Source organism: Nomascus leucogenys, chromosome 2 (genome assembly GCF_006542625.1).
Source record: "Nomascus leucogenys isolate Asia chromosome 2, Asia_NLE_v1, whole genome shotgun sequence".
Lineage (NCBI taxonomy): Eukaryota > Metazoa > Chordata > Mammalia > Primates > Hylobatidae > Nomascus > Nomascus leucogenys.
This window is the reverse complement of record NC_044382.1, coordinates 104,277,243-104,421,421: the sequence shown is the minus strand read 5'-3', so window position 1 is coordinate 104,421,421 and position 144,179 is coordinate 104,277,243. Positions and strand designations below refer to the sequence as shown.

The window sequence follows — 144,179 nt, the reverse complement described above, 5'->3', positions numbered from 1 at the left end:
CCTGACCTACAGAGCTGACTCCTTCCCTTAGCAGCCCCATTTCTCAGGAGGAGCAGCAAACCCCCACCTCCAGTAGAAGCCAACCAAGTCCATTTCCCATAGCCACTGGCAGCCCCTTAATCACTCTGAGTATTTTCCACAGGCTGGACTACATAGAACTTACCCATTCAGAGAAGGGGTTATTTCAAAACTAAAAGTAAATTTGTTCTCTGAATATGATCTCATTTCCACATTTCCTAAGCTTACCAACAGCTTGAGTTTCCTTTTTTCTATTCATAGCAGTTCCTTCATCTACTTTTGACTCAACCCTTATCAAAGCAGGTATAGTTCCCTCAGACATTTGTCTGGAAAAACCATGTAAGTGACTCAACAACAAACAACTAAAGAAGCATGAGCACTCCTGTATCATCTTTTTGGTTTAGTATCCTTTATTTTCTGAAGTGATGCTTTTGTATCTAGCTTCTTTGTATGTATTAGCTAATAAGACAAAAACAGAAAAATATATACATATATATTTTACACAAATATATATGTATGTATATAAAATGTGTTAGCCAACATCATTATAATTTACTGCATAAGTTGTACACATTAAAAGAAAAAAAGATAGCAATGTCTCCTTTAAAAGTTATGCCAAAATTAAAACCTATGCCACTTGAAAAGGTTAAAGCATACTATTTCTAACACCTATTAAACTTCTTTGCTTTCTTAAAACATTGTGTACAGATACTGCCTAACTGGAAATCAGTACATCCTTTTCCTCTTTTTAGCCCCTAAAATAAAACTAGCTCCCTCAAGCCAAAAAAAAAAAAAAAAAGAGGTAGGTTTTGTTTTGATTTCTTCTCCTGTGGTATCTCAGCTCATGCTGAGGAAGTGACTGCAAACGTGTTCACTGTGCCCACACTGTGGTTCCCCAGGCTTGGGGCTGGGGGATGAAGTTTTGTGAAACTTGGTTTAGCCTGGGCTTATTTTGGTGCCTGAGCCCAAATATTTCTTGTCTCTTTCTGCTCCTACTCTCATGCCACTTTTCATTCTTTATTTCTTTTCTTTCTTTCTTTTTTTGGAGACAGAGTTTTGCTCTGTCACCCAGGCTGGAGTGCAGTGGTGCGATGTCAGATCACTGCAACCTCTACTTCCTGAGTTCAAGCGATCCTCCTGCCTACAGGTGCATGCCACCATGCCTGGCTAATTTTTTTGTATTTTTGGTAGAGCTGGGGTTTCACCATGTTGGCCAGGCTGGTCTCAAATTCCTGACCTCAGGTGATCCTCCCACCTCAGCCTCCCAAGTAGTTGGGATTACAGGTGTGTGCCACCATGCCCAGCTTTTTTTTTTTTTTTTTTTTTTGAGGGGGCAGGTCTCGCTATGTTGCCAAGGCTGGTCTTGAACTCCTGGCCTCAGCCTTCCAAAGTGTTGGGATTGCAGGCATGAGCAACCATGCCCAGCCTCATGCCACATCTTGATGTGGGCCTTAGCTTATTTTTATGTAGCTGTTAGCCCACTTTTGTACTTGCCTTCTCAGCTTCCCTCAAGGGGCCTAGAAGGCATCGAAGTCAAGACAACTCTAAAAGTTTATTTTGACAAATAATCTAAAGCCATGACTTCTGTTGTAGAAATATCTGGTCACTTTAGCAAAAACACAAAGCAAATATACATTGGCTATAGATCTCACATGAATTTTATCATTTCTTGCCATTAAGCTTATACTATAGAAGCCTGCCAGTTGGGGACAAGCTGTGAAATTTGGGTTTTATAAGTAGATATACCAGGAAGATACAGGTAATACTGTTCTTTTTAGTTCTTGTGATTGTCCTTTGGGCCAGTAGCAAAGAAGCCATCCTGGCAGAGGGGCTGACTTTGGAGTCTGCAGACACCCAAGGGGCTCTTGGATAGAATTCCAAGTTTCTATAAACTTGGATGGGGAAAGACCCACTTATTTATTTTCACTAACCTGTAACTAAAATTTAGCAATTTTTTCGATTAAGAAGGCAGGTAACTGTCTTAGTCCATTTGTGTTGCTATAAAAAAATATCTAAGTCTGGGTAATTCATAAGGAAAAGAGGTTTAATTGACTCATGGTGCTGCGGGCTGTATAAGAAGCATGGTGCCAACATCTGCTCCTGGTGAGGGCATCAGGTTGCTTTCACTGAGGGCAAAAGGCAGTGGGGAACCAACAGGTGCAGAGATCACATGGCAAGAGAAGCAGCAAGAAAGAAAAAAGAGGGAGGTGAGAGGCTTTTTTTTTTTTTTTTTTTTTGAGACTAAGTCTCTGTTTCCCAGGCTGGAGTTCAGTGGCACGATCTCGGCTCACTTGAATTCAGTGGCAATCTCCGCCTCCCGAATTCAAGCAATTCTCCTGCCTCAGCCTCCCAAGTAGCTGGGATTACAGGTTCCCGCCACCACACCTGGCTAATTTTTTTGTATTTTTAGTAGAGACAGGGTTTCACCATGTTGGCCAGGCTGTTCTCGAACTCCTGACTTCAAATGATCCACCCGCTTCGGTCTCCCAAAGTGCTGGGATTACAGGCATGAGCCACCACGCCTGGCCAAAGAGGCTCTTTTCAACAACCAGTTCTCTTGAGAACTAAGAATGAGAACTCACTTCTGCAAGAATGGCACCAAGCCATTCATGAGGGATCCACCCCCATGACCCATATACCCCCAAGCAGGCCCCAGTCCCAACAGTGGGGGTCACATTTCAAAATGAGATTTAGTGGAGCCAAACAAACCATATCCAAACCATAGCAGTAACAAACAATCAACACCCGTGACTCAGTCACCAACAGTTGTTGCTAATGCTTTGAAACATCATTTAAGTTCATCACCATTTTGAAGATACAATACTTACTTAAATCCATCAGTAGATCTTATTTAATGTATTAATAAAGAAGCATCTAACTATATCACATATTTTTAAAAAGTATTTGGTAACTATTCTTCAGTGTAATTGGTTTCTTTGGTATTCTATGTATTTAGTTTTATGCTTTTAAAAACAGCATTGTGAGAAAGAGTCAAGGGTTCTACAAGACTTCTAAAAGACACCATGTTTTTAAATCAAAGATTGGCACTCCCGGCACTAGGTTTCTTGAATTGTCAGTTATAGATACATCAATCATAACAGAAACATGGTGGATGATAATGGCCAATGCTTAAGAAATTTAATTTAGGCATGGGCTTCTAATACGGGTTCAACCCTCCTGGGCTAAGACACTTCAATGAAAGGGTGGAGATAAAGAGAACCTACTGTCAGCAAGCTTTCAGAACTGCAAGGCAAACCATTGCATAACCACAGGCTTGATTCACTAGTTGGCCACCTTTATTCAGCTTGTTGAGATTACGATATTCTTGACTTCAAGGATGATTACAGGTTACTAGGCCTTCAGGTTCAAAATTGCTCTCTGCAGCCTTTGTGAACTCCCCTGACTCCCTATGTATTGCCTATTGAGTTCCCCGATTCCTTGTCCTAGAAGTTCTAACATAACTTTGACTTGGGGTTTCATTTAGAACTTATTTCAAGAAATAAGGTTCTTTGTCACCAACAGAAATTGACTCTGTAATGTCAGGTCCTACTGGACTTGAGATTATTTTTCCCTCAGTTTCAGCTGGTTCATATTCTCAATGGCTCACTCAGTTATGACTCAATAATGATGACATCATTTTAAATTATAAAATTTGAAGAGAACCATGGACAGAAATAGAAGGGGAAAACATGTAAAATGAATAAGAATAAAAAGAACACGCCAAATGAGTAACAGTGTTCCTTTGTCTTGGTATAAAACGGAAACTTTTCTAATAATAACACATAATTTACATGAATGATTTTATAGTCATTATTTGGTTTGATGTCCATAGCAACTCTGTGAGGTAAGCAGTTGCAGAAGCTGAATCTCAGAGAACCTAAAGGACCAGCTGGAGGCCTCAGACGAGAAAGTGAGTCCTGACCCAGGCCAGGGATTCTTCTGCTCTCTGGGCCTGGTCTTCTTCTCACAACACAACATCTGAGGAACCCAGAGCCCTTTGGTGAAACTAAATAAAATGACATGAACAAAAACAAAGAACTGTGTGCTGACTGAAAACTGAACGAGATTGAGGAGCAAAATACTAAATATAGGCTGGGCATGGTGGCTCACGCCTGTAACCCCAGCACTTTGGGAGCCTGATGCGGGTGGATCACCTGAGGTCAGGAGTTCAAGACCAGCCTGGCCAACATAGTGAACTCCCATCTCTACTAAAAATACAAAAAATTAGCTAGACGTGGTGGTGCACACCTGTAATCCCAGGTATGTGGGAGGGTGAGGCAGGAGAATCGCTTGAACCCGGGAGGCAGAGGTTGCAGTGAGCCGAGATAGCACCATTGCACTCCAGACTGGGCAACAAGAGCGAAACTCCGTCTCAAAACAACAACAACAAAAACTAAATATAGGCACAATGCCCAAGTTTTCTGGGAAAGCTCTTAATGTTCATAACACTCACAGAAAAGAGAAGAGGACAGAGAAGGATCATTGGCCATTCTAAGGAAAAGAAAGAGATGATCGTGTACATGGAAGGTAGGATCCAGCAAAAGAACCTGGAGATCAGAAACAACAGAGAATCCTTAAGTTCTATCTCAATTTTTAACAAGTTTACTGCTGATCTACTCATAGGTTTGCTTCATTTTGACATACATACACACACATAAATATATAAATAATGTCTGCATGTATATTTGATGCATTTCTCATGCTGCCACTACATAGTATGATCTATGATGCAAATAATAATGGCTTGGGTTTTTAAATATAATTTCTATATAGTTTGTTGAATCACATACAACAAAAAATATCTAACATGTTTGGTTCTATTCACAAATAAGTAAATAACTGCAGGTCTTGGTTGTTTTTTATTGCAATTCGGACAGATTTTTGTTTTGTTTTTTAATTATCCCTTTCCCATCTACAGGGAAAACTTCATGCCCATAAAAAGAAAAGAAGGCTGGAGGGCTCTGGCTGGTCGCTAAGCATTGTACATGCAGCCAGTTGCTACACAGGTTTCCCGATCCTGATTTGAATCTCAGGGGCCAGAGCTGTGTGTGTTCCACAAAAGGCCCTTTGAAACTCCCTTCCCTTCCTGGTTTGACAAAGCCCTAGACGAATGACCTTTGAGGGATGGACGCATTGGTTTGGCTTGGCCTCTGATCTCTCATGAAGGACTGTGAGCCACACTTGTCTGGCTGGGATCTGCTGCCTACTTCCTCCATTTTATTTAGCTCTTTGGTTATTTTCCTAATGAGCTGTCTGTTTGCCTCCAGCCTTCCAGCCAGAAGATGAATGTTTGCAAATCATAAACTAAGTACGTAGCACTTCAGACCTAAAAGGAGTGGTTCCATACGTTGTGAAATCCACCTACTCTGGAGCACTTGCCGGGGATGTCCCTTTATTCTATTTGGCCCTTGGCTGGGCAGTCATGCTACCCTCCAGTGAGAGCTGTCCCCAGCCTTGCATTTACATTCTCCCAAATGCCCACCTCCATAGCTGCCCTTCCTCATCTACCCCGCCTTGCCAGATGTGCTTAGGAAGCTAACAGGCAGACCACGTGCATGCTTAGGGCAGCGGCAATTCACAGAAGAAAAGGAAAAATTAAACATATTTTAATCAAGCAGGTGGTTACCATGGGAGAATTTTATATTTATGTTGTGGCTTTGAATAGCTTTTATTTTGAAGATGGGGTAGCAGAAAACCAATCTTACTATCTTTGATTCATGGAGACTTTAAAGGTCTTTATCAGGTACTGCTTTCTAGAGTTCTACAGACTGATTTTTGCTCCTCCCTGCTTCCCAGTGAATCTTGTACCTCAAGTTGATGTGACTCAGGAGTTAAATCCTGCTGGAAATCTGGAACTTGTCAAGCCTTGATCTGCTTAACATGAACTATTTAGCTCCTATTGTTCCACCCTTGCATGACCCCAATTAAGGCAATTATAGAACCCAGTACTTTCAGAGTCTTTAAAGCCAAATGATAAACCTTTATTCCTTAGTTTTGTGGTAGTTTGGAATCTTCATTTTCATGGAGTTGATGAACACTAAGTATTTACTCTCTTCACATATGTAAAAAAAAATTGTATGACCTCAATCTCTCATGTCTTCTAAAAGGTTTAAGTGCATATTTTCACTAGATCCTACATAGACCCACTATATAAAATGGGCATTGATATTTTTATTTTAAGACCTAGTAGGTGCTATGTAACCAAATTCTCCTAAATTGTAAGATGGAGTTGACACACCAAGGTAGAAGCACCTGTGGATAATATGCCCATAGGAGTCAACTTGGGTGGGTACATGGTTGCTGCGCTGGTTGGACCATTTCTGCTCTAAGTCACACCGGATGAGATTGAGAAGATTAGGGGTTGACTTAGCAGCTGTTAGTTACTACCAAATACTGTATGAGCACTAGATTTTAAAAAACTTTGAAATATATATGTGTGTATATGTACATGTATGTATATATGTATATGTACATGTATGTATATATGTATATGTACATGTATGTGTATGCGTGTATACATGTATGTGTATGCGTGTATATACATGTATGTGTATGCGTGTATATACATGTATGTGTATGCGTGTATATACATGTATGTGTATGCGTGTATATACATGTATGTGTATGTGTATATACATGTATGTGTGTGTATATACATGTATGTGTATGTGTGTATATACATGTATGTGTATATATGTATATAGTGTATATATGCATATTTGCACAAAAAGTAAACCAGGTAGACAGTGTACATCTCTTAAAGGAATTACAACAGCACTTCACAATAAAATTTAAAAAAACTATATTGCCCACAGCATTTAAAATATAGTGTAGGTATTTTTTGACAGCTTTACGAAATTTTAGAAAAAATAAAACTATATGCAGAAGACCTAATGATTTGATTTACAATGCCAATTTTAAAATTATATTTTCAGAGTTCAAACAACCAATATATACCCTCACCCCCAGCGCCCCAGGTATCCTTTCCTTGGTAACCTCGTGCTGGGCAAAAACAAAGGGGTTGAAGTGACAAGATCTACTCCACATTCTGTGCCTACTCCTTCTCCTTCTACCCCAGCAGGAAGAAATCATGGGGCCTGAGATTTCTGTAAACATGAGGCTCTTGCTCAATGCTCTGGGGAACATAAACCCCAAGCCCTGGCAGAGGGGAAATCTCTCACTTTCTAAAACTAGACAGTTGGGCCTAATGTGAACCGTAGAGTTCAGCAGCACCAGAGCGATCCTGAGTGGTCACAGTGTGGCCACATCAAATCGAAACACACAGGAAATTTGGGTACATTTCCCCTGCCAGTGTAGGATGGAAATGAGAGTGAGAGGAAAGGTCCCAGGAGCCCCAACCTTTTACCCTCCAGGTCACTGGTCGCCTCCTTAGGACCTCCAGGACAAACTGCTCCTCTCTGTGGTGTGGGATTTGCTTGAGGAGACAACGCGTTTGTTTAGCCTTACACATGAATGCAGAGCACATGGAGAAGTAAACCTCACTGACCACTGCTTCCCCAAGTGACTTCTCTCCCACGCCCCTCATGGAAAGCCCTACAAAGGAAAAATCAATCTTCTCAGCTTTAAACCTGCCTTCTGTCCTCGTCAGATGTTGCCAAGCACGAAGCGTTACGGGGGCTCCTATCACAAAGCAAACAGAGCTGGAGCAGCCGGAAGGAGAGCTGCTCTCTAAAAGCTTTTAAACACTGTTATATTTTTAAAACCACTTACTGAAGAGGTGAGTTATTTTCTACTCCTCCTTCCCCAGAAGCACAGACATTAAGGTTACCTAGAAACTTGTCCAGAAAGCATGTGGCAAATAACAACTATGCAATAGAAACATCCGGATTTGTCATCTAATAGGAGATGGTATCAGCAAGGTCATATTTGGGTAGAGGTGGAAGATGAAACTTCATTACCTTGCATGCCCCAGCTATTGGGGGGCCATTCCCATGTGCTCTGGAGGAAGGAGACTTTGCTTTTATCTTGGCTAGGAGGGCCTTTGACTGGTACAAGTTGGAAATGAGTAAGATCTGAGATCGATGCTTCTCATACTGAAGACTGCCTGTGGGAATAAAAAGCAGAGGGAGAATAAAAAGACATGAGATGGGGTCGCCTCTACCCTGGAAGAACATCTAATCTGTAGGATGGATGAGATGGGATGTACACAGAGAATGACCTGAGAGCAAAATTGTTTTTTTAAGTTTCAGAAGCAAAATAATATTCCGTGAAGGACCAGAAGGGGGACAGGAAGACTTCTTAGTGAAGGTGGTTTTAAATCAGGTCTTGAGAGACAGTGAGAACAGCAGAGAAGATGGGAGAGAAGGGATGGGGTGGCTAGCATGGTTCTGTTAGCGAGTCACATGTGCTGAGGACATAGATGTGGTGCTGTTTACTTTGATATTTCGTTTCCATTATTGTAGGAGAAGGAAAGGGAGATGACTCCTCTTTATTTTTATAACATTAGCTCCAGACTTTCTAAAAAAAAGTCTTCATTTCATGAAGGCAGTTTTGCTGTTTCCGAAGAGCTTATTCCTAATGCGTATTTCCAACCAACACCCTCTCTATGTCAGATGAGGTGATAACATTTGTAATTGCAGAGAATCAGAAAAGTGTGACTCAACCTGTTTCACCACGAAGACTTTGCCGCAGACATGGGGCTTGGGGAGATTCAGCTGGCATGAAAAAAGCAGCAGGAGCATGGGCCACTGGGAAAAAATGGTCTAGGGATCTTTGCTGCACCCAGTTTCCTTTTGCTTTACCCCAGAATATACCCTTTTTCCAATTCATCATAAAGAAGGCGGACTAGTGAAACTCAGGAATTCTGGAAGTTAAGCTATCTGCAAACTTATTCTGAGGAATCAGTGCAAACCCACAGGGCCAGCTATGGGACAATGCCTGGGCTTTCCACACTGACTTCTTTCCATTCGATGGTCATCAGTTTTATCAGGGACATCAGGGCTTCTGCGTAAGTCACTAAAACATGGCCGAAGGTACCTGAGCAACCACAAAAAAATTTGACACTAAAAATATAGGCAGGAAATCTCCACATGCAAACAATTCTCAGGAAGAGGAGAGGGGTGCGTCATAAAAGTCCGGCTGACTTTCTACACTCCTCTCAAATTACATGCAGCCAGTGCCGTCGGCCTGAAAATATTGAGCAATATTCCAGCCGTCCTCTTGTCACATGTGCTTCATGAATGCTGGGCTCATCAGGCAGGAGCACCCAGGCGTCAAAACACTCGCCTGAGAACTGAGGAATGTGGCCACCGTCTTCTTGGCGAGACCTCGACTGTAGGAGGCATCTGACCTCAGCTCCTCTGAAAATGGAATGAAACACTTTACAGATCTGTACCTGGTCTTCTGCAGTCACTTCGAAAAGGATAAGAGGCAGGAGTTTAAAGTATGAGTTGGAAGTTGAAAGATTTAGTGGCCCTTCTGACATCCCATGGTCTCAGGAAATTCAGTTAAGCTCTCTGAGAGTTTCCACTTCCACATCGCTGAAATGATGTGAATTCATGCTACCTATTCGGCGGATATTAAAATGCAGTAGATCCAGGCATTGTTCTATGTGTGGGAGAGTGTATGTGTATTGATAACTATTGTTTTCTTTTCCAGACTGACTTACTGTTCTCACTACCCTGATGTATCCAGATCAGTTAAAACCTATTACTTAGCAAAGTTTCAGTTTGAATTTGTGTCCTCTCACAGACACATAAAACACATACACACACACACACACACTCAAAAAGGATCAGAATTATTTTTTCTTTTCTGAGACTGAGTCTCACTCTGTCACCCAGGCTAGAGTACAGTGGTACAATCTCAGCTCACTGCAATTTTTGCCTCCCAGGTTCAAGCGATTCTCCTGCTTCAGCCTCCTGAGTAGCTGGGATTACAAGCACCTGCCACCATGCCCGGTTAATTTTTGTATTTTTAGTTGAGATGGGGTTTCGCCATGTTGGCCAGGCTGGTCTCGAACTCCTGACCTCAGATGATTCACCCGCCTGGGCCTCCCAAAATGCTGATATTACAGGCATGAGCCACCGCGCCCGGCCAGAATTTTTTTTTTTTCTTTCAACTCGAATATGTTTTTCTGAGTGAGGAAGAAAGAGAATTTACATCACAAGGCAAAAATTACTCATAATATTGCATGCATCCATGGGAGAACATATTACAATACGAGCACCATTTTCCCTGGGTGCCAGGGGTGGGGCAGTTTAGCTGGAAAAGCTAAATTCTGCTCCATTTGGATTGAAAACGTTCAGATGTTTTGTTTGTTTATGTGTTTGCTTTCTTGCTTATTCACCTGCGACATCTCATCCTTTAGTCTGAATAGTAACCAGTGAATACGCTCCTGTCCCTCTCCTCAGTCCTCACCCAAATCCAGTAAGGCAAGAGATCAGCAGGGCAGCCAGAGAGCCCACACCAGTGAGGCCAGGAAAGAAAACAGAGCTCAAGAGTGTCCACATGAGGGTTTCCTTCCTTATCTAGTCCCCAGAGGCTTTTTTTCTAAGTAAAACTCCCAAAGAACTAAAAACAAAGGAAACACAAAAAATTCAACGTGGTATAGAAATTTCGGTAGAACTTTTATTGAACAGTAAGATTTAAGATTTCACCAGGTGAGAAGGGGAATTGAAAAGTCGTAGAAAAATTCCTAGGGGACCAGTTAGCCACAACAAAGAATGGGGTGCAGGGAACTTCTTAGGGATGTATCTTCCCCTCAATACGGGTAGAGGAGCAGCATCAGAAGCAGGGCTTTGGAGAGAAGCATAGAAGAGAATCACCTTCTCCTGGCCCAGGCAAGCTACCTGGTGTACCTTCAAGTTCAGGCCAGCTGCTGTTCCTGCCGGCTCTTGGAGATGAAAAGGTTTCCCATGCTCCCACCGCCTCCCGAGTTAATTCTCTCCAGGTGCTTCTCTTGATGTAAACCCAGGGTGCTATTAGCAGGCTCCTTCTTGTTCTCGTGCTCAAATCCTTTCCAACCTTTCCAACCTGTGGAGCTCTGCTGTTTCTAATTTCTAATTTCTAACCCCCATCTTGTTTCTTTCCCCCAATATTGAATTCTGCCATAATCTTCAGATCACCTCTAGTTGTCTCCATTTTTTTTCTGAATGCTAAAACCTTCCAGTTGTCTTCTCTTCCACTCCCTGCCCACCCACGAGTCACCTGCATTTCTTACCCCAGTCGTCATCCTTGTTTCCATGAACGATCCTCTCCAGGGCTTCGTGCCAGAAAAGTATTTTACAAGTTTCACTTGAACTTCTACACAGTATAATTCTGAATATGTTAATAATATATACAGCCAACCTATGTTTGGAGCTAAGAGTGACAACAATCTCTCACACTACAGATCAGTCCCAAATTGGTAATGCCCTAAAAATACTAATAAAAATAAGGTGCTTGTGAAATACTCAAATCCCTTCAGTTAGTACAAAAACAACTGGTGACCTAAAAATTCAAGGAATGGCCCAGAGTAAAGGGAAATGTAATGTTGACTCTGGTTTACAGAAAGTGAATCTGAGTCATGGCAGATCCTGAAATTTCACATGAACTCATTCTGCCTGTAAATGCCCCGGCATCAATAGTGAGCAAACGTGCATTCTGGCCAGCCAGGCAGAAGCAGTTTGTTTTCCATTGTGCGATGACGCCAGATCCCCATTGCTTCTGACAAAGGCCCTCGTCAAGCCTGTGTGTCATCGTTTGCGTTTGCCACAGCTGCAGCGGGGTGCGCGCAGACCCACTTCCCGACTGCGCATCAACCGACCTCCCTGGGGCCAAGACAGGCAAGCCGGGTCCGCGCGGGGTGCAGCGCCACCTGCTGGACTTCATGCGATGGAGCAGCAGCCTGGGGTGGCTGCGGAGTCCAAGAAGTCCTGTCCTTGAGGTTTGCTTTCAGACAACGGCCAGTCCTGACTGCAAGAACAAAAACACTAGCAGAAATATGCACCCGTTACGCAAACCAGTCCTTAAGGCTGCATGTGACCCATTCCTCACTACAGAATGTGGTGTGGCGTGTATGTGTGCACCAGTGAGTATGTGGTTGGGGGAGGGGGGTGCACCCATTTGTGGTGGGGGGGTATAATGTGGTGTGTGCATGTGCGTGTGTCTGTGCATGACCTCGCAAAGGTAGGAAAAGTGGCATCGTCGTCATACTCCTTGTTGGATTGGTAAGGAATTGTTCAGTTGACAGAGATTTTTATATAACTTGTTCCATTTATTTCCTACCTATGCCGTGCAAGTAGATAAAACTTTCTCGACCACATGAATTGCCAGTGCTCTGGCTCTCTAGAAGAATTACTCATGACCTAACCATGCTGGAGGCTGACAGCTAACTAATGATCTTTCCCTCTTTTCAAAAGACTTTGCCCATATGGGAACAAAGACTGTCATGATCCCCCAGCCAGGCAGGGCTGGCCCTAGGCTTGGAGGAGGCGATGAAGTAAGACACAGCCAGCTATGGGAAGAAGTCAACCGCTTCCATGAGGCCAATTGTGGTTGTCTCAGGAAACAGACAAGTTGCGAGTCTATGTTTTTGCCAGATCCTCTGCCCCTTTAGAGAAGTGCTCGCATGTCACATGCGTGAGGCAACTTTCCCTGCCTAGGAGGTTACTGACTTAAACCCAGGGACACTTGTTGAAGTGGGAGGCCTGACAGACAAAAGCAAAGGTGTTTGAGGAATGGCCCTGCTGGTTGGTGATGTGGAAGTGTTTGCTGACAGTTCTAGAAACACCAGGGAGCCAACAGATTGAGTGTTCTGTATTTTCCTGGCTACTAAATAATAACAACTACAGTTTCCTGAGGGCTTACTCATGCCAGGCAGAAGGCTAAGTGCTTTACCTTTGTTTTTTTGTTCACGAAATGCTCAAAACTGCTCTATAAGCCATGCACTATGATCAGCCCTGCTTTCCCGATGATGAAACTGAGGCCCAGAGGGGTAAGTTCCCTGCCCAAGCTTACACAGCTCAGGAGTAAGGGGAGGACTCAGGTCTCTGCAGGCCAAAGGCCAGCCTCCTGATGCTGACCCTCCTGCTTCCCTGCCGTTAGTGCCCTCCGAGGCCTGGACCTGCCCTCTATCTTCCTGCTCGTTTCAGGGCCACAGCGACTCACCAGCCACATGCCCATACCACTCATTTTCATGGAGCCCTTGAGAATGAGAGCAGGGCTTGAGGAAAGAGCTTTCGTTCACTTTGTTTTGAGCCAGGACAACAGACTGGGAAGTGGTTGAAACACACAGTTCTGGGTCAGAGGTCAGAGAACAGACAGGACTCCAAAGGCTAAAACAAACAAGATTTCTCACAGCCGCTCTGGCCGTGTTGAGACCCACGGGCTGGGGCTGGCCAATCTGTCCCCACGTGGGATAGACTGTGTCCAGAAGGGTGGCCTGGCCTGCTCCTGGCTAGAGCAGATAAGGAAACCACTGTCCTGGATTCAGCTCCCAGTTCTGTCACATTCCAGCCGAGGGCCTGTAGGACAGTCGTGAAGAACCACATATGGCAACATCATCTCTCAGGAACCCGAGATGCCAAGGCTCCTCAGTGTAACATGGCAATAACGCCAGCTAGCATGCAGAACTGTTGCGGGGTAATGAATGGAAGCTAATGTATGAGAAGGAGCTGTTACACTCCAGGACTCTAGATATCGAATTTTATGGTTATCAGTTTCACAGCAAAAAAAAAAAAAAAAAAGAAAGTACTCTTATTCTCACATTATTCTTATTAGTTCTGGTGTGCACTTACATGAGAAATGGCAAAGGGATATTCTGCTTGCAGTCTTTTGCCCTCTGGCAAAAACTTTCCAGACAGGGTGTCATCGTGTGCAGCTTCCGTGATGCAGTTTGATCCTGATAGGTAACAAGAGTGACACGTTTTATCACAATCTTCCTACATGGCTCAAGGTCACTTCCACCGGCACCAGTGCTATTAATACTTCCCCCACTAAGCCAACCTGTCCTAAAAGCCAAAGAGAATACCATAGTTCCAGGTTTCGGTTTGAAGGCGCTGATGGATGAGAGTAGAAGAGAGTGAATGAGGAAGCCCAGACCTTCCTGCAGGAGCAGGGAAGCTAAGACCCAGGCCAGCACTGTCCTCCCCACAGCCTTCCCAAGGGTGCGGGGCAGCCATGCGGAAACTGGCACTCACTAGGCCAAGACAGCACAGGCCTCCAACCTTTAGACAAAAGCCTTTTGTCTAGGAGGTGCTGGGGGACACCATACAATGCTGTTTCTTTCTAAATTTTTTTTTTCCCCGAATGCTATCTAGATCCTGGAAACCTATTTCCATGAAATGATTTTAAAATATCCTATATGATAAATGAACGTTTGTCATCGACATGAATGTCCAACATTAGGGGCATGGTTAAGTATAGAATGGTGTATCCCATGATGTTTATGAGAGTTTATAAACATGTGGAGGAAGGGTACAATAGCATAAAGGAAGGCTTGTGTTAGGCTCACATATGAAAAATAAAGAAACAAGAAAAAAAGCTGCAGGCAGGAGTGTACGATGGTAGGGGCTGACAGTACCAAAGATAAATGCTGAAACTATTCTGTAGGATACTGAAATGATGGATACTGACCTGCATTCGTCAAAACCCACAGAACTGTACAACACAGAGAATAAACCTTAAAGTAAATGATAGACTTTATTTAATAATAATGTATGAATATTAGTTCACTAATTGTAACAAATATATGGCACTAATCAAGATCTTTGTTACACGATGTTAATAATAGGGGGAACTATGTGCAGGGAAGGAGGGCAGAGTGAAACAGCTGTCCTAGCTGCTCAGTTTTACTATAAACCTTAAACTGTTCTAAAAAATGAAGTGTATTAATTTTCTTAAAACTAAAAATAAAGAAATAACCAGAAGGCAATAAATCAAAATGTGAATAGCACCATTTTTGGACAGAGATTATGACTAGCTGCTTTTTCGTTTTTTACTTTTCTGATTTTCTGCATTGTAATTTTATCAATCAGGTAAAACTAATGAAAAGTTTTAAAATCTTGTCTGGATGACTATTCTCTGAGGCAGGAACTGTGTTGGCTCACAGTGCTCCGTGGTCTAGTTCCCTAAACACATCAGGAATTTAGTAAGTTTTGCTAATAGAGCATAAGCACTTTTAAATACATCTTCAACCCTGTCTGCCTTGCAGCCTACAAGCTTGTCGCCTCACAGCCCGAGAGAGGACAGCAAATTAAAGTAATAATTGTGAGAGGAACAGATCAGCGCATCTAACGAGTGGTTGGTTGGGTCACTGTAAATTGAAAATCTCTCCTTAAGTGGCTAGAGCCCTGTGTGGGCATGTCGAGAAGCATCTATTAAGTGGCATCGACGGGTAGAGTGGTGGGTGCTGATATAAGACCAAACCCAAGATATCATGTCATCAAACAAGGAGCATGGGCAAGGCTTTGGCATGTAGAAATTGCTGCAGTAGGCTGGGCACGGTGGCTCATGCCTGTAATCCCAGCACTTTGGGAGGCTGGGGTGGGCGGATCATGAGGTCAGGAAATTGAGACCATCCTGGCCAACATGGTGAAACCCCGTCTCTCCTAAAAGTACAAAAAATTAGCCAGGCATGGTAGCGGGCGCCTGTAGTCCCAGCTACTCGGGAGGCTGAGGCAGGAGAACGGCGTGAACCTGGGAGGCGGAGATTGCAGTGAGCTGAGATCGAGCCACTGTACTCCAGCCTGGGAGACAGAGCGAGACTCCGTCTCAAAAAAAAAAAAAAGAAAAAAGAAAAAAAAGAAAATGCTGCAGTGGGATTGGTTTGAGAATTGGGAAGAATTATACCAAAAGAATTCTTAGCTGAGTGCCTGATTCTTGGTGAACAGTCAACAAATGGTAACTGATACTTGAGAGCATTAGAGGGATTTGTTAGATCCTGGTTTTAGGATTATTTAGGAATAAAGCTCAGAGATAAAGCAATCCTTCATATTAAAATTGTTTTACAATTTACAATGCTTCTTGACATTGATCTCATTAACTGCCTTCATTTGTAACCTTGTATGACTGCAAGCTCCTTGAAGACAGGGCCATGTCTTGGTTTCGTATCTCCCCCTCTTAACACTATGTCTGGCACGTAGTTGGTTCTTATAGTGGATTAAAGGCTCTTACCGCAAATTCACTGATGCCTCCCATCCAGAGGTGATGTCTATGTATTTTATTTCCCCTTTTGAATCTGGGCTAACCTGTGACTGCTTTGACCGAGTATGGTGGAAGTGACATTATGACACCTCTAAGCCTAGCCTTAAGGCAAACCTGGTCTCTTGGAGCCCTGAGCTTTCATGTAAGAAGCCCAGCTACCCTGCTGATGAGTCCATGTGGAAAGGCCTAAGACCACATGGAGAGGGAGTGGAGCCCAGTGGAGTCCAGCCTTCCAGCCATCCCGGTCAAGGTATCAGATAAGTCGGCAAAGCCATTTTGACAAATCCAGATCAAATCAGCTGCTACTTGAATATCTCAAAGGACTCCAGCTGACTCTACAGGGAGCAGAATCACCCAGCAGAGTCCTGTGTGAGTTCCTTACCAACAAAAGTCATGAGATACCTTGAAATGATTGTTTCAGCCACTAAGCTGGGGTCATTTATTATGAAACAATAGATAGCTGGAACAGCTCTTACTAAATGTTTGCTATGGATGGATAAACGGATGGATGGATGGATGGATGGATGGATGGATGGATGGATGGATGGATGACTTAGAAGGGCCATTATTTTTCCTAGAGGAATAATGCTCAGAGATAAAGCAATTTGCCAAAGTTCCTGTAGTAAGCATTTGTCATTATTTCCTCCTCCCTTAGTATCTGAACCTCCTTCTCCTTTTGGAGAATTTTCTGTCTTATTAGGTAGAGCTACTTCAAATTACAGAAACAAAAATGCCATATATGCCTTTCCACAGCCTTCTTTAAAGCTAAGGTACAGGCCCGTGGTGCAAGATCTTCCATTGAGACACTCCTGCCTCAAACCGTGAATCAGAAACTGGGGCAGGCTCCATTCCTGTGGGTGGGGGCAGCAGTTGGAGTCTCAGCAACACAGACCCTCCAGAAGCCCTGCAGCCACAGCCCCAGCAGCAGGGTCCCGTGTCCAGGCTCCCTGGTACGAGCCCCCCATCCAGGTCCCATGTCTAGTGATATGAGCCAGAGCTGCTGTGCCCGGCAGCAGCAGTATCTTCACTGCATTCTGAATCCAGGCCGTTCTCCCTACTTCCAAGCTTGTCATCTCTCCCTCTCAGGGGTGGGGTGAGCTATGCTATCCTATCTATTTTTAATAATTCCCTCTCTGCTGAAAGCTAGGAACCCTGGCTGACAGTACCAGATGTGGATTTCTCATTCTAGGATGCCATGTTCTCCATAATTTTCAAATGGTGTCCTGAAGGTCCTCGGGTTCTGCTGGGCATGGTCTGTAGTCCCAGCTACTTGGGAGGCGGAGGCATGAGAATCGCTTGAACCTGGGAGGCAGAGGTTGCAGTGAGCCGAGATCACACCACTGCACACCAGCCTAAACGACAGAGCAAGACTCCGTCTCAAAAAAAAAAAAAAAAAATCCTTGGTCTGTTTGCTCTAATATTTTTGCTTTGGGTGCTATGTATTGTTGTCTTGTGCAGTTTTAATCTTTCTTTTAATGTAATTTTCCTCCTTAAGTATTGGCTGTGAGCTCCGTTGAAAGGGGGTATTGGCTACTCTGGCACTCTGCATCAGGAAAGGAGTATAAGGGAGGGAAGGTGGTGAGCCCCAAGCATTAGAACCACCATTCCTATTGCCATTTGCTAACATTCCCATTTGCAACTCCAGCCAGGATTTACCTTTAGCTTTAGGAAGAAGAGCAATAGGGGTAAGTGGTTTGTTGTCAGTTTTTAGAATCCACGCTTCCTTCTTGCTTCCATAGCTTCTTCAACATTGCTTTGCAGGAAGGAGCTACAGCCACGCCAGTTGAACAACTAGCAGGAAGTGGAGATTCTGAATAAATGATTAATTTCACCTAGCGGGACAATTAGAAGACGATTAACTTACATGTGAAGCAGAGCTGGGTCCCAGCTTGTCATGGCCTGGACTTCTGGCTCTCTCTAAGTGATCCCACTGTGTCAGGAATTGGTGGGTTATTGGTCTCACTGACTTCAAGAATGAAGCCGCGGACCCTCGCGGTGAGTATTACAGTTCTTAAAGGCAGCGTGTCCAGAATTTGTTCCTTTTGATGGTCGGATGTGTTCGGAGTTTCTTCCTTCTGGTGGGTTCGTGGGCTCGTGGTCTCGCTGGCTCAGGAATGAAGCTGCAGACCTTCACGGTGAGTGTTACAGCTCTTAAGGCAGCGCATCTGGAGTTGTTCGTTCCTCCACGTGGGCTCGTGGTCTCGCTGGCTTCAGGAGTGAAGCTGCAGACCTTTGCGGTGAGTGTTACAGCTCATAAAGGCAGTGTGGACCCAAAGAGTGAGCAGTAGTGAGATTTATTGCAAAGAGCGAAAGAACAAAGCTTCCACATCGTGGAAGGGGACCGGAGCGGGTTGCCAATGCTGGCTCTGGCAGCCTGCTTTTATTCTCTTATCTGGCCCCACCCACATCCTACTGATTGGTAGAGCCTAGTGGTCTGTTTTGACAGGGCGCTGATTGGTGCATTTACAATCCCTGAGCTAGACACAAAGGTTCTCCAAGTACCCACCAGAGTAGCTAGATACAGAGTGTCCATTGGTGCATTCACAAACCCTGAGCTAGACATAGGGTGCTGAATGGTGTGTTTACAAACCTTGAGCTACATACAGAGTGTCGACTGGTGTATTTACAATCCCTGAGCTAGACATAAAGGTTCTCCAAGGCCCCACCAGAGTAGCTAGATACAGAGTGTCCATTGGTGTATTTACAATCCCTGAGCTAGACTAATAAAGGTTCCCCACGTCCCCACCAGACTCAGGAGCCCAGCTCGCTTCACCCAGTGGATTCCACACCGGGGCTGCAGGTAGAGCTGCCTGCCAGTCCCGCGCTGGGCGCCCGCACTCCTCAGCCCTTGGGTGGTCGATGGGACTGGGCCCAGTAGAGCAGGGGGTGGCGCTCGTCGGGGAGGCTCAGGCCGCCCAGGAGCCCACGGAGGGGATGGGAGGCTCAGGCATGGCGGGCCGCAGGTCCCGAGCCCTGCCCGGCAGGAAGGCAGCTAAGGCCCGGCAACAAATCGAGTGCAGCGCCGGTGGGCCAGCACTGCTGGGGGACCCAGTACACCCTCCGCAGCCGCTGGCCCAGGTGCTAAGCCCCTCACTGCCCGGCCGGCTGCTCCGAGTGCAGGGCCCGCCAAGCCCACGCCCACACGGAACTCCAGCTGGCCCGCAAGCGCCGCGCAGCCCCGGTTTCCGCTCGCACCTCTCCCTCCACACCTCCCTGCAAGCTGAGGGAGCCGGCTCCGGCCTTGGCCAGCCCGGAAAGGGGCTCCCACAGTGCAGCGGTGGGCTGAAGGACTCTTCAAGTGCCACCAAAGTGGGAGCCCAGGCAGAAGAGGTGGTGAGAGCGAGCGAGGGCTGTGAGGACTGCCAGCACGCTGTCACCTCTCACCACTATCATCTTCGTCATGTAGCCCCTGATAGTCCTACCCTTGACCTCCAGAAGCTGATGCTCCAAGCATGAGGCAGGGGCGCCTGGAGTTCCTGACCTCAGTGACCTCATTCATTCCTGTGTTTAAAGTTTCTGAGGAACCTGAAGGCTGACTCAAAACTGCCTGAGATCTTTCTTCATCGTTCAGTTCAAACACAAGCCACAATTGCCTGGGCAAGTAGAAAGGGAAGGCAGATGTCAGCAAAAGCCTGGCTTGCCTGCTGCCACTGTAATGAAGACTGGCCAGAGAGGCACAGACAGGACCGAAGAGCTTCACGTTGTACAGAACAGCAGGTCTGGGAAACAATATGGCCTTGCTCGGTGATCACTTACAGAGAAGTGTCCTCAATATTTCCTTCCTCAGAGAAACAAAGCCATTTCCTTGGCAACCAAACCCCATACTTGTGTACTTTGCTAAAAATTTACAGTGCAAGGCCAAGGCTGAGTGCATGTGTGCACTCATGCTGAGCTTTCGAAACAGGCTTTGCTGATGCCCATCTGCCAACAAACCACCTTTTAACCCTGTGTCCTTAAAAAGCTCAGAGTTATAATTTTCAAAAGTTCTTAAGTTCGGCTGGGCATGGTATCTCATGCCTGTAATCCCAGCATTTTGGGAGGCCAAGGCGGGTGGATCACCTGAGGTCAGGAGTTCAGGACCAGTCTGGCCAACATGGTGAAACCCCGTTTATACAAAAATACAAAAATTAGCTGGACATGGTGGCGGGTGCCTGTAATCCTAGCTACTCGGGAGGTGGAGGCAGGAGAATCGCTTGAATCTGGGAGGAGGAGGTTATAGTGAGTCAAGATCACGCCATTGCTCTCCAGCCCGGGCAACAGAGCGAGACTCTGTCTCAAAAAAAAAAAAAAAAAAAAAAGTTCATAAGTTGGAGAGAATCAGAATAAATAGTCTTTCTTCAAACTAAAAAAAAATAGTTTTTATTTTATTCAAAATTAAAAACTCTTTATTTATTAACTTCAAAGACTTTGACTCTGAAGTTAGACCTGAATATGCCAGCCTTTTTCCCACTGGAGAAGCTCAAAATCTTCCCAACCATTCCCTTAGATGCCAGATGAAGTATTCCTGAACACACATCATTACTTAAAACTTGGGTTAGAAACATTCTGATATTGAGATTTATATATTATCATTTATGTATGCTCTTATAGAGATATAATTAAAATATTTCAGAGACACATTGTTCTAATACACGCAAGATACTGGTGAGTTACTAGATCGTAAGGGCTATCACATATTATGCTTACCATGTGCTAAGCACTGTTTTAAGTGAGTTTTACACATACTAATTTACTTGGGCCTATCAACAAATAAAATAAAGACCAGAGCTAATAAACAAAAAAAAAGGATGGGCAGATGGATGGATGGATGAATGGATGGATGGGTAGGTAAGTAGCAGGTAATAATAGACTAGATCGATAGATAAAAATTAAAAGTTGAGGTCAGGAGCAGTGGCTCATGCCTGTAATCCCAGCACTTTGGGAGGCCGAGGTGGGTGGATCACTTGAGGTCAGGAGTTCAAGACCAGCCTGGCCAACATGGTGAAACCCCATCTCTACTAAAAATGCAAAAATTAGGTGGACATGGTGGCACATGCCTAGTCCTAGCTACCCAGGAGGCTGAGGCAAGAGAATCGCTTGAACCCAGGAGGCAGAGGTTGCAGTGAGCCAAAATGAAGCTACTGCACTCTAGCCTGAATGACAGAGCGAGACTCTGTCTCAAAATAAAATAAAATAAAAGCTGAGTCTATTGACTTGCTAGCCACAGGAATACAGGATAGGGAGAAATTTACTGAATTAAGTAGTAGCTCACTGAGAGGGAAAATTCAGAGTTGTTAAAGGGCTTGCCAGGGTAGGTTCAAGTGGTTATTGCTAATTAAGTGTTGAAATCCAGTACTTTGGAAAGAACGGAATGAATCTAAAGTTGTAAACAGAGTTGGTTAAAAGAAGCCCCATTGCTCGCTGTTGAGAAAAAGTCTTCAGTTAGGACCAGTAAGAGCCTAGCATCCCACAGTCATTCCAAGTTCACGGTTCTTTATTCAGCTTCTGCTGGTTTGGAGCCAACCTTGAGAAACACAATAGTCAGTTATGATCCGTCCTTGAGAAATGCTCCTGTGAGGAGAAAATGTTCTTTTACATTCCTCACAACAACTTTTTAAGGGGGTGCAATTATTATCATCCTCATTTTCCAGAGCTGGAGACTAAGGCACTGAAATATTATGTAATTTGCCCAAGGTCAAGCTAGAATTCAATCCTGGGAAGTCAGAGCTCACACTCTTAACCCCTCCTCTCAGCCAGCAAGCACAGATTTGAAACCAACTGTTGATATGTATGTTGCCTATTTAAAATAATTCATTATTAAAATTATACTTATAAAGTTGTTTTTAATTTCAACTAAATTAAATGAACAAAGAGTACTCTGTATGATTAGTAGTATGGCTGCACACCAGGTTTAACTTGAGATCCGACTTTAACCTTTGCAAACTGCTGTGAAATGTTGGATATTTTATGAAAAAAATAGGAATATTTGCCTCTTTTTTTTTTTTTACATCTGTTGTCGTAGGAACCAAGTCTGTATCTACAATCATACACATTATACCAAAGCCATCCCGAAGGAGTGAGTCTTTTAATAGTCCCCCTGTTAAAGACTTCCTCATTCTCATTACCCTCACTCACCCTAGTCTTACCTTCTACATCACTTTAAAACTTTTCTAATTAGAAATTAGAGGAATATTTTCTAATTGAAAATGAATTGCACTTCTTTGCCCATCTATCTCTCTCCTTGTATCTGCAAACCATTTAAAGGTCATCACCTTGAGCTCTTTCAAGGGTAAATCATCTCCCAGAGTTTGAGAGGCACAGAGATGTACTGCAAAATCCGCGACCATCATCTTCTTACCTTTTGGAAAGATTTCGTTTTGAGAAATACAGGATATCTGATCAATTTGATAATTAAGAAAGTTGACTGAGCTGTGTAATGCAGTTTTTTGTTCCAAACAAGTAGGACCCAAAGTAATGTAATACGATTTTCATGTCACCAGTATAAACTAATACAAAGGCAATTTTAAAAGAGAAGTCCCCAAATTGTCTCAATCAGTTGTGGTTCTATTGGCATAAAAGTACTGCCTCTGAAGATGACGCCTTTAGTGGTGATAATTTTTTTGTACATGTTTTAGTAGGTTTGTGGAAAAGCTCAGTATGACCACAGCATAAGCTGTACCTCATATGTACATCAAATTCGAACATATAGACAACGGCATGGCTTCCCTTGTTGACAGTTCTAGGGTTTGAAGGTAATACAGGTGGCAGAATAAGATTTTATTAGAAGAAAGAGTTCCATGGCTAAGAAAATGTTCAGCACAGGGCTAGTGTATCCTTGAGATTTTTCACAACACAAAGGTTCTAAGATTCAATATTCCAAAAGATCTGTGGCAAACTGAATAATTTTCAGAAGTGAGTTTCCACTGAATTAGCCACATTCTTTCTCCTAATTCCTCTTTAAATGATAGCAATCATTTACAGGCTAATATTAAGCATCTTATCACTGAGAACTCTATAATAATTAGTCTTCATTATGATGACACTGATATATTTGGAATAATTAGTAAAAGACTAAAAATTATGTCCAGCATAGTTTTTTCTTTAAAGCATATTTTAAATGGGATTGTTTTTGGAGAAAGGGAATCCCCGAGAGCGATTTAAATTAATATTTACCCATTTACACTTCATTGGGAAGATCATTGGTTCATCACACGCACTGTTCTTCACTGCCACTAGGTGGTGCTCCAGCCATAATGTCTCTTCCTGAGCCTCCAGAACCTGTTCACTACATACTGTCCTAGGGTAGGTCCCACTGAACATGGCTGGTCTTGCAAAATCTTAAAAAAAAAAAAAAAAAAAAAAAAAATACCAGTGTGAGTATGTTTCTAAGCTCCCTAAAGTTTACACAGAACCCCAGAGTGAGGATGACAGTAAAAAAGCCTGCTATTCAGGAAAGCAGAACTCGACCCACAGTGGAAAGAAAACAACTAAGGCAGGTGGGGTAGTAGAGACAAGCCCAGGCTTTTCCCCCGACGGCGTCTTTAGTAGTAACCTTAACCATCTACTGCAGTGGCTGTTCCAGTGACGCTGAAAGGTGAGGCCATGCAAACATCTTCCGTGGACTTCCAACTACCACAGCTTGGCCAACATGAGCACCAGGAAAAAAAGATCTGGGAGACGGACCAATTATAGGGACCTTAGGTCTGTGCCCACCCAGCTGTGCCTGCTACCCATGCTTCATATCTATCCAGATTTTATTTGCTTTGGGCTAGCAGCTCAGCATTTGCCAGCACAGGCGACTTGCCCCAGGATGACAGACCTTTCCCTGGACTGTGAACAAAATTTATCTCCCCGTTTCCTGAGTTCTTTCAGTTACATTCTGTACCTTACCAGTCAGTTTTGAATCAGTTTCCAAAAGAAACGCATAGAGGTACAAACTTCAAAGAAAGACAATCTCCATACGTGGTTCAGTGTACGAACACGGGCAGTGTGTGTGCATAGTCACAAATGCTAAGTGGCACAGAAAAAGACACAATCTGCATGAGCCAGGGTATTAAAAAGGCTTCACAGAAGATGTGGCACTTAAAAACAGGACTGCAATGTTTGGAGATGGAAAAGATCTTGGAGAACATCTGGTCTGAGGCTCTGAAATAGCTCATGAGTCTTTTTTTTTTTTGAGATGGAGTCTCTCTCTGTTGCCCAGGCTGGAGTGCAGTGGTGCAATCTCAGCTCACTGAAACCTCTACCTCCCGAGTTCAAGAGATTCTCCAGCCTCAGCCTCCCGAGTAGCTGGGACTACAGGTGCCCGCCACTGCACCTGGCTAATTTTTGTATTTTTAGTAGAGACTAGGTTTTGCCAAGTTGGCCAGGCTGGTCTCGAACTCCTGACCTCAGGTCATCCGCCCTCCTTGGCCTCCCAAAGTGCTAGGATTACAGGCATGAGCCACCGGGCCTGGCCGTTCATCTGAGTCTTAAAGGCTCATGAAGTTACCTCAAGAGCCATCCTTGAGGCCAACCAAGGAGGCTTCCAGGTCCCACCCACATTTCAATAGCTCCAGTTTTATCTGTTTACTTTATGGGGGTTCGGTGTAAGCTCTGTTTGAACAAAGAATTCTACTCCTTTTTTATAAGTTGGAACCATTGATCTAGTCCAAGCTGCTCATTTTACAGATAAGATCACTGAAGCACATTGAGAACTTTCCCAATCTCACACATGGCTTGAATTGAAAAGGTAGGGAACATTTTGGATATGTAGAAGAAGGATAATATGGTTTGGCTTTCTGTTCCCACCCAAATCTCATCTTGAATTATAATCCCTAAATGTTGAGGGAGGAACTGGTGGGAGGTGATTGGATAATGGGCATGGTTTCCCCCATGCTGTTCTTGTGATAGTGAGAGAGTTCTCATGAGATCTGATGGTTTAAAAGTGTAGCATGAGGCCGGGCGCGGTGGCTCACACTTGTAATCCCAGCACTTTGGGAGGCCGAGGCGGGCGGATCACGAGGTCAGGAGATCGAGACCACAGTGAAACCCCATCTCTACTAAAAATACAAAAAATTAGCCAGGCGTGGTGGCGAGTGCCTGTAGTCCCAGCTACTCGGAGAGGCTGAGGCAGGAGAATGGCGTGAACCCGGGAGGCGGAGCTTGCAGTGAGCCGAGATTGCGCCACTGCACTCCAGCCTGGGCGACAGAGCAAGACTCCGTCTCACAAAAAAAAAAAAAAAAAAAAAAAAAAAAAAAAAAAAAATGTGTAGCATGTCCCCTTCACTTGCTGTATCTCTCTCCCCCCACCATGTAAGACACGCCTTGCTTCCCCCTTTGCCTTCCACCATTATTGTAAATTTCCTGCAGCCTCTCCAGCCATGCTGAACTGAGTCAATTAAACCTCTTTTTTTAAAAATAAATTACCCAGTCTCAGGTATTCTTTATAGCAGTGTGAAAATGGACTAATACAAAGGGAGACCAGGGTGTCTGCAGGGAACAAGAAAGAACCACATCTCCATCTGACCCACAGGTTAGAAAAGCATGTTTGTCAAACTACATGAACCTAAAGGCAGTTTATATTTGCTGCCCAGGTTCTATTCAGAGATATATATCCTCTTGCCAGAGACACAGACATGCAAACTGTATTTACTACTTACTAAACCCCAAACCCATACTCATCAAACTTGAAAGGTAATAGAATACCAATTTCCATTGTCCAGATGACTCTTCTCCATCTTTTAACAAAGTTATTTCCTGCTGTGTCTCAGAATGGCTCCCATGCAGTTAAGAAAAAGACAGTACTCCATGCTGGAGATGATAATCCAGGCTCGGCAGTGGATACACTGGCGGATGTTTAGCAAATTTTATATAAATCGATCTTCTTGTAAAATGTTGATGCTTCCTCACCAACTCCTGTTTCCTCCTTATTTTACAAAATGTGGAATTAATTTCAGACCAGACCTTGAGTCAAGCACCTGAGTTGGGAAGACCAATAGTCAACACAGAGGCTAACCCTTGAAAAGAGCTGTGAAATCTATAATTCGGGTCACAAGGAGGACTCTGTTGCCTTTCCACTCTGCTAGTGAAGAGATAACAGAAGGTATCCTCTCAGTTTCCCACTGTATTTAGGGGAAAGACGCCCACCTCAAACCCACTTAAGCACAAAGAGAATTTACAAGCGCAGGCGATGGGAAAATGCAGGGCTAGCTCACACTCAGCTGGAGAAGGAGGAGCTCAATTGGTGTCAGGAGGAATCCATCTCTCCCTTTCTTGTTTCTGCTTTATCCTGTTGTCTTCATCCTCACTCAGGCTTTCTTGGAGAGAAGGCAAAACCCCAACAGTTGCAGATATACAAACTCCAAGTCTCTGGCCCAGGGGCTCCAGGTATTTAGTTGCATCTCATTGGCTCAAATTGCCTCCCATACCCCTCCTTGGATACATCGCCTTGATTGCATGCCTAACCCTGGCACTGGGATTTGAGAATTTACCAGAGGTTACCTCCTGGTAGAACTGAGTCTTAAAAGAGGAACCTAAGCCAAGGGCTACAAGTAAGGGAGGGGTGGCTCCCCAAGAAGAAAAGATAGATTCTGTTTCAGGAAGAAGGGATATCGAGCAGGTCAAACCACAGCAGTGTACTCCCTTCACCTGCTCAGCCCTGTGCCTCTCTGTGCTAATGGATAAGGCACACCTGATACCTTTGGAAGGCTCTGGAGTAGCTAAATCATAGATACTATTAGCCAAGCTAGCCTGCGCATTCAGTTGTGTTCATTGAACAAATATTTATTTATAGTAAGCCACAAACTGAAACTGAGCCCATGCAGGGAGAGTTATTGGGTAAATCAACTTCCCAGAACTACTGTGTCAGGAATTGCCACAGGTTTCTTGTTGGCCAAGCCCCTGGGGCCACACTTTGAGTCTTCGCTGACTGTCAGCTACTATTTTTTTTTTTTTTTTTGCCTCTGGTTCCTAGGTGTTTTCTCTTCTCCTAACTTTGGCTAGGCACAGGACACATCTTTCCAGCTACTTCTGACACTCTCAAAAACAAGAAACAAGATTTTTTTCTTCATCAGGACTGGAGATTTACTGGGGACAGGGAAATCTTCGAGGATTCAGAAGACTTCCTGCTTCCTTAGGATCATTATTCCTGATCATCACCCTTTTCCAGTTCTCAACCTTCATGGCATTTCTGCCTCCTCTTCTGTGGCTGAAGTGGAACTCACAAGCTCTCTCACTCCTGTGCACTGGCAGTGCCAGCTACCACTTACTAAGCACCTACTCTAGGCCAGGCCCTGTGGAAAACACATTATCAGTATATCATCTCAAATGCTCCTCCTCTCTCCTCTGCGGTGAGTCCTGTGACCCTCACCAAAGAGGGAACTGGGGGCCAGACAGATTAAGTCACTCGCTTGCATTCTGTGGCCAGTGAGTGGCAGCCGAGGAACTGGGACTGGGTCTGCCTGGGACTGAAACCACGCTCTTCACCACCACACTGTAGTGCCTTCTGTGGGCCTCTACTTCAGGAAGCCCTTTTCCAGCACGTGAGCCTGAAATCACAGAATGGTGAGAACAAACCAGGGTGCCTGGAACACTGCTCAGGAGCTCCCAAAGACTTGGGAAGGCCATTGGCACGCCTCATGACCACAAGGCTGAGAGATTTCAGTCTCTATGTCTGACAATGCACCACCCCGCAATGGCATGCACAGAAGATTTGTAACAGGGGTTTTCTTCGTGTGTCGCCCCTGCTGGTATCAAACGAGAACCACCTCTATTTTATATAGTGTTTCTCAACCATATTTTACTCATGTGCCCTTCTGATACGTGCAAAATTCTTACTACCACCGTCCCAAATGCTGGGGTGGTCCCCAGGGATTTCTTTCCTCCCACCGTGATTTTTGCATTTCTCCATCTCACCTACCAATTCCTGTAGTTTGAATTACAAAATTCCCTTCCTTTATTTTCCACATATAAAATGTTTATATTATATTAAATATCAGAATACACCTAGACATATTTAAAATATTAACGCCCCAGATCGCGTTGGCCCCAACCAATCAGAACTGCTGCTGGTCCTTGCCGCATGCTGCTGAACTGCAGCCCAGCATTAGCCCTGTGTATACTTCCAGGAGTCCTGCAATACTTCCTGGGGGCACCTTTCCCACCACCGCAACTGGGAATCATGAGCTAGGACCTAGCGTTTCTGCTAATATTGCTATAGAATTCAACTAGGTGAGGAAGAAACAAAAATGGAGATTGCATCATTCTCTTTCTCCTTTTATGTAAACCTTCCTCCCAACCAATTGCTTCATCATGGTGGGGCTGGCCTTGCTCTCAGTACAAGGGATGGAATAATCCAAGAGGAGTAACAACAGCCAGGTGTGTCACTGTGTGTCTGAATAATACCTCATGTGCATTAAGTTGCTATCAAGGGGCATCACCCTTTCCTCATCTCAAACTCCGGCTGTGAGGATATCCAGCTGGGGTCTATATGGCAGCCACCCACTTGTTCCTCCTGAGGGAATTGCCTTTGGTTTTTCAGATCATGAGGAAATGAGGCACCTAGTTTCATAATTCCTGAATGTTGACCCAGTCCTGGAAGAAGCCAACACCCAACTGGAACATTACTGCTCTTGCCTGTGTCAGAAGAGGAACAGGATGACATGGCAGGAATCTTAAAGTGCCTCCAACACCGCCTGTGAATCAGTGCTCACAGGTCAGAGCCTTCAGGATGATGTTGAAAGGCAGGAATACTGCTCAGCCCAGCAAAACAGCAGGGCCTAAAAAAGACAGGGCCAGAGCTGGGGGGAAGGAAAAAACAAATTAAGCGCATGTCGGACACCATCTGCTGATCCCCAAAACTAATAGGAAGGTCTTTGCAAGGATTGCCATTCTCTACTGGAAGATTCAGAGGAGAAAAAAAAAAAACTGTGCAACAAATGCTATATTTTTGTTCACAAAAGATAAGGTATATTCAATTCAATCCAGTTTTATGGAGAGCCTCTGGGTCAGACTGCAGGGCATGTAAAGGTGCATTCTCTTCATCCCTCCACTAATGCACATAAGGGAGTTTAGTCCAGAAATTTCTGGGATTCAGAGAAGGGAAAAAACTGAAATATCAACCCTTGAGATATTTTTAGTATCGCCTCAAATCTCCAATGCCTTGGCTGGGGAAACCCCAAAGTTCCCCAATATTAGCAATTCCCCAGGATTTCAACTCTCTGGGTCCTCTGACCTCAAGCTCCTGAGTCCCCCCCAGGTACCTCTGAGTTCTCCAAAAGAAGACACTCACACAGAAAGGAAAGTCATGCTGGAAACTCCAATAACAGGAGACTGGTTGAATGTATGAGGGTACATTCACAAAATGGAATCGTGAGTAGCATTCTAAAAATGAGTTAGGGGTACATCCGCTCAAGGTCAATTGTGAAGTGACCAGGGCTGGGGCGGAACAGCAGCAGAAATGATACTGTTTAATAAAAAATACATGAAGGGCATCGCCAGAAGGAGACACGAGAAACTGGTAACAGTGGTTGCTTTTGGCCAGAGGAACTGAAGCTAGGGGTCAGGAATGAGAGGAAGTAAACATTTTTATAGGAGTTTTTGTAACAATAAATCACAGTTACTTTAAAAAATTTCCAAGGAGGAATTGGGATAAGAGAAGCCATCATGTGTAAATGTTAGGGAACCAGGTTCAACTTCACTGAAGATGCCCTAGAGGAGGAACAGAAGAGCTTTAGATCCATATTCCACAGAAAATGCCAGTTATTGCTGGTTCCAAAGTTCCTTTTAGAACACCTCTACCAGGATCTCCTCCCCTGGCTTTCCTGCATCACCCCTTTGGCTCTGTTGGGTTTTTTCATGCCATACACCAGACTTTAATTCTACCCTCTTCTTCAAAGCCACTGGATGGAAACTCCCTCCCTCAATGATCTGCTTAAACCAACAAATCTATATAGGTCGTGTGAATCACTCCACTACCCTAGAGCATAAGAATTGCCACATTGTGGCTGGGCGCGGTAGCTCACGCCTGTAATCTCAGCACTTTGGGAGGCTGAGGTGGGCGGATCATGAGGTCAAGAGATCGAGACCACCCTGGGCAACATGGTGAAACCCCGTCTCTACCAAAAATACAAAAATTAGTTGGGCGTGGTGGCAGAAGCCTGTAGTCCCAGCTACTCAGGAGGCTGAGGCAGGAGAATCACTTGAACTCGGGAGGCGGAGATTGCAGTGAGCCAAGATCACGCCACTGCACTCCAGCCTGGCCACAAAGTGAGACTCTGTCTCAAAAAAAAAAAAAAAAAAAAAAAAAAGAATTGCCACCTTTCTTAATTTCTCTAAAGAAAATTAAATCTGGCCCAGTCCCCAATCACCTTGTGCTCATCCCTCCCTTGGGAAGATCAAAGAAGTCTAGAGTCCTAGAGTTTCCACCATTCAGGAACATTGGGCAGGGGCCTTTTAGTGCAGCATGGTAGCCAGTGAGCTGCTCATTGTCCAGGCCCCCAGGACGATGCCCCCATCTGCAGGCTCCTCTGGTGGCCCCCACCATCTCCAGGTCAAGCAAGGTCCTTGGCCCTTTCACTTGGCTCCAGTTCCTGAGACTCCAGGTCTCATCCCCAGGTATCCATGGCCTCAGTTCACTCAGTTCACCTAAGATGTATATCTCAACTTGGGTGCTGGATGGTGAGTGGCATGCAAGTCCCCACCACTCAAGACTGGCCACCCTCTCTCTACCATCAGAGCCAGGCCACTCCCTTCTTCTTCTCAAAGCCTAGTTGCCGTCCCCTACCTCTCTCCAGCTTACATTTCAAAACAACATCTCCATTCTAAAAAGCAAAAGAGCTTAGCATTTGCCCATTCCATACCCAGGACAAGGGAATCAAGAACTCAGAACACAAAGGCCTGTCTGTTCATGCCGTAAGGGGGAAGAGGAAGTTACCTGCACAGCAAAGCAACTCCACTCAGGATTAACCCACCACTCTGCTACACCCTCCTCTCAGTAAATCTTTGTGCTTCACGTGGCAGAAAATACTTTCCATAAATAAATGGGGATACACCCAAAGGGAGGTGAGGGCTATTGTTAGCCAGGGTCCCTGAGACTCAGTTTCCTGGATTGAACGTCACAGGGAAGTAAATTTCATAGTGAAACAGCACCTCACAGAGTAGGTAAATTTCCCAAGACTTGGCAGAGAAGCCTGTGTGCCAAGTGAATTTTCTACCTCCCAGCAAAGACGGAAAAGACACCTCTGAGTGGGTTTTCCTCTGAGGAAGAAAGGTCTCTGGAAGGAGCGTAAGTCCAAGAGGACCCCCGGGGTTCCAGTTTAGTTGTTCTGGGTTGGGGCCCAGACACGTATTTTTAAAGCTTCCCAGGAGACTCTCCTGTGCAGACAGATTGAAAGCTGGTTATGTAAAGGCCTAAGGCGTTGTGTTTCCTCTGTTCCATGGGTTGGTTTCCCAACCCCAGTCTCCATTTCCCCATCGCCCAGCCTCACATCAACACCTGCTGTGTGTTCTCCAAGCTTCTATGCTCCCCACAGTCTCCAGGCCAACACATTTGGATGCCAAAATCCCCTGCTCATGTTTAGGGCCCCTTCTCCTTCTGGGTCCCCCTTGTGGTATCCCAGATGCTGAAGTGGAGGCCTCAGAACCCTCACTTAGGCATTAGAGGGAGCATGGCTGGCACCAGCCTAAACAGCTGAGACCCTTTCGCCTTGGTAGCCAGATAGGATGCAGAGGGCAGCCACAGAGTACCACAGCAGGCTTTGGGGACGCTGCAGAGTAGTGGCCCAGGGTTTCCACAGCTGTGCCTTATGTCCCCATCTCCTCAGCTGGCAGGGCCTGGACTCCCTCTTCCATGCTGTCCGCCCCTCATTGTGGAGATGGACCCATTCTCACCTCTCTTCTGTTCCTTCACCAGCTTCACTTGCTGTGAGGTCAAAGATTTCATTCCTGCTACTGAGACATGTGACTGATTACTCTTGGAGCAGTGAAGGCCTGGGAAGGACATGGGGATCAGTCAGGCTGGTTTAGATTAGCCTATGTGACTCCAGGTTGCCCTGTTGGTTCTATTGTAACGGACAGGCCTGGTCCCATGGTTGGCTCCAAACCTCCCCAGTCAGCATCCTCTGTATCAGTGTTTCCAACCCTCATTGTAAAAAGCTACCTTTCCCAGATTTTTGATAGGGGATTCAGAAGACTGACTTGTTGCTACCACCCCGCCCCACACCACCCCTTCCTCAGCTTGCCCTGTGCCTGAGTGTTTTCAGGAATCCAGATAGAGCCAGGCAAGCAGGGCTCTTACCTTGAGCAGAAGGACCTCGGAGGCTGCGTCGTGAACTTTCCATCAGGGGCTGTTGTTTTGCCCTTTGAGACCAGCCGCTCTGGCAGCACCTTAGTGTGAGCCAAGAGTCAGATGTTCCTTCCCTGTGGGATGATGGTGTCATTGTCAGAGAGCGCCCTCCATTTCTGATCATCTGCTGCTTCTGTCACATGCAGACTGGCTCTCACCAGTGCCAACGCCTATTCCTGCATGTCAGCTATGGCACAGGGCCTGGGGACCATCTCACGCTCCAGCACTTAGGCATCACCAGCCACACAAAGACAGCCTGTTTTCTTCCTTCCTCCCCACTGCCATGTCACTGCTGAAGGGCAAAGACCTTTTGAGATGGACTTTCAAGCTCAGTCTCTTCACAGTTCTCTGGTATTCCTCAAATATGCAGAAGTAAGATACTTGGGTCTGCCACGACTATCAAATTCTCTGTCCCCTCTTTCCCAGTGTGGTCATGATTAGTAGAGCTGGATGTGTCATTTCATGTTTGTATTAACTCCTGTCTGGTTCTCCAGTTTCCCATGAAGGCCTCAAAGAGTTGATTACACACTTTTCATTGTTGGTGCTTACTGTTTCTCTTTATTTTCTTACATAAGTCATATAGGAATATATCCTGATTGTAGAAGTTTCAAATAATATAGAAGTTTACAGAGCAAACTGAAAACCTGCACCATCCCGCTCCAGTTCACTCCTCCTCAAGGTTGCACTGCCCACGGCTGGCTGTGCCTCCTCCTAGTCCCCTGTCTAGGCACCCACACTGCACAGCACATGCGTCTATGCATGTGTCATTTTTTTATTTTTCATCATTTAGATGTAGACATTACTTTGCAAAGTAACAAATTTAGTATGTTTTTCGCTTGGAAATGTTTCATGTTAGGATATACAGCTCTATCTCATTCATATATAACCATATACACACACATTATATAATGCTTTCTTACCCTAGATTTTTATATTCATAAAAAAGAGATTGTCCTATACACATGGTTCTGCACTTTGTTTTTTGTTTTCTGTGAGTGGTTTTTTGTTGTTGTTTTTTTGGGGGGGGGGGTTTTGAGATGGAGTCTCACTCTATCGCCCAGGCTGGAGTGCGGTGCTGTGATAGTTCACTGCAACCTACACCTCCTGGATTCAAGCGATTCTCTTGCCTCAGCCTCCCAAGTAGCTGGGATTACAGGCACATGCCACCATACCCAGCTAAGTTTTGTGTTTTTGGTAGAGATGGGGTTTCACCATGTTGGCCAGGCTAATCTCGAACTCCTAACCTCAAATGATCCACCCACCTCGGTTCCCCAAAGTGCTGGGATTACAGGCGTGAGCCACTGTGCCCAGCCTACTTGGATTTTAGACACAGAATACTCAGCACATACATGCCTTCCTTGGTTTTATCAACAATTGTGTCCTCTTTCATAATTTGGATGTGCCAAAAACATATTAACCAGAAGCCCACTGGAGAACATTTTGTCACAAGTACACTTCTCATCTATCTGTGTGAGAGTCCTGTAATTGAACCTCATATTCTGTGGAGGAGTAATGAAATATGAAAGCCAAAAGTTATTACACACAGAAAAAGTGCTGGATGGAAAGGAATGGCAGAGAGGATTCTTGGGTGAGGAAGGGCTAAGTGGCTGTTGTTTCCTCTTGATTCGTTTCCAAAACTTTCTGGTGATGTGGGTCAATAGTTATTATTAGCTCAGAGTTTTATCTTTCAGTTTCAACTTTAGTTTTACATGAAGCCCTTTTGACAAGTCATTCCAAGTGACAGTTCCATCTACACATGAGCCCAGAGATTGTTTCTGGGTGGGACAAACTGTCCTTTCTAATTAGAGATGCTCTATCCCTAAGTGATTCATTTCCTTTGAGCAGCTCAGCTCATGTTTAATTTCTTTGCAACCAGGTGTGTGAAGGTAGCTCTTACTTCTGTATAAGGCAGGTGTATACCCATACATCTGATATTAATAAACTATTGATTTCATGTTTTGTTGCATTGCTAAATTGACAGCCTAGGCAATTTGTTTTCCTCCAGAAGTACTGCCTCCCTAATTAAATAGACCTCATTTCATTGCGGGGTCTTGTTAACAAAAATTGTATTTCCCAAAACCTTGAAAGTATTTTTTAAAAAACTTTTATTGTTTTGTTTCAGCATTCGACATTGCTACACAAATTTAGTCATGTAGCCCAGCAGCCACCGAGTGCCTACTGAATTTCCTGTCACCCAGAGCCTCAATTTCCTGTCACTGGGCATAACGTTTTAAAAATATTATTGTTTCTTTAAACCCTGGCACTGAACCAGTTTTTATTCTTCATCTTGACTTAATGCCTCTCCATTCTGCTCTCTTGTCTTCTTCTCCTGGCTCCACTCACCTCCTCTGTAGCCAGGAACCCACAGTTGTCTATTTCGGCCATGTGTCCAGAGTGTGGAATCCCTCGTCCCCTTGGGCTTGCACTGTGGCCAGTTAGCTTGCCCATCCTCAGCCTCAGCATCCTCCTTGTCTGTCCCCTGCCCCCCGGTGCACCCTCCAAAGGTGCACCCCTCTTCTCCGAGGTCAGCCCCACTGCCTGGCCCTCTGTCCTCTCCTCCAGTGCTGTTGGTGACTTTGCTCCATCAAGCAACCTCTTTCTCTCTCTCTGTCTCTCTCTGTCTCTCATGTTTTCCCCCTTCAACTAGTTGCTTCCTCTGCAAAAGGAAAAAAATAAAACAAACATAGTCAAGGTTCCCTTAAATGAAAGATGCTATTTCTCAATCCTGCTATTCCCTAAAGCTATTATTGTATCTCATACCCTTCTGCCACAGTTCCTTAAAGTCTAGTCCAAACGGGTTTCTCCACTTCCCTACATCCTAGTACCTACTTTAAATAAATAAAAAGATTAAACAGACAAGTGAAAGTGCATATGGTAAATATTCAATGAAGAAAGATGGAAAATAAAAAGCCCCTTCCCCATCTGACTGATGGAGAAATTATTAATTAATTAATAGAGTCACCAGTCCCTTTTTAGAAAAAATAATATATATTGCTTTTATATATTATGTATATGTATAACATATTATACATATTGTACACATACCCACACCTGCAAATATATATGTAATCTTCTAAATTTTCCACATATGGAATCATACGCTGGTCTGACCTTTTTAAAAAAATTTAATAACATATCCTAGCACAAGAATCCAAAACTAGGGGTTGCCCCTGGTGAGAGGATCTGAACTGTTGAGGGATGAGGTAAAAGCGCAACTTCCTGGATGCGGCGGCGAGGCAGTCACTGGGCCTGGGTCCCGGGCCGCCGCACTGCGCTCTCTGGCGGCTCCTCACAGCTCTGCTCCAGGCTCCCGTGCAGGCAGCAATGGGACATGGCGAACTCGGGCTGCAGGGAAGTCCCGGGCCCGGATGAGGACAGTTTTCTGTATTTCGCCTACGGTAGCAACCTGCTGACGAGAGCATCCACCTGCGAAACCCCTCGGCGGCGGGCTTCTGTGTGGCCCGCCTGCAGATCGAGACCATCCTGGCCAACATGGTGAAACCCCGTCTCTACTAAAAATAAAAAACAGCCGGGCGTGGTGGCGGGAGCCTGTAGTCCCGCTACCCAGGAGGCTGAGGCAGGAGAATTGCTTGAACCCGGAAGGCGGAGCTTGCAGTGAGCCGAGATTTCGCCACTGCACTCCAGCCTGGCGACAGAGCGAGACTCCCTCTCAAAAAAAAAAAAAAAAAAAAGGAACATATGTTGTAATAGAAGTTAAAGTTTCAACTCAAGAAGGAAGAGAAATAACCTGTCAAAGTTATCTGATGACAAATTACGAAAGTGCTCCTCCGTCTTCACAGTATAAAAAGATTATTTGCATGGGTGCAAAAATAAAAATGGTTTGCCACTGGAGTATCAAGAGAAGTTAAAAGCAATAGAACCAAATGACTATACAGGAAAGGTCTCAGAAGAAATTGAAGACATCATCAAAAAGGAAGAAACACAAACTCTTTAGAACAAAACAGTATATCTAATGATACTCTATGTGCTAATATAAAATATTTTTAACACTTGAGAACAGGGATCTGGAGAATCTCCATGTTTGATCCATTTTCAACAGTGCTCTGAAGGAATATCTCACTTGGGTGGCTTCTTGTTTTCAGACTATAAAAATAAACTGGGTTAGGAATTAGACCGTTTAGAAGGGGGATATGGGGCCCTGAAATGTGTGACAAATGGATGTGAGTACCCCTTCTGTAAACACTGAAAGCTCTTCTCTTAACTTGATCTTAAGTGTCTCCTTGCTTTGGTAAAGGATAGATTTGTAGCTTGCTTGATGATGGTGCTAGTGAATTGTTCTGCTCTATCTGAGATTTTTAAAAATTAGATTAATGAGAGTAATCTGCAGATAATTGATAATAACATTTTGAAAACTGGAAAGATGGTATACTGTTTTTAGAGGAATAAACATATTTGCGGTTTTTTAAAAAAGAGCAACTTCCTTTGCACTGTATACCCTTTTGTATTATTAGGATTTTATACTATGTTTATATGTTGCCTATTTAATAAATCACTTAAAGTTATATATCTTGAATATCTTTCCATATTAGCATGTACAGACAGAACTCGTGATTTTGTGGTTATGGGCAGACTATCTCTGGAAGGATACAGAAGAAATGAGGAAATGCCTCTTGAAGAATGACTTGCAGACTGACCCCAGGTCAGGTATACTTCCTGCATACTTTTTGTGCTGGTTTTTGTTTGCTTGTTATCATGTGCAAATATTACACAAAATAGGCTTCAAAAGAACTACTTATATAGATGTACCATGATTTGTATAATTAGTTCCTTATTCATGGATATTTAGGCCATTCTCAAGTTTTAAAGTTATTATTATTATTATCGTTATTACAAACAGCGTCACAGGGAGAATCCTGTACATATGTCTGTAATACCATGGTGATGTTTCTTCTCTCCCTGTCCCAGACCCCTTTCCTCTGTTATTATCTGTACACAGATCTCGTGATGGCGCTTTCTGACTACTCATCCTTGAATGAAGTGAGTTTTCCTTCGCAGGCAGTCTGGTGGGGAAGGCCAGGGTCAAGTTCCACTTTCTGGAATGTTCTCATGACCCAGGACGTGGGTAAGAGACTCCTTTAGGCAGAGAACAGGCAGGTGGAGGGCTGTGTGCATCCCAGCGTCTCTTCTGTCTCCTGCCACCTGGATAGGCCAATTCTAGCATGCAACTTGTCTGTGAGTATCCTCATTTATTCTCACTTCATCTGCTCCTCAGGACCAAACCGTGTGCAGAGTAGCTTCCATCACCCCAGCACCCACTCCTTCTGGGGCAAATAATAGATTTGAGTTTTGCACCTCAGTGTGAACCTGTTACCTTAAAGAGATAAATTTGGTTGATTTTTTCTGAGATATAAGGGTCCTGTCTCCATTCTTCCATCCTCCCTGTTCCCTGTCACTGCTTTGGCATGCCTTCTGCCTATTTTGTGTAATATTTGTATGTGATAACAAGCAAACAAAAACCAGCACAAAAGATATGCAGGAAGTATACCAGGCCTGGGGTCAGTCTGCAAGTCACTCTTCAATAGGCATTTCCTCATTTCTTCTCTATCCTTCCAGAGACAGCCTGCCCATAATCACATATATGGAGCTGTGGGAAACTAACCTAAAATGTGGGGCGGTGGCGGGGGTTTAACTGATCACAACTTACAACTGTGCTCTGTCCAATCTCCCATCCCTACAAGGGAGGCAGAAAATGAAGGGGTCCCATAGCTTTCTTCTCACTTTTAGCTGTTAAAAATTCTGGTCTAATCTAGTCTAAAATTACAATCATATCTACTCAAACCACCAACCCCCATCATGACCTGGGGGCACCTGCAGTGGGCAGGGGGCATATATGTCTTTTATTCCTGTCCCTTCACTTTTCCTCTTGGAGTAGAGAGGGATGGGTCATGATCAGGTTCAATGACAGCTCCTGCCTCTCCTTTATCAAAGTTGGGGACTGGGAGAGGCAATGGAGAGGGAGGGTAACTTTCCTTACTGAACTTCCCATGTTATGGTTCTTTCTCTGTGAATGCTCATGGCCTCACTGGCCAACACTAACCATCTTAATGGCTGGCACCCTAAAACAGGCTGTTTGAGGCTGCCAGATAAGTTCTTCAAAGAGGCTCTCTCACATACATGGCTTCCCCAATGTGGCAGATCCAGCTGCAGGTTGACCTCCTCCAGTCCCTTTAGCCTCTGCCTCTGTGTACACCCCATAGCCTCTTATGCTGGGCTCTCCTTGCCCAGTGATAGGAAACAAGACAACTCAAGGCTGTCACCTTCCATGTGCACTTGCCCATGGGAGACTCACATGTCCCTTTCAAGCCAGACTCTGAGATTTCTCCCAAGGCTCTTTGTCCCTGGTCAGGAGGCACAGGGCAGATCAATGCGTCAACTATACCTAAGCAGCTGACTAACTGGTAAATGAGGCACCAGCCTCCTCTTCTTGCAAGTAAACTCCAATCTTTAATGATGTTTCTCTTGGGGCCCATTTCATGTGGCTTGCAGGGGGGCGTGGTGGGAAAGGAAAACCTCCAACACTCCTTACTAGGCCAACTAGGGTGGGAAGGTGGGGAGTATGTGCTGATAGCTGTAAGGTCCATTGTTTCATCTTTAAGAAAGCCCTAGAAAGGAATTCTGGCCTGTTGTTGGTGGCTTTCTATACAAGGTGCATTATTTATCCTTCATAATCCTCAGCTTTCCCCTTCCAATTCTACTCTAACAAACAAGAAAGTCCCACTCAATATACCATTTTTTAAACATAAATGGTAGCTAGCATACTGATGCCACTGTGCTGCATCTTAATAACATATCTTAGAGATCATTTCATATCAACTGACTTAATTCTGCCTCTTTAAAAAAATTTTTTTAAGTATTTAATTATATTGATATATTTCTAAATTAGTGCCCCTTTAAGGAGTATTTAAGTTGAACACTTGTCAATGCTTTATTTTTTTATTTACGACAAAAAGATATCCAGTTCATAGATTGTTTGGGGGTTGGACATGTATAGACAAAAAGAATTATCCAGATAAAAGTTAGACTAGGAATAAGATAACAGGAATGTGTCATTTTAGTTGTGGGTCGAGTTCATGACAGGCCTAGTTAAGCTTTGCTGAGCCTCTATCTGCTGTGTGGAGTAAGCCCAGCTTAGGATGGAGCTGGTGCTCAGATAGACCACCAGCTGGTAGAAACATCACCAATAGATTTCAAACAGAAATGTGCTCAGGTGTGTTTTCAGAAAAACCTTGCCATGTGAATTTAAATTAACTTCTGTTTGGGACCACTCTTTTTCTTTCTCACAAGCAAGGCTGGGATTCTATCTCACATGCTGTCATGCACACAGGTGCTGCCTCTCCCTGATCCTGGATCTGAGATCCTGAATGACACTATGACATGTTCCCTCTAACTTGAAAGTTGTGTGTGCCTTGGGTGCAGGCACTCAGTTTCCCTGAGGAGTGGGCTCCTGCTCCATGAGGGACACTCAGCATTCTTTTCATAGATGTGAATTCCTGCCTGTTCCATGGAGGGGTTCAAGGGGAGGCTGGACAAGTGCCCAGTGGGAAAAATGCCATGGCATGGAGGCAAGCTCACGAGGGGGTTAGAATGGATGGTCTTTGGGACCCCTTTCAGGCTTGTGTTATCCTTCCTTTAAGACTTTGGAATTTGCTCTGTAGAGCAGCAGAGAGAGCATCTGCTTTGGACCCAACACCTGAGCTTGAATCCCACATCTGCCGCTTCCTTGCTGGGAAGCCCGGGACAAAGTCTCCTAACCTTCCTGGGTCTGTTTTCTTACCTGCAAATGGCAGGTACTGATACCTACTGTAATGGGATACTTATTTGTTAAATAAATACATTTCGATAACCTCATTGAAAAACATTTAGGCCTGGAGTAGATAAAACCTTCTTCCCAACAGCACAAGCCCCACCTTTTATTTCAGTGTTTTCAATTTTGTCTGTCTAAGCAAGATAAAGTTCCTACTGGTGGCTCGCTGGTTCTAAGAAGTTTGTGCTAGGAGTTGGCAATAAACACTGTTGGTTGCCTACCCCACAACCATTTTTCTCTTCTTCCTTCCTAGGGAACTCCTGTTTGCTAAGGAATCTACTTCTCCCCATCAGAGCTCTCCCTTTAGAAGTCAAACCATTTCTAATCCAGCAATGGGCCTCATTTTCTCCAAAAGTGGTGGTCACTCCATTCCTTTTGCTAGTCTCTGGGTTAGGAATGAGCCTGTGATGCAATTTAACCAAGAACACAAGGTGAGGTTTGCTGTGGGAAAACTTTAGAATAACACTTTCCCATTTCCTCCGGACATGGTTGTTTGCAGAGTCGGGGCAGCAAGAGAGACTTTCCAAATGTATGGCAGAGCCTGTAGGGAGGCAGCCCGTACTCCTGACCTTGGCTGAATTTCAAGTCCCTCAAGTTAGAAAGATTTTCCTTATTCTTCTAGTCAGTTTGGGATCCAAAATACCAAGTTTTCAAAGTTGCTGTGATGATTAGAGATCATGCATATAAAGCTCTTAGCACTGAGCCCAGCACACAGTAGGTACATAGTAAATGGTAGCTGTCAGTGTTACTGAGTTCAGTATCACACAGCCCTGCATAGAGGTAGAAGGCAAGGAAACATCTGTCCAGAGAGACTGCAGTTAGAGCCAGAGTCAGTGCCCCCCGCAGTCAAATCTGGAGAGGGCCAGAGAGAGCTTCTTAAAGAATTAGACTCTGAAAACAAGGCACGGCCCCAAACCAAAAAACTTCATTCTCTGAGGTTGAAAAGGGCGGCTGGTACCAAGGGTCTCTCACCTGAGCCCCCACAGCAGCATGCCTTAGGGGCCACGTGGGCAGCCATGCTTAGTGTAGCAGCCTTGAGGGCAGCTGGAGCAATGGCAGCCCACCACCCCCTGAGCCGCCCCTTCGTACCACTTCAAGCCTTGTGGAAGCCAGGACTGGTCCCAGGGTGAACACAGAGGGACCCTGAAAGTTTTGCCAGCTCCAAAGCATTCCTGTCACTCATTAGAGCCCTTCTGTGTTCATACTGCATTTAGGTTCTCATTGTGTGTCTTGGGAGATGTGACACCATCATTAATACATCAAACGTTTGACTACAAATCTATCCATGTGTAAAGTATACCTGTTCCAGCTCCTCGGTGCCTGTGTGTGAACTCCTCTCTCTGCAGTGTATGGTGAAGTTCCCCTATTCTCTGCCTGCTCTCCAGTTGTCTCTCCTCTCCCAACTCAAACCCCCAATGCTCTATCCATGTCAATGTCGAGCACCGTTTATGTTGTTCTTCCTCTTCCTACTCCTTCTGCCTGCAATGCCCTTCCCTTCCTTGTACACTCAGAAGCTTCTTCTTATCCCTCAAGATTCAGCCTAGCTCTCCTTTGATATGGGCCCTTTCCCCAGCCACCCTCCAGGTGGGAGTGAACCTAATGCCCGTACACACTTCTGTTAACTAGAACACTTTCTAACACTTGTGTCCATTTTCCTTGTTTATATTGCCCACGAAACTATAAACTCCTAAGACCTGGGGCTGTATGATGGATGTTTGTGTTTGGCTGAGAGTAGTTGATTAATAAATGTTTGTTGGATGGATGGGTGGATGGATAAGAACCAGTGTGTATCTGTTGGGCTCTGGTAATGCAGAGATAACAGCCCTTTCCCTGCCCTCAAGGAACTCACTGTAGATGACAGAAAATTAATACAAAGGAACAATGACATGTGATGAGTCAGGGCACAGTATGACATGTGAGCTCCATGGAGGGGCACCCATCCCATGGGGGAAAGAGGTGTGTGTTTTGGGGTACTTCCTAGAGGTGCTAACACACCATCCTGATCTGGATCCCTTTGGGCCAGCAGGAGTCAGCCACACAGAAACAAGAGGAAGGACACCCTGGGCACAGGGAGCAGCAGGTCCAAAGTGTGAGTGGCAGCAGTGAGGAAATGGCTCAGAGTCCACACAGTTGGAACAAAGCAGAAATTGTTGCAGAACTTTCCCCTTAGTTCAGGTAAAACTGGGCTCTTGTCACACGACCAGGAAAGATTAGGCTTGCGGACACATAGAAGGGTGAGGAAAATGGAATTTACGGATGAAAAGGAAAAAGGAAAAGTAATTCTCAGCAAAGCAAGAGAGAATCCTGATAGCAGGTTTCCTGGCTCACAGACTGAGTTCCAGGTCAGCACATAGGAACAGGAGAGGCCAGGCTCCTCCTTGCTGCAAACGGTGCAAACTTCCCAAATTTCCATTCTGCCTTCCCAGTGCACAGGTGGGCATTATTCAGAAAGAATCATTCAGGAAAGGGTGGGCCTCATCCGGGACCAGCAGTCCAATTTTTGTCTTTGTTTCTGGTATTTTTTGAGACAGAATTTTGCTCTTGTTGCCCAGGCTGGAGTGCAATGGCACGATCTCGGCTCACTGCAACCTCTGCCTTCTGGGTTCAAGCAATTCTCCTGCCTCAGCCTCCCAAGTAGCTGGGATTACAGGCACCTTCCACCACGCCCAGCTAATTTTTTTTTTTTGTATTTTTAGTAGAGATGGGGTTTCACCATGTTGGCCAGGCTGATCTTGAACTCCTGACCTCAGGTGATCCACCCGCCTTGGCCTGCCAAAGTGCTAGGACAGCAGTCCAGTTTTTCAGCCTTCAGGTTGTTTTAGACTTGGAGGCAGGGTTTCACCAGGGACCCTTGGCTGCCTCCTGTCTCTAAAATGTTGGCAGGGAGGCTGGGATACGACGAACAAGGCAGGGAGGACCCATCACACAGGGCCACATCCCCACAAGGAAATCTGGATTTTGTCCTGGGGAAACATGGACTAGTTTTTTGTTTGTTTGTTTGTTTTTTGAGATGGAGTCTTGCTCTGTCACCCAGGCTAGAGTGCAGTGGCACAATCTGGGCTCACTGCAACCTCCGCCTCCCGGGTTCAAGAGATTCTCCTGTTTCAGCCTCCCAAAGAGCTGGGACTACAGGCACACGCCACCATGCCCAGCTAATTTTTTAATTTTTAGTAGAGATGGGGTTTCACCATATTGGCCAGGCTGGTCTCAAACTCCTGACCTCATGATCTGCTCGCCTCAGCCTCCCAAAGTGCTGGGATTACAGGCGTGAGCCACTGCGCCCAGCCCATGGACTAGTTTTAAGAGGGAACAAGATAGGTTCTGTATTTTTAAAGATTGCCCCAGCAGCAGTGTGGAGTAGGCAGTGAGGCAAAGGTGGAGGTGCTACAAGAGGGAGTGAAGAACTAATAAGGGCTGGACCAGCAGGAGCAGTCAGGTGTTCAGACTAGGGAGGCACTCGGGGCAAACTTGGTAGGGTTTGGCCACTATGCATAAGTGAAAGCAGAGGCCAGCACAGATACCTGCCGGGTTTCCGCCCTGGCCAAAAAGGTACATGAAGGTGCACACGGGCTCAATGAGCAGGTGTGGAGGAAAGAGGGTGGCTTCAGGGGAGATTCAGTTTTGGTTTCCTAGAGGCTGAGAGGCCTAAGGAATCCCCAGGTGGGTCTTTTCAGTAGGCAATGAGATAGCCATCCCTGAAGCTTAGAAGACAGGTCCAGATAACGAAAAACATGTGATGCTCATCAGTAAAAAGCTGACAGCCGGAGTCATGTGTGGAGCTACGACCTCTCAAGGAGTGGGTGTGTACACAATGAGAAGATCAAGCCCCAAGATAGACCATATGTGTAGGCAAAATTCTTAACAAAGAGACTGAGACAATATCCAATAGAAAGAGCAAAAAGATCATGCCGCAATGGGCACTGGGAAGAGAACTTCCAGAGGCCTTCAGTGATCTACAGGTCAAACCCTGCACAGTGGGTAAGTAAGGAAAAACCCGAAGAATGTTCATTTGTGGCCACATGTTTTGCAGCCCTCATCAGCCTGCGAGTACAAATGAAGTCACATTGGCCGGGCGCAGTGGCTCACGCCTATAATCCCAGCACTTTGGGAGGCCGAGGCGGGCAGATCACGAGGTCAGGAGATCGAGACCATCCTGGCTAACACGGTGAAACCCCATCTCTACTAAAAATACAAATAATTAGCCGGGTATGGTGGCGGGCACCTGTAGTCCCAGCTACTCTGGAGGCTGAGGCAGGAGAATGGTGTGAACCCAGGAGGCGGAGCTTGCAGTGAGCGGAGATCGTGCCACTGCACTCCAGCCTGGGCGACAGAGTGAGACTCCATCTCAAAAAAAAAAAAAAAAGAGAGTAACCACACATATTTCACTAGCTTGTTGCCAACCATCTGTACAGCAGGACTGATTCTCCCCTAAAAAATGCCCTTACTTCCCACCCTCCAAGGTGTATTTTCTGAGAGTACTTGGGAGTGTCTCACATAAGCCAAAGGAGAGTCCACATGTGTTACTCCACACACACACCCTCTTTCCATCCACAGCACTTGAGGCATCTGCAGCCCCCATGGCAGCTTCCCATTGAGACGCCCTGAGGTCCGTGCTGGGTTTCAGCTCCTGCTGTACAATGCAGCAGAGGCTTCTATGCTCGTCATTTTTCACTGAGTTGAAGCCACAGCATTTTCTGAGAAAGGGAGAGGACACCCCCTCTTTGCCATCTCTTTGTCTCCCATTTTCCACATGGTGCCTCACAAAAAAAATGCCTTTAGCTTGTGCCTTATGGCCATCTATCCTAAGGCTTCAGACACCAGGCAGTCCCTGGGACTGAGTGAGAGGCAGACAATAGTCTCCCTGGATCCCAGCCTCTTGGGGCAGATGACTAATTTGCAAAAGGTCAGGATACTTAGCTAAATGGTTATTTGGCGACATAGAGACCATGATTGGTGTCGGCCGACAATTCAGCAGAATGGTTGACAAGGTCAGATCGCAATAAGATGAGAGAATGGAGGTGAGAAAGGTACAGACGGTAAATTTCATGAAAGGGCAGAGGCAGGAAAGCAGGAAATGGGAGAGTGGTGGTGGTGGTGGTGGTGGTGGTGGTGGTGGTGGTGGTGGTGGTGGCTTTTAACTTGAACACAGTGGCAGGCTGAGGAAGATGCAGCAGGAAGGGAGGAGCCACCAACAGACCGGAGAAGAGAAAGGCTCTGAGTGAGTAGCAGCTGCAAGTCGTGTGGATAAACCTCAGGCTGAGGGAACCTAAGGCAACAGCCTGAGGGCCCTGAAAGAGTCCCTGGACCTCCTGGCAGGGGCCTCTGGAAGAAGCCTGGCCACAGGGTTCTGAGGTAAAAGAATAAAAAAAGAGAGGAGGCTCAGACTCTGTGGCAGAGCCTACTTTGGAGGGAAGTGGGAAGTCCAGAGCCCTGACCCTGTAAGGGGCCTCCCAGCCCCGCCACATCCTTTTCTCTGGACAGAGCTGTCACTTAGCCCCCCCTCTGGGACTCAGAATCTGACTTTCTCATTTTGCCATTTTAATTTTAGTAACGATGAGAGTCACAGTAAAAAGCTGCTTCTGGGAGTGGATTTTCTTCCCTTCCCTTGATCGCAGTATGCTTGAGATTCCTCTTATGTGGCAGTGGTGGTGTCCAGCTCTGGCCTTGGCCCCGCCTCTTTGAAGATACTCTGGTTTCACCGTAAAACTTCCTGGGGAAAGGATGATTCACGTTTAAAGGACATAGTTTTTCCTTGATTTGTTTATTTAAGCTACCATACACCAGGGGGGCCGGAACTAGACCCAGTAGTAGAAGACTTTGCTTCGCGGGATAAGGAGAATGGGCACCCTGGGGAATAGCGAAAGATTTCCTACTGTTAGAACCCGTGTCTTATAACACTTGAAGTGAATGTGGTGTCTGAGTTACAACACTACTTCCCCTCACAAACAGTTAAAAGCAGAGGGTCACAAACAGAGGCTCAACCAGAAAAAAAGATTCTCATTTCATCTGTAGTTTTGTATCAGGGATTGTGTTGGAATTTGCCTCCATATTAAACTGCCGTTCAAGGGTTACCAACTCAAAGGGTTATGGAGTGAAGCAGGTGTCTCAGGCATGGGCCTGTCGTTGGGACCTGTGGCAAACCAAAGCCACTACTTGCCCTATGCAAAGGGGGCAACAGCTGTCAGCCCCAGCAGCTTCCACTAAAAGGTGCAAGCTCTGTATTGCCTGACCTGACTTTTCAGAGAGAAGTTGTAAGTCCGAATTGTTTTGTGAGACCACCAGATTTTTAAATACTGAGAATGAATTCCATCAAAAAGATCACAACAAACACCCACCACACAGTCCAAGCAAAACGCTCTGAGAGCAACCTTCATGAGGACTGCAAATTCAGTTTCAATTTCACTTCCTCTAAAGAGATTTCAAAGTGTCCTGTTTCTTAAGTGATTCTGTTTGCATTTTAACATACAACTGTAGCTCCTAAAGGGAAAACAAGAATTTGCTCTGAGAAGTCACTGCCTCCGCAGCCCCTTTGTGAGTAAGCACTTTATGCTTCCCCAGAGGTGACTAAACTCTGATCATTGCCAATGGGCAGGCACTCCCCAAATGTCCAAGGACAACAAAGATACCCAGAGTGTCTTTCATAGCTACCAATGATTAAATAGCAAGTATTGCATTCCTAGGCATTGCTAACTAGTGAAGTATACCAGATGGAAATGTCTTCGAAGCTGTCCCTTTAAAACTCGAGCAAGCTACCAGGCAAACTCCGCCTCCAGGGAGGTTCCTTATTAAATAGGAGCCAACAGGCTGGGTCAGGGCTCAGTATCCCAAGCAATACCTGCAACTGAGGATTCTTCCCGGGGAGATCGCAGCCCATCGGCATGGCTCAAGAGTTTGTGAACTGCAAAATCCAGCCTGGGAAGGTGGTTGTGTTCATCAAGCCCACCTGCCCGTACTGCAGGAGGGCCCAAGAGATCCTCAGTCAATTGCCCATCAAACAAGGGCTTCTGGAATTTGTCGATATCACAGCCACCAACCACACTAACGAGATTCAAGATTATTTGCAACAGCTCACGGGAGCAAGAACGGTGAGTTTCATTTTAAACTGCTAGGGAAAGGCTCCCGGATTGCCTTTTCTTGTCAGAGCTGTGCCTTTCTTTAGGATAAGGCTGTGGCTCCGTCCTTCAAGGCGTCCAGAGGGCTGTGCGGGGCGGGGGGTGTGGGGGAGGGCGCCTTAGAGAGGATCTCGGTCACTTGAATGAGCGGCGGCACTGCAGCCAAAGGTCTTCACAGAGCAGAAGAGGGAGTGCAGCTGATGTCTGCTGTGCAGCAGGGTAAGTGGGACCAGCAGCTTGCCGGTGAGTCCCTGGGGAATTATCTAGAGTCTTTGTTTTAAGCACTGCCAGGAAATGACAGTTTTCAGCTGGCAGGGCTGGAGGTGGAAGCTGGGGTGGAGGGCCGGGTGTGATGTGTTTGTTATTTAACATGAGATTCATGTCCTTCAGTCTTTTCTCTAGGCTTTCTTTTTCTAATTTACTCATTCTTCCTTATCTAATTCCTCCCACTGGAAAACTCTACCATTATCTGTCTCTTGTTCTAAATTAATTATGGATGTTTCCAGGCCCCACATTGTAGGGAATCATAGCCTGGAGTTCTGGCCTGGCTCTTATAATGGCTGGCTGTGTGATCCTGGGCAAGTCACCACCCCAGTAGTCCTCAAAGATCCCAGCTGCAAGACCAGATTAGGTGACCTCAAAGTCCCATTTGCTACGAATAGACTGTGGGACCCTCTAAAAATTGCTCTCCTCCATCTGAAAGACTTCCTCTCTTCACCATCCTTGGCTTTGCATCCTGGGCTTCAGGAGGGACGCCAACCACATCACCTGTATCAGTTCTGCTGTGAGGTGGGATGAGAAATGTCACACCAGCTCAGCTAAGTTCCCTTTTAAGATGTACATTCTACAGCACAGTGTTGGGCCAAGCACATACCCTGTTTCAGTTTTAGTTTGACTTACAAGGTTCTCTCTGGGTTCTGAGTATAAAGCATTGGAGGTTGTTTCTCCCCTTCTCTCTAATAAGAAGTCAGCATTTTGGTGCAGAGCGGGGCTTAGTGTGTTACCCTACTGCTGTGTGCTGAGGTCCTGGAGTATACACAATGACGAGAGAGGCTCTTGCTGCCTAGTGGGACCACCAGCTGCATAGGATGCCCAGGTCCTGAGAGGTGTAAAGGGCAGTGCAAACACTACTACGGGTCCCACTGTGGCTGCCACCCTGAGGACCTTTTAGCCATTGGTTCCCAAACTTTGCTGCACATTAGTATCACCTAGAGAGCTTTTAAAACAATCCTTATGCCCAAATTATGCCCCTCAATAACTAAATCACAATGTCAGAGGTGGGAGCCAAGCATTAGTTTTTTTGTTTGTTTGTTTTGAGACAGTTTCACTCTTGTCACCCAGGCTGGAGTGCAATGGTGCAATCTTGGCTCACTGCAACCTCTGCCTCCTGGGTTCTCCTCAACCTCCCAAGTAGCTGGGATTATAGGCGCCCACCACCATGCCCAGCTAATTTTTGTATTTTTAGTAGAGACGGGGTTTCACCATGTTGGCCAGGCTGGTCTCAAACTCCTGACCTCAGGCGATCCACCTACCTCAGCCTCCCAAAGTGCTGGGATTGCATGGGTGAGCCACCACACCTGGCCAGCATTACTATTTGGAAAAATCCCTTGGGGATTCCAATGTGCAACATAATTTGGGATTATTGTTCTCAGCCCAACAGCATCTATTCTCCAGTAGGTAAAGCAAACCTCTTCATGTGTTCATTTAACAATTGCTTTTTTTTTTTTTTTTTTTGAGATGGAATTTCACTCTTGTCGCCCAGGCTGGAGTGCAGTGGTGTGAGTTTGGCTTACTGCAACCTCCACTGCCCAGATTCAAGCAATCAAGTAGCTGGGATTACAGGCACCCGCCACCACACCTAGCTAATTTTTGTATTTTTATTAGAGATGGGGTTTCACCATGCTGGCCAACCTGGTCTCGAACTCCTGACCTCAGGTGATCCACCCACCTCAGCCTCCCAAAGTTCAGGCATGAGCCACCACACCTGGTCAACAATTGCTTTTTCATTTCTTTGTAGAACAACAATATTTCTTGTAGTGATCTTTTAAGGTTTTTGTTTGTTTGTTTGTTTGTTTGTTTTAAGAGACAGAGTCTTGCTCTGTCACCCAGGCTGGAGTGCAGTGGTGCAATGATAGCTGACTGCAGCCTTGAACTCCTGGGCTCAAGTGACCCTCCGACCTCAGCCTCCCGTGGCTGGGACTACAGGCATGAGCCATTGTACCCAGCTAATTTTTTAAGTTTTTTGTACAGATGGGGGTCTTGTTATGTTACCCAGGCTGATCTTGAACTCCTGGCCTCAAGCTATCCACCCACCTCAGCCTCCCAAAGTGCTGGGATTACAGATGTGATCCACCTCAACAAGCCTGTTTTTCATTTTTAGAAAAATGTTTTTCACAGATTCTTGAATTCTGAGTGCATTCCTCCTAGGGGAAGAACAAGTCTTTTAAAGCTGCATGTTTGATCCCCAACAGGGAAGTGTTTGTATTCAAAGGGTCTGAAAGCTCCTGAGGGTTTTTTTTTTTGAGACAGAGTCTCCCTCTGTCACCCAGGCTGGAGTGCAGTGGTGCAATCTCAGCTCACTGCAAGCTCCGCCCCCCGGGTTCACGCCATTCTCCTGTCTCAGCCTCCCAAGTAGCTGGGACTACAGGTGCCCACCACCATGCCTGGCTAATTTTTTGTATGTTTAGTAGAGACGGGTTTTCACCGTGTTAGCCAGGATGGTCTCGATCTCCTGACCTCGTGATCCACCGGCCTCAGCCTCCCAAAGTTCTGGGATTACAGGCATGAGCCGCTGCGCCCAGCCTGAACCTGCAGTCTTAATTATTCTATAAAGTAGCTGTATCTAGTAAGTAATCAGCAGGACATGATTGTGGAAAGTTAGTGCCTTCAATCAAGCCATGTACTTCGTAAAACCTGTTTTTGTTTTGCTATAGTCACAGCTCCTAAATTAGTGTCTTCATTTATTTCTCCTCTAAGGCACTTTTCTTTACATAGATCTGAGTTTCTGACCTATATCATTTCCCTTCTCTCTGAAGAACTTCTTTGGGCATTTCTTGCAAGGTGATTCCATTGGTAACACATTCCCTCAAGTTTTGTTTATCTTAGAAAGTATTTCTCCTTCACATTTGAATGATGATTTTACTGGATGCAACAAATATTTTTAAGCACCTACTATGTACCAAACACTTTTATAGACAGTGGGGAAAAATTTCTGCCTTTTCTGCCATGAAAAAAAACCTTCTGCCTTTGTTGAACCTATATTCTAGTGGGGGAGACAAACAAATACAGTAATAAAACAGTATGTTGGGAGGTGGTAAGTGGCACATGCTATGAGGAAAAGTAGAAAAGGTAGGGAGGAAGCAGCAGGGTCCAGTTTTAAATGGAGCCATTGGGTCTCACTGAGAAGGGAACATTCGAGCAGATATCTATAGGAGCTGAGGGAGATGGGTGTACACAATTTACAGGTAGAGTGAATGCAAAGGTCCTGGGGTAGACGTTTGCCTGGCAGGTTTGTGGAATACTAAGGAAGCCAGTATGGTTGCAGTACTGTGAGCCTGTAGGAGAGTTAGTGGAGGTGAGGTCTGAGAGCTAATGGGCGCTTGGAAGAATTGTGACTGGTACTCGGTGTGAGATGAGATGCCCTTGGTGGATGCGGAGCAGACGAGTCACTTGATCTGACCCCATTTTGAAAGGGCCACTCTGACAGCTGTGGGGAGAAGAGACAGTAGGGCAAGGGTGAAGGTTGAAGCTGGGAGACACTGGGAGGCTATAGCAGTTATTCAGGTGACAAATGAAGGTGGCTTATACCAGGGAGGTACCCGAGGAGTGTTGAGAAATCGCTTTTGAGTAGTTGCATTTGTGTAACCCTAGCTAGCGTGCGGGAGATGCTGCCTGACTGAGGCTGGGGAAACCTACTCCAGGAGAATAAGAACCACAGGATTACCAAACTCGTTTTGGGGTTGCAGTTCTTTCCTCTGCTTGACAGTAGTGGACTCTCAAGTTCCTCTAAAGAGGAGGCTTGGACAGGAAGGGACAGGAGGGGAAGCAGCACCGGGTATTTACTCTTCTTTGCTCAGCTTTATCAACAGTACTTCTTGCTTTGGTTTCACTGCCACAGCCCCCCGTGCCATCCTGTACAGCCTGCCATTCAGCTCCGGTTAGGGGTACCATTCACTGATACGATCTAAGGCAGTTTTGCAGTTGTCCAGACTAGAGGATGGGTGTGACGGTAAAGGAGCCTTTCGCTTCTTTGCCAGACACTGAGCACAAAACTCCACGCTGGGAGCAGCCTGGTCACATTTCAGGGTCTTCTCAGGAGGCTGGGGGGCAGCTCCAGGGCTGTGGGTTTTCAAAGCCTCAGTTATCCTGTGAGAGCACAGGAAATAGCCATGGAAATGTGCAAGATTTGTTTTTAATTTTTAGACTTTATTTTTAATGCCTACTTTCACCCAGACCCCCTTTTTAATAAAAGTGCTGTAAGAACTTATCCACAATAATTAAGCCCCTTTTCTCATCTTTCTCACTTTTTGGACAATTTGCTCCAATTATTATGCTTTCTGAGGAAAGCCCAAAGCTTTGAAAAGTAGTCTCACTGCTTTCTGCCTCCACCTCTCCCTCCCCTCCAGTGTGTTCCTGGTACTCGGGGAGAGGCCCGCTGGCTCTGATGACGCCGTGACCTCCATGGGGCTAGTTTCTTCACTGCCAGGCAGCCTTGGTGGAACACCCTTGGCCTAGAAATTCAGCCACGTTGAGGGTATTTCCTCCTCCCTCGCGATTCTAAAAGCCCTCTGGAATTCTGGAATGTGTCTGCTGCTAGCAGCAGGGAGGAAGCGTGTAACTAGAGAGGAGCCTATTCAGCAGGTGTCATGACTGTGGCTTGGCGTGGGTGACGCACCCACGTCCGGGGTGACTTAACCATCTTATGATGACCAGCGATTAAAGGAGACTCAAACACCACTACACCTCCCTGGTTGAGGACAGAGCTCACCTGTGTTGTTTTGTTTTGCTTTCTTTGGTTTGCTCTGTCGTCCAGGTGTGAGTGCAATGGCACCATCACAGCTTACTGCAGCCTCGACCTCCCAGGCCAAAGCAATCCTTCCACTTCAGCTTCCTGAGTAGCTGGGACTACAGGCATGCATTGCCATGCCTGGCTAATTTTTGTATTTTTTGTAGAGACGGGGTCTCACTATGTTACCTAGGCTGGTCTTGAACTCCTGGGCTCAAGCGACCCTCCCACCTCAGCCTCGCAAAAGTAGTAGGATTACAGTCATGAGCCACCATGCCTGGCCCTCACCTGTGTTTTAACAACACAGAGAGATGATTATATTTAATAAACCGTGGACCTGAAAAATCAGAGACCTAATGCAAATACTTTTCCAGCTGTATTTAGAAACGAACTCCTTCCTTCCTGATTGCTGTGACCCAGTTTACAATCTTAGGTGTGGTCCCTGATGCAGAGAAAGCAGAGTTCAAGCTAGGTGGTCTGACTGCAGCCAATCAGAATTCTCCTTCTAAAACATGTTTCTGTAGAGTGAAATTGTTAAATCCCTTTGACAAGTTAGACAAGCTCATGCATAGCACACTCAACTTGAAAACTCTTCTGGCATAAAAACATTCTTGAGTTAATAATGTTACCCCTTATAACAGTAAGGAAGTCCTGTCCTGTAAGCATATACATGAGGAGGTTGTAAAGTGATTTGAAAAGTTTGGAATCATGGGAAATATTCACTGGTAGGATAGAAATGTTCTTTCTAATCTAGTAATGTAGTAATGTCCTGGGTCGTGTGCTTTTTTAGGTGCCTCGAGTCTTTATCGGTAAAGATTGTATAGGCGGATGCAGTGATCTAGTCTCTTTGCAACAGAGTGGGGAACTGCTGACGCGGCTAAAGCAGATTGGAGCTCTGCAGTAACCACAGGTGAGTGGCAGGTGAGGTGCTGGGCCAGGAACATGGGAGACCGTGGAATTCTTCTGTCATGGTTTGTTATACTGTAGGACAGCATTCTGGCTGGGGAAAAAACGATTTGGGGTGAGTTGAGGAACAGTGATGTCAATCACTTATAAATTTTACACTTTACAAAGAGATAGTGTCAATGGGAGAAATCCTTTCACTCAACCTTCATTTAACAAATATTTATTGAGCATGTGCCAGACACATGAGAATGTAATGCATAAAATGATAACCTGGAACTTATATTCTAGAGAGGTAGACAGATCAAAAACAAGCAAATCCTGGAATAGAATAGAATAATGTGATAGCATATGTCAGGGGGTGGGGAGAAAATTGAGCTAACATGGTAAGGGAGGGCCTTTCCCAGGAAGGGTTGAGCTGAGACCTGGTTGACAAGGGGACTGCTATGCAGAGATGAAGCAGAAGGGGCTTTTCAGGCAGAGGGAATAGCAAGTGCAAAGGCTCTGAGGTGGCAACAGGTAAGGGATGTTCGTGGAACAGAAAGAAAGCAGGAATAGAGTGAATGAAGTGCAGCGAGAAGGAAAAATAGCGAGAAAGGTGGGCAGGGGCCAGAGCACCCAGGCCATGGTAAGCAATTTGGATTTATTCAAAATGCAATGTGAAACTGAGGTCATTTTGGCTTTACCTGTGTTCACTTGTCAAATCAACTCTATTTAATTGGCTTCCCAAAAGCCAAAACAAAGTTTTCTAAAATCAGTAACCTAAAGGAGATCTTTGGCTCTGTGGAAAACCACAGGGCGATGAACATTTTAGAAAGGAACCGTGATGGTTTTGGAGTCTGAGCTCCTCCCTCCCCCAGTTCTCCAGCACAGCTAGCACTAGCTAGCTCCCAAGCACGCCAATTCAGAGACCTGTACACAGAGAGACGTAAATGCTGCTTTAGTTGAGGGAGAAATGAATGGTTCTTTAACCAAAATGTTCTTGGAGGGGTATCTATTGCCTGCTGATTAATAACTCATCTCTTGGGCAATGAGTATACATTATTTGTGATGGTTACTCAACATAGCAACAGAAGGGGGAAAAGGTCTGAAAAAATACCACTGATTTCCCTGAAATGAAATAGTCAATGCTATAAATCTTCTAATCAAAATTCTACGATATCATCACAGCAGGTGCACCCTATGTCTGTCTGAGTTCACTTCCTGGCCTTACCACTGGTACTAAATGCACTCAAACCCAATTAATGGTGGTACCAAATGTTTCCTATTCTGGGACATGTTTAGCAATTTAGGCTTAGATTAAGAATGAGAGAAGATGGGAAATGTTATTTCTCCAACTGCTTCTATTTTGGTGTGGGCATTAGAGTCCCCCATATTCAGAAAGTCTCCTTATTTGCATTTGGCCTTTTCCTTCAGTGTTCTATGCTGGCAGTATTTTACTGGCAGCTGCATCTCAAGACCATCTGCAACAGAGTGTGTTTATATGGCAGGTGTAAGTGTTCTGGTAATGAGAGAAAGGAAGGATTTTGCCTTACAAGGAGATCCCATTCTTTCTTTCCTGGCAGAGCAGGCCCCATGCTGACATCCCTCCTCAAGAGCTGGATGGCATTGCAAATGATGACAGCACTTCCTGGTGGATGAATTTGGGGGCACAAACAGCTTTTTTCCTCTTTTGGCTCAGTATTTAAAAGTGGACCAACTTGCTCTTAAGCACAGGGCCAAGAAGGTTGACAGGCCATCTTGGTTTTCTTCTGGATGTGGTCTTTGGTTTTCAGAAGACTGTGACAAGTTCTGGCCCAGGATTCTCTCACTGATCCTCAATTGTTCTCTTTGGCATGCATTTCTTACTGTTCTCCATGTGTCAGCATGCCTCTACCTCTAAACCAGTGTTTTTCAACTATGTTTATCCAGACTCCTTCTCCACAATGATGAATCCACAGTCGGTTATCTGCTACTGCTCATTAGCTGAAATCATTTTGCTGCTTGACTTTATGGAGTTTGTATTATGAAATCAGTGGGTATTTTGAATGTGTTCTTTCTAACTACATACATCTCTCCACTCAACTCCACCCCATCCCATCCCACCTTGAAAATCACTGCTCTGAACCAGTGTTCTCCACCTTGTCCTCCACAGATCTCATAGGAAATGTTCAACAATTCTGTGAAAGGTCACAGGACCCAATTGGAGAAATCATATGAAAAGCATAGTTGGTCTTGGTGTCATACGGATCAGAGGCACAAGTGCAGAGGCTGTGGTCATGCGGAACACTCTGTTATTTAAGATGGCTATCCAGATATTCCTGAACACTGTGTATTTATTTGATTTAGACTACCAGCGAAGATTAAAGCATGAAATGTAAAACATCTGAGAAAACTTACAGCCCCCTACACCAAGAGCGTATCTGTGAAACAGCTCCTACACTTTGAAAACTTAAGAATCCCTTATTATGAAGTTTGCCTGTTCTAGAATCGTAAGATTGTTAATTTCCTTCAGTCTCTAGTAACAACACTTAATTTCTTTTCTAATAAAAAAATACCTATAGATGATTCAGTGATTTTTGTACAATTCGTTTCCATGTTCTCAAGACATTAAGGAATGTTATGTGAAATACACTAACTTAAAAGTGTGTTTATGTTGGCCCTGCCATTATAAATAAAGACACATGCTGCTGTCACTGAGTACAAATGGTTGATATAATTTTGAAATTTCATATTGAAATAAATGCCAGCCCCGGCTTACTGAATAATGCTTAGGGTTTAATAACAGTCTTTTTTCATTTCATATTCCTTTTTGCCATTTCCCACTTAAGGCCCTTGTACTTCTCGCTTCTTTCTTTTGTGGGCTCTAACCACTCCCTTCAACCAGGATTGCTATGGATAATTGTTCAGTTTACACACTGCACAATATGAAAGCCCCCCCCACCAGAGGTTATAGTATCTGATCCACTCTGGACCACTTGCCTGCACTTTCACACTTCTTTGTCAATGTTCATTGTGTTTCTTTCTCCTGAGATGGCTTTTCTTCTTTGTTTTACTTTGAAACTCCTCCTCGTTCAAGGCCTGATTTACAAATCGTTTCCCCTATATTTTCTCTCTCCTCTCATGGCCTTTTGACTGAAAAATCATCGTTCCCTCTTCTGGAATTCAAAAACACTGCATGTAGATACTTTACAGCTCTTATCAGGCTATGTTGTAGTTAATCATCTGTATTGGTCTCTTGCCAAATTCGGAAGTACCCGAAGGCGACTGGGTGCGGTGGCTCACACCTGTAATCCCAGCACTTTGGGAGGCTCAGGCGGGTGGATCACGAGGTCAGGAGTTTGAGACCAGCCTGGCCAATATGGCGAAACCCCATTTCTACTAAAAGTACCAAAATTAGCCGGGTGTGGTGACACATGCCTGTAGTCCCAGCTACTCGGGAAGCTGAGGCAGAAGAATTGCTAGAACCTGGGAGGTGGAGGTTGCAGTGAGCTGAGATCACGCCACTGCACTCCAGCCTGGGTAACAGAGTGAGACTCTGTCTCAAAAAAAAAAAAAGCACCCAAAGGCAAGAACCTAGACTTAACTATGGAAACCCAGTTCCCAGCATAAAAGAGCTATTTTATCAAAGCAATGTATGCGTATGGTTTAAAAAGCCAAATAGTACCAAAAGTCTTTCCTGCTCTACCCGCCTCAAACCCAGGTCCTGGTAAAGTACCTTACAGGGCCGTGTGCCCCTCCCCAAGGGTATTCCCTCTCTCCATCCCTCCATAGAGGTAACCACTAGTTCATTTTTCTTGTAATCATTCTGATACTTTATAGTTCTACTCCTTATAATATCTCTAAGCAATACGTTTTACTTTTGAAAAACAACACCGACCTAGCTGTGTAAGAAAAAGGTGATATCACAATTAGACAAACAATCCCAAGAAACAGGTAAACTGAACATTGAGTTATAGACTGGCTTCAGCATCCCTCGGAAGTTTTCCAGAGCCTCTCCTGGGGAAGCAGAAGTGGTGCTGAGTGAGTCCTTGGAAACGTGGCACCCCACGATCAGGGAGGCTATTGTGTGAGCCAAGCACGGGGTGTCCCCCAGAAATATGGTAATGGCAGAGGGCTGCTCTGCATTTTCTGCTTCTAAGCTCAGCATGTCCCTGCCCCCAGCTTTCAGGAGGAGATCAAAGCACACCCACACCTCCTCAGCTGGCCAGCTGTGTAGCAGGGAGAACAGAAATGTCATCAGCACCAGGCAAGCTAAGTACAGATAAGGATCTGCTTCAGGCCCATTTCAGCTTTCTGTCCTCAAGTTAAAAACTATGCAACTACAGAGAACCCTCAACATGGAAAATTACACTGCTCCAATCTGGACTGCTGCGCTCTGTCCTGAGGCAGGCAGAGTTCTCTACCTGGGATATCCCTTCACTGTCATTCTAGGGATTCCCTTTTTCTCTCCTATGTTGGATCTCCTCTTTCCTGTGACCCACATGTATGAGTTAGAATATATGTGAAGGGGGCCAGCCCCTCCACACCTGTGGGTATTTCTCATCAGGTGGGATGAGAGACTGAGAAAAGAAGACACAGAGACAAAGTATAGAGGAAGAAAAGTGGGCCCAGGGGACCGGCGCTCAGCATACGGAGGACCCACGCGGGCACTGGTCTCTGAGTTCCCTCGGTATTTATTGATCACTATCTCTACCATCTCGATGAGGGAGATGTGGCAGGACTATAGGGTAATGATGGGGAGAGGGTCAGCAGGAAAACGTGAGCAAAGGACTCTGTGTCATAAATAAGTTTAGGGAAAGGTGCTGTGCCTCGATGTGCACATAGGCCAGATTTATGTTTGACTTTACACAAACATCTCAGTGCAGTAAAGAGCAGTATTGCCGCCAGCATGTCTCACCTCCAGCCATAAGGCGGTTTTCTCCTATCTCAGTAAATAGAATGTATGATCAGGTTTTACACCAAGACATTCCATTCCCAGGGACGAGCAGGAGACAGATGCCTTCCTCTTATCTCAACTGCAAAGAGGCCTTCCTCTTTCACTAATCCTCCTCAGCACAGACCCTTTACGGGTGTCGGGCTGGGGGACAGTCAGGTCTTTCCCTTCCCACGAGGCTGTATCTCAGGCTGTCTCAGTGGGGGGAAACCTTGGACAATACCCAGGCTTTCTTGGGCAGAGGTCCCTGCGGCCTTCCGCAGTGCACTGTGTCCCTGGATACTCGAGACTGGAGAATGGCGATGACTTTTACCAAGCATACTGTCTGCAAACACATTTTTAACAAAGCACATCCTGCACAGCCCTAAATCCATTAAACCTTGAGTCACCACAGCACATGTTTCTGTGAGCACAGGGTTGGGGTTAGGGTTACAGATTCACAGCATCTCAAGGCAGAAGAATTTTTCTTAGTACAGATCAAAATGAAGTTTCTTGTCTTCCTTTTTCTACATAGACACAGTAACAGTCTATCTTTCTTTCCCCCACAACATGCTAGGCTGCTGTAACAAAGATAAAATGCCTGATAGAAGCTTCTTTATCAAAACAGTCCAGAGGCAGGCAGGTGGCATTTGCTCCAAGGGGTCATGACTGACCCAGGGGTCCTATGTACCACTTCTGCTCACATCCCATTAGCCAGAACTTAGTGTCATAGCCCCACCAGCTGCGGGTAGGTTAGGCAGAGGGGACCCTGCCTGGGAAGCCTCTTACCTAACTAAAACTCACTAAAACTCGAGGAGATCTATATCAAAAGAAGGGGAGAATGGCTATAGTAAGAAAATTAGCAAACTGCGTCTTTCTCTTTTTTATTGTTTTTCCTCTGAGCCCCAATTTTCTTTCTCCGTTTTACATTTGAAAGCCTTCCTCAAATGTCTGGAGCTCTTTCTGTAAATAATTAAAGAATGAGGCACTAAAAAACTGATTGGAAGACTCGTGTGCATAGATTAGGCTTGCCAACTGATAGCTTCACCATAGATAGAGTCTTTGTTCAAATGTCACCTTCTCAGCAAGGGCTCCCCCATCCCCCTATCTAACACTCTCCCTTCCACTTTCACTTAGCATTCCCTATCCCTCTTTTTCAATTTTTTTTTTTCTATAGCATTTATCTTTTTTTTGAGATGGGGTCTTACTCTATCATCCAGGCTGGAGTGCAGTGGCACGATCTCAGCTCACTGCAACCTCTGCCTCCTGGGCTCAAGCAATCCTCCCACGTTCAAGCAATCCTCCCACCTCAGCCTCCTGAGTAGCTGGGACCACAGACAAATGCCTCCATGGAGGCTCACCTAATTTTTTGTATTTTGGTAGAGACAGGGTTTCATCTGGTTGCCCAGGCTGGTCTCGAACTCCTGAGCTCAAGTGATCTGCCTGCCTTGGCCTCCCAAAATGCTGAGATTACAGGCATGAGCCACCACACCCAGTCTATCTTTTAATATATGGTATGATTTATTTAGTTTACTGTCTCTTCACTATTAGAATATAAGTGCCTTGAGGTCAGGGATTGGTGTCTACTTACTGCTGTATCTGCAGCATCAAGACTGCTTGGCAGATAGTAGGCTCTTCCTTGAGTGAACAAATTAAAGATAAGTGAACAGGTATGGATCTTGTTGCCTCACTGGGAGATCCCCCAATTATTGGTTCCTGGACACCTTTTCTTTTGAGCCATTCAGTCTTTCAAGCTTCACAGCTGGGGGTTGGACCTCATCCTCAGGGTTCTGGCTGCCAATCAGGGAAAAGGGACTTGGCAGCTTCCTGGCCAGTGTGTAGACTCTCATGTAACCTCCTGTTTTCTGCCCTGCTCCTTGCTGAGTTATTCTGTGTGATCTGCAAGGGTAGAAAGAATGATCTTTCAAAGAGCATGGAGAGAGATTGGCACTGGGGGCTGGCAGAAAGAAACAGCAAAAATTAACAACCAAAAAATTCACAGCCAAAGCTCTACTCTTTCTGTTTACTGAAGAAAGCAAGTGATCCAGTCTCCTGTGAATGTTGTTGATTTTAATAACCACCTTCTCTGCTTCCTCTAGCCTGGCCCTTTGGGCTGGACCCCAGACAGCCATTTCTTCCAATTCAAGGCTGTCCAAAGATGCCCCTTAAGGAGAAAGAACTGGTAAATTCTTAAACTGATGGTAAATTCCTAAACTGGTGGTAAATGGATCTATGTGGCCCAGACCACACTATTTATATCCCCAGCGAGTATTATTAGGTCGTTATCTTGACATTTGGTTGCCAGAGAAAGCCATGCTCCCTAATTTACTACACCATAATAATTGTTCACAGGTCGTCGGAAATATTGTAAAGAACTGGGATCCTGAGATATTTTACTTAGAATTCCTTTCTTACATTAATAGGGGTCTTCTTAGCAAATACACCGAATGTTTGAAGGGGCAGAATTTAATCTTGCTCATTAGGGGAAGAGAATTCTGTCCTGGTCCCTTTAAGCACAAGTGATATTTTAAAATGGGTCTATATTTATGCACAAGTTTATACTTCCTGTCCCCAGGCGACTTTTCTGGTGAGCTGTGTAGAGCTGAAGGTAGGAGAGAGAGGGGAACTAGGAGAGCCAATGACATCGTGCACAGAACATCGTGCAAGCTGAGGCTCTGGGTTTTTTTACGGGCTCTTCCAGCACACTCAACTCCTCCCTCCTAGTTGGCTGGGCTCAAGCCTCTGGGGACCTGCAGCTGAGCTTTCTCAGAAGCAGGAAGTGATGCCTCCTTCCTATTCTCTTGTGTGCCTTGTGAAACGTAAAACATTTCATATGTAAAATTACAAGCTGTTTATGGGGTGGAGATTTTGCGCTTCCTCCCATTATTAAGTCATCCTTGAGAACTGAGTGTGGACGATCTTTAAACACAGTCTGCCCAGGGTTCTAGACAGATGTGTTAAATGGGGACCAAAGGACCCACTCTGGGAATGGAGGACCAGCAACTCCTGGGAAGACAGAACTAAAGAGCGCAGCTGGAACCTGTGGCCACAGGGGCTGTCCCCCGACATCTAGAATGCGACCCTTGTGTAGAGGGTGCCTTCATCCAGCCCCCTGCATAGAAGATCTCCTTTAGCCTCACCAAAGCAGTCGCTGTATGATTACAAAGTTCAGGGGGTGGCAGGGACAGCTGCCCCCAGAAAGGGAACAGTGTGTGGGCATCTCCAGACAGGTAAACCACAGGAAAACCAAGGAGCCCTAGTTCTCCTCCCCATCCAGGAAGCCTTTAGCTGGCAGCACAAGGGAGGGACGGCCACACCTTAGGTTATTTTTGAGTCCGTTTCCCCACCTCTGTGTGAAGGTGTGGCCCAATGGCAGATAGACTGTCCTTAATCTAACCAGAGGAATCCTCCTCCTCCAAGTGAGAAAAGGACCAAAGGATGCAAAGCACCCCTTCAACACTCCCTGAGCTGGAAGGAGAAGAAAAATCTCTCCTCCTTTATAGGAATTTGATAAGTGAGGGATAAGTGATCCCCACTAAGGAGCATGAGCTTTAGTACAAGGACTTTTTCTCCTCTGATTACTTTTTGACTACAGGAGATTGAGCTGCTGTGCACTGTAGAACTCTGGTGAGGAGTGGGCCTCAGGCCTATTGAGAGGATCAGAGAATACACATATCCTGTTTTCCATTGTATATACATAAAGAGGTACGAGTCTACGAAGCTTCAACTGCATCTATTTTTTCCTTTTTTTTTTTTTTTTGAGATGGAGTCTTGCTCTGCCATCCAGGCTGGAGTGCAATGGTGCCATATCAGCTCACTGCACCCTCTGCCTCTCTGGTTCAAGCAATTCTCCTGCCTCAGCCTCCCAAGCAGCTGGGTGTGTGCCACGGCACCCAACTAATTTTTTACATTTTTAGTAGAGACAGGGTTTCACCATGTTGGTCAGGCTGGTCTCGAACTCCAGACCTCAAGTGATCTGCCTGTGTTGGCCTTCCAAACTGTTGGAATTACAGGCATAAGCCACCATGCCTGGCCCTTTTCCAATATTTCAATAAAGGTGAACAGCTGATTTACCCAGTTAGAAGTTTTTCCTGGTTTATTTTCTGTATGGCGGCCGCAGCAAGGAATAAAATATAAACTCAGTTCAAGGATAACTGCCATGTACATATAATTATCTATTCAAAATATTTAATTTACGTTTTTTAGAAAAGTATCCCAGCATTCATAGTAGCTTTTGACCAATTCTGCTTTTTCAGTTGATGGCAAAAGCACACCAGTATTTGTGGAGAGGCTGTGGTCGGCCCCATCTTTTACTAGGGCCAAGAAAAAGGGTCTACAAGCTTGGAAATGTTGAAAATTACTGCTCTGAACCAAAGAGGTGGCTGACACTGGTAGTTCGGAAGTTTCCTACTTACAGAGAATCTAGCAAATCACTGCCATGTGAGGACAAAACCAAATAATGGTCTACTCTTACCAAGGTCAGTGTATACGGAATCTTGAGCAGTGTTTCCCAGGCATTTAAAGAGGCTATATACAGCACTTTGGGAGACCAAGGCAAGTGGATCGCTTGAGGCTGCCTGAGGTCAGGAATTCAAGACCAGCCTGGCTAACATGGCGAAAATCCATCTCTACTAAAAATACAAAAATTAGCTGGCATGGTGGCGCATGCCTGTAATCCCAGCTACTCGAGCTCAGAGTCTCCAGAGTAGCTGTCTCAGAACACTGGGTCCATGGCACATCAGCAAATGTTACATGAAAAAATGGGCTCCATGAGTTTGGAAATGCTGGGCTATACGATGCTGGCCTGAAGGACTTGTGCTCATTTTTAGAGTCTATGCCTTTTATCTGATAAACTTTAAAAACAGATATTCTTAGCCTCATTAAACCCCACAAGCATTTAAAATATTTACCTCTTTCCCTTTGCTGAGATATAGGAAAGGGTAACAGAGGATGGATGGAAAACAGCATCCCTGAGAGGCACCTCCAGCTTAGAGGGATGAAGAGGGGATCAGTCATGTGGAGTCATGCAACAGATGAGCTCAATCAGGGCTCCTAATCCAGTCTTACACTTGAGACACTCTGGAAGTACTGTGGAATTAGTATCTGCAACATTTTAGAAGTAGATGTTTCGGCTGGGCACGGTGGCTCACGCCTGTAATCCCAGCACTCTGGGAGGCCGAGACGGGCAGATCACTTGAGGTCAGGAGTTCTAGACTATGCTGATTGACATGGTGAGACCCTGTCTCTACTAAAAATACAAAATTAGGCCAGACACGGTGGCTCACGCCTGTTAATCGCAGCACTTTGGGAGGCCGATGCGGGTGGATCACCTAAGGTCAGGAGTTCAAAACCAGCCTGGCCAACATGGCAAAACCCCATCTCTACTAAAAATACAAAAATTAGCTCAGTGCGGTGGTGGGCACCTGTAATCCCAGCTGCTTGGGAGGCAGATGCAGGAGAATCACTTGAACCCAGGAGATGTAGGTTGCAGTGAGCCAAGATCATGCCATTGCACTCCAGCCTGGATGACAGAGCAAGACTCCGTCTCCAAAAAAAAAAAAAAAAAGCCAAAAGCTGGGCATGGTGGTGTGTGCCTGTAGTCCCAGCTCCTCGGGAGGCTGAGGCAGGAGGATCGATTGAACCTGGCAGGCGGAGGTTGCAGAGAGCAGAGATCATGCCATTGCACTGCAGCCTGGCTGGCAGAGTAAGATTTCATCTCAGACAAAAAAAAAAAAAAAAGAAAGAAAGAAATAGATGTTTCATTTGTCCAGGACACTAGCAGCAGAGCGAGGGGATAGCACTGGAAAGACCCCAAGCTTGGTAAATTTACTTAGCAGACATTCACACAGGCTTGTGAAGACTGCTGGGCTGGAAGCTTGACCTTGGAACTTGCCAGAGCCTTTAATATGTTACATGCATTGTGAATTTCCAAAGTAGTGACTAAGTACCCATTATGTCTCAAAGTTTTTACCTATCCTTTTTTCAAGAAGCACCTCTCTCAGAATTCATTTTAAGGGTCACAAGCACTGGAAATGCTAATATTTTGTGCTTTGACTTCTCTCCCCTTTGCCACTCTCACTTGCTTTTCCATAGTAACACCATTTCATGCAAGGAATGCTCTTATGGTCTGAATGTTTCTGCCCCACCTAAATTCATATGTTGAAATCCTAACCCCTAAGGTGATGGTATTAGGAAGTGGGACCTTGTGGGAGGTGATTAGGTCATAATGGTGGAGCCCTCATGAAAGGGATTAGTGCCCTTTTAAAGAGGACCCAGAGGGCTAGTTTGTCCTTTCTACCATGTGAGGACACAGTGAGAAGGCACCATCTACAAGCCAGGAAATGTGTTCTCTTCAGACACTGAAGCAGCCAGGAACTTGGTTTTGGACTTCCCAGTCTTCAGAACTATGAGAAATATATTTCTGTTGTTTATAAGCTACCCAGTCTATAGTATTTTGTTATAGCAGCTCCAACAGCCTAAGACAGATGCTGAATGGGTGCCTCATGTCAATGTTTGGCAATTCTTCTGTCAGCATTCTGTAACTTATTTACACTTTCAGCTGATAACTTGGTGTAAGTCTGAAGTTTCTCAATAATGACACAAAGTCCATCAGAGTCTTCATCTCCTGATTCAATTCAAGCATCATTATAGACCAAAGTCTGTGCTAAGAGCTATTAGAGCTGATTTATCAATACAGTCCAAAGCATCAACAACTGTATAAATGGCATCGTTAAGATTGAACTCTCCTGGAAAATCATAAATTCTAGGACCTGTTAACTGCAGCAAGCAGTTAGCAAAAGCAAACACAAAAAGGTGCACTTGCTCTTCATGGATTGTAGAATTCCGTGTCACAAGGCCGTATTGTGGGTGTCACGGTGGGTAATAAATTCAGAAGAAGATCACAAGAGGGTGTGAGAAGCATTTGCCCAGAAACAAAATTTTTCCATTTTTATCCAGTTTTGCTGGCCTTGCTTTGAAAACATCACTTGTCTACAGCAGTTACAGAACCAGTCAGAACACATTTTTCTAGCTACCTATATTATTCTTCCTCCCTTCCTTCTCTCCTGCCCTCCCTTCCTCCTTCCTCCTTTCTTTCTTTTCTCTCTTCTCTCTTTCTTCCTTTTTCTACAACTTTATTGAAGTATATTTTCTTCAATGAGGGAATGTTTAAGCTGCTCAGCTCCTAACAGGAACTGGCCCTAGAATCTAAAATTCCTGCTCCTTTCATGGTCTAGAAGCCACGTGGACTGAATTCAAATCCCAGTTAGGTGATTTCCCAACTGTGTGACTATAGGTAAGCAAATCTCTCTAGTTTGGCTTTTTATTATAAGAATTAAGGATAATGAAAATTAAATTAACTAATTAAATTAAAATTAAAGATGATTAACAAAGAAACCTCACTCTCTGGCTTCCCTGTGGCTGAATGGGCCCTGCAACCAGCTCTCCATCCTCCCCAAACACTTCCCACCAAGCATGCTGTTTTTTCCTATTATCCATTTTGGGTTAAGTCAAATATAACCACAAGGTTGGTGTGTTAACAAGTCACAACATTTGAAGAATCCTAATCAGGTCAGACTTTGGAATAGTTTCCTCAGAGGTGGGTGGGAAGGAAAGTGGGGAGGGAGGATGACCTTAATAACTCCTTGACCTTGGAGAGTCAGCCTTGCAAGTCAACTAAAAGAATGTGTCTCCCAGCAACATGCCCAGCCTCCCTCACATTGCCCAAAGACAGCAATGCAACAGCATCCTCAAAGGAGGACATTGACTTCCGTGTTTGCTGGATGATTGTACATTTTTCTTAGAATGCTTGTGGAGGCTGTTTGCTAGTCTGTAGAGTATGTGAGCTTTGGATTCAGGTCCTAGTTCTTCCTAGCTCTGCCACTTATTAACCATGGGACCTTAGGCTATTACTCACTGTACCCATTTTAGAATAGAGACATGGAAAGCCCCTGGTCACTGGATTGCTGGGACAATAAAATGATAGAGATAATAAGAGTGGTTATACTTGCAGAGTGCTAACTCTGTGCAAGGCACTGGTTTCAGCACTTAATGTGTATGACCTCATTTATTCCTCCCAGTGACACTATGGGGTTAGTAGTCCATTAGCTGCATGTTATAATGAGCAGATAAAGTCCAGAGAGAGGTCACTTTACCTGTCTGAGGTTCACACAGTAAGGGGTGGAGCTGGGATGTGAATTTGCCTGTGCAGTCTGGCTTCATCACATGCTCAACCACCCCACCAGACCACTTTCCTGTGCCATATCAGCTCTTCTGAAGGAAATCACGTACGCAGAATGTCTGGCCGTCAGTAAGAGCACAACAAATGGTGATATTGAAATAATAACTAATACTTCCATTTCCTCAGGCCTCACCAGCTTATGGACTTCATGCAAACACCTCTTGCCTGCTCCAAAACCAGGCCCCAATGTCTCCTAAAGTTATTCCTGGGATGCCTCCCATGGACCTCCTGTCCTTCCACACTTGCCCCTCCCTGAGGTCCTGCCTGTGAAGTCCCTTGAGGTGGTGCCTCACCCTTCCACTGATGTTGGTGTCCCCTAGGCCTCTCCCCTGAGCCCTCTGGCCAAGTTCCCTGGGCCCCAAGCACAAATGGGTATCTGGCCCCAAACAGTCAATACCATCCACTTGGAGACCAGTGACTTTGTGTTCCCCACTGTGTTCTGTTACATTCAACAGACATTTCCTGAGCAACTATTATATCTTAGAGAGAGCGTTAGAAGACACACAAAAAGTAAGAGCTAATGGTAGCCCATCTTCTTTGGGTGTCTTAGCAAATAACATTTGTGAACAACAACAAAAAAGTAAGTTACAAACCACAAATATGTTTACAAGGACACCCTCTAGCAGCGTAGGGCCACCCAATGCCTACTAAGGTGCTATACAAGATCAGTCTTTCTTACCACATTCGTTAAAAGTTGTGAGGGCCAGGCTGGGAGCTGTGGCTCACACCTGTAATCCTAGCACTTTGGGAGGCCAAGGCAGGTGGATCACTTGAGGCCAGGAGTTCGAGACCAGCCCGGCCAACATGGTGAAACCCTGTCTCTACTAAAAAGTCAAAAATTAACCGGGTGTGATGGCGGGTGCCTGTAACCCCAGCTACTCGGGAGGCTGAGGCAAGAGAATCCCTTGAACCCGGGAGGCAGAGGCTGAAGTGAATGGAGATCACCTGGGCAATGGAGTGAGACTCCGTCTCAAAACAAGCAAACAACAAAAATTGTGAAGGTTATAAAAGAGAAGGTTTTGTTGTTATTGTTGGTGGTGGTGGTGGTGGTGATGTGCAGCTTAGCAAAATGCCCAGGCATACTTAATAGTGCCTATTAGCTTTTGTACATAATCTTTATATCTGAGTTCTTGCTAAGGAATTTTCTTAACTTTTGCTTTCTGTCTAGTCAAAGAAAGCATTTTAACCTCGCCTGGGCACTGCAACATTGCAATCAGGGTTCTACCAGGTGGCCTCTCAGGGATTTTGGTATGTAGTTACTTTAAACTAGAACAGCTTTATTGCCTCAGAGGCCATCCATTCCTCAGAGGAAGTCACTAAATTTAGAAAACCAACCCTAGTCCTCTTCCAACCAATGGGACAGAAGCCCCCAAAACAATGGTGTGTTCAGTGACTCAGGCTTGACAATGAGGAGAGAATTAAACGAGAGATTCTGAGGAAAATGAAAATTGCCTACATAAATTTTAATTTTATGGGAACTGAAACTGAGGATGTTGCATTTTTCCTCAGCCTTAAATTTATGAAAAGTAAAGACAAAAGCAAGATACTTCCACTTGGGAGGAGGAAGGAAAAAGCACTCTCGAGTTCTAAGCCAGCCTGCCTGAGGACAGTGGTTACTCAGTAACTCTCTTTAGAACTTGCTTAGCCAAATTTGGTGTTGCAAGGCTCTTAGGCTTAAAAAGATTATCTATTTATGATTGTGCTCAATATTTCTCCTCATTCTTACAAGGCAGCTGAATATTTTTAAAAAATCAGAAATTAACAAAAAGGTAGACAACTCAGGTAAAAATATATATTCTGAGACGGTAGAAAATTCTATCATTGTAAACAAAAAATATTGAGGGACTCAAATTTCATGTTTAAAATGCTTTAGAATTCATATAAAACTGTTTCTAAGTTTTTTCAGAATTTAATTTTAGATTAACTCTGATACGGCTCTGATGACTGGAGGAACACCAGGGTTCTTGGTCTCGAGCCAAAAGGATTAATGACATGAACACACGTGGAGTGGTTTTAAGGAGCAAAAAGTTTAATAGGCAAGAAACAGAAGGAAGAAGAAAGTAGCTCCCCAGTACAGACACAGAGGAGGGGAGATTCGAACAAAGAGAAAACCCTGTGTGCACGGAAAAGTGGCTGCTTATATTGCGATGCTGGAGGAGGTGGTGTCTGGTTTGCATAGGGGCCAGGGGATTGGTTTGACCAGATGTGTCATTTACCTAGCCCGCAAAAAGCCTGGCCCTCCCACCTTAGCCCTTTGTATGCAAATGCGGGTCGCCATGATGTTCTGAACCCATGGTGTTATCTGGAGGTGGCCATGACATTTGGTACACCTGGTGACAAGGAAAAGATGGCAGGAATCGCCATATTAAGTGAGCCCAGTTTTTATGGGCCTGCATTGGCATATCAAAGCTTGCTGGCCTGGCCCTTCAAGCCACCTTTTCTGTTAGGAAAGAGATGGTTCAGGGGTTGTTTCTTATTACAGGAAAAATTCCACTGAGAACCTTACTATCTGCCTAAAAAGTATTTCTTAACAACTCCTGTCTCAACTCCATGAGAATTCATAGCCCTGGGTCATTGATTGGTCCAAAAGGTCAAGGACCCAGTGCTTAGTATAAGCCCAGAGAAACCCTGAGCAGGAGAAATTATAAGGTCAACAAAATGTGAAGGGAGGGCACAGGGCTGAATGTGTGATCCTGAGAAGATCTAGGTCAGCCCCCAGCTCCCACCCACCCTCCCACAAAGAGAGATCATTTTGGGAGGTGGTAGCCGCTAGGCTGCCCTAGGCCTCAGGGAAAAGTGTGGTCTTTTGGTCAAATGTTTGTGAAACAGAATTAGAAAAATGCGGGTCGAGTGATGGAATTGGAAAAACTCTCAAGGAGAAAGGAGACTGGGGTCTAGAGGTCAAAGGTCACGCTGGTGGTGGAAGGGCAAAGGAAGCCCCTGTAAGCCCCTGTGGGCTGGGGCAGCGAATGGAGGAGAAGGAACGGCCCTCGAGGAGCTGGGTTCTGCTCCAGACCTGAGAACTGGAATGAATTGTCTTACGGGTTCTCAAGGCATGATCTGTGGACCGGCAGCATAAGCATCGCCTGGGAACTTCTTGTAAATGCAAATTCTCAGGTCCCATCCCAGATGGACAAAATCAGAACTCTGCAACTGAGGCCCAGCATTCTGTTTCTGGGTTTTTAAATTGTATTTTAATTTAATTTTTATTTATTTATTTTTTGAGACGGAGTTTCGCTTTTCTTGCCCAGGCTGGAGTGCAATGGCGTGATCTTAGCTCACTGCAACCTCTGCCTCCTGGGTTTAAGCGATTCTCCTGCCTCAGCCTCCCGAGTAGCTGGAATTACAGGCATGCGCCACCACACCTGGCTAATTTTGTATTTTTTGTAGAGATGGGGTTTCTCCATGTTGGTCAGACTGGTCTTGAACTCCCGACCTCAGGTGATCCGCCCGCCTCGGCCTCCCAAAGTGCTGGGATTACAGGCTTGAGCCACCGTGCCCGGCCTTAATTTTATTTTTTAGGAGACAAGGTATCGCTGTGTTGCTCAGGCTGTACTCCAACTCCCAGGCTCAAGCAATCCTTCACCTCAGCCTCCAAAGTGACTGGGCCTACAGGCACACTCCACCACACCCAGCCCCTGTTTTAATTAGCCCCTCAGGGGATTCTGATGACTGCTACAGTTTGAGAACAACTTGTTTAACAAAATGCTGTGTTTCAGCTATTAAGACACCACAAAGCAATTCATTAAACCAACTGTTTACTGGACTGACTGAGCTGCTGTAACAAATTATTACAAACACAGTGACTTAAAACAACACAGACTTATTCTCTTTACAGCTTTGGAGGTCAGAAGTCCAAAATCAGAATGACTGGACTAAAATCCAGGTCTCGGCAAGGTTGGTTCCTTCTGGAGGCGCTCAGGGGAGACTCCACCCCCTTGGCATTTCCAGCTTCTAGAACCCATCTTTATTCCTTGGCTCAGGGCCCCTGAGTGCAAAGGGCAGCCACTTCAAATCTCTTGCCATTACACTGCCTTCTCCTCTAATGCTCATTCTACGGTCAGCCTCCTATAAAGGCCCTCGTGATTACAATGAACCCTCTCGGAACAATCTCTGTATCTCCAGACCCTTAACTTAATCAAATCAGCAAAATCCCTTTTGCCATGAAAGTTAACCTATTCACAGGTTCTGGGGATTAGGAATATGGACATTTTTGGGGAGGCCATTATTTCCTATAGGGAGGAAGATGAGAAATATGCACTTTCATTTGCTTGTATTCACATAAATAAACAGTTTTCATGCACAAGACACTAATAAATCCGAATACCTGTGAAGGATGCGGGGCATGAGGGGAAGGAATGGGAGCCAGCACTTTCTTCTTAAAGTTGACTTTGTATATTATTTTGAGCTTTGAGCCAGGCAAATATATTACCTTTTACACAATGTTAACCATCAAAAAATAAAGAGAATGAGACCCCTTTTAGTAATTTCTGACTGTTGAACCACTGAGTTTGAATATGACATGTCAGAGATCAAACCACTGGGACCTTTGGAGTCCTAGAGGTTACAAGTATTGAAAGGAAAAGCATTTTAGTGGTGATGTAGGTAGTAGGGGAAGAAACACAATCTTGCTTGGGCATGAACAAAACAGGATAGGCACTAAGTCAAAGATGAGGGACTGGGCTTGACCTTCAAGGCAAGTTAATGTTTTGGAGTTTATTCATATGTTTTTGAGTTAAAAAGTTCTTCAGATCTTTCAAGTGCCCAACAAAGGAAGAGGGGTTGAGATCCCCATTCCTTTCCCCTTAATTAAAAAATAATAATATATTGTGTCCACTAAATGAAACTGCCTTTGCAAAAATTATAGTAGTAAGGGAAGTTTAACATAACTGACTCCATCTTGCTTCTAACAGTCTAAAGTGCTTTTGCTCATTCTTGTGTGGAAATCGTTAACAGTTCTTTCCCTCCTTGAACTTGATCTCTTCCTTGTTCAAAAATTGAAACCATACAAGGTCACAAGGTTAGAATTATGGTAGGGGCCTGAACTTTGCTAAAGAATAGGCATAGGTGAACAATAACCATCCATTGTTTGCTTAACTTGTTTTTCTGTAAGTTGCTTACTGCCCCAGGGTTATGCAACTGAAGGCTGCAAAATTCGTAATTTCCCCATCTACTCCTATGGATAATACCACTATTTTGAAACCTAAAGAACTGGTTTTTCAGGTATTTTTCAGATTTAGCATTTTGGCAGACCAAGAGATACCACCTGGTCCTGAGACCCCCTTTTCAATGCATTGGTTTTTTGGGAGGCAGCAGGCAGGAAGAACTTGTCGGGCTGTGGCATAAATTGCATGCTATTTTCTTAAATAATTATAAATAAGACAGCTCTTTGCTCTGAACATGTGAGAGAATGCCAGACACTTTTATGCTAATGCTGATCATTAGTTTACTGTTGAACATTAAGCTTTAACAGTAGAGGACAACTGAGATTTTGAGACACAGCCTGCCTCATGACATGGAAAATTAAGTGCATGCAGTTAAAGGAACATCTGCCTACAGTCAAACACTGTGTATAGCACCAAGAGAATTCCCAACTTCGTTATGCCCAACAAAAACTCTTCTGTCTCCCCATCTCATCTTACTGCCCAAACTCCAGTGAAGACTCCCAGGCAAAGATGTCTCCAAGGACTATTTTGTTCATGTTCTGCATCTCCTCAGTGGTCCATCACTTATCACTTTTCCATTCTACATGTTCATCAACTCCCCACACACTTAGCCTCCCTGATCACCCTGGTCCCACATGCTGGCTGATACTGGCTACTCCTGACATTGAGCAAACAGTTTTAAGTGTTAGCATGCTTTTCATTTTCATTTGCAAGTTTGCAATTATTGTTCCAGCTGAAGCAATCTGGCCTTTTCAGTCCCATGTATTACACAGGTTATGCCAGGCCCTATGCTAGATGGAGGGTTGGGAAGCAGGTCACGAAGAAAAATCAAGACATGGTCCCTGTCCCTCAAGTAATAGCCCAGTAGAGACCACCAATACCCAAATACCTAGAAATGCCATAAGCACCATAATAAAGGTATGAATAAAGTGCTAAGGAAAGACACATACAAAAGCAACAAATTCTTCTTGGGAAAGTCACAGAAAACAAAAGAGAAATGATATTTAAGATGGCCTTTTCAGGATATGCAGGAGTTTGCAAAGTAGACAGGGAATGACAACCCACCCCAAGCCATAGGAAGAGTTTAAAGTCTGCCAGTACACAATCTTAATGGACAATGCAGTGTGTCAAGATGGCAGTACCTTTTCTGCCTGGGGGAGGAGTGCTCAGGCAGAAAAGACAGGGCTAAGTTATAAAAGGCCTCATGGCAAAGAGGACTGTGGAGGTAACTAAAGGCAATAGGGCTCTTCTATGAAGATGTGTGTCCAGATCAGATCTGTGTTAGGAACATAATTCCAAAGGAACTGTGGAGCCCTTCATGAGTTTAGTAGGCTTTACTGAAAATTTGGGAAGCTTCTGGGGCGGGGCTGCATCATTCCATGCACCATCCATTCTCATGGTATGGCTGCCTTGTCTCTTTCCCCTCCCTACCTGGGCTCCTCAGCCCCGGGAAGTTCCAAATTCTTTTCCATCTGTTATGCAGAGCAGCTTCTCCACTTCCTAAGCCTTGGTCCCAGGCAACACTCAAGTCTACAAGGGGCTCACTTCTATGTTTAATTATCAAAGCATTTTTCTAAATAAAGGCAGTTATTTTGCTGAGATAAATTCTGGTCTTGACTTTTAAAGATAACATAAATTTCTTTATCTCACCACACATATGAGTCAGCTATAGTATCAGCAACATTCTAGATATTTTACACATAATGAAAATTATCTATGAAGCATAATTATGCTTGAGAAGTACAAGGCAGCATTCTCCAAATCATTTCAGTATTTCAACATCCAAGGTAAAATAATTACAGGACAGTTCGTTAAACTTGTTTTAAAAAAGGTTTATTTGTTACAAAAAGTTAAATACTAAAGCTAAAAACATATAAATTCAGGTCAGGCTATATTAAAATACACACATACCCTTCTTTGCAAAATTATTAAAGGTTGAATTAAACAGATGCTTTAAATAAAATAAAGTACTCTTTGAGGACATTTTTGTCAGATTAACTATAACAGTATAGTGTAGTTTTTAAAATTGCAGTTGAAAAGTTTAGCTGTCTTGGAAGTCAAATTTATCCAATTGTTCAGACTTCTGTTACTACTCAATATGAAGCCACCATGCTGGCTTGGACAGAATTAATTTCATTCGTGTTATGGAGAGTTCTATATTACAAATCTAGTCTCCTATAATATGAACAGTGAGCAGTCAGAAATATACAAAGGGTTAAATAGGGTAAAGACTTTGGCCAAGAAAGGAAAGGCCTTAGTTCTATCATAGAGTATCTTCTCTAATTAAAATGACTGGGAAATATATGGAAGTAGAAACCGGCACAAAGCACTACCCATCTAGAAATAATCTTTCAGTTAAAAAACAACTCTCAAAACCAGCACTCATTTCTCTCAGATAGGTTATAAGTATTTTACAATTTCTTGTTATCTGAGTTAAAGGTACTGACGAGTCAATATGCAAATAGGTTTAAACACTAATTTGATTTCTCTTCTGACTAGCTCTGGAGAGCTGTGACATCTGGGTGTTGGTGTCACTCACACAGGTAGGTGGTAGAGAACTTTCATAACAAAACTACACACTCCACACCAACTGGGCACCAGCTTCCAAACCCAACTCCACTTCAGGTCAAACAACCTTAAGGAACTACCTATAGTCTAGTTAAACGCTAAATAGTATTTTCAAGAAAATACCTTTTTTTGCTTTGCAACTTATATTTTTCAATTTCCTAGATTAAAAGTTACTGATTTTGAACTTTAAATGCTGTAATTCATATAGGGGTGCGAATATGCTCATGAAAAACAAAAGGCTATCATTGCATTTTAAAAGTCTTAAATGTGAATGAATTTCTAGAAATCTACCACAGTGTCTATTTTTTACAATGCTAATCCTTGTCAAATGGGATTTGCAAGTGGTTGATTAATTCAAGTGATTAAAATACAAAAGACATAAAATCGATTCCAGTAATCTTCACTGATACAGCCTAATTAAAATCAGCCCAATTAAAATATTTCCTGGAATATATCTATAGGGAATTTTTAATGTTTCACTTTGGTTTTCTTTTTTTTTTTTTGAGATGGAGTTTCATTCTTGTCACCCAGGCTGGAGCGCAGTGGTGCGATCTCGGCTCACTGCAACTTCCACCTCCCAGGTTCAAGCAATTTTCCTGCCTCAGCTTCCTGAGTAGCTGGGATTACAGGTGTGCACCACCACACCTGGCTAATTTTGTATTCTTAGTAGAGACGGGTTTTCACTGTTTTGGCCAGGCTGGTTTTGAACTCCTGACCACAAGTTATCCACTTGCCTCAGCCTCCCAAAATGCTGGGATTATAGGCCTGAGCCACCATGCCTGGCCTAATGTTTTACTTTGGCAGTGTTGGTATACATACAAGGGCTAACGGTATGGGGTCCCAATATTATACCATAAAACCATTTAATCAAATTTTTGAAAAGTTGGAAAAACTGTGTATTCTGAAGTCACTGGAAATTAAAAGAAAAATATATTCCAGTACTGACTTACAGATGAAAATGATGCTGACAATAGACAGTAATCTGTTTTTCCATCTCTAGGTTTGTGAGTTTCTGATATAATTATTTCTCTATACATGTGATATGAAAGAAAGAAACTATCATTCTGTCCTCTATCCCAGTCCATTCTCCCTCTATGTAACAAGTCTTTGACTTACATCCTTTCTTTGAACTTACTGTGTAATCTTAGAGGACAAGATTCATGCTACTCTTTATCAAATAATCTTGCAGTCCTTGAAAAGAATTCAAAGAATTTAAGCCACTGACATCCCAATCTTGGTAAATAACACTAAAAAAAATTCTTGAGCCTACTTCGGTAGCAAATTCTCTACAGAGCATCTTTCTCTGTGAACATCTTTATACATGTGTATTAAATTTAAGCTGGTTAGTCACTCTTACCAACCTCCTGGTCTTATCAGAATGATCAAGAAAGTATTTGTTCATCTATGATAGAGCAAGAACTGTGACTGTTTTAAAGCTAAGACAACACAACACATTTCTCCCTTGCCAGCCGAGGTGGCAGTGGAGGCCCTGGGTGGTTCAGACCTCCCCAAAGGCGGGAATCTTCACTATGTTCTCTTCCCTCCGGTGAGCCTCCTTCTCTTCCCTTTATATCAGTGCCTCTTTTCTGCTTTCAGAGAGAAAGCTGTTTGAGCAAGAAAACATAGGATATTTCCTGCCACGAAATAGACACAATTTTGAGGGCTCAGCACAAAATGAAATCACGGGGCCCTTCTTCAAACATTATTAAGAATTTCCGCTATAGCAGAGCCTTGAACCAAGTGCGGGGTCCTTCTAAGTGTGGGCCCTGTGCTGCTACACAAGTTACACGCTAAGAAAGCCAACCCTGCCTAGGTTCCCTGCCTACTCAGATTGCCAAAAGGAGATAAAGTGGCTCAATTGGGTTGTCCAGATGAAAAGCAGGTTTTTTTTTATGATGATTCAAACACTGTTACCAATTGGGAACTAAGTGGCATTTCACTTTCCAAATGGCTGGCAAATTTCTATTCCTAAAATCTCACGTTGGACTGATTGGTTTTCCCCTAGATTTCTCATTATACAAATGGTTATGCTGGGTCTTTAAATGCCCCTTATTTTAATAGAGCAATTAATCAGACATGATGAAATTTCTGTATTAATCCTATATAATTTTTTTTTAAATCTAAGCATTTCTTAACTGAGAGGGGTCTAAATATCACTAAAGCAACAGGACATCTTTAAGGGAAAACATAGCTGCAAAACAGCTTTGCATTCTAGAGTGAAAGCCTTAGTTTTAGCCTATGGTATATTTTGTTCCCTTTTAAGACCACAATGGTAGTTTTTTTCCAAAGAGAACTAATAAACATATTAAGCTATATGGTAATTTTTCTAACACCCACATTGGTTTCGTTCAGAAGAATTTTACTGGAACCTGGAGGTATCCCATTCTTCATAATAATAAAAAAGAAAAGTAGTATATAAAAGCTCCAGGTTACATTACTAAGCAACGACATTTCCGGGAGTGAATATACTTCCTGTATTCCGCAAGCTGCTTCAAGTACATATTCGACGGCCATCTGTGCTTTTCAACAAAACTGCGTTCTTCCACTGAAGTTTTAAGAAAAAGAATGTTAACTGAATATGTTTTATTGTGGATCAATTAAGATATCAGCTATTGATTTCCTCTTTAATAGATGAGATCCAAGCTCTGTGATACATCTCTTACCATTCCCACAAGTTTTCCCAAACAATTTACTACCATTTTGGTTAAATTAGTATCAGGATTTAAGTTATTATGTGACTTACAATTATATGTATCTCATCCACTACTTCGAGTAGTATTTGATTATTTTCCTTTTCTTTCTTTTTTTTTTTTTTTTGAGATGGAGTTTTGCTCTGTCGCCCAGGCTGGAGTGCAGTGGCGCGATCTCAGCTCACTGCAACCTCTGCCTCCCCAGTTCAAGCAATTCTCCTGCCTCAGCCTCCCGAGTAGCTGGGACTACAGGCGTGTGCCACCACGCCCAGCTAATCTTTTGTATTTTTAGTAGACACGGGGTTTCACCTTGTTGGCCAGGATGGTCTCGATCTCCTGACCTCGTGATCTGCCCGCCTTGGACTCCCACAGTGCTGGGATTACAGGCGTGAGCCACCACACCTGGTTTCCTTTTCTTTTCCAATAAAGCTTCTGTTTTTCCTGGATATAACGGACTTATTTTTTTTTCCCCACTTACAATACTTAGTTTTCTTTCCTTTTTTTTTTTTTTCTGAGATGGAGTCTTGCTCTGTCGCCCAGGCTGGAGCGCAGTGGCGCAATCTGGACTCACTGCAAGCTCCGCCTCCCAGGTTCACGCCATTCTCCTGCCTCAGCCTCCCGAGTAGCTGGGACAACAAGCACCCGCCACCACGCCCGGCTAATTTTTTTGTGTGTAATACTTAGTTTTCTTTGTAGCTTAACTTAGTCTTCCAAAGTCCTTCAAATCCTCTCAGTTGTGCTTCCCACCCAGCCAGTCATCAGATAAGTTGTTCTTTCCTATTGCTGCTGCCCTGCCTGCTTTCTGGACCTGCTTCCTGCCTTGGGGTTGGATCTCTCCATTCCTGAACTCCAGGTCCTTTGCTTTGTTCATTCTCTAGTTTTGGTGAAGCACAACTGTCAGAGGCATTTGAAGTACAGCAACTGCATCTTGAATAGGGGCTGGGGACAATGAGGCTGAAACCTACTGGGCTGCATTCCCAGACAGTTAGGCATTCTAGGTTACAGAATGAGATAGGAGGTCGACACAAGATACAGATCATAAAGACCTTGCTGGAGGCCAGGTGCGATGGCTCATGTCTGTAATCCCACCACTTTGGGAGGCCGAGGCAGGCGGATTATTTGAGGTCAGGAGTTTGAGACCAGCCTGGCCAACATGGCAAAACCCCGTCTCTACCAGAAAAAAAAAAAAAAAAAAAGGAAAGAAAAAGAAAATTAGCTGGGTGTGGCAGCGCATGCCTATAATCCCAGCTACTGAGGAGGATGAGGTAGGAGAATCACTTGATTCTCCATCTACTGTTTAACCTCATCTATTATAAGTCAGACTAATAGGGTCTTGATTCAGGCTGCATGACCATACAAACTAGCTGCTCAGCTCTAAGTTTCAATAGGAAGCAAAGGTGACATGAGGCTACTCCCTCAGTAAATATTAAAAACCAGAGAAAAGTTATTAGAGATGAGCTCTAGCAGCCAGCAAAACAAAACAAACAAAACCGTATAACACATAACACATAATATCGAGCTAAACTGTGACAATAATGAATCCATAAATGCCAAGGGTAACACATTCCTGTGCACTGCTGTTTGTGTTCATGAGTCCAGTATATAAAAACCTAATACTTAATGACCTATTTCACTGGGTTCTGATGTATCTGTGCCTGTACTGACATGACATCTTTTCCAGTCTCACTTTTTGATTTCTAAACACCTCTAAAAATGAAAAATTCTCAGTCAACAGAAAACAAGTTGTAGAATTCCAATAATAATTTGAGAACTTTTGAAACTGAAGATGGGCAGTTCTATAAGGAAGCTGTAGAGTGACTGTGACGAGAACATTTCCCAACTTCAAGTGACCGTGTGCAGTGGACAAGGTGTAAAGCACTGGACAGAAGTGACTGCGACCCTCTGGAGAGGGCATGCTCCTTTAGGTGGGCCGCCAGCACCAAGCCACATGTTGCCACTAGGATGATGGGCCTGGGGTAGCCAGATCTTTCAATTTTTCAAAAGAAGCCAAAATATGGTTATTTTTAAATACCAGTACTATATATTTTTAACTGTGGGGTCCCAATAAAACACGTTGACAGGCTACACCTAAACCATAGATGGCCGGTTAGTCACTATGGATTTAGACAATTAAATTCTCCCTTATCCAAAAGGCGACTTTTTCCTCTGCCCAAGAGGATGACACCTCATAGCAGGACCCTTGACAGGAAGAGGCACTGCAGAATAAGAGTTCTCATTATTCCCTTTTAATTCCCATCAAAGGAACAGAAGGCAACATCGACACATCGTCTCCTCCCTAGCCTGCCACCTCACATCACACTGGAAGTCCTGCTTTGCACCATGCCAGGTGTCATAACGTACTTTATAGGCAATTGGACAATACCATATAATGAAAATTCATAACTAAAAGGATTTATAGAGCATCTTTCTCCCAAGGTTGTAACAGTACTCCATATATACCATATATCTATACAAGATAGTAAGTAGAAAATAATCTTATCCTTCTTTTACAAATAAGAGTGACCTAAGGTAGCATAATGAAAGTGGCTCCAGGACCAAAGTGCAATTCATTTAACTTTTAGCTAGCTTCTTAAATGACTATAGAAGCAGCTACTTAAAGAATAACTATAGAAGAATGTTCCTTCTGACAGCAAGCATACGCAAGCCTTATCTTTATGAACTGACTTTGCTTTTTCCTTGCACAAAGTACACAGCTAATAAATACCAGTTGTTTTGTTTTGATGTGATTACGCTTCTCTACTGTACTAATAGCTGACTTGTGTAAGGAGGCTCCCAATAGACATATAATGTTTGTTCACTGGCTGAATACATCTCCCAAAAACTGATTGTGTGTTCCTGGGTTTCCTTTAACTGTACAACAAGCAGCTGAATAAAAACAAGAGATTTTTACTCTTTTTTCTTTTAGAGACAGGGGTCTTGTTACGTTGCTCAGGCTGGACTCAAACTCCTGGGTTCAAGTGATCCTTCAGCCTCAGCCTCCCAAGTTGGCTGGGATTGCACCGAGGTGGAATCACCATCTCGACCATATGATTTTTATGTCTTTTACCAGGAGAGTCTTTTTTACGAAGTAAAATTTTAGGTAGAACTCAGGATATGAAACAGATAAAGTGGAACTACTATGACTGAAGGAGGGAGGGAAGAGTCCAAGAACTGTAAATTCTAGCATTCTCTTTCCCTTTCCCTTACTCCCTCTCTCTCTCCTTCTCCTCACCTACTCCCTACTTTCTGTCCCCCACCCTAGAAGACACTTTGGTTATCTCCACGGAGATTTATTTGTCCAGAGTGTGAAACTCCTTGATCAGGTAATTTTTCACTTGCTTTTCTTTTTAGCTCAAATTTTCCTTGAGTCTATGCTAGATAATAACATGAGCAAACCACTGCATCTAAACTGTCTATTCTGACAACTATTATATTTTCATTTTTTTCTTTTTATGCAGTACTCAGTAGTTCACATTTTGGTTTTAATTTTTATAATTTACCTTAGAAAGCATATTACATATACTCTCAGTAAGTTTCACAACATTTTTTATACATGAAAAACTGTTATTCCAAAGTAATATAATGGACTCCCATATAGATATACTCAGTAAATACAGACATCCAGTACAATAAAGCTATATATCATATAGTTAACAAGAGTTAAATTCCTTTATAAAAATTCTTTAAATCTGTACTGTTTAAACTTTGCTACTGACTTAGGTAGTTAGAACTAAGATATTTTTCACAACCAAATGCCACCTGAGGACACATTTTGTCACCTTATCTATTTCAGGGAAAGAAAATGCGTTTAAAAATGGATGGGAGCTATAAAATAATCATTAGAAAACTTCTTGTGTAACACAGGTTAAGCCACTTATGTAACACAGGTGACTATAAATTGTTTTCTCAGTTACCACACTGCATAATTTACAAGAAATTTATTACATGTACTATTCTTATTTTGCTAAAAGTACTACTTCTACAACTTATGTCTCAAATCTAAGAACAAAGAACATAAAGTTTTCTTTTCAAAACAGAAATTAGCAACCTACCTGAAAGATCCTGAAATTCAGGCTTTTGACTGAAGATGAGGTAGTTAGTAGCAATGAAATGAAGTAGCCAGGTTGAAAGGCAATCGGAGTGGTGAAACTGCAAGAAAAATGAAAAGTGAAATAATATTGCACATCATGGCCACCAGTATGATAAGATCAAGAGAATGGCCTCGGAGCAATCACGGAGAGCCCATATTCATGTTTAATGTGCCTTTACCTGATGCAGCTTTCAGTCTACTGTGACAGCAGACAGGATGAGGGAGCACTATTAGCAAATAATGTTAAAAGTACATTCTCGGAAGAAACCAAGCCAACAGCGAGTAACAATCTATGGCTGTCGGAGTGGCCAAACGTCTTTAAGCAATGCATGGCTGCATCTATTTGAGGTTCTTGAAGATTTAATTTAAGCTTTTAATCTAAAGCCACGGACTTCACTAACTGCACCTGTATCTGTGTAGCAGATGATGGTGAGCAATGTTAAAACAAGTTCACCTGAGGAGCAAGCCAAACAATGTTTTGAGGAGGAAACACCATCGGCCGAAGGCATGGGTTTTAATGTGTAAATGTTTCTAAGAGAAAGCTGTGTCTAAATATTTGCTTTTAATGAGATGTACAGTAAACTGAGCAGGATTTCCAGCTCCATTCTCCTCATTCTGAGTTCCAACAGCTGCTAATGGAGGGAAAACTCCAAGCAAGCAGGCCACTGACATCATCACCTTGGTGCCCATCCAGTGACACTCACTGATCCATCCAACCACCAATGCAGATGACAGTAACTTGCTGGCAGGCAACTTTGGTACATAAGCATAGAACTCTTTTTTTCATTATTATTGTGGTACAATATGTATAACATAAAATTTACCATTTTAACAATCCTTAAGTGTACAGTTAAGTGTCATTAATAAGTACAAACACATGGTGGGGCAACCCAACACCACTATCCATTTCCAGACCTTTTCTATCACCCCAAACTGAAACTCTGTACCATTAAACAATCTGTTTTCTCCCTATCCCTACCAGGTCCTAGCACCCACTGTTTTACTTTCTGTCTCCATGAATTTCACTATTCTAGTTACCTCATATAAGTGAAATTCTAAAATATTTGTCCTTTTATGTTTGGCTCATCTAGGGTAATATTTTCCAAGTTTCATCCATGTTGTAGCAGATGTCAAAATTTCATTCCTTCTTAAGGCTGAATAATATCCATTGTACATATATACCACATTGTGTTTATCTCTTCACCTGTCACTGGACATTTGGGTTGTTTCCACCTTTTGGCTAAGTATAGCTCTTCTAAGGAGATGCAAAAATATTAAATAAGCAACAAGTAATGCTAAATTGAAGAAAGATTAGTAATCTCAAACCTTAATAAAAAAAACTCAAGGATTTGCTTTTTTTTTTTTTTTAAAGCTGTATAGTGTGAGAGTATTTAAACACAAATTCACAGGTCCCTCATATTCATTATATAAAATCAGAATTTTTGAACTGGAAATAACTTTATAGTTTATCTAATCCCACATAACATTTTAACAGTTTTTTCTCTCCTTATCTTTTAGCAGATGAATGTGTGCAATCTCAAGGGAACAGAGTAAGAACCTTCAGCTTTTTAAAGAAGCCACCACTACTATTAGATGATTAACCCAGAGCAGATAACAAAACACCAGGAGGTTAGGACATTGCCTTAAGGGCTGTGATTGAGAAGGAAAAGGGAGGTCACAGAAATAAATAGTTGGCTACAAAGCATGCTTAAAAATGAAGAATTTTATTTTTGACCAAGATTTAAGATATTATTATTGTGGACTCTTTTGCAAAGAATAAGCTTTCTGCTTCCAGGAATGAAAGAACTTGAGGAATGAGGAATTGGTAGCACATGTGGGGGTTTGAGAAGTAGATTTCAACACAGCAGTTCTAGCTAATGTACAGACCTGGCCCAGATTCATAATCTAGGGACTCTGTAACAGGAATGGAATATGTCTCACTGTAAAAACTAGGTTTTAGAAGGATATGTGTTGACATAAGAAAATGGATTCAAACTGAAATAAGCAACAGAATTTTTAAAAAGGCATTAAAAAGCCATAAACCAAATGCAATAGAACTTAAGAGCTACAAGAAGAACGTGGAGAAAATACCCATAAACTCACAAGGAAGTACCTGGAAACTCTCAGAAACACAACTTGTGCCTCAGATAGCCAAATATTAACATATAGATTATAAATAAGAAGATGCATTAACATTTTTAATACGAGAATAAATACAACTTCACAGGAATCACCAAAGTTTGAACAGATAGGGTTTAAACAGGAGTAGAGATAAGGAATCCCCACCTCAACTCTTGTATTTTAAGAGTCCTCCTTGATGGAAACCTGAAGGTAAATCATGGTAGAGAACTGAGAGAGGTTAGGGGAAAATGGACAGAGAAGTGAGAGAATACCCACACTGCTCATCTATCTAAGAAAGTATGAATGATGTTTCCTGACATACAGTACAAAACTGTCAGAGTGTTCAGAAATTTTGATTATTTGGAGAGCTATTGGGAGTCTAATTCTGCTAAAAGACAATTTCACTCCTAAAAGTCAGAGAAATGGCAAGGGAAAAGTTAACCAAATTCTGACCAACAGGGTGAACTGACTGGTGAAGTGAAACCTCAAACTAGGAACTTCAAAGAAAACTTGGGAAGAAAACTTCTGTTATCTGGAATTCACAATTGCCAAATTAGGAACCCCCAGGAAAAGAATACAGGAAAACTGGTAAATTTAGGGTTAATCTTAGAAAATAAAAAGTCTTCAGAAACAAAATTCAAAATGAGCTGGTATCTTAGATTGTTTTAAATTCAAGGGGAAAAGATAAGGATAATCACAGAGTCAGAAACCAGAGAATCAGGGAAAACAAGTCAAGAATTTCTGACAGTGCAATCAAAAATGATTCTGATGAGGAACCAAGTGTAGGTGGGCAGTGAGGGGAGGCATCTAAAGAAATCAATGGGACCACACGGGAAGTTCTCTTATACATAAACGATTTAAGAGGATACTAAAAGATAAGGAAAAAGAAACTTGTGTCCAATTTTTAAAAAAGTATGAACAACTTGTTAGAATAGTATGAAAATGATACATCAAAAATGAACTGAGATTGTGAAACTACTAGAAAGAATTTTAAAAACTGTAAACTAAATTTGGAGGGGAGCTATTTATTTATCATGAGATGAATGTAAACATATTACAAAAAGAGATGAGTGTTACTCAATTTTTTTTTTTTTTGAGATGGAGTCTCACTCTGTCACCCAGGCTGGAGTGCAGTGGCACGATCTCGGCCACTGCAAGCTCCGCCTCCCGGGTTCACGCCATTCTCCTGCCTCAGCCTCCTGAGTAGCTGGGACTACAGGCGCCTGCCACTACGCCCGGCTAATTTTTTTTTTTTGTAGTTTTAGTAGAGACTGGGTATCACCGTGTTAGCCAGGATGGTCTTGATCTCCTGACCTTGTGATCCGCCGGCCTCGGCCTCCCAAAGTGCTGGGATTACAGGTGTGAGTCACCGCACCCGGCCCTACTCAATTTTTAAATTTATTTTTAGCCCTAATTAAATACAGGTGATCATAAGACTTGATTATGAGAGAAATGAAGTCCAAAATAGTTAAGGAGATAGTAGGAGAAGACCTAGATGCTTTAAATAAATTCCCTTCTATAAACAGAAGTGTTGATGAATGAAATCCTCTCAGCTTGGAGGCAAGCATTCAGCTGTCACAGATCTGGAATTTGCCCCATCATGTGGCTCCATTTTAGCAATGTGGATGGAGATAAAAGTTGTCATGCTTTTGTAACCCTGGATGTCAAAGTTGATAGGTATAGATATGTTGGATGCCAGATAATATTTCAAGAAGTACTGACACTCTGTAGTGATTGAACAAATACACTCCTGTGAAAAAAACCTAGAGGGCTTGGCTTACCACAAGTTGAGTACACAAAAGTGTGCCATAACTACCACAAGTTCTGAAACTGTCTCAGGCAGTGGATGGAATGGCAGAATGGCCAACGGTAGGATGGCCCATCTGAATAAGCTTCCTGCTTCCAGGAATGAAAGAAAGTGGGAATAAGGATTTGGCAGGTTTTTGACTGTGAGCACATCTGGGGGTTTGGGAAGTAGATTTCAACACAGTAGTCCTAGTTTATTTACAGACCTGGCTCCGATTCATAATTTAGGGCCTCTGTAACTGCAGTTACTTAAAATTAACTTAATTATGTAACTCCCCCACCCCCCCGTTCTCTAAAATCAGTAATGATATAATTATTGAAAACAAAAGACTCTGAGCTTACAAGAGGGCCAGAAGAAGCATGTATATATACGGCAGTGATTGCTAATATGGTGAGACATGAAAACAAAAGGCATTCTGCAAGGATAAATGAGGCACACCAATATCTCCTATATACAACTGAAACTTCAAAATGTGTTCATTATATGGATGAAAAAATGAAGAAGTAAATTAGTTTAGCTTAACCATTGCTATCAGTATATATGGACCAATTCTGTCATTTCCCTCCCTTTTAGGAACCTGAAGATGTGATTGTTTGAGGAAATTCAACATAAATTCTATTTCCTACAATGCCTATGTGACACAGTATAGCACCTCATTCAAATGACTCTGCTAAGGGCCACTATTTAGTTAAAAAAATTCCGTATCTGGACATTTTGCCTCCTTATAAAGGGACTGCACACAAACCCTAATGCTTCAAAATTATCTAGCCAGATAAACTGTTGTGAAGGCACTTTAGCCTCATTAGCCAAACTTCCAAACTAAGACTAGTATTAACGTATGTTAAAAAAGGATAAATTTTAAAATAGTAGAATTTGAAAAATATTTTATAAAAAACTGGGCTATCAGATACACAGAGTCAATTACCTTGGCCTTTTTAAGCAGGTCAACTATATCAAGGTTCATGGATGCCAGTTCCCTGCTTGGCATGCTCTGCAGCTGGGTAATGATGAACAGCTCACAGATGTGCTGCAGTCTGGACACTTGGTACATCTCGGCACAGATCAGGAGACACATGGCCTGGAATATGCCAGCTGATGAGAAAAGGGACATGAGAGAAAGTGGATGATAAAATCATTTATTTAATGACCTAAACATCCCCCACCAACAAAAAACAACAATTAAAAAAACATGCTGACCGTATCATCAACCATAAAATAGAATGCTTAGGAAAAGCCTTGAGGGAGTCAGCATTCTGCACTTTTAGTCCATTTTATCTTTTTTTCTTTCCTTTCTTCTTCTTCTTTTTTTTTTTTTTTTTTTTTTTTTTTTGCAGAGACAGGTCTCACTATGTTGCCCAGGCTGGTCTTGAACTCCTGAGCTCAAATGATCCTTCTACCTTAGCCTCCCAAAGTGCTGGGATAACAGATGTGAGCCATCACACCCGGCCTATTATTCCATTTTAAAAAGAAGGCCGAGCACAGTGGCTTACGCCTGTAATCCCAGCACTTTGGGAGGCTGAGGTGGGCAGATCACAAGGTCAAGAGATCAAGACCATCCTGGCTGACATGGTGAAAACTTGTCTCTATTAAAAATACAAAAAAATTAGCCAGGTGTGGTGGCGGGCGCCTGTAGTCTCAACTACTAGGGAGGCTGAGGCAGGAGAATCACTAGAACCTGGGAGGCGAAGGTTGCAGTGAGCGGAGATCATGCCACTGCACTGCAGCTCTGGGCAATGGAGTGATACTCCATCTCAAAAAAAATAAAAATAAAAATAAAAATAAAATAAAATAAAAGTAAATAAATAAAAAAGTAAAAATAAATTAAAAGATCCATTTAAGCCTTCATACTCAGAAGTGAATCTATTTTTTTTAATTTTCTTCAGAAAAGGTGATTCTATAATTGCCCTTAAAAATTAATTCCAGGACTATCCGGTAAATCTTTCCGTTAGCTAAACTAGATCCTTGCCTTTTTTTTTTCTTGACTTTAGTCTTCAGGTTGGTTGGTTGGTTTGTTGTTTTGTTTTTATTGTGATAAAATAAATATAACATGAAATTTACCATTTTAACCTTTTTTTTTTTTTTTTTTTTTGAGATGGAGTCTCACTCTGTCATCCAGGCTGGAGTGCAGTGGTGCGATCTTGGCTCACTGCAAGCTCCGCCTCCCAGGTTCACGCCATTCTCCTGCCTCAGCCTTCTGAGTAGCTGGGACCACAGGCGTCCACCACCAAGCCCGGCTAATTTTTTTTGTATTTTTTGTAAAGACGGGGTTTCACCGTGTTAGCCAGGATGGTCTCGATCTCCTGACCTCGTGATCCACCTGCCTCGGCCTCCCAAAGTGCTGGGATTACAGCCATGAGCCACCATGCCTGGCCCATTTTAACCATTTTTAAGTATATGATTCATTGGCATGAAGTACATTCACACTGCTGTGCAGTCATCACCACCACCATCTCCAGAACATGTTTCTTCTTCCCAAACTGAAACTCTGTACCCAATAAACACTAACTTCCTGTTTCCCCCTTTCCCCAGCCCCTGGCAACCACCCAGTTTGGCTGGGGGTTTTTTCAATACTTCCCTAGAAATCTGGTTTTTCATGTAATTCTCGTTCTTATCCCTCCTTACATTCTTACATTCTTTTGCAGCTATGGAATCAAGAACACTGTGTATGGTGAATATTTAACATAATAACATTACCTGTCTTCTGTGATCTTCCCATAGATTCCAGTATCTGGCTTAACTTTTTGATTATTCATTTTGACTCATTTTTCCCTAACACACTTTTGCCAATTTTTAAAAATCCTATCATTATTACTGCTTTCCTCTGTAATATTTTCTAATTAGCAAGGTAAAACTTAATATTAGCAGCTTCAATTACTCGAGTGAGAGGATGACTGAAAATCAAATTTTCCTATTATTCCAAATCTGGTCAATTTGTAAATTTAATATACAAATTTGCCAACAATGAAATAATAAACAATAAGCTTTATTTCCAAAAAGAACAAATGCTTTCATTTTTATCAGGCAAAAATACTAAGTCTTTTTTTGAGATGGAGTCTCACTCTGTCACCCAGGCTGGAGTGTGGTGGCGCCATCTTGGCTCACTGCAACCTCTGCCTTCCAGCTTCAAGCGATTCTCCTGCCTCTCCCTCCCGCGTAGCTGGGATTACAGGCGCATGTCACCACGCCCAGCTAATTTTTGTATTTTTAGTAGAGACGGGGTTTCACCATGTTGGTCAGACTGTTTTTGAACTCCTGACTTCAGGTGATCTGCTCGCCTCAGCCTTCCAAAGTGCTTGGATTACAGGCATGAGCTACTGCACCTGGCCATAAGTCAGTCTTTAACACTGACAGAAACAACTGCGACTGGCTCCAAAATACTCTACAGCAAGCTGCAAGCCCAGAGTTAATTTAATCAAAACAAATAAATTTGCTTCTTTTTGAACTTCTAAAATCTTTCACTAGAGGGCTCATGACTTGTTTAAAACTTATTTCAATACCCAATGTAAGAAAACCTTTCCATTCCAAAAATTAAAGCAGTGAATCTGAAGAGAGGTCTGGCTTGAAATATGTGTTTGCTTTTTATGTTTATTAGGGTGCCTGACCAGGTTCTCTAATCAAGGTCTCAGGCTCCTGAACTGAGCTCCACGGGGCCGAATCTAGTTGTGCTTGTGGTGGGAGCCATCTGGTGGCCAAAGGCTGAAGACTACTCACAGAGGGGCTCCCTGCCAGCATCCCAAGCAAGGCTCCAGGCCTGTAGAAAAAATTTTGCTATTTCTTCAAGCACCTCCAGCTAGAAGAACCCTGCTGGATTTGTTCCAACCTAGAGCTGCCACAGATGTTTGGTTCCTGGTCAAAGACAGTCCTTGGTCAGTGAATTTGGAAATGAATCCTATAGTCCACTGGGCATTCTAAACATCTCAAGAAAAGTTTTCAGAGAAGTCAGTTTGAGGAGTTTCTGACTTTAGCAGAAGTCAGAAGGAGGCCTTTACAAATCCCACATCCTCTGGGCAGAAGGAAGACCAAAAAAGTCTCAGAATATTGAAAGTCCTTAAAAGTGCCCCAATCAGAAGTCACAGACATCAAAGCAGTTGTGCAACCCTCCTCTTCTTGTGGAAGAGACAGCGCTCCAAGTAACAATCTGCCCTGATCTCTAGAATTACAGTAGCCATGGGTACCACAAGACACCTCCATTTCCGGTTGCCTACAGTGATCCCCATGCTGTAGGTGCTGGCTGAGACATGTGAACTTGTGCCGGCGTCAGAGACCCATAAAAGGCACCCAATCACTGCACTTCCACTTGAACTGAATGAAAATTCATTGTTGTTCCAGCACCACCTCTAACTGCTAAGTACATTCCATGATGTCAACTAATAAATCTTAAATGAAAATAGATTTCACAGAATGCAATTTAACAAAATGGGTGGCAACAAAAGAAAGAATTCTGAGATACTATCAACATTTGTATTGCTAACCTGGGCAGCAGGAGTCTGTGTACAGGTATTCTAAAAATGACAAGAAAGTCTCTTTGGAAACACCATAAACAGGAATCAGGACACTCTTTGCTTCCATGTAATTGCCATTAAACATGGCTGCCATCACTTCACAACGGGCCACCAGGATGGCCCTGTGGGCTGGCACTGTCGTACCTGAAAGGTTCAAAAGGGAAACAAGAAACAAGTGAGATAAACCTGCAGGGTTATTCCAGCAATTTTCCCTCAATTAGACTACTACATTAGGGACAGCTAGGCTGATATGCAGGATCTGAATTTGGGAGTGGTAACTACCATTAATCCAGAAACTACTTAATTTTAAAGGGAGCAATAAAGAAAGTTCAGATGTTGACCTTGAAACCAACAATTTGCAAGTCAGACAACTATTTGTTACTTAGTTTGTATTTCCAGAAATAGAAACACTGAAATGAAATATTTTGCTTCATATTTTTATAATGAAACAATTGTATATATTTTTCATTATATATATATATAATGAAACAATTGGATCCTTTCCAATTGGCTTGAAATATTAATAATACTACCTGTGCCCATGTGCCTCCCAAGAAAACCCCATTACCCTTCTGGGCCTGACTCACAGAACCATCTTGGCCATGCTTCCCCTTATCTGAAACAGGAAACTGTAAGAAGTAAACCATAAGCAGTCCATACACCACAGTAGAATAGCAAGAGGATCTCTCGTGGAGCCAAGGAGAGCATTTCAGACTTGAGGAAAATCTGGAAGAGGATGACCTAAACCCCTGCAGTCTCCCCAGCACACTACTTCCCCAGGCAACCATTCTGTCTCACATGAACAATGCCTGCCGCTGGCAGAGCCAGCGCTATGTTGAATTTTGAGGGCTCTCTCAGCCCATACTGCTCACTGAACTCACTGAACTGAACTGACTCTCTAGGAAAAGCTTGCTAGGCTCTCTAGCTACTGCTGCACCACACAAAGGCAGCTCTGGATAGGGCCATGGGTGGCCAGGGCTCTCTACTTCCACCACCTTAGAAAACCACGAATACACACTGCCAGCCTTCAGTTCAGCCTGGATCACTTCAACAGATTATTACTGAGAATCAGCACGTGCCAATCATTGCACGTGGAACTGAAGATACAAAGAGGGGGAAGACAAAGCTACCTCTGCTTTGGAGCAGTTTTTACTTTCATAGAAGACACCACAGCCAGTGTGAGTGGCAAAGCTGTCACATTCCAGAAAGTAACTCTCCAACCAAACCAAACCACTCAGCCCTGCCCAAGAGTTTACCTACATATCTCTAAAATCTCATACTCATCAGGGATATATAGTCTTCTCTAAAGCATTTACAATTATTGGGTTCTTCATCCCTTTTAAATCCAAGCAAAACATCTCCTGACTCAGGAAAGAAGAGTTACATCTAAGCCCAGTGGCTTTTTCCAAAGCCAATAATCACTCAGGATCTATAAGCAACACCTGGGACTGCCAGCTCTGAGCCTACTGCTTAGCACTGCCATTTGCACAGCCACACCTACCTGAGGAGCAGGGAAGTAACTTGGGAAGCCCTCCCACCCAGTCAACACTCACCTCCTGGCAGGCACACTCCCCTCCTCTCCTCACTGTGACAGTGTCCCTCCACCGGGAAAGACCAGTTTCCATAATTAAAGCATGCTGGCTATATTTGTATACAGCAGTTAATAAAGAATACAAACAGGTCATGCCATTTGACTTGTAACTGTAAGGTTTTAAAATGTTAAAGATAAATAGGGCACTATTCTTTTAAAAATTAGAAGCAGGACTTAAATAAACTGGATGATCTATCACTTGGGTTAAGCACAGGGATTTAAGATCTACCAAAAAATACCAAGTAGATAGTTGATGGGGGTAGAATTTGATAAGTAACCTTGAAATTTTAACAGAAATTGTTGATAATGTGGTTATAACAGAGTTGCAAAACTCAGCAACAAAACACTCAGTACAGTTAGCTCTCCGAATCCATGGGTTCCACATCCACAGATTGAACCAACAGAGAGTAGGAAATATTCAGAAAAAAAAAACCCTGCAACTGTACTGAACATATACAAAGCTTTTAAAAAACTGTCATTATTCCCTAAACAATACAGTATAACAACTATTTATATAACATTTACATTGTATTAGGTATCGTAAGTAATCTAGAGATGATTTTAAGTATGCAGGAGGATATGCATAGGTTACATGCAAATACTAAGCCGTTTAATATCACGAACTTGAGCGTAGCGGATCTGGGTATCTGCAGGAGGTCCTTGGAACCAATCTCCTATGGACATTAAGGAACAACTGTACTTTTTTTTTGAGACAGAGTCTTGCTTTGTCATCCAGGCTGGAGTACAGTAGCACAATCTCACTCACCACAACCTCTGCCTCCCAGGTTCAAATGATTCTCATGCCTCAGCCTCCCAAGTAGCTGAGATTACAGGCATGCGCTACCATGCCTGGCTAACTTTTTTGGTATTTTTACTAGGGACAGGGCTTTGCTGTGTTGGCCAGGCTGGTCTTGAACTCCTGGCTTCAAGTGATGCTTCCACCTCAGCCTCTCAAAATGCTGGCATTACAGGCGTGAGCCACTGCACCCGGCCAACTGTGCCTTTAAGCATTTTTAAGCCTATTTCAAGGTTGGAATTTAGTTTGGAAAACCATTACACTTCCTGTTAAGAAAACATCAACTTCAGTTTTTCACCTCTTTAAACTACTGTTTTGATGTTATAAATCGTTCTGTTGTGAAACTGTAATACAATACCTTAGTATGGTTAGATCTTTCAACACTGTATATAAAAATATGCTGAAGGAACATAATGCGGTTTATGGTTTACGTACTAACTGGCAATAGGATACAGGTAAAGAAATTACTTAAGGAAACGGCAGATAGCATTTTCTAGTTAAAAGATAATCATGTTCCTTAAAACTGTCAAGGTCAAACTATCTTTTCTTTGTAGTATTCATTTGATGTTACAATTTTAAGAATTTTTTTCCTAAGGAAAAGAACTACAAGAGTGAAACAAAAATGAAAAGCCCAAGTTTTCTAGTCACTTTACATAGATTATCAAGGATCTTTGTTTTGACTGTTTACTAAAATAAAATACATTTGTCACACTTTCTTCATACTACTTTCCAGGTTTCAAAAGTGAAATTTTTAGAACTGTTTTTGGTTTCATTCCTAAAAAATGATACCTACCTAGCTCAAGAGACATCCAAAATATGTACTAGCTAAGTAAACGGCGAGGGAATGTAATTTTCTAAAGAACTCTTTCATGTGACAGAGACTCATATCAAAAGGACATCCGTACCTCTCTAAATATTTACCAAGACTGACTTTAGAACTGCTATAGTAACTTTTTTTACATGCCAAAACAACAAATTGGGAGTGGTAGAGAAAATATATATATTTGATGATCACCTATCACAGGGATGGTATCCCATTTTCTATCCTAGGCTAATTCCAGCCAGTTTTTGGTGAAGGTCTGGGACAATTTAAAGGAAAGATTGGCTGCGAATGTGGATTCAGCAGGAAAAAGTACAGCGATCCACCGGTACTAGCTGCCACTGCAGGTGAAGAGGAGTGGAGTCTGCAGGTGAAGCCTCTGCTAGTCCTTTGTATGCACTATCTCAACCCCCGTGACCACGCCACAGAGTAGAAATTAGTATCCCTACTTTATAGGCAAAAAACCAAAAGAACCAGAAATGTAAAGTAACATAGCCAAACCTACATAGTAAGTATGCAACCAAGCAAAGACCTTAACCAGGTCTTTCTGACTCATGGCACTACCACCTCATCAAGGTGCCTCAGTATATCAGTTCTGGTCTAAATTGTTCCATAGATTCCATTCTCATTTAGTTTTCCTTAAACCTCTCATGAGGTTAATATTCATGCTCAAAACTGGAGTAAAGAAGCCAAAGACTTATTACATGTGACTTCAAATTTATTATTATTGTGTGAAATAATTACAAAATATAATTATAAAATAAATTGCATTTTTAAAATTTATTTTATTTTTTATTTTTTATTTTTATTTTTTTTTTTGAGACAGAGTCTCACTCTGTCTTCCAGCTAGAGTACAGTGGTATGATCTTAGCTCACAGCTTCCTCTGCTTTCTAGGTTCAAGCGATTCTTGTGCCTCAGCCTTCCGAGTAGCTGGGATTATAGGCGTGTGCCACCTTGCCTGGCTGATTTTTGTATTTTTAATAGAGACGGGGTTTTACCATGTTGGCCAGGCTGGTCTTGAACTCCCAACCTCAGGTGATCCACCCAACTTGGCCTCCAAAAGTGCTGGGATTACAGCCATGAGTCACCACGCCCAGCCAAAACATTACATTTAAATGGATAATCATGTAATTTTTAAATTATTCCAATTACTTCACATAAATTTGTATTGATAATATCAAAGTTACATTCCAATGTGAATTATTTCACAACTATGAATCTTTTGAAGTGTGTATTTTGCATCATAAATATTTTAAGTAAAGTGTATAGCAAAAAAACTGTAAATTTATCTGAAGACTTCACTGTAACTTAAAAAAAAGTTTATAATTAAGATTTGAGACTGGTTACCGACCCTTACTTTGAGGGTCTGTCTTAAGTTTGACATAAATTTAAAATATAAAAATATTTTCCTTCCCAAATTTTTTTTTGGTTTGGTGTAAAACATTTAGATTACACATCAATGATAAAGTGAGAAGTACTTTCACACTTCCAATTGCTATTCCCATTTACAGCCCCCAAAATTAGACATTCATTTTTCAGAGTGACATTAAAATTTAGCTGTCTGTTAATAATTTAGCTACAATTCAAAACCATAGAGCCTAAAGGCTGTCACACTGAGAGGCATTAACATGATCTAAAAAGCAAACCTTCATGCCTGGCACAGGTTGAGTAGCCCTTATCTTAAATGCTTGAGACCAGAAATGTTTCAACGTTTCCATTTTTTTTAGATTTTGGAATATTTGAGAGAAAGAGAGAGATACGTATATACATATATTATTAAGAATGTTTAATAGTGTATATATATATATATATATATATACACATTCTTAATGGTTTAGGATCTCTAATCTCCTTAATAGTTTAGCATCTCTAATCCAAAAATCCAAAATCCAAAATGCTCCAATAAGCATTTTCTTTGAGCACCACATCAGCACTCAAAAAATCTTGGATTTTAGGGCATTTTGGATTTTGAGTTTCAGATTAAGTGTACTTAACCCTTAATGACAAGAATGTAAAATAGGATATATGAGAGAATGCAGTTTGACTTTAAATAGAGCAACAGTTATGATTGTGCCATTCTGAAATCAATCTAATTTTTCTAGGTGCACTAACCAGGTGTTTTAAGCACTCTCACGCTCGCCTTTGAGTTAAAGTGCAAATCTCTGCTCCACCATCATGTGGCAAGTAGGGCTGTGAATACCAATACCAAAATACAACACTGTTTCAAGACTTGAGATTTACATATACAATCTCTAGCAGAGTTGCGGCCAGAGTCAATGCTATCATATATATACGTACTACAAATGTCTCAACACCAAAAGATTCAATGGATCTGAAGAGATTTGGATTTTGATTTGCACAGTCTGAACTTCTTGATTCTAGACTAGAAGATTAAAAACACACAGTTGTATCAAATTTGCAAGAAAAATTAAGATATAAGCATACTTAATGCTGACGAGGATTTGTTTGTATGAAAACAAGCACTTTCATACACTGCCAATGGGAATGTAAATTAGTACAATGTTTCTGGACATATACAATTTCATAGCATTTATGATGTCTTAGAGATGTTCCTATTCTTTGACAAGGAATCTATTCCAAGGACATAATCCTAATTTCAGAGTGAAATATTTACATTAAATCTTCAATGCAGCTGTTATTTCTAATAATGAAAATAAAGGAGATACCTAAATTTACACCTATAGTAAAAAAAATAGGATATAGCCATATAATGACATTAAAAATGTTAGTTAACAAGGGGTTTTTAATCCAGTGTAAAGTGCTTAAGACATAAGTTTAAAAATAAAAGACACACAATTGAGTACACAGTATCTATTTTCCCAGCCCCTTTTTCTAAGCAGAGGAAAACTGACTTGAGGGAAATTATGCCAAAATCAAACTGTGATTGTTATTGGGGCACAGGATTATGGGTGATTTTTATTTTTTATTTTTTGCATCTTTATATATTATCTGACTGTCCTACAATGAGCACATACAAAATTTTTCTAATCACCATGCCCATTTCATTTTCTTTTTTTTTTTTTTGAGACCGAGTCTCGCTCTTTCACCCAGGCTGGAGTGCAGTGGCGCGATCTCGGCTCACTGCAGGCTCCGGCCCCCGGGGTTCAAGCAATGCATTCTCCTGCCTCAGCCTCCCGCGTAGCTGGGACTACAGGTGCCCGCCACCTCGCCCAGCTAATTTTTTGTATTTTTAGTAGAGACGGGGTTTCACCGTGTTAGCCAGGATGGTCTCGACCTCCTGACCTTGTGATCCACCCACCTCGGCCTCCCAAAGTGCTGGGATTACAGGCGTGAGCCACCGCGCCTGGCCACCCATTTCATTTTCTAAAGATGACCACTGTTCACAATATGGAATATAACTTTCCTGACCTTTTTAATTAACTTATAAACAAAACAAACATTTTCTATTAGTGTGATCATTCTGTGCACACTTGGTTAAAACAATCGTATATGACTTTCATAAACAGAAAAAATTAAAGTTTCTTCATGAAATTCAACTATTTGCTATTCAAGGAGATGAAACAGATTGGTGATTTGCTGAGTCATCTGCTTATTTCTCACTCAGAATGCCTCTGGTTTTTCTACTTCTCCCTATACATTTTGGAAGAATTCCAAAGGTACATCAGAGAAATGGCCCTGGTAAGCTGAGCCTGCTTCCAGAGTGACCACAGTGAGGCAAATTCAAACACGCTCCAGGCCGGGTGCGGTGGCTCACGCCTGTAATCCCAGCACTTAGGGAGGCCGAGGTGGGCGGATCACAAGGTCAGGAGTTCGAGACAAGCCTGGCCAACACAGTGAAACCCTGTCTCTACTAAAAGTACAAAAATTAGCTGGGTGTGATGGCGGGCGCCTGTTATCCCAGCTATTTGGGATGCTGAGGCAGGAGAATCGCTTGAACCCGGGAGGCAGAGGTTGCAGTGAGCCAAGATCGTGCCACTGCACTCCAGCCTGGGCGACACAGTGAGACTCTGTCTCAAAAAAAAAAAAACAAACAAAAAACATGCTCCATTCCATTCAATGGACTGGTGGTCACATATTTTAACCATGAAAGGAGCAAGAATTCACTCAACTTCTAACTCAAAATTTCTTCTTAGTTTTCTCACTGCTACCCTGCAAGTAGTGCAAGAAGAATCAAAGAAGGATGGCTATTAGTTACATAACTCTTACCACTAAAAAGAACCTTTTGTTATCTGTGTGGTTCGTCACCCTCTTCACTTCACAAACGAGACTTGAAGACAAGAAATGTCAGGTGACTTGCTCACAGACACACTGGTCAGGACGCAAAGCCAAAGCTGGAACTGGGGCCCATCCTGACAAAATGACACTGCTGCTGCTGTCTACAGCTCCCCTCCCCAACTCTCAGGAGCTGGTGTGCCTCGCCTACAGCTGGCCTTAGAGAAGCTGCTGCCAGATCCTGCCTCCACCATTCCTGCTGTTCCCTGATTCTGACTCCCAAGAAGACTTGGTTTTAGAGCTAGGGAAGCAATGAAGAGCACCACAGCAGTTGCTGCACATCATCAGCACAGACATCCAGCCAGCCCTTCCTGACCCCAGCCCCTGCATAAAGGGTGAGAGGGGAGCAGGTGCCTGCAGTAGGTAGAATCATGGAAGAAAAGCACGAGATTAGGAAGAGCAAGGATTCACCACATCATTGCTTATCTCTCTTTTTTAATATGACATATATTTTCATGTGTTACATATTCCCTTCGAAAATCTTTTCAGTGAGTTATGCTAACATAATGTTTGATGCCAATGCCTCCTATGCAAATTATAAGCAAATTTGGTAGCTATTTTATAACACAGCAAAAGAGAAAAGGTGGGGATGGGAGACAACCCCTAATTCATCAATGTGTGATGGGGCCAGGCATTCATATTCAATTTACTTGAAAAAGATTGCTCTCAAACTATGCTGCAAAATGAACATCCCTGGCAAAGAGATGGACCCTCTTTCCTTTCACAAGTTTATTACAAGGCAAAGTCTTCTTCAAGTGCATTTATGCTTCAGTGGTGGATTCCCAAGTTTAGGATCATTAATCTTACTACCAATAGCCATTTATTAAAGGCAAGTCACAGTTCTAGGGACTGTAGGAGACACAGCAATGTAACAACATAGATCCTTTATTAGTGGAAATTTTAAGTTTCCTCCTGCGACCAGGAATTATGGCTTCCTTCTCACAGTTAAACTTCTAAAGTACACACATAAAGAATGAGATTAGTCATTTAGAGAATAACCCAGAATTCCAGAGTCTTAGGGGATGACTGAGGGGTTTGGGAACATCCGAAACTCCAATCAAGAGGACCTAGGATTAAAAAAAAAAAGGAGCAGACAGAGGACTAAAACATACTCATGACTTGGGAAGTAAATACCTAATCGAGTACACTGTACCTAATTTGTATAAAATACTGTGCAAATGTTAAGAGATTGGTCAGCCCTGGCCATAGAACCAGTAGCTAGAACATCTAGGAAGATCAGAGATGCTTGGTCTGGTTAATACAAACACTATGTTATAGGACAGAAGACATCTACCAGAATGTACCATGCCCTGGATCAAACACCACTAGACACTACTCTCACATGTTCACCATATAACCTTCAGATTACCAATTCTTTTTCTGGTTATGAAAAGCAGTGCCCTAGGTTGTTATAATGGTCACTGGAATGGTTTTCCCCCGCCTTATCTCCATCTTGCAGAGTCTGCTCAGTGTGAGTCCAATCAACCCTAAATCACAGGTGACCCCAGTGCCCCCCAGGAAGTCATCTGGAAGACAGCATTCAGCCATCTCCAGCGGCATCATTCTCCTTCTTTCAGAATGCAGAAACTGATTCAATCTCCATAAACTGGACTTTTTTTTAAAAGCTAATTTTAGAAAGGTGGAAATACTTTTTAATTTACCAATCATATTTCTTCTTAACAATGGATGTAGTCTTTTCTGTTGAAATGAGAAGTTTCTTAGATGATTGTACAAAATTATCTATTCCTGTGTTTCTCTGGTATGGATAGAGCGTACCAAACACTTTTAGTAAACGTCTTCATCAACAGACAGTTCTCTCCTAGAAGCTAATGAGAGAATTCTGTAATCGCCAGGAGCTTTATCCCTGACTAGGCGTGCCCTACCTATAATGAGCAATTTATGAAAGCTGTCTTTAGATAGACACTTAGGATCTTTATTTAGGCAACAAATAAATCAAGGTGTGATCATATGAGGGGCTTAGAGCCAGTTTTAGGTCTCTCTAAAATGACGAAAGCATGATATAAAGTCTGTGTCCTCTTGTTAGCTTTTTTTCCAGTTGTTTTTCTGTATCTCAAGGTCACTCCTGCTGCCCTACTTTCAGCGTCCCAGGTTCACACTGCACACGGGGCTGGGCTTGGCTTCTCGGAAGGTACGCTGGAAAGTTTCCATTTCCCTGTCTTGGCAGATGACCAAAGTTAAAAGTAATGTGCATCTTTCTGAGGAAATATTTTTAAAAGTAAATGACTATTATTAGCTGCTACACAATTCTACCATTAGATTAGATTGTATCTTCCTTTTAGTAATTGCCCATCTAAAGTTCTACTCAGATTTTCACTGGAAAACAGCTCCTTCCATCTTTCTTGCATAACTGAAGGTATCTGACCATTCTTTTTTAACTTTAAACAAATCTGTATTAAATAAAGGTTGTCACATAATTGGGTATTCCTCTACTTTGTACACAATTATTCTTACTCTCCACAGAAAAGCTGCTTCTTAACTTCTCATCTGCTGTTAGCAAGCACTAAAATCCTGATTTTAACAGCATAGTAGTAAAAATGCCTCAGCGATTTAAGCTGAAAGCAGTACATTGGTACGTGGCTCTTTCACCCAGTATCAGGAATGTAAAAATGCCTTTTTATTCAAAAATACAAAGTAAATTATTTGTAGGCATGAACAATGACAGCAGTAAACTGCTATTTATTGTCAGCTGAAATCAGTAACTGATGGTTGTAGTGATTTTTTAAAAACATCACCCAGCGTTTTCCTCAGTCATTTTCCTCAAATGGTTTCTCTGTAGTTACTGGTGAGAAATACTGCCTTGAGCTTCCTATCACAGTTCATTAATAAATGTCAAGCCCTATTCTAGGAATCAGAAATGCCACCTCCCATCCCACTTACCACACCCATTCCAGGGTCCTTCTCTTCTTTAGGAATTTCTGTGACTACAACTTCTGCTGTAATTAATGGAGAAGCCACCCAAGCAGCATCTAATAAAGCAGTTCTCACATCCTTCGTTGGGCCAATGATTCCTCTTCCACCATATTCACAAAATCCCCAACCATAGCTCATAACCAGCTTCTGAGGAATGCTGCACAATTGTTTTAACTACCAAAGATCCTTCAACACCTACATTCTTAGCAGTGGTCACTGCCAGAATGTTGAGTATTCTTTTAATAATTTCTATACCAATTTTTTAATTTTAACTAGTTGGAGTTAATGAGTCCAAGGCTGGAATGCACTGAAGCAAGGCACAACCCCATCCCAGAATGGTGTCTTCTTCAGTAGCAGCTCTTATAGCATTAAGGGCATCTGTAACTCTGTCTTTCTTTTCATTAATTTTGACATCACTTGTCACACCAACCTTCAGCACGGCTACTCCATTTTAAAGTTTTGCCATTCATTCACTTTTACCTTTTCATATTCACTAGCTGTGATATCTAACTGCTCAATGATTTCTTGAATACAATTTTCAATTCAAGACTTGTCACCATTTCCTTTAAAGAGCATAGCATCACCTTTGGTCACAATGACCTCTCCAACTTTTCCTGTGTTATGAGGCCTACCCCTCTTCTCCAAACACTGCACCACCAACAGCAAGAGCCATATCTTTAAGCTGGTTCCTTCTATTGTCAACAAATCTGGAGCTTTTACTGCTATAACCTGAGGACCAACTTTTAGCCTATTCAAAAGGAAGGTTCGTAGAGCTTCTCCATCAATGTCTTCAGCAATGACAACCAAAGGCTTATAGTGAGCACTGGCAATTTCAAGAGTAGGTACAATAGACTGGGCACTAGACATCTCTGTTTCACTCAACAGAACATAGGCATCCGTGAACTCACGTTTTTGACCTTTTGATGTATTAATAAGTTATGCAAAAATTTAGCCTAATTATTCGATGCATTAATAAGATACACAAAAATTTCAATGTATTAATAAGGTAGGCAAAAATTAGATATGGTGATTCTAATGCATCATTCAGTGTTTTTCCACCGTTTACTGTGATGACAACCCTTTTCATTGCTTCAGAAATGATGTTGCTGATTTCTTTGTCTCTATTTGCAGAAATTATAGCAACCTGAATAATTTCTTCAAGGGTTATCACAGGTTTAGACTGCTTCTTAAGTTCGGCAATTAGAGCATCAATAGCTAACATCATACCTTTCCTGATTTTCACTGGATTAACACCTCTGCTAATATTCTCAAAGACTTTCTTGACCATAGGGAGTGGAAGCACAGTAGCAGTGGTGGTGCCATCCCCAGCCTCTTCATTTGTGTTATTGGCAACATCTTAGTGTTACCGGCAACAAGCTTAGCTCCAATATTTTTATATTTATCCTTTAAGCCAATTGACTTTGCAACAGTCACACCATCTTTTGTTACTCTGGGACTTCCCTATCTTCATTCAATAATCACAGTTCTTCCCTTCAGCCCCACTGTAGCAGCTACGGCATCGGCTAAAAGGTCGACACCTTGAAGAATTAAGGCTCAGGCACCTGCACCAAATTTTACATCTTTGGCATAAGCCCAAGTGAGATGAGGATCCCAGTATCCTGGTCTCGTCTGCGGAAAGACTGGGTAATCCAAGTATTTCTATGGGGCAGCAGCAGCAGAGCTTGTGCAGTCAGACAGGTCAGCGGCCAGTGAGGGACAGGATGCAAGACACACATGGCGATGAGCCACGTCCCCTCCCTCCGCCTCTCCCGCACCTGGTGGCACCTTGTGTGCTGGCGGCTCCCACCACATTCCTTAGATCTTAATCTACTAAAGTGATAAAATTATCCAAGTGAGTAATCAATAATGGGCACTCAAACAGCTCATCTTCATTAAAATTAGGTAGCCTTACTTTCTTAGAGAGATAAGCAGCAGCTCTCAGTTGCTCTGGTGATAAAATTCTCAGAGTGCTAGGAGGAATAAATGTAGCAATATCCATGAGTGCCTGAGGTGGGCCAGGCATAACCCTCAGTCCTTTTGCTCAAAAGAAACAGAAGACAGCTGAATTAAATAATGGTCAATTCCTTTTGCTCAAATAAAAAGGAAGAGAGCTGGATAAAATAAGCTAGAGATAAAATAATTTTAAGGGGGTTAGCTCCAGATGCAGCAAACACTAGGATCTTAAAGAAATACACACAAAAATATATAATAAAATATTATAGATCATCCCATCACTTGCTAGGCCCTAAAAGTTGATGAAGCATATGGCAAAGGAAAAAATACTATGGGAAATACAAATTTATTTTATCATTTTAATAAAATACTTCCTATTTACCTAGAAGATTTTGTTGACATTAACGTAGTATTAATCTACATCCCTCAATAGGGAATAATCATTCCTTCACACCAAACATTCAAACCTGAAGTAGAAAGCAAGGAAAGAAAATAAGAAATAAAAATGAATCATAAACTTTGTAAAAGTTGATCCATACCTTGAATTTCGAAGACAACATCAGCAAGCATCGGCTTATTAAGGAAAAACTTGAGGGAAGTGTTATAAAACCACAGAGGTTTTCTGGCTTGATAGGTTTTGCAATTCCTTAGGCAATTAATCTATAAGGGAAAACAAAAATACAGGGGAAAGGTTGTTTAATATGCTTTGATAACATATAGGCTAGGCTAGGAATTTGGAAAATTATGCTAAATCTCAAAAGAAATATGATTCCCTACTCTATGGCATCTCTGATCACAGGTTTCAAAGGAACTTACCTTTAAGAACTGTATGGGCTGCCAGTCAGTGAACAACACTGCTCTCTTCGGCATTCACAGCAGTAAACGAATTGCCTAAGTGAAAACTCAGCTCCATGGCTGAGAAGCTGCAAGGTCCTGAAACCCTATGACTCTTTGTCGAGAAACAGACAACAGTAGTCCAACTCCATACAAATGCCTACTAAAATATGTTTACATGTACAACCTAATTTGTTCATTAAGACAGTCCTTGATTTGTAATTAAGAAAAATACACCTTTTGGCCAGGCACAGTGGCTCACGCCTATAATCCCAGCACTTTGGAGGCCAAGGTGGGCACTTGAGGTCTGGAGTTTGAGACCAGCCTGGCCAACATAGCAAAACCCCGTTTCTACTGAAAATACAAAAATTAGCTGGACATGGTGGCACGTGCCTGTAATACCAGCTACTCGGGAAGCTGAGGCAGTAGAATCACTTGAACCCGAGGGGCAGAGGCTGCAGTAAGCTGAGATTATGCCACTGCACTCCAGCCTGGGCGACAGAGTGAGACCCCGTCTCCAAAAAAAGAAAAGAAAAATACAACTTTCCCTTATCACACCATATCCTTCTTCTGCTTACTAGCTTAACACTTTCTCTTAAAGGAGTGAACATTTAAAAAAATAACCAAGAGTGATGAAGTGGTTCACCTCCATCTTTTTTGAGATGCAGTCTTGCTCTGTGGCCCAGGCTAGAGTGCAATGGCGCGATCTTGACTCACTGCAACCTCCACCTCCCAGGCTCAAGTGCTTCTCGTGCCTCAGCCTCCCAAGAAGCTGGGACTACAGGCATGCGCCACCATGCCCAGCTAATTTTTTGTAGAGACAGGGTTTTGCCATATTTCCCAGGTTGGTCTCAAACTCTTAACCTCAGGCAATCCGCCTACCTCGGCCTCCCAAAATGCGAGGATTACAGGTGTGAGCCACCGGGCCCGGCTGGTTCACCTCCATCTTCATCTCCAATCTTATAATCCTAATTGTCCTTCCTACTCACAGCAGAGCCCACTAGAACCTATAAAGTTTCCTGGGTTTCTGATCTGGCGTTCTGGAGACTCTCTCCCTTGATAACTTGTCTGTCCTGTCGTGCCTGGCTGGAGCTAGTGGCTCCGGGAGCAGCCTCTCTGTCTAACTCAGGCCTCAGTGCTTTATCCTTTCTGTGGTCTTCAGGCATCCCCTGTGTGCCAACCCTCCTGGAAGTCAAGGGCCAGCCTCCCTTTCCATACCCTCCACCCTTTTTTCTTTTCTTTTCTTTTCTTTCCTTTCTTTTTTTTTTTTTTTTAATTTTACTCTATTTACAGTGGATAAACAAAACAAGCCTGAATATTTTCAGGTAGTGTTACCCCAATGATGATGAAATAATAAGTCATTTTAAATACTAGGATTCATTAAGACCACAATCTTGCCTAAAGCCTATGTTGTTCCCTAATTTGGAATGATTTAGTTATGATTTTTATTGAAATATCATATTTTATTCACTTTAAATTCTGATGTCTCCACCCATTCCCCCTGTTGAATCTCAGAGCCCCAGCCCCGGTCAGAATGCTAATAATCCTCTGCCTGGCTAGCTAGGAAACTCTGAAAGCTTTATCCTTAAGAAATAAACATACAACATTAGCAGTAATAAGAATAAATGACACCTACTTCTCACTCTAAATTAATCTACTATGGTGGGAAGTTTAAAATCTTTGGTGAGGGGGGGAAAATGATATTATTCTTCCTCCTAAGGCAGAAAAAAACATTCCAGAATGGTATCCATACGCAAAACAGAGAGGCAAAACAGAATCATACAAATCCTGGTCCTATAAAGTCATTCTGAGATCCTATACACAACATACCATCATACACATGGAAAGAATTCAGGCATGGGAGTCAAGTGACTGCCACGCTTAAGGAGAGTAACAGTCAAAAAGCATCCTGGGCTGGGCAAGGTGGCTCACGCCTATAATCCCGGCACTTTGGGAGGCCAAGGAGGGAGGATCACGAGGTCAGGAGATTGAGACCATCCTGGCTAACAAGGTGAAACCTCGTCTCTACTAAAAATACAAAAAAATTAGCTGGGTGTGGTGGCGGGCGCCTGTAGTCCCAGCTACTCGGGAGGCTGAGGCAGGAGAATGGCGTGAACCCGGGAGGCGGAGCTTGCAGTGAGCCGAGATTGTGCCACTGCACTCCAGCCTGGGCGACAGAGCAAGACTCCATCTCAAACAACAAAAACAAAAAGTGTCACTGAATTGGAGAGCTCGCAGAGGCTTCAGAAACCATCCTATTTATCCCTCATTTTATAGGAAGCCCTCACTTGCTCAAAGCCACAGAGATGATTTGTGGCAGATTCACAATTGTAATCTACATTTCCTGAGTCCCAATTCAGGGTTACATCCCTGTGTGGTACTCAGTAAATGAGAGAGCCCCTTACCCTGGGAAAGCACAGGAAGAAGGGGTGAAATAACTCTTCTTTCCCCTTGTGCAGAGGAGGGAATTCAGTGCAATACCATGGATTGCACTGTATCACCCAGCCTTCCCTTTCCGCAACAAGAATTCATTTTATTCTCAGTATTCAAAGGAATGTGTTCCAAATCAGACTCAAGAAAAGGTTCAGGGTTAGAAGAAAAGGCAAGATTTCTGTACTTGTCAGCCAGATAAAGGTTATGAATTTGCATATTGTGACTATTTTATAGATGTATATTACACATGAATGTATGAGAGAACTGGAGAGGGAGAGAATCTATAAACAGATTCCCTCATCTATTCTGTTTTGAATTTGAAAAAAATGGGAGAGCAGAAGTTTGAGAGAACACAAATGTACGTGATGTACATTTTCACTGGTCCATAAACAAGTTAATCAAGACAACTAGATGAACTGTTTTGAAAATGAGAATATAGGCATATGTGCAAATTTTTACAAATGATTCTTTGGTTGAATTTGATGGTAGCAAGAGCCACCATCCTGCCATATACTTGTAAAACTGGACAGCTTCTGTATACCTGCTTCAATGTGTTACTAAAGAAAAAAAAATCTTACCCCTTAATTCCACGTTACTTTGTTTACAAAAAAAACTATTTTCTCAACTAAAGAACAATCGAGAATCTTCACTAAAAGCTAGTACACTTTTATATTTGTAAAACATTAACTTTAAAATGTTAACAGGTTTTAGAAAACAGAAAAGTCATCTGTATTAAAAAATTAAAGGAATAGTCATTTTTCTTATAGTTAAAAGTACCTTTATTCCGCTAAGCATTGCATATAACTTACCTTATTTATCTACTGCAGCCAATTTGTTTATCACAAAATCAGAAAAAAGAATACACTGGCTAAATTGTGTAACGGCTTAAAGTTTTGAAATGTTTTTAAAGCCCTTACAGACTACACAATCCCAAGTTACTGCTTTAATGTGCACCAGTCTATGGCAATATACAAAGTCTGTTTTTATAAACTTGAATCTAATTGATAATTTTGAACCTATAATTGATGAGATAATACTTAACTGTCCACCTTGTTGAATAGATTTCTCAGAACACTTGAAAAAGGGACATGCAAAACTGCTTTCCTCTCAAAAACTATTTGAGACTTAAATTGTGAGGAGTGAGAAGGCACCCTCTCTAATAACCTTAACTGTAGCTGGACAAATTAAACAGCCTTTTATTCTTGATATAGATGGTGTATTCCCAGAGCTCCAGGGGAATGTTTCAGAAGGCAGAATTCTAAACAAACGTTTTAAAGACATGACTCACATGTATTTTAATTCTTACATAAATTAAAGTCTAAGATGGGGTCGAGTATGGTGGCTCATGCCTGTAAACCCAGCACCTTGGGAGGCTACAGTGGGCAGATCGCTTGAGCCCAGGAGTTTGAGACTAGCCTGGGCAACATGGAAAAACCACATCTCTATAAAAAATTTAAAAATTAGCCAGGTGTGGTGATGCATATCTGTAGTCCCAGCTCCTTGGGAGGCTGAGGTGGGAGATACCACTTGAGCCCAGGAGGTGGAGACTGCAGTGAGCCAAGATCATGCCACCGCACTCCCACCTCGGCAACACAGTGAGACCCTGTCTCACACACACACACACACACACACACACACACACACACACACACACACACAAAACCTAAGATACAAGTAACCCATGTTTATGTTTTAAATATTTAAATGGCAAAATATACTTAAGGGAAACATTTACATTTGTATAGCATTTGACTCTTCTAACGACTCAATTTTATATTCATCATAGTATGTGAGTTATAATTCAGAGGGTCAAAGTAAACTAACTTACAACAAATTAACTTACCTTTCCTGGTGTTTTTAAAATGCATTTAACTTTCTCAATTACATTTGAAACATCCCCAGAATCTTTCAACTTCTTCCTGATATCTTCTTCCAATTCTTCCCACTGAAAAGCACCTGTAAACAAATTAGTACATGCTGGATTTTTCTGTTAAATGAGGAAGTAACAAAAGTAAATCTCTTATTAAATACAACATTCCCTTTTTTAGTGCTTTCAATTTTTCTTTACCAGATATATATCCTTATAACTATACTAAAACATTTAAACAGCACTCACATTTCAAGAAAATCAGTTTAACTCCCCCTAAATTATTTCTCAAAATCTGAAGTCTTCCTCCCCGGACTGCTGCTACCTCTCTGCAATAGGTGGGCAGCTAGTGATAACAGCAATGGTCAGAATATGAATTCCCATGACAAGTGGTCCAGCACCCAAATTATTTACTTGCCCTGAGTAAAAAGGTAGATGTGGTCTTTTCCCAAGGGTGAATTAAACCTTACCAGTTATGGGCAGCAGTGACTACCATCAGGTAGAGGAACATGCAGCAGCAACAGAATGCATTCAGAAGGTCTCATGCATTGTCAGGGGCAGACTGGGATGCTTGAGAGCCAACTCTACAAAACCCGCCTGAGGAAGGGAGCTACATCGTCCATGTAGCTCATGTCATCGGAGCAAAATCACCCCACCGTCCCTTGCCTTTCCCCAGCCCACTTCAAAACTCTCTTCCTAGGCTCATTTCACTTCTCCCACTCTGTCAGCCTCTTTTCCTCTATGTCTTGCAAAATTCTTATTCTATGGTCAGCAAAAGCTGACCTTTTCCCCAAGGACTTCTCTTACTTGGCCTGCAGCAACCTCCTATCCAACATCCCTGCTCCCTAACAGCCTTTTCCCCATCAAATCCATCCAATTACTGAAAGCTGGTGAGTTTTCAAAAGCACGAATCTGATCATGATATTCCAAGAGATTACCCACATCCATCCTATGATTTATAGAAGGTCCTATCCCCTAAAAATATAATTCAAGAAGCCTAGTGTGGGCGGTATAGTTAGGAGACCTAGGATCCAGTTCTACCTCAGCTATTAACTACTAGTGTGACAAGTCACTTCACCTCTCTGGGTAATTCGAGACCCTTTTTTATCTGCTCTCAGTTTATTTCTTCTGATGTTTTCATTCCTGTGTTCAGCACTCACCAGATGCCTTCATGGATACTGGGGAATGAGGCAGGCACATAAACATTTATTAAACCAATGAGATCAGGCAATTGCAGCCAGTCTGTACCAACTGGAACCAAATCCAATTGGAAGGGGCAGATTGCAAGTCCAGAAGCTCTCAGGCTCTTTACAGCTGAGCCCTGCAGCACTAAGCACTAATGCATATCCTTTCAACTTCTCCCCACCTGGCCTTCCTAATACTTACAGTGTGTCCTGGGGGAGGGAGTCAAATGATATGTAGCATTTGCCATTTTTGTGATGCTACCAATATGACATCACAGAACAAGGAAACGGGGATGATAAACGCAACTGGGTTCTCACAAGCTGGTGCCAGCTCCAGCACACCACTGCTTCTTTCTGCCTTTGCTAGCTCTTTTTATGCTTTCACTGGTTGCTCCCCTTCTTCCTCAAATTCCCAAACCTGTGTAGTGTAGAAGAGTTCTATGATTTCTGTTTTTCTCTTTCTGCATGAATGCTTTTTAACGTTGTGGCCACATCCTCTTTTCCCATCTCATAAATTCTTTGGATTGTATCACCAGAAAATTTCAAGTGCACACAAACATTAAAGTCAGTATAATAACGTCAGAGTGTAAGAATGCCTTAGAAGCCAATGGATCCCAGATGAAGAAAATTACTGTATGCCAGTGATTATCAACTATACCTGTGTATTATAAATACCTGGGATCTTTTATAAAATACCATCAGAGGAGGTCTCATCTCCAGATCAAGTAAATTAGAATTTCTGGGCCTGAAGCCCCTGGCATCAGTGTTTTAAAATTCTCCCTGGTGACCCTAATGTGCATTGTATGCTGCTGATGGCCACTGCTTTCCCTTTAGAAATTTCAACCACTGAGTTCGAGACCAGCCTGGCCAACATGGGGAAACCCTGTCTCTACTAAAAATACAAAAATTAGCTGGGCATGGTGGTGTGTGCCTGTAATCCCAGCTACCTGGGAGGCTGAGGCAGGAGAATTGCTTGAACCCAGGAGGCAGAGATTTCAGTGAGCCATGATCATGCCACTGCACTCCAGCCTGAGCGACAGAGTGAGACCCCGTCTCAAAAAAAGAAAAAAAAAAAAAGAGGAAAAAGGAAAGAAATTTCAGCCATTACCCAAACCCAGTGTCCGTGGTATCCAGGAAAGGGAATATGTAAGTATTTTTTATTGTCTACACTCATCCAGTCTAAAGAAGAACATAAGTACTGTTTCTGTGTTCTTTTACCTACTTATATCTGTAAAAGTTACATTGTTACTTAAGTAAAAGCATATTAACTAAAAAACACCTATAAAATATCTCCATTCAGAAGATCATCTAAAAGCAAGCAAGCATCAAATAATCTAAACAGATGGAATTAGTAGCAGGTAAATCCCCACAGGCCACTGAACTGTCTGAGAACACACACAGGAAGAATCACTCACTGAAAATGAAAGTAAGACTAATTCTCAAGAGCACACTGCTGATTGGGCTGTTTTCATAATTAGAAACATTAATCAAGTCATCTTTGAGACTTTTAGGTCCTAATAAACCAATAATCCTAAGGCTGGGACTTTCCTTTTATTTTTCTGGTGGTAAAAACATTTAACATCAGATTTACCCTCTTAGCAAACTTTAAGTATATAATACAATATCATTAACAATAGGCACAATGTCATACAGCAGGTCTCCAGAACTTACTCATCTTGCATAACTTTACTGATTGATCAACTGCAGACAAGGGCAGGATGACATCTTGCATCACTGACTGGGATTTTCTTTAGTTAACTTCTTAAAGCACTGAATTCACTTAGACTTTTAGAGTGCATGGTATACTCATGTATACTAGGCTGTGTTTTTATGCAATACAGAAAAGGGCATGCCACGGAATAATTCTAAGAACTGGAGAATGCTACATAAACTGAAGATGAAAGCTTGCTTCCACATATTTGTCTACTCTGATGGCATTTCAATAAGTGATGTGAAACTCTAAGGGCCATCTGTGGCAGGAAGAGCTCAAAGCTAAATTCTTGAGGTTCTTACAAATACTTCACTTCCTAACCATCTGAGATCATATGACTCAAGAATGTGCAACCGTAAGAATGTATCAAGTATTATAAGAATGTTACAATTGTATGCCATGTAAGAATTACTCCCTGAAGACCAGGAAAGGGCTGGCTTCACTTATCACATTACTCCTTGTTCCTTAGGATTAGTAGTTAAGTACTTATGCATTATGCAGTGTTTGTTGTTATTCAATAGAAAACTAACATATACAAAACAGATATACCTTGACTGTGTCTACTGAATCAAAAATTTGGATCGGAATAGATAGGTGTAAAATGTTAACTGGACTGTTGTTAAACAGGTCGCTCCTAAATAACGAACCAAATGTTCATAACAATTTTGGTGACGTAACACACACCAAATTTCAAATTCCTAAAGGTTAAAAAAAGCACGTTATTTAAAAAGAATTAAGATATTCTTTGGGTCAGGCGCGGTGGCTCACGCTTGTAATCCCAGCACTTTGGGAGTCCGAGGCGGGCGGATCACGAGGTCAGGAGATCGAGACCACGGTGAAACCCCGTCTCTACTAAAAATACAAAAAAAAATTAGCAGGGCGCGGTGGCGGGCGCCTGTAGTCCCAGCTACTGGGAGAGGCTGAGGCAGGAGAATGGCGTGAACCCGGGAGACGGAGCTTGCAGTGAGCCGAGATCGCGCCACTGCACTCCAGCCTGGGTGACAGGGCGAGACTCCGTCTCAAAAAAAAAATAAATAAATAAATAAAAGATATTCTTTGTAATTTGGTTCTTTAAAAAAAAAAAACAAGGACAGGATATAGGCTTATTATAATTCTCTAGCCCATGTTTGCTCAAGGCAAATATTCCTGAGCACATGATGGAGTTCAACCTCTGCTTTACCAACCCATCTGATGGGAACACAAACAAACAACTCCTGTCTTCAATGGTTCTCTGGCATAACCCAAGGGCAGTCCACAGTACTTCTGTGGGAAAACCACTGCATAACCGTGCCTTAACGCTTGTGTTCTGTTCATAGGTTTAAAAATGTTAAAAAAAAAACAAAAACAAAAACAAAACAAAACAAGCCTGGCCCATTTACTGAAGTCTCTGAGAAAAATGTAGGTTTACAATTTTTGTTTGATTTGATTACAAAATACATTTTTTCAAAAACAGTGTCACTTATTCATACACAAACAAACGACTAGAGGATCAAACAAAGCAATAAATGTTTGGACATTTTCTGTTGATAGTGGAATCTGGGTAAATTTTTTTCTCTTAATTTTCAGCATTTTTCAAAATTGTCTTTTTAGTGCAAATACAGCTTTGATATCTCTTTTTAACATAATGTAAACGAAACTTTTCCTTGAGCCAGAGGTTGTAATCTGTAAATAATTAAAGAGTAATAAATAGATACCTGCAGAACCAGTTATTTTCCCTTTTCCTTAACCAGCATCTGGATCCCTGCAGCCCCAGGTTAGTGGCCCGTGCCCCTGCTCAGACCAGACAACACCTCCGGCTTTGGCTGTGACATACAAGGAAAGATCACAGCCGAAATGGGACGGGTCAGTGTCAGGTTAAGAAGCCAGGACTCTGAACTGGTTGAAGACCTGTAGCTCAGCAGGCTCTCCACACAATCATGCCTGCCTGCCCTCCCATCCCTATTCCAGGCTTACTTAATTTCCACCCAACCACTAGGCATCTACTTTTCCTTGCGTCAGGCAGGGGACACACAGGGCACTGAGAGCCCTGTTCCGAATAGCTCTGCATCAGTCAGCCTTGCAGCTCACCCCATTTTTACTCTGAATCCCAGGCTGATAACTTGGTAGCCTTCCTAGGCCTCTGCACTGAATTCTAGGCTCTAGTTTGCTGGCTTTGGCTGGTTCCCAGTTCTTCCAAAAGCAGGTATTCCAGCTGGTTCTGGTAGTCCAGAGATCCACCACCACCTGGGAGACTACTGGAAATGCAGAATCTCATGCCCCACTCCAGGTAACTGAATCAGAATCTCCATAGGAACAAGATCCTCAGATGATCTGCACACACTTTAAGGTTTGAAAAGCACTGGCCTAGACGATGAAGGGCCAATGGCAGGGCCACCCATTGTCTGAATGTTGGCCTTCCTGAGGCTGATTGCCAGAGTAATGGGACCTCCTGATTGAATGCCTGTCTTGGCTGCACTGTTCCACCCTCCAACCATCACCAGAGATGAGCTTTCTAAAGCCCAGTCTGATCATGCTTAAAACTCTAGCACAAGTCTAAGAGCAGCAGAATAGCTTCCACAGGCCTTGCCCACCTCATCACCCATCAGCCATCACCTTTCACTCTATACTCCAGCCGTGGGAAACGGCCTGTGATCCCTGGAAAGCAGCAGCTACCTAGGATTACATTTTTATTAATGCAAATGTCCCCAGCATATTAATCTCTTTCAAACAGTATCAGAATGAATGCACAAAAAAATTACAACAGGTAAATGACTCCGGGGAAAGGGTCTACAGTAGAAGGATAACTTTTTTCTTTTCTTTCCCTTTTTTTCCATCTGCCTGTATTAATTTTGCAATTAAATAAAGCAGTCCCCCTAGGAGAAAGCTAGGCAGGATCAGCCACTGGAGATACATCTAGCTATTTTACTGCTACTATGTTAAAATGGATATAAGACTTCAGAGTGCTCATATGCCTTTGAAAGTAGTCAAGAATAATTGTGGAAACCTACTGAATAATTCATGTAATTTCAACAGAAAATTATCATAAAAAGTCACATCCCTCACAGTTCCTTAAACATATGATTAAAAACGGTTTTTTCTCAACATGTAAACATGTTAGTTTTTCAAAATCTTAAATTCTGAACTGTGACATTCTAAGTTTAAATGTTAAAATCTATAGTACTCAATGAAGTCTTTTAACTAGTTTGGCTTATTGATATGATGATGCCCGGCTACTGGAGCCTACTCTTTAATTCAGCTAAAACTTATGGAGAACCCGTTGAAGGCAATGTGCTGGGTGTGTGCTGTCCAGGTGCTTAATTTATGTCTTTTCCAGGCCAATATTTCACTAACCTAACACCACATTCTACTCCAATATGTATTTTTTATCCACATAAATCTGCGTGCTGCAACTGTACTTTTCAAAATCATAATTTAAGTTTTAACTTATAAAATTACATGACCACAACCCACATGAACAAAGTAATACCTCATTTTTAACATCAATTACTTAAATAAAGGCTGCCCCAAATTTCCCTATCTGTATGAAATGATACTTGCTTTGCAGACCTTAAACTTTTTATCTGTTCCCAATTAGGCTTTATTTGAAGCCTAAAACCAAATTAATTATAAATGTTTCTTCAGACACATTGCAGAGCAGGAGTGACCTTAGCCTAATAGGTTATTGATACATGATTTGAAGTGGGTAAAGAAAATTAAAGACAGGAGTTCTCAGAAAACTTATATTTAGATGCTTACATTAAAATTCATTTTACATCTGTTCTTTTCCATTCTTACATGGGACACTTAGATGTAAGACCTTCAATTCATTTGCTAAAATGATTCAGATAGAACTTCTATCTTTAAAATATAGTTGCTACTGAGTTTTTAAAAAGGCAAAGAGAAAAATACTTGATAAGCTAAATCTTAAAAAGAAAGGGCACAGTAAGGAAAAAAAAAAAAGTAACGTCTATGATAGTCATAGCCACAGTTAATCAGACCTCAACTAACACTGGATATTGATTTCCAGTCTGTAAGCTGAATGCAATTCTCTCTTTGACGCCCTACAAAACCTAAGAGTCGAACTGAAGAGTGAATGGCTAGGTTTTAAGGTATAGACATTTGATTTCATTTACTCTTGGAATATTTTATGTCTTTAAAACTAAATTGGACAATAAATTCTCACATTTCATATTTTGGATGTTTTTTAAAGAAATAAAATATTAACATACCTGTTTGGCAGATTATTGTTTTTACAAGTAGATATAAAACCAAGGCAAATACAAAAACATATGAAAAGATGCTTGATATCACTAATCATTAGGGAAATGCAAATCAATACCAAAATTAGATACCACATCATACCCATTAAGATGGGTACTATTAAAAAAAATAAACAGCAAGTGTTGGCAAGGACGTGGAGAAATTGGAACCCTTGTGCACAGTTTGTAGGCATGTGAAGTGGTATAGCTACTGTGGGAAATAGTATGGCAGTTCTGTAAAAAATCAAAAATAGAATTGCCATGTGATCCAGCAATTCCATTTCTGTGTATATATGCAAAAAATAAAAGCAGAGTCTCAAAAGAGATATTTGTACACTATGTTCACAGCAGCATTATTCACAACAGCTAAAACAGCGGAAGCAACCCAAGTGTCCGTGGATGAATGAATGGGTAAACAAAATGTGGTCTATATGTACTACAGAATATTATCAACCTTAAAAGGAAGAAAATCCTGATACATGCCACAACTTGGATGAACCTTTAAGACATTATGCTAAGTAAAATACATCAATCACAAAATGACAAATACTGTATGATTCCACTTACATGAGGCACTTAGGAGAGTTAAAATCACAGAGACAGAAAGTAGAATGGTGGCTGTCAGGGGCTGGAAAGAGGTCAGAATGGGGAATCATTGTTTAATGGGTATAGCATTTCCGTTTTATAAGATGAAAAGAATTATGGAAACGGATGGTGGTGATAGTTAGACAACATTATGAATGGGTTTAATTCCACTGAACTGTGTTCTTAAAAATGGTTAAGATAGTAAAATTTGTGTTCTATGTATTTTACCACAATAAAATGAAATTGATAGGAAAAAGATGAGGCAAGTACATTTATAAGGAAAACAGAAAGCTTGGACCAATTCTTACATATAAAGCAAATAATATTTCATGTATAATCTTAATCTCAGATGGTAGGTAAAGATCACTGTAAAACTAACCAGTACCCTTGAGTGTCACAGGCACGTTTCATTTCCAAAGCTTATGAGATTGTAAGTAACCAGAACCACTTGACAAGATACCTGAATAAATGAAGCGAAGGATGTCTGATAAACAAGAACAGAAGAGGGCGTCTTTAACAATGACTCGTAATGGTGGGTTGCCTGAAGATTCATGGCTAGCACCTGGAAATGCAGTATCTCTGTTTATAGCAAAAAGATCCTGGGTAGTTCGGATGATACTGGAATCCTGAACGTCAGTGGGACTCTTCACATTGAAAAGCAGCATGAAAACATGGCTTACAGCGCAGAGAATGATCTTGTGGGCCTCTACAACTTCCTTTAAATTGGGGTTGTAAAATACCACGTCCACACACTGGCAGCAGAACAGCAAGTTATTTAAGTCAGAGTTATAATGTGACGCTTCAGCCTTTAAGACAGGCATTTTTTCTGTTTTGAAAAAGAAAATAAAAATAATAAATTCCTTTCAGGTTTACAGACCCAACAATTTCATGTTTACTTTAAATATAATTGTATAATATTTTAAAATATTATTAGGTTAAAGCATAAGAAACAGCCAATAACCATTTTTTGATGCACAAAAACAGCAATTTTCTACTGCTTAACCTAATTTATAAACATATATAAACTAATTATTCAGGGACTGTAGAATTTTATAACACAGACACACAAATATTAAGTTCATTTACATTTTATAGAGCAAATGAAAAACCTATTAATGACGTATGGAGCAATAAAATAACATTTCTTCTTACTTGTGTGTCCCAAAATAAAACAATCCGCCAAATACTGAACTTTAGTATTTCATAGTCATCCTTCTTTACTTCTCCCTTTGATTTTAAAAATTCAAAGTACTGAATAAGTTCCGAAGAACCCAATCTCATATCTGAAGTCCTTTTCCTCCTGGGACCAGAAGTAGAGGTAGAGGGCTGAGCTGTTAAAATTCGGCAACTTCTCAAAGTCAAGGGTCAGAGTCTTGAACTCGACTGTTTGAAAACATTTTGACCCCTTTATTTGGATTCCAAACTAGCATTTTTTCCTTCTAGTAAAACACTTCAGCAAAAGTGCTGACTCAGTTCCCTAATTTCTAAAAGAGAATATAACCTTCAGTTTACTAGTTTGATCACCAATAAAGAGGGATGAGCCCTCAATCAACTCAGAATACCTACACTCCAGGCCCTCACCACAGACCCTAACTGTAAAACATCTGCCATCTCATTTTTATCCAAAGAGGAGCTGAGGAAAGTGATATGTGTGAAGGTTGCTTGAAGGGTATGCAACTGTCTAAATCAGTGGAATTCAAACTTCTTTAGCAACAGAAATGCTTGATTCCAAAGCAAACCCCAGCCTATAAAACAGATAACAACAAAGTCCTTTGGAGGCCAGGCTCTCCCAGCACTATATTCCAGTCCCCCCTCCTCCCTTCCACCGCCTGTGGTCCCTTCACAGAACCCTAAATGCCATGTGCCCCAGAGCCCAGGATCCGTCCTTGGAACAAATCAGCCCCAAATATGTACCCAGACTGTATTATTCTGAACCCCTGGGATATCTTTAGTGTTATACACACAGCTCTCTTAACAGAAGAGTACAAGAAACAGCCTTGTGAACGCTGAGGCTGCATTTCCTGAAGAGATACTTTTGAAGGCCCTGTCCACTATATCACTTAGTGCCCCCACATGAAGACTCACACAAGAGATTTATTTTTCTTTTCTTTTCTTTCTTTCTTTTCCTTCCTTCCTTTCTTTTTTTTTTTTTTTTTTTGAGACAGAGTCTCACTGGTGTGCAGTAGTATGATCTCGGCTCACTGCAACCTCTGCCTCCCCGGTTCATGCAGTTCTCCTGCCTCAGCCTCCCGAGTAGCTAGGACGACAGGCGTCGCCATCATGCCCAGCTAATTTTTGTATTTTTAGTAGAAACAGCGTTTCACCATGTTGGCCAGACTGGTCTCGAACTCCTGACCCCTGGTGATCCGCCCACCTTGGCCTCCCAAAGTGCTGGGATTACAGGCATGAGCCACCATGCCTGGGCCGAGATATTTCTTTTAAAGCTAAATGACATGTAATGTTTTGCTTTCTCTGAGGATCTGGTATATTTTGTCTTCTTGATTAATGAGAACTAAGAACTAACTATCTACATTATTTATGTGGTCATTTCCCACTCATTTTGTAATCCACAAGGGTTTACAACCTAATAGACCATGTCCCCCCTTTTACTTTACACACCAGGAAATTCAAAGCCAAGTGTGTATCATTTATATATATATGTGGTCTATATATCTGCACTTTTTTAAAGAGATGAGGTCCCTTAAATTCCAAAGGACATTGATCCAACAAAGTGCTACTCTACTATTTCTGTTACAAAATCATGCAGAAAATTCTGATAACAGTTGATATAATTTATTTATTTATTTTTAAGTTTATTTGCCCTGAACTTTGTATTAAAAATATTTTCAAACGTTCAAAAAAGTTGAAAGAATGATGCAATGAACACACATATACCCTTCACATATATCCCTTACCTGGATTTTGCAATTATTAACATTTTTTATTTTCCCCTTATCTCTAGAGAGACAGAAAGACACACACACACACACACACACACAGCGGAAATATTTAAAAGTTGCAGACATCAGGATGCTTTCGCTCTAAAATACTTTTTTTTTTTTTTTTTTTTTTGAGACAGAGTCTTGCTCTGTCGTCCAGGCTGGAGTGCAGTGACACAATCTCGGCTCACTGCAAGCTCTGCCTCCTGGGTTCATGTCATTCTCCTGCCTCAGCCTCCCGAGTAGCTGGGATTACAGGCGCCTGCCACCACGCCCAAGTTAATTTTTTTGTAGTTTTAGTGGAGACGGGGTTTCACCGTGTTAGCCAGGATGGTCTCCATCTCCTGACCTCGTGATCCTCCCGCCTCGGCCTCCCAAAGTGCTGGGATTACAGGCGTGAGCCACCGCACCTGGGGCTCTAAAATACCTTCACCTTCATCTCCTGGCAACAGGAACATTCTCCTATTCATCACAATACCATTATGATACATAAGAAAGTTAACAGTAATTACATGACATAATCTAATTTCCAGTCCGTATTAAAATTTAACCCACGTCCCAAGAACATCTTTTAGATGTTTTTATTGAACCAGTATCCAATCAAGTTTCATGCATTGCATTTAGTAGTTATTTAGCATTAGACTTTAATCTAGAACAGCTCCCCACCCAGGACACATAGGATCTATAGGCTCAATTTTTAAAGCAGTATTTCTCGAAATGTGATTCAAGTATCAATCTGCTTTTGCATCACCTGGGAGGTTGATTAACACAGATTCTAGGCCCTATCCCAGGTTGACTGAATCAGAATGTCAGGTAAGCTCTGAGCATGCTCAAGTTTGAGAACAATTGTTCTAAGACTTGTGAGAAAGGATCTGTAATGAATGTTTAATGAATGTCTAGACATTGGCTAAGAAATGCACCTGGTTGTTCAAGTTGAGGTGGTCTAATTCCATGAAACGAGTTGCTCATTTTTCTTTTCTTCATTTTTTCACTTGTCTTCTGATTTAAGGCTTGAATCATAAAATACTCCAACTAAAACAGGAATCAAATTTTAACTGAAGATCCAACAAACCTATATATCCAACATGAAAATTTGTATCCGAAGTCACAATTGTCAAACATTTTAAATGTCAGTACCATTTATATGTATGCATTAGCAAAGACATATAAACAATTTTTTTATTTAAAAAAATGAATCAAGTGGAGCAGATTGTGTCTTCTCTGAACATAAATAAACTATCCACTCAAGAAGGAATTGTTATTAATCATTCTGCCACAAAGAAACATGCACTATTCACAACAGCAATGACATAGAGTCAACTTAAATGTCCATCACTGATAGACTGGATAAAGAAAACGTGGCGTATATAAACGATGGAATACTATGCAGACATAAAAAGAATGAAACGATGTCCTTTGCAGCAAAATAGATGGAGCTAGAGGCCATTATCCTAAACGAACAGGAACAAGAAACCAAATACCACATGTTCTCACTTATAAGTGGGAGCTAAACATTGAGTACATATGGACACAAAGAAGTGACCGGCAGACACCAGAGCCTACTTGAGAGGGTGGTGGGGAGGGAGGAGGGTGAGGATCAGAAAACTACCTACCATGTACTATGCTTATTACCTGGTTGGTGAAATAATCTGAACACCAAACCCCTGTGACATGCAATTTACTCATATAACAAATATGTACCCCTGAACCTAAAATAAAAGTTTTTTTTTTTAAAGGAAGGAATTGTTGGTTCTCTTTTTTAAATTTAACATATATATATATATATATTTTTTTTTTTTTTTAATTTTAGAAATGGAGTATTGCTATGTTGCTCAAGCTAGACTCAAACTCCTGGACTCAAGGGATCCTCCCGCCTCAGCCTTCCAAGTCACTGGGATTGTAAGTGCATGCCATCCCACGCAGCTACTCTCTTGAATACTCAAGAAAGCCAAGCACTACAATCGTGTGGCTGCTAATAATTTTCTCAGTGGGCAATCACCACAGTTAATATTAGTGAAATTAAAGCAGGAACAGAGCTGCCTCTATGTCTACAGATATTCCCATGAGCCAGGAAACTTCACTTTCTTCTCTTGAACAAATTTCTTTAAAATCTGTCCTTTACAAACTAAAAATCTCACTCAGGTGCATTTACATAGCTTCAGGCCTGTGCCCTAGCTTGCAAGGCCTGGGGTAAAGTCCAAATGGAGGCCCACCCACCACACACCTAAATATTTAAATGCTGTAAATCAAGAAAACAAACTGTTATATCAAAGATATTCTATACTTCTGCTTTGACAAATACATCATCATAAAAGCCTGGCAGGCAAGATTTATATTAAAATTCTGAGATTCTTCAGAGGTTCATACAGCAAAGGGAGAGCTGATCCCTAGTTCCTGAGCCCTAAGACCACCCATTCTCTTCTCACCTCCTGCTCTAACTCATGCTTTAAAGAGCTCTGCGCACACAAGTGGACATCCAAGCTCTGTCCACTGTCCCCTCCCCCATTCCCTATAAAGACTCACCCTTTGGCCACCCCGCAGGCCTAGGGGTGCATATACCAGCAGTGTGGTCCACCATCAGGAAGACTGTCCCAGGAAATGGCCTGCACAAGCCAAAAGAGACCCAGGACCAGTGGCCAGAGAATTCTGGGGTACTGGATTTGGGAGCATAGTCCTAGCACTATTCCACAGACCTTTCTGTGTTGATAGAAATGTTCTGTAATATATGCATTATATAATACAGTAGCCACTAGCAACATGTAGCCATAGAGCACCTAAAATATGGTTCATATGCTTGGAGAACTGAATTTTACTTGGTTTTATTTCAATTCATTTAAATATAAATAGCCACATGCAGCTAGTGGCTGCCATACTGGACAGCACAGGTCTAGAAAGGAATGAAGTCCACCAGCTCCAGGTGGGCACAACCCTTGGCTCCACTGACTTGTGCCCTCTGGGGAGGTGTGCAACTGGAGGACGGACAGATGGAGCTCTCTAAAGCTGGAAGGCAGGCAGCTTTCTCTCTGGCCTAGGTCTAAGGGTAGTACTGCACAGCTCTTCAACTCTGACCCTTAAATGCAGATTTTCAATGCTCCTTTTATTCTAACATTATCATCTCCATCCATATGTTTGCCAGTGCCATTCTATTTTACACTCGAGATCCCAGTTGTACTTTACTATAAAGTAAAGCATCTAAAAAGAGATCATTCTGATCTTGTTTCCATATTCTCAACAGGTCTTGAGTTAAGGTAAAAAAACTGCCATGTCTTTCTCCCAACCTTGGCCACACCAATCCTCATCATGCCTCTAACCCTAATTGCAACATTAGATATTAGGAAGAAAGAGAAAAAAGGAGCCACAAGAAGAGAAAGAGAGGAGAGAAAGTGGGAGTGGGAAGGTGGGAAGAGTGATCCTGGGAATTTCAGGTTCAGGATCCTGGAACAGGGAGCAAGGAGACCTCTGGCTTCCAAGGGAACAGCCTCCCCTCAACAAATGAAACCAAATCTAACGCATAAAACTATCTGACAAATGAACCTTCACAATAAGCAAAACCAAACCAACGTTTTGCTCTCCAGCTCCCCAAGGATTTTAGGAAATGCACCATTCTTCGCCAAATTAAGATTTTTTTAAAAGCCACTAGAATATAATCTGCTTGACAGGAAGATTAAATTTCTCTTATCCACCTTTCTACTCACTGCTCATCACTATAAATGAATGCAAAAAAAGTTTCTCACAGTCATCAATAATATCAATATTGTGAGCATATCTTCCTTAACATTGTAATATTAATGTTTCTTTATATTACTGAGTGAATAAAAGCCATTTATATTTGATGGAAATTGGCAGCATTTATATTTGGTCTTTATTTTACCCATTTACACAAATGATACTTCTGTAGTCATCTGTGGAACCTCAACATTTCAACATGAATTTACATAATGAATATTGGGGCATATTAGAAAGAGTACTTGGTGAAGAGCTAGGGAACCGATGGGGGATGCCAAAGTGCTGCTGCTTAAGGTAGGTTTTCTTTGCTTTTAACTTCTCATCCGTGTATATCAGATTTGTCTGTTGAGAGGAGTTGCTTCTTAGAGGTTTGGAAATGTAGTTTCTATGTCAGCAAATTCTTAAATGATACAACTCCGCAGTGTTCTCCAAGGACATTACAGTCCTAATACTATATGGGAGGTCCTGTGTGTTAAGATCAGCACCAAAATGACTGCAGAACCCAGTATGCACCACTGCAACCAAGCAAGCAAACTTGCTCCCACATTTCCAACAAGCAGCTATTTGTATAAGTAGTTCCTCTGAATCTGTCTGAGCTACAACAAGATTAGGAGGATATAAAATTCTGCCAAAGCACACACAGAGGAAGAAAAATCATTCTTTCCAACTAGTAGATGGAAATGAAAGAGAACTTTCAGGGCCTGCTGGCTCAGGCTGCCAGGCTCATTCAGCTGTATAAAGATGACTATTAAAAGTGGCATCACAGGTTTGGTTAAGTAAACATGCTTTTGATACATACAACAAAGACTACTAAAGATCACCAAATGAAAAATTCCAAAATATTATATTAGATAATAGAAAAGGTTTCATTTGGAGAGAAAAATAAAATTATAATTTTGTTCTGATAAAATCTTTGCCACTCACTCTCATTTTATTTCTCAAGGTTAAGTATGACAAACCATGCTCTTAAATCTGAAGTTCTAACTGATGTTCTAGAAAATACCTAAAGAGCCAACCTGACAAATAACTTTATACTTAATAGGAATTTCCACTTACCACTCCTCCAAAATACTTTCCTATGTAGAAGTCATCAAGGCTGTGGAGTTCAAGATAGGTCGCTCCTAGTTCTTTCGCAAGTTGGATCCCTTCAGTTGTACTAACACAGCTCCCTCTGTCTGAGGTACATAGTGGGCATGTACAAGGTAACTCTTCTGAGAAAACAAATTTTAAAACAAAGAGTTTTGAAATTAAGCAGGAAAAAAAAGGCACACGGACAATCTGAACATTAAACAACAAACTAAGAGCTCATACCAGAGCCACAGTTCAAAAGCATTCAGTATATCCACTACCCACTAAACGCTGAATACAAAGTGTCAATGACCATAGAAAGGTCCGTAAATAAGCATTCACTGCAAGAATAATAAATAGTATTTTAGAAAATAGAAAAATTTAAAAGTAGGTGAATGGGTATTAACAAACAACCAGTACTCGTGGGCCTGCTTCTTTTTACACAACCTTGACATCCTGAATATCAGTATTTCTAGGCCAGTAGAAAAGAAGATAAATGTAACAACTTGATTGCCATGGAGAGCATGGAAAACAGTGGATTTGCTTTTTTAATATAATAAACTTAAAATTTATTTACAAAGTTTGAGTAAAACTCATACTTTTATTGTAACAGAACCTTCAATTTGACCTGATTTTCCAGGCAACAAAATTGTCACTCTCTTTGTAAACTTCATATGAAGTACATTCCTATTAATTCAGACATTTCAATCACTAAACTCTAAAGCATTCAACTTCAGAGAACAAGTTCAATCATTCTTTATCTTTTCCTTTAAGATTAAAAAATTAAAAACTGAAGAAATAAAAAGTATTAACTCAAAAAGTGAAAGTCCCAAAATTCACAGTTGTACCATGTATAGATCTATGGCTAGGAAGGTGATAGAAAAATCTCTCTATAAGAACATCCCTAGTAAGGCTAAAAATGTATGTTTAACTCCATATTTGTCAGCCAGATTTGTTATGTATCGTGACCACAACATCAGATGTGTCACCATTCAAAAAGGCTGCCAGATCAAAAGAGGGTAAATTCATTTCTAGAAATGCATGTTGTTGTAGATTGGCTTCCCGTGGGGAGGCAGACTCTAAGATGAAGAGTGGTGTGGAGAAGCTTAATTGGGGAGTGATCTTGGGAATAAAGCTTCTCCTTGGGGGTGAGGAATGCGGGACTAGGTAGAGGGAAAATTGGAACGGCAATACTGTTGGAACAGGGACCAAAGCTGATCCTACAGGGGGCTCTGGAGCTTAGATGGCCTTTTAGAGTTGTTCCTTGGGGAAAGGAGGTAGCTGAGCTGTATCCTATCCCTAAATTGACCAGTAATCAGACAAGGGCTGAGCCCCTGGAGCAGGCATAACTTGGGCAAGGCAGCTCCCATCAGCACAGAGTAAGGCATGGAAAGGGGCTCAGATGTGCACCAGCAGCAGCCAACAAGCCCCAATAACTGAGGAAGTACACTGGCCCTGAAAGGACATTTGAGCAACTCCCCATCGCATATGCAGCAACTTCCCTGTGAATGAATTGCATACAGATGGAGCAGATATATGTAAATACTGGGTATATGCTAAATATATTTAGTGCATATGCATACCATGTATGTACAAATGCACATACACATACACACAGACACACATGGCTTAGATAATTTTAGCTTCACTGAAAGCATTTTGGAGCTCAAAAGCCATATATTCATATTCTTATTTTGCAGAGGAAGAAACTGAGGCTCAGAGAGGTTATGTGACTTTTCCAAGTCTCCTTGTGGGTTAGAGATAGAGAAACAATCATAATACTGCTACTTGCTCTACCTGATAATAAAAGTGACACCAAAAGGAAAAATAAAAATATAGTTTTAGTAAAGAATTACTGATTCCAAAGATACAGTGATTTAAAAATTAAACGAGTTCTCTAAATTATGCCATAAATTCTAATTTGAGATTTTACTTTTACTTTTTCTAAGACCATTTTAAGTTTGGAGCAAATAAAGTTTTCATACAGAATTTAGCCTATCTTGAAAAATAACATGTTGGTATTTCACATTCTTCACAAAGCCTTCCTAAACAGTGCCTTTGATTTTCTGAAAACAGAGGCCTTCTTCTATCTACAAAGGTCTCCTTATGTTGATGGAATGGAGTGGGTAGCCAGATCATCTTATTACACTTTATTTCTGGACAGAAATCAAGCAGAGACAGAAGTGTTTCAAGTGGAAAAGTGAAGTGAACACAATGTAAAATAATTTTTAACAATCTTGATTTGAGGGAGAAAATACAACTAATTTCAGGTTTATGCTAGCGGGGTGGTTTTTCCACTGTGTGTGATTGTAAGCAACTTACCTACACACGTTCCTAGAAAGTGCCCCTGTATCTCTTCTGTGTCACTGAAGACATTTGTTTTTGTTCACTCGCCAGAAAGGAAAAAATGTCTAGTCATTCTACACCATATTATGCTGTAACTATGTTGCCACTTAGCTACCTACCCTTTATCTGGATTCTAAAATCTTACTTCTTAAAACCTTCTTGAGAGGCTTTTGTTTCTAAATAGTTACTTTGTGGTTCTCTTTTGAACCATTCCTATATTCTTCAATATCAATCAGCTATATGATCTAAGAGTCCAAGTAGAAGTCTGGCTTGTATTGGTTATAGCAGGAGAACCGATTCTGAATTAAATTTATTTACATTAACCATTTAATTAGGAACAAGCAGAGGATTCAAACTAATTTTAAATTGTGGTGCTGCATGGTCACGTGACTCTGAATGAGTGCTATACTTCTAGCTAACATTATAGTCTTTTTTTCCCTTATATGCTTAAGATGTTATCATAAAATGCTGTCTATTTTTTTAAAAGCAAGCACAATGTAACTCTGACATTCTAATGGATAACATCTCTTTGAAAAGTAGTGGCTTTGGGAACCTGCAGGTTAATTCTTACAACATTGCCACTGCTTGGAAGTTTCAGAAATTCTTTTAAAAACTTCTGGCCCAGTAAAGGACCAGGCTCTACCAGAGCGTCAGAAATAACTGAAAGGATGCCTGTCTTTGGAAGCTTAAAGCTATGAATACATTCTAAGCACATTCGGAAAAAAAATTCTCTTTTCAAGATAGATTCAATATTTAGTATAAGCCGAAAATTTATTCAGAGCCAAGTATGATGAAGACATCCATAGGGTCAAGGTTGTCAAAAACATGTGTAACAAAGGAAAGAAATGAGACTAGATTATATTTGCTGAATTCTTTTTAAGTTTAAAAAGAATTTCAAGAAGCTGAGCATGATGGCGTGTGCTTAATTCCAGCTACTTGGGAGGCTGAGGTGGGAGGATCCCTTGAACCTAGGAGTTGGGGGCCAGCTTGGTCGACATAGCGAGATCCCATCTCCATTTTTTTATTTTTTAAATTTGTATGTATTTATTTATTTATTTTGAGACAGGGTCTCCCTCTGTCACCCAGGCTGGAGTGCAGTGGCATGATCTCTGCTCACTTCAACCTCTGCCTCCCCCAGGCTAAAGTGATCCTCCCACCTCAGCCTACCTAGTGGCTGGAACTACTGGTGTGCATCACCACACCTGGTGAATTTTTGTATTTTTACTAGAGATGGGGTTTCACCATGTTCCCCAGGCTGGTCCTGAACTCCTGATCACAAGTGATCATCCCACCTCGGTCTCCCAAAGTGCTGGGATTACAGGCGTGAGTCACCGTGGCCAGCCCAATCTCTATTTAAAACAACAAACAAACAAACAAACAAAAAGGTAAAAAGAGTTCCAAGGGAATTACCAGGAGAGCACCCAGCACAGTTTCATGTATTCCAAGGGATGGATGGGGGGAAGCCAATAAAGGTCCTCTAGTTGAATAGCCAGATTTAGCTTTGTAATTACTTTGTAATTACATCTTGTAAGTAATTAATTTCATCTTGTTAGTGAAATTGATTTTTTCACTTACTTAGATCATCCATAAAACCATTCACTCATTGAATAAATGTTTAGTGAATACCTACCACACATCAAGTGCCAGGGATATAAAAATGCAATGATTAAAAAACTCATAGTCTACTGAGAGAAGATAGACATGACTGCAAACAGTTATAATATAACATAACAAGCACTAAAATAAAGGTGTCCAAAGCCACCACAGAACAGAGGAAAGAAAGTTAACTGTCTGGGGGGATTACGGAAGGCTTCACAGAAAGTGTAATGATTTAAAAGATAAGTGTGAATTTGCTGTGCTGATATGATAGGGGCTGTGTAGAGGGGCACTACAGTTAAGAATACAGCATATACAGGGGACTGGATGTGAGAAGAAAGGAAAACATTCATTTCCAGTTTCAAGATGGAAAGCTAAGCCCACATTGTGATCTCCCCTCCCTGTCAAATCACAGAGATAATGAAATAAAGGGGGAAGGGGGGAGGAGAGAAAGAAGAGAGGAAAGAAGAGAGGGAAGGAGAGAAGAAAGAAGGAGGGAGGGAGGAAGGAAGGAAAGAAGGAAGGGGGAGAGGGGCCAGGTGTGTTGTCTCATGCCTGTAATCCCAGCACTTTGGGAGGCTGAGGCAGGTGGATAACCTGAGGTCAGGAGTTCGAGACCAGCCTGGCCACTATGATGAAACCCCACCTCTACTAAAAATACAAAAATTACCCAGGCATGGTGGTTCATACCTATAATTGCAGCTACCTAGGAGGCTGAGGCAGGAGAATCACTTGAATCTGAGGTGGAGGTTGCAGTGAGCTGAGATCGTGCCACTGCACTCCAGCCTGGGCAACAGAGTGACACTGTCTCAAAAAAAAAAAAAAAATGGGGGGGAGGGGAAGAAGGGAGGGAAGGAGGGAAGAGGGGAGGAAAGAAGGAAGGGGGAAGGAGAAAGAGAGGGAGGGAGAAAGACAGGGAGGGAGGCAGGAAGGACTGAATACGCAGCAACGCTCAAAAACTAGAGGGGAAACTTCATCAGCCCAGAAACTAGGAGCGCTTGAGAGAATGAAGGCAGGCAACGCAGGACCGAAGAGGCCTCCTGAAGCTCTGAGTAGAGGCTCGCACTGCAGCCACAACCTGAGTGCTCCCTGCTCAACAATGCAGGGAGCAACAAGGAGGAGGAGGCCCAAAGGCAAATGACTGGGGATTAGTGGGAGAACCCCAGTGGAAGCAGCCAGTCCTGTTGTTGATCCTGGGTGTTTTCCTACTTACACCCCCATCCCCAGACAGCAGCTAGGCAGAGAAAGAGGAAGGCATCAATCCAATAAGGAAAGTCAACTGCAAAAGTAGGCAAATTAAGAATTCCCCAATGTTTAAGAAACATCCATACCATAAAATAAAATCTCATCAAGTAGAATGACTTATAATGTCGTCTTAAAACCAAACTTAATAGAAAAATCAAAACTGAATTATTAAGCATAATTAATTATCCTGAGAGTTTATTTACTTATTTTTTATTGTTTTTTTTTTTTATTTTTTGAGATGGAGTCTCGCTCTGTCCCCCAGGCTGGAGTGTAGTGGTGCGATCTTGGCTCACTGCAAGCTCCGCCTCCCAGGTTCACGCCATTCTCCTGCCTCAGCCTCCCAAGTAGCTGGGACTACAGGCACCCACCACCACACCTGGCTAATTTTTGTACTTTTAGTAGAGATGGGGTTTCACTGTGTTAGCCAGGATGGTCTCTATCTCCTGACCTCATGATCCACCCACCTTGGCCTCCCAAAGTGCTGGGATTACAGGTGTGAGCCACCACGCCTGGCCTGAGAGTTTTTTTAAATAAAAGTTTGCATCCTTAAGATTGGAACAAGAAATTATGAAAGCAGCCATTAGAGATCTGGTATGAAAAGCTTTTGAAATAAAAAAATTTAATAAGGCAGAATAGCAGAACAGACCCAGCAGAACTAATGTGTGAACCAGAAGAAAAGGCCAAGGAACTCTCCCATAATGCAACACAAAGAAATAAAGCAATAAGAAATATAAAAGAAAGATAAAAGAATCAGAGAACAGATCCAGAAGTTTCAACATCAGTCTAATAAGAGTCCCAAAAGAAGAGAATAGAGAAAATGGAGGGATGGTGATATCGGAAGTCACACAGTTAAGACTTTCCTAGACCTAAAGAAAGACATTAAGTTTTTCAAGTAGTTCAGTGTGACTGATACATAAGACAGGGGATTGTGCCCTGCAAGATTATAGAAACAGTCAGAGGCTACCTCATGAAGGATCTTGTATTTCAGGTAAAGATTTTACAAGAAAAAGTCATTGAAATGAGATACAAACACTGGACTGAAATAAGGGCATCAGTGCCCATAATTTAAATAAAAAGTATAATCCCTGGCTGTAGCCAATTAAAGGGTTCAGAAGTAAAGACACCTAAAGTCATGAGCATCCTAGAGCCCAGACCTTGGTTTCTAAATATCATTGCCCCCTAGAAGGAATGAGAGTTCCCTGAAGAAATGGCTGATTCTAGGACTGGGATAGGCAAAGTCTGAGCCTGGAATATCTTGTGCCAGAAAACAAGGAAGGGGCTAAAAACTGATTAGAGGTAGTTTGAAATGACTCCCTGCAAGCAAATATGGAGCAATGTGAGCATCCAAAAGAATAATCAAAACATTATAAAATACTGAATTTAAAATACAAATCCATGAATCATAATAATTCTAAGAGAAAAATTTGGGAACAAAGAAAAAGGAAAGCTCCATTTACAGAAGAATATCAACTAATAAGTATAGGAAAAATGATAGAAACATCACTATTTTGCAAGCACATTTATCATAAATGAAGGAATTACGCAAACTAAAGGGCCTGGGTTCATTAAAAATGTTAATATTATGAAAGACACGGTCCCTCCCCCCAAAAACCATTGGGGGTACTGCTCCAGATTAAAAGAGATTAGAAGGCAGATGTGGTAATGCATGCCTATAATCCTAGCTACTTGGGAGCCTGTGGCAGGAGGATTGCTTAAGCCCGAGCCCCAGACCAGCCTAGGCAACACAGCAAGATCCTGTCCCTAAAAAAAAAAAAAAGAAAGAAAAAAAAGAGAATTGAGAGATATAACAACTAAATGCAATGTGTAATATTTAATTGCATCCTGGACTGGTTAAAAAAACAACAATAATAAGCCCCAGCTACAAAGCGCATTATAAAGAAACAACCGGGGAAATGTAAATACGGATTCTCTTTTTTTTTTTTTTTTTTCAGTCGGAGTCTCGCTCTATCGTCCAGGCTGGAGTGCAGTGGTGCGATCTCGGCTCACTGCAACCTCTGCCTCCTGGGTTCGTGCCATTCTCCTGCTTCAGCTTCCCAAATAGCCGGGACTACAGGTGCCTGCCACCACGCCCGGCTGATTTTTCATATTTTTAGTAGAGACGGGGTTTCACCATGTTAGCCAGGATGGTCTTGATCTCCTGACCTCGTGATCCGCTCGCGTCGGCCTCCCAAAGTGCTGGGATTACAGGCGTGAGCCACTGAGCCCGGCCGGATTATATCTTAAATAATAGTAAAAATGTAATAGTATGTTAGATTTCTTGATTGATGATTGTATTAGGCTTAATAGGATAATGGCCTTGTTCTTAGATGATGCGTGCTAAAGTAATTAGGAATAAAGAAATCTCATAATGTTTACAATTTACTCTCAAATAGTTCAGCCAAAAAAAAGTGTGTGTGTGTGTGTGTGTGTGTGTGTTTATAAAATCTAGGGTTCAATGTCTTATTCTTGTCAACTTTCTTAGGTTTGAAATTTTGCAAAATAAGAGGCAAAGAAGAAAGTTCTTAAAGAATTCAAAGCATTGAGTGCCATGATCTGACTTGTATTCTAGGATGACTATTCTGAGAGAATTTATTTCAGAAAGAGACAAACCAGGAATAGCACACCAGAGGCCAATTTACCATAAAGCTGATGAAGCTCAAGCTTCAAGACTCTTTTCTTGTGGATCCTTTCCAAGCCCCAGGAAGAACCTGAGCAATATATCTTCACATGGTCATATTCTTTTGCAAAATTTGCAAAATAAGATATTTAGTCAAGACTATTGTCTCTTTCCACTCCAAATCACTTCATCTTGTATCAGGCAGCTCTGGAGTAACTACCGGCATTTGTGGGATGCTGCTAAAGGGAATTTAACCTTAGGCTTAATGAACTATTTGTGGTTTATAGTCACTTCCATGTATAGTTGAGTGTTTGATAACTATCCTAATACACGTATGACAACTATTCTAATACACGTATGACTTTTAGAAATGCTTCTGCCACCCACAGTGCACACTTACTTGGTGTCATGACAAGAATCCTGAGCTGAAATAGGAATACAACACAAACTCTGGTGCCCAGGACCAGAAAGATGTGGAAAGAGAAGAAATATGCTGAAAGAAAAACTGATTATCATTCTCATCTCTATAGAAAATATCATAAAGTGGTTGTATTAGTCTGTTCTCATGCTGCTAACAAAGACATACCTGAGACTGGGTAATTTATAAAGAAGAGGAGGTTTAATGGACTCATAGTTCCATATGGCTGGGGAGGCCTCATGATCATGGTGGAAGGTGAAGGAGGAGCAAAGTCACATCTTACATGGCAGCAGGCAAGAGAGCATGACCAGAACTGCCCTTTTATAAAACCATCAGATCTCAAGAGACTTACTCACTATCATGAGAATAGAACAGGAAAAACCCACTCCCATGATTCAACCACCTCCCACCAGGTCCCTCCCATGACACATGGGGATTATGACAATTCAACATGAGATTTGTGTGGGGACACAGCCATAACCCATCAGTGGTTATCATATGAAGAGATGACCAAAAACTATGGTCACCCAAAAAATATAAGAAAAGTTGAAGAAGTATCAGGCTGTTAAAAAGATCTGTTGCCAGGTGTGGTGGCTCACGCCTGTAACCCCAGCACTTTGGGAGGCTGAGGTGGGCAGATGGCTTGAGCCTAGGAGATGGAGACCAGCCTGAGCAACATGGCAGAATTTCATCTCTATAAAAAAATTGGCTGGATGTGGTGGCATATGCCTGTAGTCCTTGCTACTCAGGAGGCTAAGGTGGGGGGAGATTGTTCAAGCCCAGGAGGTCCAGGCTGCAGTGATCTATGATCATGCCACTGCACTCCAGCCTGGGCAACAGAGCAAGACCCTATCTCAAAAATATATACATATATTTTAAAATGTCTGCAGTATTTGACAACTTTTTAGTTGTAATTTGTTGTGCTTTCACTTATCATTCTAAATATTTACTTTTGTACATATATGTATCTGTTATTTTGTGGGTTTTTTTCCTTATGAAGGACCTCCCAGATTGTATAAGTTTGAGGCCCTACAGAATCTGAAACCATCCCTTAAAGAGACCAAAAAGAAGGCCACCATGACAAACAACTAAATGACTAGAATGTGAAATCCAATGGAGATGAAGAGAAAGTAATGAGTTTGAGATTTATTTAAAATGTAAAAGCAAAAGGGCTTCTTAATCAACTGATATGGGGAATTGGGCTGGGTCTAGGATGATTCTTGTTTGGGTGAATGGATAGGATTGGCATCATTCACCAAGACAGGAAATTTGGCCAGAGGAAGATGATGTCTATGGAGATATGTGTCAGGAGCAAGACTAAAGCCAGAGAGACAGGCTGAACAGTTATCAGTGTTTACACAGGAGAAGCCAGGGCAACAGATTAGCAGGTTAATGGTTTGGCTGAAGAGTAAGAACAGGTGAGGTCAAAGGATGGAACCCTGGGAAACAATTCCGCTGTGTGTGTGGGAGGATGGGAGAAAGGTAAAGGAGACAGATAGTTAAAAGAACCAGTAGCTTTATTAAGTGGAGGGAGAGGTATGTTTCAATAATTTCAATAAAAGATAAGTATTATTATCTCTTATCTCTTCAATAAGAGATAATTGTTATTAAAGTGTATTAAATTTGGCTAACGAGGATATAAGTGATGTCTTAGTCCGTTTTGTGCTGCTATAATGGAACACCACATAATTGGGTAATTTATAAAGAAAAGAAATTTATTTCTCACAGTTCTGGAGGCCGAGATGTCCAATATCAAGGCGCCAGCATCTGGTGAGACCTTCCTGCTGCATCGTCCCATGGTGGAAGGCAGAAGTACAAGAGAGTTCACAAGACAGAGGGCAGAAGGGGGCCAAACTCATCCTTTTACAGGAGCCCACTCCCATGATAACTAACCCATTTTAAAGATAATAGCATCAATCCATTTACGAGGGCAGAGTCCTCTTGCCCTAATTACCTCCTAAAGTCTCACTGCCCAACACTGTGCCCATCACATGAACTTTGGGGAACAAATTCAGACCACAGCAACTGGAGACCCTGAGTAAGAAAAAACTTGGTGTACTTGTGAAAGTCAAAGTCAGACTGTAGTGGACTGAAGAATGAATAGGAAATGGACTCGGGAAGTGCAGATAACTCTTTTATGAATCATGACCAGAAATAAAAAGAAAGATAGGGAAGTAGAGGGGATATGGGGTCACGGGTAGGTCATGTCTGCCTTACTTGTATCTACTAATGCTATATATATACCTGCCCTCTGACCCAACAATCCCGCTCCTGGGTAACGACCTAAGCATCTTCAAAAGAAGAATGGATAAATAAATTATGGCATATTCATACAATGGACTAATATATAGTAATAAAAAGAACAAACTACAGATAAACACAACATGGACAAATCTCAAAAGTATTATGTTAACTGAAATTAGCCTAACCTAAGACACTACTACATACCATATAATTTCATTTGTATGAAGTTCAGAAATAGGTATAACTAATCTGTATTGTTAGAAGTCAGAATAGCAGTTACCTCTGAGGAGGAGCATTATTAACTGGGAAGAGCATGAGGGAGCCTTCTCAAATGCTGCAAATGTTCTATACCTTGATCTGTGTGGGTTGCGCGGCTGCATACATAGGTAAAAATGCATTTAGCTGCACTCTAAGATGAGTAAAGTTTATGTCCTTTACTTTGCAATACCTCAATTTAAAAGTTTTTAGAATAATCTGTACAAATAAAATTTTAAAAATAGCTTTACTAGGAAATACCACTAAGAAGATCTGTAAAATACCACCAAACCAAACTGAATCCTGAGTTGGCCCTAAGATATCTGACAATAATATGCACAGCAGCAATGGCTGAAGCAGCCTGAACCCAATGAATCTATCAGCCATGGAATAAGCAATCCTTTCTTTTAGGCAGCACTGTCAGTGTTTCCAGCTCACTCATTGTTATCTACCTAAAAATCCTGCTCCCAAGCCTACATCTTCATGTGAACAATCTATCCTTCCCAATTGGGTAGACCTTCAGATCATCAAAAAGAGTTTTCTAGGGCTCAGCATCAGCCTAATACCTCTCATATGTCAAAATAATACAATTGCTGACTTCCATCACTACTGTGGAAGAGCCATTTAGAAGACAGATTTGCACCCAGTGGAATCACAGCAGAAGTTCATGATCCTCCCCTTTGTTGTTTTTTTATTGTATCAAATGATGAAGCGATAGCAGCTGGCATTGAACCAAAGTCATTTTGGTTTTCAAAAACAAACCCTATTATCCATTAATAAACTTAGCACTATTTAAAATATATATAATATTTGCATGCTCACTACAAAAAAAGAATATTAAATACTTACCATTTTGTCTGGTACCAACAGCAGCAATAATTACTGGAACTGAATTTAATGCTCTTTTTATCACTGGAATATAATTATCCTTTACTTCATGGAATGAAAACTTGTCATTAACGTTGTATTTGATCACAATGATGTCAGCACCCCCAATTAGATTTCGAGAAGTGTACCAATCACTGTCAAATATGTCCTAAACCAAAATGCAAATAGCAATCTTTAGTCTACTTATCTTCCAATCTATCCTGAAATAATTTATGACATTAATTTTTGGAATTCATAAAAAATTATTTTAAAATAAGTAACCACATAAAATTAAAAGTGTTGCAGTCTGCCAACTCTCTTTTTAAAAATGTTTACTTACTCGTGTAGCCTGGACAATTATATAATGGTTAAACAGGAGAACCTGAGAATTCTTGAGAGTCAGATGAAATAAGCAACCTCTTTCACTATTTGCACTTAAAAATAAGCCCTTTGTTTTAAAATTACACTATATTTTTATCACCTCATAAATTCAAAAGTGTAACATTATGGCATTAGATGGAAGAGCAACAGTATGAGTAACGAAGCTTCAAAGGTTTTCCTGTGACCCAGTTAGACATTGCAGGATTTTCAGTGTTTTGAACTGCAATACATTTTAAATTCTGTGAAGTTCCATATACTTTATTCATATTTTGAAAATTCATGTATACTTTTCAACTTCATCCATCCTTTGGACAGTACTGTATATGCACAGTATGAATGTGGGGTGAGGGAGAAATTCCTTTATTAAAAAAAGAGATACTGTGTATTACAAGGTGTTAACATGGTAAGGAATATATTTTCAATTCATGTATTTTGCTTACATAAATTAAAAATTCAGGATAAATTCTTCTAGTTCTGAAATATTTACTTTTGTGCTACAGCTAATAACACTTATATTTATTTAGAACTGGGGCCAGTAAGTAATTTATTACAAACACTATTCCTCAAAAATATAATGTTTTGATTTTTTTTCTGTCGCCCAGCATGGATTCCAGTGGTGTGATCTCGGCTCACTGCAGCCTCCACCTCCCAGTTTCAAGCAATTCCTATGCCTCAGCCTCCTGAGTAGCTGGGACTACAGGTGTGCACCACCATTCCAGCTAATTTTTTGTACTTTAGCAGAGATGGGGTTTCAATCATGATGCTCAGGCTGGTCTCCAACTTCTGAGCTCAGGCAGTCTGCCCACTTCAGTCTCCCAAAGTGCGAGGATTACAGTCATGAGCCACCGTGCCTGGCCTGGGTTGATATTTTAAATATAATTTTTCAGTTTCTGTATGAATAGTGATGTAAGGAAAATATCTTTAGGTATCTTAACTCCACTACCAAATAATGTGCAAGTAGTTTTCTTCTCACATTCTAGTTAACTATTAATCATCTGTCCTTTTATGTGGCCTTTGGTATATACTTCTAGGATGTAATAAAGCTAGATTAAGAAAATAGCTAGGTGTGACTAACAGGTCCAAAAGCTGTTGAGCTAAGAAAGTTCAAACTTTGAAATATGAGTCTAAAACAGGGTTAACAGTGTTTGAATCAGCCAACCAAGGTCTATGTGACAGAGCTTTTATCCTACGATGGCACATTCTGGAGGAGTATCACACAGCAATGCCCTTCTGAAGAGAGAGCTTCTTCTCATCAGTGCCTCCCCCAGTTCCCCATACCCTCCCAGCCACTCATTTCCCACAAGTACACTCAGAGTAACAAGAACTGCAGAATTTTTTGTCATGAATACCCTATCAAAACTGGGATGCGTATAGTATTTTTGAAGGGAGGTAAAAGAACCAAAAAAAAACAACAAAAAAAAAGGCAAAATATGGACTATAAACAACAAAGGCAAAGGGTTGAACTTGGTAGAGGGTGCAAGGGGGGAGAAGGGAAGTGGGACACAGTGAAAAAAATGGGAAAGCTTCCCAGCAGAACTCTCAAACTGCCAAATCCCAAACCACACAGCCGATTCAGTTCCAACTGCATCTGTTACAGCGTTCAAATTCAAAGTATACAAGTATAACAGAGTGCGTAAGTATAACAAGGAAGGCAAATGAGATAAAAAACTAAACAAAAGTGGGGCCAATATTAAGCAGCCATTTAACTCGGAGAGAATAAATCAAAAGTAGCTGCTTTTCGAATTCCAAATAGTTCAAAATTCCAGAGTTACTGGAGAGGTATGCAGGGAAGAGGAGGACCTTTAAGGGAAAATGTTATGAAAAAATGGGTCTGGGCATCTTTAACTCTGTGGGATTGAGGAGGTGAAGACTATAAATACTTCATTTGTAATCCAAATCAGAGCTTCAAACCCTGCAAAGAAAACTGTAAATCTGTTAAACTACCTCACTGCTTTTTGTGGAATATTTTTAATAAACAGTAAAAGATACAGAAACGTGAAATGAAATAATAATGTACCACATCAAAAAAACAGATGGGAAAGAGAGAGAAAGACATACTAAATAATATGCTACGTCTAATGAATCTGCAGTACATTTGTTTTAAAACTGCCAAGTATATAAGGCAAGGATCCAGGGTAAGGCTAAGGATCTATAGAACAGAACTAGGGGAGAGAAACACAGCTATCTCATTTCAACTTCAAGGCAACAACAACACATCTCTTCTCAAACTATGTCAAAGAGAAAATACTCCAAAGATTTCTAGAATTATGAAGGAAATCAAATTCTCCCACCCCTTGTAAATCAGTTCCAGGATTTCCTCTAGGGGGTTATGCAACACAAGGCTTGGAGCCACATTTGGAGAATTGAACTCATCTTTAAAAAAAAAAAATCTGAATTTCTACAGTGAAACTATTTTATTTTACTTGATTGTGGGGCTGCATGTATGAAGTACGAACATCGGTGCCCCAGTGTACTGGTACTGTAGTTGTATAAATCTTGAATGACCTGTGAAAATCTTACTTTTGCTTAGTATTAATATAAGTGATACATAACTATACTAAAGTTATAACACTTTATTTTTATATTAGCTACCACTTATAGAGCATCTACTAAATGCCAGCCTCTATACTTAGAACTTGACACATGCTAGTTTCTCATTCACTTCTCAGCATAGCTCTAAGAGGCAGATTATTTTATAGATAGGGAAAATAAGGCTGAGAGAAGGTAAGTGATTTAACAAGGACACACAGACCTGAAATGGCAATGTGGGAATCTGAAATCAGATCCTTTTGATATCAAAGGCTATATACTCTATCTGCTCTGCTATATTTCATATTCTGATCCCATACATACGTCAAATAACAGTTGATTAATGCAATCAGCTTTAGTATCTCTGATGGGCTTTACTTACCACCAAGTGAAGAAAAGCACGTTATAAAGAACAGCTCTAGAAATGGAATCTCATATCTGAAGATCATTATAACCTAGAAAATTGTACCTGGTTACAAACTTGGTGCCTTAAACAAGGCCAGAGTCTAACCAAACAAAATGTGATTAGCAAGATAAACCATAACAACCAGAATATGGCAAAAATCCGTACTATAGGTGCTTATTTTCTCCATTTGGAAGATTTCATTTAACTAGACAAAGTTTATGGGATCACAAGCATTGCTGTTTGTGAAATTAACAATATAAACAGGAAAGTGTTAACAACTCAAATTAAATACAGGGAAAGCAATCCTAACAACCTAATGTAGCTAATTTTATTTTCTCTACATTTACTGGATTCACTAAACATTTGTTCAACTGCATGTTGAACCGTTATGTTTTTAGGCTGTAAGATCTTTCACAACGAAAGAGCCCAAGTAAAAGAAATGTTTCATTTGCCTGCATAGACTCTGGCCAGTAGGTTCTCCATCAATACTTCTTATGAACAGCGTCATCACTATCATAACTAGCGGTTTAATAGTATCTCTTAATTGAAAAGGCCTGTTTTTTATTTTACCAAATTCACATAACTTTCTTCTTTAACTGAAAACTTACACGAGCGAGTGATCTTTTCTTTCTGTTATATGGAACTTTGCATAAGAAATTTTTCCAAGTACATTGTACACATTTTTTTAGAATGGCATGATAGTTTCCTATAGCCCTAATTCAGTTTTTTTAATATTGCTGTTTAAATGTGAAATCTCACACAGTGATAATTTGTATTTTTTCAGGCACTTAACTTTCTTCTGTTATTAAATGTAACATTTAGCTGAAACATACATAACTCCAATATCAGTAAAGAATTGGAGATTTTCAAATAAGATTAAAGGAAATCATTCAAACATGTTATTGTATACTGAAAATACTTACATGTGTCAGAAAGTAAGTCCCTTTCTCCCTTAATCAAACACTCAAGAATCGGACTATAATTTATCTACTTCACTACAATTTTGTTCAATTATTACAAATTTTAATTTTTTTAAAGTTTTCCAAGCAACATTAGTAATATTATTTCTGATTTATGAGTCACTAAGACAAACAGCTAATACATAAAGAGTATTTGCATTATTAAAATTAAAAGTTTTCAGAGATCAATTAATAGTGCTATAAATGAGTCATTTAAAATTAACTCCCAGTCCCTGTCTTTTCCTCCGCTTTCCAGAGGAACTATTTCTGAACTGTCCCAGTGAAAAGTATTTTTGCCTGTGTTGAGCTTTGAGAGGGCTGTATTTTTAGAACACTAATATTACACTATCACCCATAGGGTAGGCATAAAAAAACACTGCTTTTTGCTGATGAAACGTAGTGACCCCGTCCCTTGGAGTTGGCACATTTAACTGTCAGCTGCCTACCAAGGGACAACCCACAGTCGTGAAGTGTACCAGTAAGTGCTCCACATTCCCACTGGGGCCTTCTATCTTCCTAAGAGTGTTCTCTGACGGGGCTGTTCCCTGCCCAGTGAAACAAAGGACCAAAGATTTTCTCAAAAATGTTTAAAAATTTGACCCATGTAACAAGGACACTCCACACTCACGGAAGTGGGCAGAAGGGGGAGGGGGAAAAAAAAGGAAAGAAAAGCTTCTTCAGCCTTGGCGCGGAGCAGCTGCTGTTCCTTACCCAGACGGGACAGTCGTGGACCACCAGCTTGACATTCCCAAACGCACTGGCCTGATACTCGGTGAACACCGGACGCGCGACCGTGCTGGCCGCGTTCAGCAACAAGCTGCTCTCGTCCCCCGAGACGAGAGGGCTTTTCCCCAGGTAAGTGCGGATGAGCCCCGACGGCCGGTTGTCCTGGTGGAACGTGTCCCCCTCGTTCCCCAGCGCCACGATGTGGATGGACCTGCACGGACAGAGGGGGTGAGGGGAGAAGGGAAACACGGTCAGCGCGCGGGTCTCTCCTCAGAACAGGAAGTGCGGAGGACAGTGCGCGGCGAGGATGGGCACCAGCCCCTGTCCCTGGGGCGCACGGCACGCGCTGGAGAGAGACAATGGCAGGACGGCGGCGCGTACGTACATGATCTCAAATCCAAGGGCAGGGCGGCGACTCGGAGAAAAGCAGCGGCTCACGGCCTCGCGGGGCCCCGGGGCGGCGAGTTCACCCGCAATCCGCTCATCCCTGGCCGCGTCCCCCCCGCGCGCCTCCACCGCGGCGGGGCCGACGCACAGCGGGGCCGGGGCCGCGCCAGCCAGCGAGCGAGCTGGGGACCAGGGCGGGCTAGCGGGCGGGGGACAAGCTGCTGCTACTCAGGGAGTGCCGGGGAACATCGCTGGGCGCTGGACCGCCGCGCAGCCCCGAGTGGACGCCGCTGACCGCAGTCCCCTCTCCGCCGTGCCTCCTCGGCTGGCAGCTGTCGCCTCCTGCTGCCGCTGCCGCTGCCGCTGCTCCTCCTCCTCTAGGCAGAGAAGGGGGGTCAGGGAGATCGGGGCCTCCGCCCCCTCGGCGGACCGGGCTCGGGCTCAGCACGTGCCGGCCCTGGGGGTCGGGCGGACGCGGGGGACGCGCTCCCCGCCGAGGCCCTGGAGCTCCGGCGGCGGCGGCTGGACACAAAGGAGCAGCCCGCGCGGGGCGCCGCGGAATATAAATTAATAAATACAACGCCCCAGCCCGAGAGCTCCCGGCCGCCAATCCGCCTGCAGCAAGTTTGTTCAACTCGCAAGGCCGTAACCAGAGCCAGGAAAGGGGGGTGGGGCCATGGGGCCCCCGCTCACTCCGGACTGGAAAAAGGAGGTTAGGGAAGCTAGGGATTCCAGCCCGAGTGCCGCCCCAGCAACCCGATTTCCCCCCTCCTTGGCCTTGACCGAAAGTGCTTTACCACGTCTGCCGCTTTGTCATTTGTCAACATGCGCTACAGCTGTTTTCTAAAATCATACTTCTGAGAAAAAATAAAGGCAACATTCATGCTGCTGCAGAAAGGGTTCTTTGTTCACACACCAATTAATTTGCTAATGTCGCCTTGGGGGGATTATTTACTATTTCAAGCTATATTTAGCGTATTTTACCGAAAACTTCAGGATTTTAAATGCTGGGATTTTTAGTGTGATCGTTTTTAAAGGAAGTTATGTATGGGGGTTTAACGTGTTGGTAAGTTAAATGCCAGTTTACTTGGAGATTTTTCCTTACACGTTATGGCCACATATTTAATAATAGCTCCGCAGACGAACTGAAAACATAATCATCTAAATGCAAAGATACTTTAGATTCTTTCATAATAATGCACTGAAGTAAAGGCTATGAATATCCCTAACGTGCTTCAAACTACCTCGATACAAGCGAACACTGGGACCCACTTACTAACACCAAAATGGGCCAGGGATTACTCTGGGGTTAGACTCCTCCATACAGTATTAAAATTCTAACCAGTACCTTACTCTGTGTTGAAAAGAGTTCTTGCTTATCCTTTTATCTATTTATTTTTCCCTTCTGTAAAATTGGACTGTTTCTTTTCTCAACTGAGCTATTTTGAGGGTATGAAAGAGGGGGTATTGAGTAGGGCAGTAAAAAAACTAGGGCAACAGCGTTTTATTATGGGCCCTTATTGCTCGGTTGAAAGTAGTTTAATAGTTTCTCGTGCTCAGAGAGGATATAATCAGAGACATTCTTTATGTGGTCACTGTTTTTTTTTTTAAATCTAATTTCCCTTTGCATTTTCTATGATTTCTCTTTTAGGCTCTAGAACCTAAACCGTCCTTAACAATTCCAGCATGCAGGATCACTTTTTCTCTTGGGTTAATGGAAAATATATTTTCTCATCAGTCTCTTCCAGAAACCCATAAGTCAAAAACAAAGACACTAGAATGGATGAATGGATAAAGAAAATGTGGTATACACATGTAATGGATGATTAGCATTTAAAAAAGAAGAAAATTCCTTCATAAACTACAACATGGATGAACCTTGAGAACCTTATGCTAAGTGGAATCAGCCAGTTGCAAATCACAAAAAGTGATTCCATTTATATGAGGTATCTAAAGTAGTCAAACTCTTAGAAACAGAAAGTAGAATAATGGTTACCAGGGGCTGGGGAGAGGGGAAAAGGGGGGGGTTGTTCAACAGGTATAGTGTTTCAGGTTTGCAGGAAGAAAAAGTTATAGAGATCTATTGCATGAGGTGCATATATAGTTCATACTATACTAAACTATAGAACTGAACACTGGAACATTATTAACTAAACACTAGAATGTGTACTGAATATTAGAACATGATTAACATGGTAAATATTGTTATATTTTATGACAAAATAAAAATATTAATACAAAAATGAAACAAAGACACCAAAGTTGCTGACAACTTGGAAGTGTCAGAAAGGGAGAAATTATTCATTTTTTCCTTAGTTACTGAATAGGTGAGCCAAGCCTGTGCTGGGTAGGCATAGGAGATCCCAAGATACATAAGACTTGGTCATTGACCTTAAGAAGCTAAGGCAATTTGTTACCAGAAAGGGGTCTCAATCCCGACTCCAAAAGAGAGCTCTTGGACCTCCAGCGAAGAATTCAGGGCAAGTCCATAAAGTGAAATCAAGTTTATTAAGAAAGTAAAGTAAAAAATAATGGCTACTCCATAGGCAGAGCCGTGTCATGGGCTGCTCGACTGAGTACATAGTTATTTCTTGATTATATGCTAAACAAGGGGTGGATTATTCATGAGTTTTTCTGGAAAGGGTGGGCATCTCCCAGAACTGAGAGTTCCTCCTCTTTTCAGACCACATAGGGTAACTTCCTGACGTTGCCATGACATTTGTAAACTGTCATTGTGCTGATGGATTGTCTTTTAGCATGCTAGTGCCTTATAATTAGCATATAATGAGCAGTGAGGTTGACCAGAGGTCACTGTCACCACCATCTTGGTTTTGGTGGGTTTTGGCCGGCTTCTTTACCACATTCTGTTTTATCAGCAAGGTCTTTGTGACCTGTATCTTGTGCTGACCTTCTATCTTATCCCGTGGCTAAGAATGCCTAACCTCCTAGGAATGCAGCCCAGTAGGTTTCAGCCTCGGTGTACCCAGCCTCTACTCAAGATGGAGTCGTTCTGGTTCAAACGCCTCTGACATATTAATTAGTTTGTGAATATTAGCACACTCAATCCTTTTGAAAACATTCTAGTTCCTTAAGTGATTATGACACAGGCCTAGGCAGTCAGTGAAAGAGATAGGTACAAAGTAAAAGGTAAGTTCAGTGAATGTTAGGAAGAGATCTGTGCTTTCTGTGTCAGATAGAAGTTCATAAAGTAAACATTGTCTTAGGTCTTAAAAGATTAAGAGTTTGTTAGATTTAGAGGAAGAGGAGGTTAGAAGGGAAGGAGTACTTGAAAGAACTGGACAAACATCACATGCAAAGTTATAAAGAAATGGAAGATTATGGCTCGTCTTAGGAACAGCAAGAGATGAAGTTTGTGCTGGCACGAAGGTTTCTATAATAAAGCAGGCAGAAAAAAGAGTGGTGGAGGCTTCCCAAGAGATTTCTGGAGTCATACCTGGTGATACTCAAGCTACAAATTGAGTATCTGGTACAAAGCCTGGCTACATATTCACCAAACCTGTTTTCTCTTCCAAGACAGCTAAATGATGTTTCTCAAATTTTGTGCATATAGGTAGGGCCACATGATTAGTTCTCATCAACAGAATATGATCCCTGCTGAGCAGTAGAGAAGTGTGTCTCTCCATTCTCTTTTATCTTCCTGTCTCAACCACATGAAGTCAGGTCAACCTTGAAGGCAGGTGTTTGAAGCTATTAGCACTGCAGTGTGGAACCAGTCCTTGAATGACTAGTTACAGCAGAGCCTCCTCACAGCATGCATTGTACTGTGATTTGAGTGATAAATAGATCTTCAGTGAGTTGAGCCAGACATTTTGAGGTCAATTATTACAGCAGTTAGTGTTATTTATCTTGGCTAAAAGAATATCACAGATGGTCCATTTCCTGATATCTTAAAGATGTTTTCATAATTTTCTTATGACCACTTTTTAAAAGTTATTTCCCTTTTATTTTAAATTTTTATTTGGTTTATGTATTTGTAGTTTCTCTCATTAGCACATTTAAAAAATTTTATTTTACCAGTGTTAACAGAACAGATATCACGTGTCCTCCAACCTCAAGGTCACTGGGGAACACACAGGAAGGACTTCCAACCCAAACAATATTTTTTTCATATTTTAGTGGCTGAAATGCCACCATTTCATATTTACTCTATTAGCTGTTCTTATCCCTAAATAAGATGTAGCATAAAGTACAGTGAGGATGTGTAAAGTAATTCGGTGGGCTATTACTAGTCCCCAAATTGTGAATATTCATATACCAGTTTTTGAAAAACGTGTTGGTTCCTTAACAGCTGGAGAGGAAGTAAGCGTTGGTGAGGGCAGGCCTAGAGATCTAGGCTTGGCAGAAGATTTTTTCCAACTATGTTTCAAGGAAAACTAGGTTTCCATAGAAGAATCTTCAAACCAGCTTGAGGAGGTGGCAGAAAAAGAGTAAGCAGTGAGACCTGAACTCTGACACGTCAGCTTAAAGCCAATCAGAGCAGTCTTATCGCTATCTTTTTAAAAAATATTAAAGTTTCGTATTCATTTTCATAAAAAAGATGGGTTTTCTAAGGTTAAAAACAAACGCAATTTTTTAAGACCACTTATCTAGAGCCAGAGTCTTCAAGGTGGGGTACAGAAGATGATCCCTGAAATTCCAGAATAAACTTCTAATCACACACATTATTTTTTTGCCAAAAAAAAAAAAAAGGGAGAAAGAAATTAAGCTTTACTACTAGTTAATGTCGGGATTGATGCTCGTACCCCAGGTTGACCAGTAAGTGGGCAGACACAAGGAGTGCTGGGGGCATGGCAGCAATAGGATGCACAGAGAGGGGTAGCCGGAGGGCTGCCTCCTTTGTTCACTTTCAATGTATTGCCACAT

The 144,179-nt window shown here is 42.3% G+C and overlaps 2 protein-coding genes and 3 pseudogenes across 4 annotated transcripts; 2 read left to right on the top strand and 3 right to left on the bottom strand.

Moving 5' to 3' along the window:
- Positions 1-11,714: 11,714 nt before the first annotated feature.
- Positions 11,715-13,831, bottom strand: LOC100601712 (annotated as a pseudogene).
- A 21,967-nt stretch (positions 13,832-35,798) lies between these two features.
- LOC100601365 lies at positions 35,799-36,422 on the top strand (annotated as a pseudogene).
- Positions 36,423-46,827: 10,405 nt separating this feature from the next.
- Positions 46,828-55,987, top strand: GLRX (glutaredoxin). The gene is made up of 3 exons (XM_003261631.4): positions 46,828-47,377; positions 53,200-53,319; positions 55,447-55,987. Exons 1-2 carry the CDS (start codon positions 47,171-47,173, stop codon positions 53,311-53,313), a joined length of 321 nt encoding a protein of 106 aa, XP_003261679.1. The 5' UTR covers positions 46,828-47,170; the 3' UTR covers positions 53,314-53,319; positions 55,447-55,987.
- Positions 53,346-140,173, bottom strand: RHOBTB3 (Rho related BTB domain containing 3). Of its 3 annotated transcripts, none has more exons than XM_030816999.1 (12): positions 139,294-140,173; positions 138,894-139,119; positions 133,890-134,076; positions 122,308-122,462; positions 118,446-118,557; positions 115,047-115,412; positions 106,845-106,957; positions 102,274-102,394; positions 89,359-89,532; positions 85,812-85,978; positions 80,921-81,017; positions 53,346-53,405 (listed from the first exon to the last, which is right to left on the bottom strand). In XM_030816999.1, coding segments are annotated over exons 1-12 (1,740 nt in total). In that variant the 5' UTR covers positions 139,296-140,173; the 3' UTR covers positions 53,346-53,385. The 3 variants fall into 3 exon arrangements, with proteins under 3 accessions (XP_030672859.1, XP_030672863.1, XP_003261678.1); XM_030817003.1 differs by lacking the exon at positions 53,346-53,405 and adding an exon at positions 59,994-60,105; XM_003261630.4 differs by lacking the exon at positions 53,346-53,405 and adding an exon at positions 73,422-76,723 and having other exon boundaries at positions 139,294-139,642.
- Positions 99,584-101,780, bottom strand: LOC105739381 (annotated as a pseudogene).
- Positions 140,174-144,179: the final 4,006 nt, after the last annotated feature.

Excerpts from the sequence above, each read along its gene's own strand:
- GLRX (XM_003261631.4), top strand. The coding sequence starts at position 47,171 with ATGGCTCAAGAGTTTGTGAACTGCAAAATCCAGCCTGGGAAGGTGGTT. Across the intron at positions 47,378-53,199 it reads AGCTCACGGGAGCAAGAACG|GTGCCTCGAGTCTTTATCGG; the intron begins GTGAGTTTCATT and ends GTGCTTTTTTAG.
- RHOBTB3 (XM_003261630.4), bottom strand. Across the intron at positions 122,463-133,889 it reads TGTTGGTACCAGACAAAATG|AAGAGTTACCTTGTACATGC; the intron begins GTAAGTATTTAA and ends TTGTTTTCTCAG. Across the intron at positions 106,958-115,046 it reads CCTTCGCTTCATTTATTCAG|GTGCTTTTCAGTGGGAAGAA; the intron begins GTATCTTGTCAA and ends ATTTGTTTACAG.